This window comes from Tursiops truncatus, chromosome 2, assembly GCF_011762595.2.
Source record: "Tursiops truncatus isolate mTurTru1 chromosome 2, mTurTru1.mat.Y, whole genome shotgun sequence".
NCBI lineage: Eukaryota > Metazoa > Chordata > Mammalia > Artiodactyla > Delphinidae > Tursiops > Tursiops truncatus.
In genome coordinates this window covers 780,438-897,359 of record NC_047035.1, presented here as the reverse complement: position 1 = coordinate 897,359, position 116,922 = coordinate 780,438, and the positions used below count along the sequence as shown (strand labels likewise).

The window sequence follows — 116,922 nt, the reverse complement described above, 5'->3', positions numbered from 1 at the left end:
AGGAACGCCCAGGATGGGTGTCGGGGCTTGGGCGGGGCGGGGCGAATAAAGGACGGTAGTGCACCCCCAAATGGACAAGGTGAGGGCCGCCCAAAGAGGCTCCGGCTGCCGTCCCGGTCGCCAGGCCCCCATATCCCACCCTCTGTCATCACCTTGTTGCCCTCTACTGGAGTAACCTCGCCTCGCCTCGCCCCCGCCGAGGCTCCTTGTCTCCAAACATCCCAGCCTCTCCGCCAGTCAGCGTCCCTTTCAGGGCTGGAGCTCGCCTTTGCCGTTAGGGATACCGCTTTGGTCCAAAGGGGTCTTCCCGCTCAACCTCCGTAGTAACTGGGCTTTCTTCATTCCCCTGGCTCCTCCGGCCCTGGGCTGGATGCTGGGGGTGCAACCCCTGCCTGGAGCTAGTCACTGCTACAATTTGGGGGGTGGCGTGGGGCTGGAAGCCTTCCTGGAGGAAGAGAGCTTTGAAGGAGGCCAGGTTCAGGGGCAAGGGCAATGGCAGAAGGAACTCAGGAGCACACACACTGCCCCCTCTCACACTAGGATATGTAGGCGCAGCAGCAGCCTAAGGGGCCTAATGCCCTGGTTTCACCGCCCAGCCTGCGGGTCCAGGCCTCAGGGGCCTAAAGGAATGGGCCTGGCTTTGCTCACTCCAAGCGCCCATCCCTACCTGAGCCCCTCTGTAGGCTGGGAGGGGGCAGGACACAAGCCAGGCACCGCCATGCACAGTGACCCCCACCAAATAAGGGAATGTGAGCTGTGTTCAGAGCCTTCCAGTTGCTGTCTTCCTGAGGGTGGGCAGCGGTTACTGCTGTGGGGACAGGGGGTTCCCCGGGGAGAGGCTTCCTCCTCTGCTCTGGCCCAGAGACAGTACTGAGTACTGGAGGCTCTGTCCCAGGGGTCCAGGGCTCCAACCCTGCCCATGCCCGCTGTCCTACACCCACCGCTCTCCTGCACTCATCGAGCAGTGAGCAAGGCTGGCACAGCCAGTGGGGGCTGGGGGGTGGGGTGGGCAGAGAACATAGACAAACAATGCAGAACAGCAAACTGTAAGGGTGAGGCATGCAGCAGCACATGGGGAAGAAGCCTGCTAAGACCCAGAGGGCAGGCCAGGGTCAGCCAGGTGAGGGGCTGGGAAGAGCACATGCAAAGGCCCTGGGGCTGAGGAGAACACATGGCCAGGGCAGAGCAGGTGAGGGGCAGAGGGGGAGGCTGGAGGTGGTGGTGAGTGCCGGCTGTGCTGGGCCTGCCTGGCTAGAGTCTTCCTGCTAAGACTGACGGGAAGTCACAGAAAGCAGCTGAGCTGGGTTGGGCTGCACGTTTGTGATTTACGTCGTCACAGAGATCCCTGGCTTGGGGGGGAGGGGCAGCACAGGGCGAGGTCAGACAGGGAGGCCATAGGCGGCCACTGCCGTAGTGCAAACGAGAGGGGCCGGTGGCCGGCCTGGCTGTGGAGAGGTGGAGGAGGGGGGACTTCCAGCGCAAGTAAGAGGCGGAATCTGGAGAAGAGCCCCCCGCCGTGCGCCCCTCCCTCGTCCGAAGCTTCCTGCTCCTGGCCAGCTGTGGGAGGAGACGATGGCCTGGACTAGCTCCCACGGCGGGTGGTGTGGCTGACGCTGGGCTTGCTGTGCGGCAGTTCCAGAAGCTGCCGCGCTTCAGCTGAGGCTCTTCCCCTGCTCAGGGACGTCTTCGGCACGAAGGCACCGGTGAGGGATGCTCACGCATCTCAAGGTTCCACCTCCACCTGCCAGGGGACGCGGCCGCCCTGGAGCCCTTCCCACTGGCCAACCCTGCCTCAGGGATACAGGGAGCCCCCGCCCGCCCGGCGACCCTGGGGAGACAGTGGTCCGGCCCCATCTGCCTCCAGCCAGGCCCTTTGGGAATGGGACGGGTCCCTGCTTCCCGGCCCAGGGAACAGAAACCCCCTCGCGCTCATGGTCCCCTTCCCCCTCCTGCCCCCTAGAAGCCACAGCCCAGACCTAAGGGACCCAGGAGAGGTTCAAGACACGAAGCTGGCCTCTTGAGGGAAGGCATTGGGGCTGCTGGCAGAGGGGATCCTCCCTCCTGGGGTCCCCTCCTACAGGGATTTCTGCACCCCTTGGGCCAGAGGGCCGGAGATCCAGAGGCAGCCAGGCTCCTGCCTCTTCCCTTGCTGGGCCAGGCTGCCCTGCCTCTTCCAGGAGGACCCCCAGCGTTGTTCTGGGGCCCACTGGGCCACAACACCCCTCAGTCTCCCCGCCCCACCTGCCCCCTAACCCGAGGGCTCCCTCTCCAAGCGCCTGACACCAGGCGAGTTCTGGGATGGGTCTCAACTTGTGCCGGACAAGGCACGGACGAGGTGGAGGCCTCTCCGCCTGGCCAGGGGGCTTCAGGACCAGGCCGGGGTGCAAGCTGCTGGGCGTTTGGACAGAGCCGGCTGGGCTCAGGAGTGAGCTGCGCTTCCGCCCGTGTTCTGCGGTGCTAAATATAGCGGCCAGGGAGGGGAGTTTCCGGTTACAGCCCCCCCACCCCTGTGCCGGGAAATGGATGCCAGCTCCATTAGGTCCGGCGGCGGTGCCTGCTGACCCGCCCCGTCGGGCTGCCAAGCAGAGTGCGGGGCTGGACTGCACCCAAGTCCGCGGCCCTGCCCCCACCCCCCGCCCCGCCAGGCTGGAGCCCGGCATGCTCCCCAGGGCACAGACAGCCCCCAGCCCCAGCCAGTACCCACTAGGGGCCCCTCTGAGAGGGTGGGCAGCGCCTGCAGCCCAGCCCAGAAGGCCAGCGGAGCTCAGGTGAGTATCAGGCAGTCCGCAAGACACAGGCAGGGTGGGCCGTGCTGCCCTGGGAATTCTCCAGGTGTCCTGGGGCCCGGGGCGGCCCACTAGGCCTCCTCTGGACGGGGCGGAGCTGGGCTGCTCAAGACTCCAGTGCAGCGCGACCCTGCCGGCCCCCTGGACGCACACCCGTGCCTGAGTGCCCCTCCCCAGCAGCGTGTCAGTGCCGGGCTGGGCTCCCAGGAGGCCCCACCTGGATGGCCCCACCTGGGTCACAGCCGGCATTTGCATACAGGTGATGCTGCCTGAGTGGGCCCCTTGGGCGCAGCTGTCCCAAGGCAGCCTCGAATGCCAGGCTCGGGGGCTGTTGGCACTGAGCCACTCCCGGTGGGGCTCAGCCACACACACTCCGAAGGCCAGCAGGAAGGAAAGTGCCCGCCTGCCTGGGGGCACAGGAGGGCAGGGTGGCCGCGGCCCCGGGGAAGTACCCCCACCTGACAGCAGGGTCTCAGCGGAAGCCAGGGCAGCATGTCCTGTCTTGGCATCCTCTAGCATTCCAGCCCAGGGCCCAGTCCCAGGGGACGCTGGGCACAGGGCACGAAGTCAGGTTCACGGCAAAGCTCCCGGTCACTCCAGCTCCCCAGTCCCCACCTGCCTGCCGGGCAGCATCCCCTTGCCCGCTCCAGGGTCAGTGGACCATGACCCAGGCTGCCCCCATCCCATCCCCTAGGGCACTGCCCAAGGGGCTGACCAGAGGATTTGGGGGCCTCTGGGAAAAGGCCGGGCCAGGCCACCACCCTCAGAAGAGGTCAGGCCGGCCTTCCCTCCAAGAAGCCTGCCTGGCCCTCAGGCCAGGCCCTCATCCCCAACTGATGGCCCAGCCACGCCCACACATGCCCATGACCATGGTGACCAGCACACATTCTTCACGGTGGGCTCCAGCCCACCCGTTATGTACGGAGGTCTTACTCGGTGCCTGGCTGAGCAGACATCCAGCCCTCCTGCGGCCCCAAGGGCGTGCCGGTGTGCAAGGCAGGGGTCCTATGGGGCTTTCAGGCTACCCCACACACAGGTTGGCAGGTGGAGTGAGACCTCATCACCAACACAGGGGACACAGGGCTCCTGAGAGCCCCAGTCACGGAGGGGACCCCTCACTGGCCCCAGAAGCAGGGAGCGCGTGCCTTGTGGGTTTGTCCACACCCTCTCCTGACGTGGCTGGCGCAGCCACCACTCCTAAGGCCATAGCTCCATCCATTGCCCAGTACTCAGTGGGCCCCGAGCGCTTGACATGGCTGAGCCCGTCCCCAACCTCTCCTACCCCCAGAAGTGGCACTGCACGGCACCATCCTCCCTGCCCCCCACTCAGCCTGGGGCACTACCCAGGGCCTGGCCTAGCCCTCTGCCAGCCGCCAACCCCCAGTTGCCCCCTGCACAACCTGCAGACAAGGCTTCTGCCCCGGTGGAGCTGAGGGGCTTTCACGGAGACCGCACCCCCCCCCGCCCCCCAGCCCACCATGGTCACAGCTCGGAGTCGGTAGACACAGGCTAGAGCTACACCAGCCTTTATTAGGTTTGCGGAGCAGGTGTCCAGAACTGGGCTCGTCCAGACCGCCTGGAGCTTCACTGGGGACCCAGGCCAGGGGCCACATGGCTAAGGAACCACGAGATACCAAAGATGACGCCGAGGGTCTTGGGAACATCCGGGTCATCGGCGAAGGCCTGGGCGCCATCCAGGGGCAGGTGCACAACCTCAATGAGCTCGCCCTCCTCCGCCAGGCCCCCGCCTGGGCCACCCTGCTGGGCATCTGTCACCTCTGCGTAGAACATGGTCTGGCTGGAGCTGGTCAGTCCCACACCAGACCTACGGGTCGAGACAGCACCTGCTGAGGCATCCACACAGGCCCCGCCGGCCAGCCCTGCCCCTTCCACAGCCCTCTCTTGTCCACTCCTTCCAGCCCCTGGTAGGCAGTGCTCCAGGATGCCCCCTGGCCCCCCAGATTCCCCCCTGTGGTGTACACACTCCATGTAATCTCCTCCCTTCAAGTGTGGGGGAAACCTAGGAACATGTTGGATGTGACCTCCCACCGTGATTAGGCTCCCATGTGATGAGGTTAGGTCAGGTGATGGAGGAGAAATTCTGCAGATGTCATTAAGGGCCCTCATCAGGTGACTTTAAGTTCATCAAAAAGGGAGGTGATCCTGGGTGGGCCTGACGTAGTCAGGCAAGCTCTTCATTGCCGGTTTTAGGGGTCAGAGGTGGAAAGAGTCAGAGAGACACCTGAAGACGAGGTAAGCCACCATGCTGTAAGAGGGCCACGTGCCAGGGCCTATGGGCTAGGAGCCGACCACGGGCCCCCGGCTGACAGCCAGCGGGAGACAGCGCCCTCAGTCACAGCCACGGGGAGCTGGGAAGACGAGCCTCAGCCCCAGATTAGACCTCGGCCTGGCCGACGCCTGACCGCAGCTTGGCGGTCAGGCTGCGAGGCCCTGAGCGGTGGGCCGAGTCCGCGGCAAGCCGACTGCCGACGCCCAGCAACCGCGAGGCTGTGAATGGGCGTCGCTGGAAGCCGCTGAGTCTGGCGGGCGGTCCTGCGCACCGACACTCTGCTCACGCTGGGCCTCAGCCAGGCCTCTCCCCACACAGCGGGCCCCGGGTCGCAGCCGGGGCTCGGGCCGGCGCAGCCTGGGTCTGCGAGCACTCCCATGTGGGCACCCGCAGGACGCCTGTTCTGGGCGGGGTGGGGCGCGGTCCCCAGGGCCAGGACCAGGGTTCACAGGCTGGAGAGGACTGTCAAGGAGTCCCCTCCCTCCCTAGGTGGTGGCCAGGAGGGGGCTTCTGGCCACCAGGAGGGGGACAGGCACCCAGGCAGAGGGCAGGGGCCCAGACCGGTGCTGGGGGAGGTAACGAGTGGGCAGCCATGGTGACAGCTGGCCATGAGGACGGGGTGACAGACAGGAGGGGAGGGCTGAGCGTGGTCTGCTGGGGGAGAGGGGAGGCAGAGGGTGTCTGGGGAGACGTCCAGGGGATCAGGGAGACCCCAGGCCACCCCAGGAGGTTAGCTGAGGCCAGCCGGGGCCTGCAGGGTGGACGCGGCCCCGAGGTGCGCCCTGCACACGGGGCAGGGAGCAGAGCTGGAGGAGCTTCCCTCCCACTCCCCAAGCCCCCCACCCCCAGGCGGGGGCCCCACCCAGACTGACCTCACCCAGCTGCTTCCTCCACCCTCCCGCCCCTTATCTCCCTCGGACCCTTCCTGACAGCCCATTTCCGCCGGCAGCTACAGCCTGCGCCTTTGATGGAAGCAGCGGTCTGTGGGGTTTCCAGTCCCAGTTTCCGCCGGCGTGTGACGGACACCGGCGCCGAGAAGAATGTGCCCGGCCAGGCCGGGCACTGCCTCTCCCTGCTCACTCAAACACGTCCTCAGCTGGGGGATCTCAGACGAGCACTGGGTCTTGTCACCTGGGACGGGCAGATGAGTGGCCTGGCTCCCCCCCGGGGCCACGGAAGGAAGCCGTGGGCCCCACCCCAGGGGAGCACAAGTTCCTGCTCATGCAGCCCGCCGCCGGGCTCCCAGGGAGAGCTGCCCTGGCCTCCACGCCAGCCCCGTCCGGCCCTGCCTCCGCACAGCCAGCCGCCCTCACCTCGAAAGTGCCGTCTGAGCAGGCCCCTCGCTGTCCAGAGCCCCCCTCGGCACCCAGCACCCTCAGGGCCAGGCCGCAGCCCAGAGGCCAGGGCCACTTGTCCCCTTGCCCCCGAGCCTTTGCCATGCAGCGCCTCTGCCAGGACTCCCCCCAGACTCACCCGCTCGGGGGACCCCAACCCTCCAAGGCACCTCCACCTGCCTTCCTCCTGGCCTGCCCGCTGGCTCACCCCCTACCCGAGGTCAGGCCCCTTGGATCCTCCCGACCCCCCGGACCGCCAGCCCAAAGGCTCAGAGGCTACGTGGCCACTGGCCAGCCACGCGGAAGATGCCCGCAGGTAACTGAGGCCCTCACACCAAGATGTCTGGCTCTTTGGTGTAGAAATCCCAGGCCTGAGTTCCCAGGCCGGGGGCGCCTGGACGAGGCCCTGGGTGTCGCCGAGGGGGCCCAGGCCCAACACTGAGCGGCCCCTTGCTGGGCCGAGGAGGGCGGCTCCGCCTCTGGGGAAGGCCGCCAGGGGCTCGGCATCGGGCGACACCGTGAGACTCTCCTGCTGCCCCCGGACTTCACCAAGGTCAGGGACCCACTGTGACATCCTCAGGCCAAGGCTGGGCTGCACCCCGACATCCTGTCCTGGGCTGGGGGGAATGAGGGGCGGGCTTTGGCGGGGGCGGGCCGCACTTCGCCCCCCAGCCCCGGCCCAGGACTTGGCCTTTCCCTCGCCCCTGAGCCGCTGTCAGAGCAGACCTGTGACTCACCCCCACCCCCAGCGCCCGGCGCTTAATCCCACAGGAAGTAGAGGCATCTGTCGGCAGCAGCTGCCACCCGGAGCAGAGCCGGGCGGCCCCGCCGCGGTGGAGGGCACGGGCCAAGCAGGCTGCAGGACTAGCCCCGAGGGCCCCGGGTTCCAGCCCAGATCACGCCCTGAGGTGCGTTCCGTCCAACCTTCCCCAGCGTGGGAAGGTTGAAAAACAAGGAGCAATCGCCCTGCTTGCACACCCCTGGGAACTGGGTGCTCACTGCCTCCCAGGCAGCTCGTCCCATCCCCTGGGCTGCGCTGGCAACAGACGGCCCTTCCCCAGCCCCGCAGGCCCACGGGCCCAGCCCCACTCACTTGTACGTGGCGACCCGGCGCAGGCCGGAGGGGGCCAGGTGGTAGCCGCACTCCTCCCACGCTTCCTTGCAGGCCACCTGCTCCAGCGAGAGCCCGGGCTGGTCCACGAGGCCGGCGCACAGCTCGTATGTCACCCCTGCCGAGCCAGGCAGTGCCGGCTGCAGCTCCCGGGGCCCGTCCTGGTCCGCGGCGGCCAGGGACCCCGGGAAGAGGCGCTCCACCTCGCCAGCGTACACAGCTGGTTGGGGGAAGGCAGACCGCAGTCACCGCCCTGTGGTGGCCAGCTCCACGTGACCCGCTCTGGCCAGACCCCCTTGCCGGGCCTCAGTTTCCTCTAGAGCCCTCTCCCCACGTCTGCACTCTGACCCTAGGACACCAGGGGCCTGAACGTGAGCCTGCAGGCCTCCCCTCCCCCCACACCGCACTTGGGCCGCCTCACCTGGCCTGAACTGCTTCACCAACACCAGGCTCCTTCGAGAAGAGTTGAACATGAGAATGGTCACACTGCAGGGGGAGGGACCCAGCTCAGCACAGAAGCAGCCCCCTCACCTCACCCCCCTGGGGGCCCAGCCCACCTCCTCTCCTCCACAACCCAGGAAGGTGGTGTCCCTTGCTCAGGTGGGCAGACTGAGGCCCAGGACGGGTCACAGCTTGCCAGGGTCACACAGTCAGGCTAGGACCCAGGCCTCCTGTATTCCAGCTGGCAGGACGGGGGCCGGGGGGTGGGAAGGACATGCTGGGCAGCTGGGCAGGCCGGGGGTGGCAGCAGCTGAGGACGGGTGACTGACGGGACACGTGGCCCCTGCTGGCCGGCTGCCGCCAGCCACACTCCTGAAGCCACGCTGCCATCCAGCCCCTGCTTCCGACGCTCGGGGCGAGGGCACCTGGGCAGCTTCTCTCAGGTCCAAGAGGTGGTCCAGGTGGCCTGAGCTGGGACCCAGCTCGGGCTCCAGGCCTCGGGTGACCCCTCAGTGAGACGACAGGGAAAGTGGGGACTTCAGACACGCAGAGGCGGGTGGGGCTCTGTGCCCCTGGGCCCGGTGTCCCTGCAGACATCACCCTGGGGCTTCCCCGGCGGCCAGCCAGGCTGGGCCCTCACCTGTCATGGGTCTTCATGAAGTCCCACGACTTCTGGGTACCATTCTGCAAGAGGCGGGGCAGCGGTCAGGGAGGGCTGAAGGGCTGGCAGCGCGGGTGGAGGTGCTCCAGGGAGCGAGAAGGCCACACAGACCCACCGTACCCGGCCAGTCGTGGCCCCGGGCCCCTCGGGAGCGACGAGCTGCAGCGGGTGGGGCAGGGCGTAGCCGCCAGGGTGGGCAGGGAAGTCCAGGACAGCCTGATGCTCTCAAGGGGTGAGGCGGAAACCGGGCCAAAGGGTGGGAAGGCGTCCCAGGCACAGCGTGAGCCAGCACCCAGCACAGGTGAGCACGAGAAGCTGCAGAGAGACGACGCTGCCGCCAAGTGCGGGAAGGGCCACGGGGGTGTGGGGAGAGGCGGGCGTGACATGTCCTCACAGTCAGGGCGAGGGGCAGGAGGGGTCCCAAGCGGGTAGAGCAGAGATCAGGTTTTCGTTGCTGAAGCTCCCTTGGGCCACTGGACAAAGGGCGACAGGAGGGCAGGAGGGGCAGGCGGGCCTCCGGAGAGCGCAGCAGCCCCGGGAGCAGCTGGGGAAGGGTGTGCCCGCGCCGGGCAGAATCTCAGCCCGCAGGACGTGACGATTCAATGATGATGACTGGGCAGTGGATGACCCTCTCCCCGGCCCGGTTTCTGTCTCGGGCTGTCTGTCCTGTGTCCTGTGGTCCTGCTGTTCTGTCACTTCCTTCCACCCCCCTGCTCCCCGACCCTGGACGCCCCGTCCCAGCAGCTCCCAGGGCTCTGAGCAGCATTCAGTGAACAAAAGGCAGTGCGGGGGGCCGGGGCCTGGGCCAGCACCACCGGGGGCGGCCAGAACCCATGCTTACGGGGCTCCAGCCGGCAGGGGGCACGAGGGGCCAGAACCCTGCCAGCGGGACACCACTAGGTGAGGTAGGCTCCCGTCCTCCGGGCTGTTCCGCCTGGCCCTGACCCCTCCCCAAGGGGTCTCTGAGGATGGGGCTGGCCCTGGGGCCCTAGAGCCCAGCCCTGTGGACACCCACCACCGGCTTGCTCAGCCACTGGGTCAGCCCTGCGCCCTGGCGAGCTGCTGGCCCCACACTTGAGGCCCCGTCCGAGCCATGAAACACACATGGATCTGAGCACCAGAGACACCGAAAGGGCAACCGGGGCTGCAAAAGAGGAAGGACACTAAGGAACAGCCTGTGTGAGGACTTCCTGGAGGAGGCGACACTGCACCAGGCCCCACAGAAAAGAAAGGGCATTCATTCCCAGCAGTGGGCCCTGACAGGCAGAGGCCCGCATGCTGGTTTGAGGGGAGCTGGGGACATTGGTCTGAGCTGGGCCTGAAGGCGGAGGTGCTCTGGACGGGCAGGAGCCCCGGTTTCCAAGCAGGAGGGAGAGCCGATGGCCTGCCCTGTGCAGGTCGGGCTGCCCGGGAGGCCGTTGTGAGACACCACCCCCAAGAGGCAAGCCTGGGCCTGCCTGCAATCTGGCCACCCCAGGGCCAGCCACCCCCCAGGACGAGCTCCGGGGAAGGCCTGCCCCCCAGTCTGCCACGTGCCAGCTGTGCCCCTGCCTCCCCCAGGGTGAGTGTCATCTCGTGCTGGTTTCAGGTACCCTCTTGGATCAAGATCAAAACATCTGTCAGACCCTCAGGTCCAGCCAAGGCAGGGTGCAGGGGAAGGTCCAGAGGGGCCCACTGAGGCCCAGCCAGCCCCTCCCAGAGGGTCAGGACCCAGGCCTGGCTCATCTTCCAGGGCCCTGGGAGGGAGGTACAGGACTGGAGTTTAAACACAGCCCCTCCCCCTCAGAGCCACGCGGGTGCCCTGCCTCTGGCTGGTCTGTCTGTCCATCCACCAGGTCTCCCCTGGCCATGGGTGGCTACTGACCAAAGGCTGCAGGTGCCCCGCAGTGACGTTCACCACCCAGCCCAGTGTCCCATGGCCCCTGGGAACACCACCCCGGCCCCAGCCTGTGTCCATCGCAGCCTACCGCCCGCATGGGCTCAGCTTCGGTTACCAGCACCCATCCACACTCCACAGGAGGTGGGGGAGGCTGCCACAGCCATAGGCCACAGCGGTTACGTGCCTGGATCACCCTGTGCCCACCTGCTGGCCCCAGAGCCCCAGCCCCTGGAGGCTGTGCAGCCACAACTAGGCATCCCTGCCCCAGGCCAACACCAGGGAAAGGCCAGCAACCTCCGTGTCCCTGCACTCTGCCCTCAACCAACCCTGGCTTCTGCCCCAGCCGGTGCTGCCAACTTGGGTCCATCCTGGGGATAGGAATTCCCTGTCCCCTAGAGCCAACGGGACAGCAGCGACAAGGGAGAGGCGACACTGGAGTGCAGCCTCTGTCAGGCTGGGCGTCAAGAGGGCTTCACAGGTTAGTGAGAGTAATGGGCCTGGGGAGGAGGGGGGGTCACAGGATGCTGCAGGCCAGGGACAGCCCGGCAGAGGGGCGCCAAAGACCTGCACCACCTGTCCTAACTGAGGGGGCAGGGAGGGGCTGCACCAGACTCGGAGGAGTGCAGTCCTCACCTGGATGGCGTGGAGGAACTCGGTGGAGCGGCAAGCGAAAGGTGGGGGCCCGAACTGGACAAACAAGTGTTTCCTGTGAGCCTACTACTTGCACAGCGCCACGGGAGGCGGTGTGGTCCTGCACTCCCTTCCCGGGCCGGCAGGAGGAGGTGACGCCCCGGCAGGCAGCCCACCTGGAGAGGCTCCCCAGGGCTCACCAGCTCCATCGCCGGCCTCCTCTGCCCAGAACGGAGACCACCACCAGGAAGCTTTCCCTGATCCCCGGGGCGCGCAACATGTCCCACCGCAAAAAAGGGCCGGGGCCCAGCAAAGCCTCCTTGGAGGAATGAGTGGTCCCCCGAGGTGTCCCTGCCCAGAGCCGGACGCTCAACGGCTCTGCGAACGCGGACTCACGGGCAGAGAGCTCGGCGAGGAGGCGGGGTCCGCGGGGCGGGGGCACGAGGCCATGGGCGGGGCCATGGGCGCGTGGGCGGGGTCCGGGGCCGGCGTCAGGCCGCGGAAGGCGCGGAGGACGCGGAAGGCGGGCTCACCTGGCGGTAGTGCAGCGTGAGCGGCAGCAGGTAGGGCGAGGCTGCGCAGCGGCCCACGGCCGCCCCCTCGATGCGCTCCATGGCGGCGCGCGGGGTAGCGCGGGCCCGGGGCGGACGCGGGCAGGGTCCGCTCAGGACTCGAGCGGGCGGGCGTGTCACCGGGCTCTGGGCATGCCCGGTGCGCGCGGGGCGGGGCGGCGCGGGGCGGTGCCGAGCAGGGAGGGCGGGCCCAGCGCGCAGGTAGCACCTGCCCCGGTCCCCGTGCACGTGGGGGGCTCGTGACCGCGGGGCACTCCCGGAGTCGCGCAGGGTGTGAGCAGGGAGGGGGGCTCGCCAGGTGGGCCCCGCAACAGGGAGGGGGTCAGCCGAGCGTGCGGCGGGGCGGGGCGGGCGCAACTGGAGGGGACGGGCTGAGAGGTGACCGCCGGTGCTGGAGTCGGGGGGTGGCTTGGGCGTCCTGGTTGGGGGGAGGGAGACGCAGCGCAGCTGCGGGGAAGGGGGGATGAGCCGAGCGGACGCCTCCCCCACTGGGGCCGACCATACCCGGAGACTGGGTCGTCCGGGGCTGGGGCGGGCCTCCAGGGAAGGAGCGACTGGGCCCTGAAGAGAGAAGCTGGCGGTCCCAGCTGCCTCGCCGCCGAGCCCCGGGAGGAGGACGGCAGAGGTGGATTCGGGGCTGCGCACGGGGTCCTGCGTGCGCCGTGGTGGGGGGAGAGTGTCTACACCTCTAGGGCCCCTGGGTGGAGGGAGAGAAGGCTCTCAGAGAGGGCAAGGTGAGAGGAGCCTGAGTGGGGAAGGGAGAGGGACCAGGGTCTAGGCAGAGCCAGGCCCTCCCCGCGGGGCTCCGGCGGGCTGGCGGGGAGCTGGCCTGGGCCAGACTGTCCCCCTGCCCCGCCTGCCCCACTGGGAGGAGCTGCCACTCGCTGTCTGTGGGGCTGCCCCTCTTCCACCTCGGCAGGAACTAAGTGCTCTTCCCTCCCCCAAGAAGCCCCTCCCTGCTGAGGAAGGGCCCCCTCCTTGCTTGGATGTGGATCCCAAGGACCTGCTTCAAATGCGGCCACTGCCTCCCCAGGGACAGGCACAAATGGTGGGGTGGGGCAGCCGAGCCCTGACCTGCACCTGCTCTCTGAACTATGGCCCCAGGGGGGACAGCCCAGGTGGGCTTGAAATGGACTCCCATGTCCCCGTTATCCATTGCTGTGTAACAAAGCACCCCCAAAAATTCGTGGCTTAAAGCCCCCCTTTGTTCCTCTCTGTCTTGGTGTGTGGATGGCCCTGTCTCAGCTGAGCGGCTCCCTCTGGGGGCTTCTCTGCAGTGTGGTCAGGTAGCAGCTGGGGTGGGATCTTCTGAGGGATGCATGTCCAGGATGTCTGCTGCCCTAGTTGGGTGGCTGGCTGGCCCTCTCCCCGAGCGTGGCCTCTCCGTGTGGCCGGCTGGGGCTTCCTGGGAGCATGGCGGTCTCAGAGTAGTGGGACTATTCCATGGCAGCTGCCCAGCCCACGGTCACGGGGCCAAGCTTCTCACGACCCATCCCGGGACGTCTGACAGCACTGCGTCCTATGGGCCAGAAAGTAAGTCCTGGCCACCCCAGATTCCGGTGGGGGGGGTACTTCCCAAGGGTAGGAGACCTGGGACACATGGTTTATAAGGGCCATCGTAAGAGACTAGCCATCACCCCCGTAACTCTGTAGGGCAGTGCACTTCCCAGCCTTGGCCTGGCCACATAGTGTCCTGGAGGCCAGAGTGAGCACCCACCAGAGAGCCCATCCTGGAAGCTGGCCCCATCCTGCCCAACAGCCAGGTGGGCCTCTTCCTCCACACGCGGGACCCAGGGTGTGCTCCCTCCCTCAAGCACAGGCCATTTCCTCCTGTGTTTGTGTGAAAACGGGAACCAGCCACAGAGCCTGCACAGCAGCGGCCCAGACCAAGGAGGAGCCTTGCTCCCAGCCCCTCCGCCCACTGGCTGGGCTGGCCCGTGAAGCTGCAGCTCAGATGCAGGGAAGAACCAGCAGCTCCACAGAGCATTGTTTTGCCCACATTTGGGGGGAAGTAGCATTTGACGTTGATGCAGGCTGAGACAGCTGGCAGCGTAGACTGCAGAACGTGTGTGCCTTCAGAAGGTCAGCAAGGTGCCACCCCTGCAGGAAGCAGCCTGGCAGTTCCTCAGGCAGTTAAACATAGAGTTACTGGGTGACCCAGCAATTCTGCTCCCGGGTGTCTATCCAAGGCTTCGAAACGGACTCAAACAGATACTGGCAGTATTCACAATAGCAAAAGGTCAGAGCAAGCCGTGTCCATCAGCTGATGACCAGATAAACAGTGTGGTCTAGCCACACGGGAGGATGTGACTCAGCCGTAAAGAGGAATGAAGGTTTTCATCACAGCACTATTTAAAATAGCCAAGACGTGGAAGCACCTCAGTGTCCATGACAGAAGAGTGGGTAAAGAAGGTTGGTACCTAGATACGGTGGAACATTACTCAGCCATAAAAAAGAAGGAAATAACGCCATTTGCAGCAACATGAATAGACCTACAGATTACCATACTGAGTGAAGTAAGTCAGAAAGAGAAAGACAAATACCATATGATATCACTTATGTGTGGAATCTGAAAAATGGTACAGGGACTTCCCTCGTGGCTCAGTGGCTGGGAATCTGCCTGCCAATGCAGGGGACATGGGTTCGAGCCCTGGTCCGGGAAGATCCCACATGCCACGGAGCAACTAAGCCCTTAGGCCACAACTACTGAGCCTGCGCTTGAGAGCCCACGAGCAACAACTCCTGAGCCCACGAGCCACAACTCCTGAAGCCCACATGCCTAGAGCCCGTGCTCCACAACAAGAGAAGCCACTGCAATGAGAAGCCCACGCACCGCAACGAAGAGCAGCCCCCGCTCGCTGCAACTAGAGAAAAGCCCGCGCACGCGTGCAGCAATGAGAACCCAACGCAGGCAAAAAAAACCCACAGAGTTACAAATGAACTTATTTACAAAACAAATAGAATCGCAGATGTAGAAAACAAACTTATGGTTACCGGGGGATGGGGCGGAGAGATAAATTGGGAGATTGGGATGGACATATACACACTACTACTTATAAAATAGGTAACTAATAAGGACCTACTCTAGAGCACAGGGAACTCTACTCAACACTCTGTGATGACCTACGTGGGAAAGACTCTAACAGAGTGGATGTATGTGTGTGTGTAACTGAATCACTTTGCTGTACACCTGAAAGTAACACAACACTGTGAATCAAGTCTGCTTCAATAAAAATTGTTGTAAAAAAGGAATGAAATTCTGACACGTGCTGCCACACTGACGAGCCTTGAAGACGTCATGCTGAGTGAACGGAGGCAGACGAGAGGCCCACGTTCTATGATCCGTTCACATGAAACGTCCAGAGTAGGTAAATCCACAGGGACAGAAAGATTGGGGGCTGCCAGGAGCTGGGGGAGGGGAGAACAGGGAGTGAGTGACTTAATGGGGCAGTTTCCTTTCCGGTGATGAGAATGTTCTGGAACTAGGGAGACTGGTGGTTACACACACTGTGAGTGTGCTAAGTGCTACCGAAGTGTACAACGTAAGACGGTTAAGGTGATGTGAATTTCAGTTCACTTTTTTTAAAGAAGGAAAAGTACATCAGTGAGACTGTTCCGGAGCATTCCACGCTGGCCGTGGACACCAGCCCCGTCAGCTGCAGTCCCGGGGCCCTTTGTGGTAGGTCGGGACCAGGCCCCTGCAGCCTAGCCATGGGCCTGGGGACGGCGCACGGTGGGGGTCTGGAGTGAGGCCTGGCGGGGCGTTCCTCAGAGGCACAGGGAGTTCAGCCGTGTGTCTGGAGGGCTCGCTGGGGGCGGGCAGCGTGGAAGTGGGGCTCGGAGGGCGTTAGGACAAGAACACGGCACGGTCGAGGGGGGCCGGGCTGCGGGGCGGCCCGCTGACGAGGCGCTGTTTGCAGAGACCCGAGGATCCAGGAGGACGAGAAGGACAGGATGGAAGAGGGTGCCACAGCCCACGGGGCAGCCAGCGGGCTGTGCTGGGCCCCTCGGAGGGCACTGGGAGCCGTGGAAGGTCCCAGACAGGGGCGCAGTGGTTGGGCTCTACCTCTGGAAGGGCGCTGTGGCCGCCCGGTCGGGGGAGCATGAGGCCAGTGGAGGGACTTGGGCCGTCGTCCAGAGCGGGGCGTGCAGGTGGCTGGCCTTGGGCCCCGTGGGGGCAGGTGCGGGCGGAGGTGGCTGGCTGGGGGACAGCTCGGGGGGGCGGGGCCCGAGCCACGAGGAGCCTCTGAAAACCCGCCTCTGGGTTTGGGAACGAGGGGGCTTTGGAGACCCCGCCGAGCCGCGTTCAGAGGTGAGCGCGGGCTGGAGACCCTCACCCTGAGCGTCAGGGCCCCAGGGCTGCCGGGACAGGCCGCCGCGAGCCTGGCGGCGTAAGACGGCACAGACTGGCTGTCCTACAGCCGCGAAGGCGGGAGCCGTAGCGGGCCTCCCTGGGCTGGAGCTGAGGCACGGGCAGGGCTGCCTCCCGGGGGCTCCGGGGAGAACCCCTTCCTGGCCTCTAACAGCCGGAAGCGGCCGCACGCCTCGGCTCCGGGCCCCTCCTGCACCTTCCCGGCCAGCGGCCAGCAGTCCTGTTCTCTCTAGGGCTCTGCCTCCCGCTGTCACATCTCTACTCTGACCCCCCTGCCGTCCCCCACAAGGACCCCGTGACGACACCGGCCTCCCCATGACCCTGGATCCCCCTACCTCAGGGTCTTTGCCGTGTAAGGTTCCCCATTCGAGGGTTCTGGGAGTACGGTGTGTGGACGCGAGAGCCAGGGCGGGGTCCCGGGTGGGATTCAGTCTGCTGGGCCCTGGCAGGACGGGGGGAAACTCCTGCTGGCCGCCGCCTCCCCTTCCTCTGTAGGAGGCAGGGACGAGGTCGCCTACCAAGAGTGGGGCGGGTGGAGAGGGTGGCTGCATGTGGACCCCACGGGGCCGGGGGCCTGGAGTCCCGGTCGCCTGGTGAGTGGGGCTTCCTACTGGTACAAGGCTGGAGGAGGCCCTCGGGCGGCGCCAGCAGCCTGGGCAAGTGGACAGGTGGACATCGGCTTCCTCCAGGGCTCAGCCTTTGCCCAGAGGGGGTGACGGGGAGCCCGTGGGTCCAGAGAGGTGAGGATACTGGTCAGGGAGTTCCTGATGTGACAGACCCCAGGGATGGAGGGTGGTGAGGACCGGAGGGGCTGGCGGGCAGCGGGAAGCGGGGGAGTCGGGCTGGGCGTCCAAAACAGGCACAGAACGCAAGCCTGGACGCAGGCTGAGCCACGGGGCAGTCGGGGAGGGTCAAGGTCAGGGGCGTGGGCGTGGGAGCCTGCTGGCTGGCGGCAGAAGTGGGTGCAGAGGAAGCCTGAGGACGGGGCCCGAGTGAGGGGTTGGGCGGGGCTCCAGGGGTGACACTGGTGAGCTACAGGGGTGTAGCAGACACCAGGTCCAGAGGAATAGTGATGCCCCAAAAGCAGGGAGTAGGCAGAGGAGGAGAGGGCCTGGGGCAGCTGGCAGGGGGCTGGATTCACGCCACCTGGTTACTGATGATGAGCTACCCCCAAGTGTTGTGTTTGCAGGGGCGGCACCCTACCCTCTGCATCTCTGCAGCCAGGAGCAAAGGGCATCCAGGCTGGGCACCAGTGGGTCTGGCATGCTAAGCAAAGGGCTGAGGGCCCAGGCGCAGTAAGGCTACCTTCTGGGGCTAGAGGTCTCACCTTTTGAGGTCCTCAGGGGGGTGCCAGGGGCAGCAACAGAAAGCAGGGGCCATGCAACCCCCGATCTTTCTGGGCACCTGGGGCAGCCTTTTCTTGTTTCTTTATGGCCGCGCCACACCGCTCGCAGCATTTAGTTCCCCGACCAGGGACTGAAGCCGGGCCACGGCGGAGAGAGCACCGAGTCCTAAGCGCTGGACCACCAGGGAAGTCCCAAGAAGGCTTTTCCTTTCACCTGAGTTAGGGAGCTTTAGTGGTGGTTAAGTGTGTCTTGTTTGTGCTGGAGTTTTAGTTTCATTTGGTTTGAGTGTTTTGCTCTTTTTCAAAGTGATGCACGTACACAGCAAAAGGAAAAAGAGGAACGTTCAATGTTAGTGCAAGACTCACACACAAAACCACCAGCCCCCAGCCCAGCCCTCTCCACAGTCCGACCCCCCCAGAGGCGGCCACTGTCAAGCCTTCAGGCTGATCCTTTTGATGTTTCTCCTCCAAGCGTCTCTGCTCACGCGGCCATTTCTTGATTTATTGGTTGTGGGCATTTTTCTCTGACTGCGTTGGTCAGGCCAGCTCAGCCACAGGCAGCCAGGAGAGCCACCAGAATAGCTCCAACAGCGTGGGGTCGGCAGTCTCCCACGAGAAGTCTGGAAGGAGGAGGCCCCAAAGCCTTCCATAGAGCATGTCCCCCTGGCACAGCAGGTCAGCCCCTACTCAACCTCATGATCTCAACATGGCTGTTGTGGCCCAGGCATCACCTACAGACGCAGTGGCATCAGTAAAGGGGAGGAGAGTCTCTTTGCAAATTAGGAGGAAACGCTTGCCCAGAAGCCCCCATTGTGAGGACCAGTGACCTTTCACCTCTAAGATCTGGGCCAGGTTGTGGGGGGCACAGTGCCTTCCCTGAGCACACGCCAGGGAGGGTGAATGCCCCCAACCCCAGGCTAGGACTGTGAAGAGGAGGTGAGGAGGGAGGGAGTGGACATGGGAGAGGTGGCCACTGCCTCAGGCTCGCGGCCCTGGAGGGCTCCACACCCGCACGTCCCCTTCCTTCTCTCCCAGTGCGTCCCCCTCAGGACCGCCAGCTGAGTCAGTGCCGGGTGTCACTGTCCCTGATGAGAGGGTGGACCCCGTAGCATCTGAAGTGCATTCTGGTTACCCTTCCTGCCACAGGTAATTCTGATTTCCTGATCTAACCCCTGCCTTCTCCTCCTTTCCTTCTGTGATGTTTAATTTTATGTATGGACTTGGCTGGGCCACGGGTGCCCAGGTATTTGGTGAGACTTTCTTCTGGGCGTCTCCGGTTGAGAGTAACATCTGAACGGGTGGTCTGACGCAAGCAGGTGCCCTCCCCTCGCGGGTGGGCCTCGTCCAGTCCCGGAGGCCTCAGCAGAGCAGAAGCGAGTGATGCAGAATCGGCTCTCCTGGCCCGACGGACTCCAGCGCGGACAGCGGCCTCCTGCCTTTGGACACAGACTCAGGCAGGACCTCGCACGTCCGGCTCCCCGGGTCTCCAGCTGGCCCGCTGCCGACCTGGGGACTTGTCAGCTTCCGTGACAGTGCGTGAGCCAACTCCTCACAATCGACGGGTGCATATATCGGCCTGCTTTACGCTTCTACACGTGACACACATCACATGTGCGTTCTGTCTCTCTGGAGAACCTGCCGCCCCCGCCAAGGTCAACGCCCCGCTTGTCCTGCAGCTGGTCTGTGACACACATCACATGTGCGTTCTGTCTCTCTGGAGAACCTGCCGCCCCCGCCAAGGTCAACGCCCCGCTTGTCCTGCAGCTGGTCTGTCTTGGTGGCAGCTCCCCGGGGCCCTCCTCCCTTCGCCCTGGGCTAGCGCTTCCTCCTCCAGGACCCAGGGGTCTCCTATCTCCCAGGTGAGTTCCAGCCCCAGGCCGCTGGCCCCATGCTTCCCCGTCCCTGGTTCCCTTCCTCATTTCGCTGGTGCATGTCCTTCTTGTCCTCGAAATGCCTCGTGAAAGCTGATTAGGGAGGATGTTCACGTGCGTGGAAATGTCACCAGCCCCTCACCCTGATGGATGCCTGACCAGATGGGTAATTCTGGTAGGAGTGTCATTTTCCCACGACGAAGCTTCCAGCACCAGGCTGACCGCTGAGCCGCTGTGCCTTTCTAGTCCCTGACCATTTGTGGGGAACTCCTTTCCCTCTGCAGCCATTTGGGTCCCCAGCTTCCGTAATACCCTGGGTTTCTCAATCCCTGGCCAAGTAGGCAGTGACCGTTTCAGTCTGGAAACAGGTGCCCTTCCGTTTGGGAAATCTTCGTATTGTTTCTTTGATCGTTTTTTTCCTTCCATTTTCTCTCTTCTGACTGGAACTCCAGTTAGTTGGATGTTCGATTACGGGAACGATCCCAATTTTCTTAACTTTCCTCTTTATTTATGTCTCTTTGTCTTTACAGGAGAGTTTCTCAGTTTTATCTTTCAGTCCATCTGTCGTTTCCATATTTCTCCCGTTGTATTTTTTTTTTTTTTTTTTGCGGTACGCGGGCCTCTCACTGTTGTGGCCTCTCCCGTGGCGGAGCACAGGCTCCGGACGTGCAGGCTCAGCGGCCGTGGCTCACGGGCCCAGCCGCTCCGCGGCATGTGGGATCCTTCCGGACCGGGGCACGAACCCGTGTCCCCTGCATCGGCAGGCGGACTCTCAACCACTGCGCCACCAGGGACGCCCTCTCCCGTTGTATTTTTAACCTGATGGGAGCTGTTCTCTCTCCCCCTTCCGTGTCTTCTACCCGACTGTGGGTACAGTTGGGTTTTTCTGGCCCACGCTCACTCTCTCTGTTTCCTTTAATTCGGGAGCTGGGGGCACCCCGTCTGTGTCTGGGTGGGTGTGTTGTCAACTGGGGGGGGCCGTGCTGCAAACTGTCGAACCAGCTCCCCGGTGGGGCCCCCAGGTTTCAGTGCTGGGGGGTCCTTTCTGTGGGCCTCTTGGTGTCTCTCTCCAAAGGGGAGCCCTGGGCCCCCGGCCTGGGCACAGAGCAGAGTGACCTGTGGACGCCCGGGGGGATGTGTCTTCAAGCTTCCTTCTCTACCCCGCCACCCTCCATAGACGGCTGCACCAGCATCAGCCTGTCTCATCGCTCTGGTTTGGCTTTTTTTTTTTTTTTCGGCCTCACTGTGTGGCATGTGGGATCTTGGTTCCCCGACCAGGGATGGGACCCAGGCCCCCTGCATTGGAAGTGCAGAGTCTTAACCACTGGACCGCCAGGGAAGCCCACCAGTGCTGTGGTTTTGATGCCTGGTTCTACAGGCATTTTTTCAGAATTAACTTACTTATCATTGACTTTTTTCCTTACAAATGTTAGAACAAGTGTGACAAAACCAATGGCAGGAAGGTGAGTTGGGGTGGCATCGGGTCTGCAGTCACCTGGGAGAGACTCGGGGTCTGCGCGGCTCCCCGTGTGCCCAGACGGAGCAGCTCTCCTCGCTTCTCCAGATCGCCTACGTCCAGACTTCCTCTCTGCCGGCTGACCCACTCCTGCGTGGTTTCCCTCCTGCTGGGAACACTGCCCTGCTTTCTATCGGGATCCTGCTGGCTTACTGCCATGGGAAGGAGCGCCACTGATCCACAAACACTGAAACGTGAAATGTCCTCGTATAAAGTGCAGTTTAAAGAAGAAGAGCCAGGCCACGGAATATAGCACATTCCCGGTGGCCGGGAAGCTGCAGGGGGAGGACCCTGCCCCCAGCAAAGTAACTTCCTCCAGACGAGGTAGACTGTCCACTGCCTCTTCTGAACCTGTCAGCATTCGGTGTGTGTCCCCCGAGCTATAGTCTCTTCTGTTTTGACCAAGCTCACCTGGAGGCACCAGGAGAAGAGAAGCCGAGCAGAGCCATGGGGTCCAGGTCTGGCCTCAGCCTCCCTGAGGGTTTTTAGGAACTGTTCTGGGGCCATCAGTGGGCAGGGACACTGATGACCTAGGGATATCCAGGCCCCCCACAGGCGGGGCATCTGGCTGGGGCTTGGGCTGTCCTGTATTTCTGCTTCTGAACCCACCAGGGCCATCTCCCAGTCCTCTGGCACAGGTCAGATGGGCCAAAGGAGACACTCCTGGGGAAGCCCCATCCTCAGATAACCCCGCCGTGCCATCTCTTGCATCACACTGTCTGACCGGGGTGGCTGACGGTCCCAGGGGCACGGCTGTCCTACAGACGTCTCCCTTCAGAACCCCCTGTGCACTCACCTCCCCCCGCTCCTGAGTTAGATGCTGGAGGTCCGTTCGCCTGGTCTAGTTCTTGGTTTACTCTCGCTTTGATGGAGCACATCCTTCAGTAGCTGCTTGAGACAGAGCGCATGCGTGGAAGATACATTTTAACACCTTGCATGTCTGAGAAGTTTTTACGAAACCCTCACACTTGAATGATAGCTCGGGCAGGTATAGAATTCTAGGTTGGAAATCACTTTCCTCCAGCACTTCATAGGTACTGATTCCTTGTCCACTTACCTCCAGGGTGGCTGCTTTCACTTCTCAAGCCATTCTGAGGCCTCTTTGGGGACCTAATAATATATGTTAATTTGGAGAATGTCCCATTTGTACTAGAAAAGAGTGTGCCTCGGGCTTCCCTGGTGGCGCAGTGGTTGAGAGTCCGCCTGCCGATGCAGGGGACACGGGTTCGTTCCCCAGTCCGGGAAGATCCCACATGCCGCGGAGCGGCTGGGCCCGTGAGCCATGGCCGCTGAGCCTGCGCGTCCGGAGCCTGTGCTCCGCAACGGGAGAGGCCACAGCAGTGAGAGGCCCGCGTACCGCAAAAAAAAAAAAAAAAAGAGAGTGTGCCTCTTTCTATTTCTTGTGTTATCCACACAGTCCACAACTTTGCTTGTGATGCTTGAGCTGCCAGTGTCTGAGAGGCGAGTTGGAGGGTTTCCATCTCCAACCACCGCTGTTGGGTCAGTTGTCACCTATTGTTTTCTGTCTTCTGAGGCTATGGGTTTCTTTTGTTTTTTGAGTTTAAAAATATATTTATTTTATTTAATTTGTTTGGTTGCACCGGATCTTAGTTGTGGCAGGCGGGTTCCTTAGTTGCGACTCACCAGATCCTTACTTGCGGCAGATGGGCTCCTTAGTTGTGGCATGTGGGATCTAGTTCCCTGACCAGGGATCGAACCCGGGCCCCCTGCGTTGGGAGCACAGAATCTTAACCACTGCACCACCAGGGAAGTCTCTGAGGTTATGTTTTTAGTTGCATACATGTTGTATGTTTTTGATCTGCTGTTTATCTCACAAATATTGGATCCTGCTGTCTCCTAATTTAAAATGGTAAAACGATCAATTTTATGTTAGGTATAATAACCACCACAAAAAAAAAAAAAAGCACCACAAAAAAACAAGCAGAGAGCCTCGTTCCTCTTGACTGAAGAACCACTGATGAGCAACCACCTCCACAAGGACCACACTCCAGTCCTGGTCCACAGAAGATATATGGTCGGGGCAAACTCAGGACAGCCGGGAGGGAGAACCTGAGGATGAAGAGGCTCAAGACGCGTGCCAGCGGTCGCAACGCGTGGGCCTTGTGTGCATCTCCATCAGGCCAAGTGTACAAACGCCGTTCCTAGCAGCGTCCAGGAGCCTGGAACCTGAGAGGTTCTCTGTGCTGACGGCATTGTAGCTACATTGTGGGAATACAGCTGAAGTGTGAAGTGACGCCTGGGATCTACTCAGAACAGCCAGGTTGGAGGAGGCGTGAGACGGACGGGGGTGGGGGGGCCTAGGTGACCCGGGGACGGGCGGGACGGGCGGGAGGGGGCAGTGTGGAAACACATCACAGGACCTCCCCACCGAGTCCTCAGCTTTTTTTTTTTTCCGCCACCCCGCACGGCATGCGGGATCTAGTTCCCTGACCAGGGATTGAACCCTCGCCCCCTGCAGTGGACGCGCGGAGGCTTAACCACTGGAGCCCTGAGTCCTCATCTTCAATGAAGGCAAATCCTCAGACTCTGTGTCTCAGAAGAGTCCCCGCCTCTTTTCTCCTTCTGGGAATCGCGAACCTGCTGCTGTTTCCCCATCCTTCTCCATCCTCCGCTGTGTCGTCAGGGTGGCCCTTCATCCCTCCCGAGTCCGTGCCTCTTCTCGGTTCTCTCTGAGCCCTGGCTCCTGCCTCCGGCTTCCTGAGCCCCTGCCCTTTGGGCTTCTCTGTGAAGCCCCGTCCGGTCAGTCGTTCCGCCCAGAACAGCCGGACCCGTGGCTTCTTTCTCCACCTCGGCCTGGACGCCCGGGCTCCACCACAGAGCTTGCGGAGCTGGGAGAGGTGCTCAGGACCAAGGGGTGGGGCCCTCTCCCTACCCTGCCCGCAGGGCCCACCAGGGCCTCGACCAGCAGCCCAGCCCCTCCTGCTTGCCTCCACCCATCCTAAGCCCCCAAAGCCCCCGCGCCCTCCGGCCTCAGCCCCTGCCCATCCCCCCACCTGTGCCGGCGCTAATCTGGGGCTCAGTGCTGGGGGCAGCCCGACACCTGCACCCCAGGTGCCCAGACTCCTCACTGGGGTCCCCCAGGATGCGGGGAGGGGGTGCCTGCTGTCCACGACCCTTACTGACGCCGCCCAGGGTGCCCGTGGCGGCCCCTCGGTCACCGGCCATTCCCCGCGCACAGCTGAGCCGACACGCAGGCGACACCACTGCTCCTTCACTACACCGTGGCCCACGCACCCAGGTGGGACTCGATGTGGCCCCGGGGCGGGGGTGTGGTCATGTGAGGGCTGCCTGCCCCGCCCGCCCCCCGCTTCCCCCTGGGGCACGGCATAGTCTGGACTCTCAGACCCCCAGCCGTGGCAAGGTCTCCCCGGGACAGAGTGGCCCGTGCAGGCCAGAGACGAGCTGAGCTGGGGCCGTGGGACAGCACGGGCCCACTGGCCAGAGTCCCCTGGCCGGTCTCAGAGGTTGCCGGTGGTGCAGGGCGCGGCTGGGGGGCCCTTCTGGGGAGGCAGGGGGAGTTGGGGCAGGGCCTGGGCCGGACCCCGAGGCCAACAGGCAGGTGGAGAGCGCAGCGGCGGCGCGCGGGACCCCAGCTCTGACCTCGCTCTGGCCCCACACAGGGCCTGCTCCTGGACGTGCACCGTCCTGTGGACGTGCCGGCGTCGCCCTGCACCGGTGGCTGGACCGAGGCCCCACATTCCCAACCTCTAGGCGCCCCGGGGTCTCGAAGGGAAACAGCTCCGCCAGGAGCCCCGGGAACGCGCAAGCCCCACTGCAGCTGAGCCCGCCCGGAAAGCACGAGCCCGGGAACAATGCCCTTCGTGTGACAGACTTTCCCCTCTGTGGGAGAAAATAGAGTTTAACAGAATGGCGACTTCCTGCATTTGTGCCTTCGCCTGAGGGGTGATTCACACAAGACCTCCCACAAAGAGGAGCTTCTAGCCAAGTCAGCCAGGGCTAGGTGCCCCAAGGGCCCTGCACCCCTTGGGGCCCCGGGGCCAGGTGAGGGGTCCACCCGCCGTCCTCCAAGCCCCTGCCTTCCCGAGCTTCAGCTCCAGCCCCAGCAGCTTGGATATGTTCAGAGGCCCCGGAGCTGTTCAGGCGGCAGCAGGGCTGGGAGAGGGCGTGGGGGGCTTCCTGGAGGAGGGGACCTCAGACAGAGTGCTAACAGCTAAGCAGGAGCCAGGCAGGAGGGCTGTGAAGAGAGCTGCTCAGGGGAAGAGGGTCCAGGGGCAGAGCAGACGGGGTGCCACGGTGAGGGCAGGCCATGGTACTGGGTGGAGGGGAGCGGGTTCCAGGGAGGGGTAGCGGCAGCAGTGCCTGGGCTCCTTCCATATTCTGGGTGAAGAGGGTGGGGTGGCCTGGGGGGCATTCCTGGATATGAGGAAGCTCAGTGGTTAGCCCTGGGTGGCCCGGGTGGTCAGACCCAGAGCTCAGGGAATGTCTGGCCTGCTTGGAGGGTGGGGACAGGATCCTGAGGGCACCCCTGGGGTCTTTCCCTTCTCGAGAAGAGGTTTGCGGGCAGGACCTCGGTGGAGGGGGTTTGACCCCGGCACCCCACTGTGGGGCACGGGGGAGGCGCAGAGCAGGGCACCGGCACCTGGGACAGAGCATTGGGCCCAGGCTCACACTGAGGAGTCCTCTGGGCCGGGTGATGAGGACGCTGTCCCCACCCACCTCTACACTTGAGGACAGGGCTGCCTGTTGGTCCCCCCTTCCCCTTGCTTCCCAGCTCTGATGCGTCCTCCAGGGCACTCAGCCTGTCGGGCCCTCCCCTGACCTCCATGTTTCAACCTTTCTCTGTCCCCAGGGCACAAGGACTCATGTGACCCGCGAGCAGCCCGGCCCACGGCCCGCCCTGTGGCCACTTGCCTCTTGGTCTCTCCTGGGGGAGGCCCTGGCCGACCACCCTCCTGCCTTCGCCTGAGGTTCCTGCCACTCCCACACCCAAACCCCACCACGGCCAGACCCCCTCCCTGGAGCTCTGGGGCCGCTCCGGTTCATACTTTCCTCCCCTTCAGGGCCCAAAACGCAGAGATGGTGGGACCAACCGCCCTGCTTTGGGGACACACGGCCCTTCTATGCAGGCATCGATGACACCACTGCGGGCTGGGACGGTGTGGCTGAGATGAGGCTTCACTAGGCCATCCCGCTGTGAGGCTGGTGGACGGTGGCCCGGCTGCCGCCCTCCAGATGCACGGGGCCTTGGCGCCAAGGCCTTGCTGCCCACGGCTGCCGCCTGCCCACGAGGGAGAGACGGAGCACGGCAGGGGTGCAGAGGCCCTTTCCTGCAGCCACACAGCAGCCTGAGGCCCCTCCTGCCGGGCCTCCTGCCTCTCCTGCTTTCCCCGGGGGCAGGCACCCTGCATGGGGTCTGGCCCCCCACTTGATTCTTCACAGGTGTTTCCCCCCAGGATCTCGTCCACATCAGCTCCCCACTTGGCCTCTCACATGGGATCAAGTTCAAGCCGCCGCCGCCTCTCCTGGACCTTGTGACCTCCAGCCAAGGAGCCTCCAGGGTGGCACAGCTCCCCGCTTTCCCTGGTGGGTGCTCAGGCCCTTTGTGAACGCTCGCTGCCCTTTGCACAGCACCTACGATGTCCTGGCACTGCGCTGGGTGTTCTCCATCTGACACCTCAAGTCTCTGCGCAAACCCCGGTGTTACAGCTGAGCTCAGAGGGGTTGAGGCTTGCCCGAGGCTGCAGAGGGGCTCGGCCAGCAGCCCAGCACCGCGGGGACACAGCCATGGTGGGCTTTGGGTGACAACTGTACCCTGGGCTCCTCTGGCCTCAGGCAACCAAGACCTCTGGGACCAACTCCTCATGTTAAATCCCGCCATTTGAAATACCCGCAGTGAATTTTTTCTGGTTGGGTAGGATTGAGTCCGGGAGGGTTTTGCAGGATGGGCCACAGGGGGGTTCAGAGGAAGGAACCGCAGCAGGTTCCAGGGCGCTGGGGAGAGGGGCGGGCTTGGGGGCTGGCCCAGAGAGCTCCGCACTGTGTGGTGGGAGAGCGGGCAGCAGTTGGGCCGCGTGCGCCTTGGCTGGCATGGTGAGGACGGGACGCCGTGCCTCTGGGGCCAGCTCCGTCTCCCATCCCCTCCCAGACCCCGCTCTCAGCTGTGGGTGAGCATGTGACTGAGGCCCAGCCAGAGAGCTGCGCTGGGCTGACTGACGGGGCCTGGTGAACGGGCAACCTTGGGGCAGAGGGCACGACGGAAGTGGAGGCCTGGTGTGGCCCCAAGTGGACGGCCTGTCCACGATGGGCAGGACTGCACGGCAGAGCCCAGGTGAAGGAGGGAGGGGCGGCGTGGCCCAGGTGGGGAGCGCGGGGGCCCTGCTTCCCTCACTCCCCCGCCGGGCCACAGTCCTGCTTCCCGGCTGGAGTCCCAGTGGGCTCCTCCTCTCGTTCTATAGGGGAGCAGTGGGAGCTGGGTTTCCACCCTCCGGAGCTTGAGTCCCGCCTGGTGCTGTGCTTAACCTCTTCAGGCCTGCAACCCCTGCCAGGGATCAGAGGAAGAGCCCAGACCTGGGAGGAGCACCCCTCTGCCCGAGGGTCTCTCTCCTTCCCATGCCCCTCCCCCAGCTCTACAGGATCTGATCTCACGAGCCCAGCCCCCACCAAGTCTTCCCCAGGAGGGGACATTCTGGCTCATCCACCCACCCTGCAGACAGGCAGACTGAGACCCAGAGGAAAGGGCTGAGCTGAGCCCAGCTTCGTCCCCTGGTCCGGCTCGGAGGCCCCGACAGCGAGCCTAGGGTGGCTCCGGGCAGGTGGCCGTCCCCTCTGACCCCGGGCTCGGACGGCCTCTGTGTCTGGGCCTCAGCTCAGAGCGTTTCCTGCCCGCCAGCCCCAGCCCAGCCCCTCAGGAAGTGGCCGCCTCCTGAACAAAGAGGCCGGCGGACAATGGCCATTGAATTGGGCCGGGGCGCTCGCGCACGGACAGGCCACCAGCTGCCCGCGCTGATAAGACGGCTCCGCAAGCTTGACCGGCTCCGGGATCCGCGGCAGGAGCTCAGGGCTGGCGCGGCCCCGCCCCGCGGACTGGGGACCAATGGGGAGACGGCGCGCCCCGCCGGCCGCTCGGGGACCAATCCGGGAACTCACCGGGGAGCGTCCCCGCCCCTCCAAGCGGCTCTGGCCCCGCCCCCTGCCCGGCCCGGCGCGCCCGCCCGGCTGGGCCCTGGGCGGGCCAACGAAACCAAGCTCTGGAAAGCGTTTTCCCCTCTAAAAGCGTCGGAAGTCGGCGCCTCGCTGCGCTTCCTTCGCCTGCTTTGGGTGGAACAGTCCGGGAGGGCGGCCCGGCCGGCTTTCCCCGCACTCCCTGGCTCTCTGCGAGGGTCGCGGGCGGCTCGCTGTGCTCCGGGGGCAGCCTGGTCCGCACGCCTGCCTGAGGCACCCCTCCTCCGGAGGCACCAGGACACATGGTGCACATGGTGCAGCTCCGTGTGCGGAGGCCCGGCGCCGAGAGCCAGCTCCGAGAGACGAGCGGGGGCCCCTGCCCAGGCCCGAGCCGTGGAGCTGAGGTCGGGAGGCAGTCCCGCGCTGGCTCTGGAGGGCCCAGGTGCACCAGGTCATCCCCCCCAGTCTGGGAGGCTCTGTGAAGAGGCAGGCACGGAACTGTAGTCAGGGAGTGTGGCAGGGTGTGTGTACGTCTGGGAAGGGGGTCACAGCATCTTCCAGAAGAAGCCTGGCCACCTGCAGGGGAGGAGCGGGGCTGAGAGGGCAAGGCCTAGAGGTTTGGGAGAACTGAGATAGGCTCTTTCCTCCCGGCAGGATGAGGCGGCCCACTTCTGAGCCTGGCAGGCCCCAGGCAGAGCAGGGATCTGGGGAGCTCGGGCCCACAGCAGCCTCCTGTTGTGTGTGTCCAGCCCGCAGCTCTGCCATTACTTCCTGGCATCCCCAGCCTGCAAGCCCCGCCTTCAGCAAGCCCCTGCCCCGGTGGGAGCCTTCCCCAGGATAGGGGTGATACAGGGTGGGCAAAGCCAAGGCAGAGGGACACTCGCAGGCTGCAGGGCCCAGGAGCGGGCCCTGACCCAGCCATCGGAAGCCTTCTTGGGGGAGGTGACACTTGTGTTGCATTTGCCAGGACAGGACGGGATAGACCCACCAGGAGAGGGAGTGGCCCAGACACAGGCTGGAGACAAGGAGGAGCCAGGTGTTTGGAGAAGGGCAAGGGGTCCAGGAGCGCAGGTGGAACAGCCAGGGGGCCGGGGGGTGTGGCCAGGCCCCAGGCATCACCCTGACACAGCTGCCCCTTGGGCCTGTGGAGAAGGTGGCCATTGGGAGGAGAGTGCTTGCATGGTGTCTCTGTCAGCGTCCCAGAGGCTGGGCTGGGCCAGGAGTGATGGTGACGGTGGTGCTGCGTAGAGGGTGCAGGCTGCGGCCCTGGAAGATGCAGGTCCAGGCTGGTGGCGGTGGTGGTGGGCACCATCTGGCTGACAGTGGTGGTCCTGCTGGTGGGCTGGCAGGTTGTGGCCACGGGCGTGGCAGCATGGCAGACTGCTGGGGCTGCGGTCACTGGAGGTGGTGCCATAGGGCAGCCCACGTGGCTCCAGGTGCCTCGGAGAGGCTGCCCAGACTTCCACTAAGTGGCCTGGGGTCATGCCCTCCAAGGAACCAGGTGTCTCCTGCCAACTCTTCCTGCCCCTCCCACGTGCTGTGAGTGCCCCATCTCCTGAGTAACCTAGGTAACCGTGACCCCTCAGTGGCCTGGGCAGATGGACACACCTGGCCTTCAGGTGGATGCAGCCCAACCCTCAAGCGGACACAACCTGACCCTCTGACCCACAGCCTGACTTAACAGCAACCTTGGCCCCAGCCGTGTCCTCGCCTTGACCACCTTCTCCACTTCACCCTTTGATCCAAAGCCTCGGAACTGCGGCTACCCTTCCTTCCAGCAGCCACGTGGCACTCCCCGCGCCCACCACGATGTCCCCCGCTACGGCCTCCGCAAGCACAGCCAGGTGGTCATGGGTCACATTTGCGTTGTTTTGTGAGACATCCGGGCCGAGCCACAGACACCTGGGTCTGCGTGAGCAGATACCTGCCTGGCCTCTGCCCAGCACCGGGCCCTGCTGCTCGGGCTGCAGGAAATGGGAGGCCTGGCGGCTTCTGACTCCCGCTCTTTATCAGCGCACGACACTTCCTGCGGCCAGCGAGGCCTGGGCCCCGTGGCGCCGGGACACCAGGTCAGCAGTGACTCACCGAGAGCCCGGCCTGGGGACACCCTGGCCCACACCTCCTGCCTCCTGAGAACTCCCGCCCTCACCCTGGCCCACACCTGGCTGGCAGGGCCACCCTGAGCCCCCATTCCCTGGCCCTCCCACCATTCTCCACCCACCAGCATCTTCCCCATCTTTTAGCCCTCCCCTCCCTCCCTCATCCCCGACAAGCAGGGCTGAGGTGCCCCCACCTCTTTGTGCCCCCCCAGTCCCAAGTGCTCATAGCCAGTAGGGTGGGCAGCCGGGGCTGCAGGGCCCACCAGGGCTGAGCACAAGCTCCTTGCTTTGCCCACCTAGGCGGCCACAAGTTTGCTCCCTACCCACGGGCCCTGCTGTCCCCCAGCTCTGCAAGGAGCACCACACCGCACCTTCTGAGGACCCTGACCCCTCCCACCCTCAGCTCTCACTGCTTCTCCCCACACCCTGTCACCCAAGCCCAGGTTGGCAGCGCACCTACCTCCCCTGTGCCCCATCACAGCCTGACCAGTTCCTCCTCCTTCTGGTCTCACTGTGGCCCCCTCTTCCTCCAGGAAGCCTTCCTGGTCTAATCCCTACAATCCTCCCACCCTGGGGCCTCCCAAGGGATGTCTCCAGTCCATGGAACTCGTCTCTGAGCTTTATTGGACCCTCAGCGGGAACCCAGAGTCTGCTGCTCACTGGCAGAACCCACCTCCCACCCTCGCCCCAGTGCACCCCTCGCCCAGCACGCCCGGCGACACTGCGTGCGTCAGGACGGTAACTGAAGTTGGGGACACAGGGCAGAGGGGGCCCTGGGAAGCTCATCTTGGTCTGAACTCGCAGGGCGCCCCGCCCCAGGTCCGGGGCAGATGTAAATGGCAAAGGAAACAGCCATCTGCGTGGGCCCCTTCCCAAAGATATGCCGACCCCTCCCTGGAGCAGGGCTCCTTGTGGGACTGACCCGCACATGCACGAGCACGTGTGCACAAGCACACACAGAACCTGCAAAATGGTCCTCATCGCGCACAGGCAGCCAGCCCACTCAGGCCCACCCGGGAGTCCTGTAGCACCGCCTGCTGGCTAACCAAGCAGCACCCCCTTCTACTTGCCGAGCCTGCGGGGCTAGGAAGTGGGTGCTTCGCACGGCATGTGCCCATGTGTGCGTGTGCACTCCTCTGCACCCCGTGGCCTGGGCCCTGTGACCACCATGCCACCTCTCCTACATTCACATTCCCAGGCCGGGGTCAGTGATGGTCGTTTGGAAAATCTGTCTCTGAACAGCAGCAGTCCTGCCCAGGGCTAGGCCGGGGGCGCACCAACGGGGGCGGGGGATTGAATGCCATCCACAGGCTGGTGTGCTCCGGATCTCCACCCCTTGTGTGGCCTTTCCGTCACTTCAGGCTCTTCCATCGGCTGCCCTGCACACTCCGCAGGCCCCCGAACCCACGGCCCCCCATCCCCCAGCGACAGCCACAGGGGCCTCCTGCGCAGACCCTGCCTGGCTCCCCTCCCTCTGGCGGGCCTCGAACCTCTGCCCCGCCCTCCGCTGCACACCGACTGCTCACCCTCTATGCCCTGCCTGCTGCATTTCCCCACAGCATAGAGGCTGTTCCCTCCCTGCCGTGTCCCCGGTCCCACGACCAGCCTCAGAGCCTCAGAGCTTTGCCATGAGGCTTTGCCAAGGCCTGCTGAGGCCTTGAATGGGAAATACGTACTTTCCAGAGCCCTGCGTGTAGTTGGATGGAGTGTCCTGGTAAGGGGCTTTGGTGCAGAGGGAAACCCAGAGGTGGTGAGACCTCAGGGAGGCCTGGGGGGTGGGATGGACACAGAAGCAGACGCTAACATCTCCATTTCCCATCACTTGCCGTGACGTGGCACGTGCAGCTGCTGATCCCAGGGGGCCCACCTCCCTCTGCAGTCAGGCCCTGGCCAGATGGCGTGGGTCCTGCCGGCTTGGCCCTCGCTGACCCAAGCTCTCCCGCCCGAGGGGCATCCCCCCAGCTGCCAGCTCAGTTCCACACTCCTGCTGAGGCTGGAGGCCAGGGCCACAGTGCCATCACCCTGTGAAGCGCCGGACAGTCGTCTTCCTAGGCCCCACCAAGGCGGGCACCTGGCAGACGATGTCCTTATTCACCTCTGGATGGCGGGAGCGATTACTCGCTCTGGTCAGCGTGAAGGCTCCTCATCGCCAAGGGGAGTGTAGTCCCCACGCTGTCTGGCAAAGCGGCGTTTCCTCTCGTCAGCCAGGACCTCCGGGCTCCAGTGAAGCCTGCGTGGCCTTAGCAGTTTGCTCCCTGTGAGGCATGATGACCCTTGCTGCTCCACCACAGCCCCGTGGGGCCATCCCAGGATGTGCCCCCTTCACGGCCTCCCACTGGGATCCTCCCAGTGGATCAGGGTCAAGGTTGTGATGACGGCTGGGGTCAGGGTTGAGGTCAGGGTCAGGTCCTATCAATCTGGGGCCCCTGCCCTCACAGGGCCCAGCCGGGCCCATTGTGTGGCGACAATGGCTTCCTGAGCCAGGTTCCTCTCCCAGCAGGAAAGCCATCAGGCCTCCACTTTGCCACCGCCCACGGCCCCTTTGAAGGGCCTGGGCGGTCAGCGCCTGAGGCCTGCAGCCTCGGAGCCAGTTCCTCGGCCCCCACCCCTTGCCAGCCTGGCCGGGGCCCAGGCCTCCCCAGGGACCGGCCAACCCTGCAGGCACGTAGGCACAGGACAGCATAGGTGGGCACTGCGCAGGCAGGGAAGCTGCCGGCCGCACGCAGGCACAGCCCCAAACGCGGCCGTCACTCGGGAGCTCCTACCCTCAGGAAGCATTGGCCCCTGTGTCCCCCAAGGGGCCAGGGTGTGTGTGCAGGGTGGCTGAGTGTCCTACTGACATGGCAGCTTGGGGCCTGGGAGGGTGTTGGCAGGACACCTGGGCTGGACCTGGTGGGTAGGTGCCCAGAACCCAAGGCCCCCTTGCAGGATAGGGGACAGGCAGAGGGCCTGCCCCAGCTAGGCCAGGCCTCCCTACCAAGCCCAGCTGGTCCTGGGGCACCCCCTGCTGCCTGGGGTGTGGCTGCACAACTGGGGCCAGGGCTGTAGCGGGGGCACAGTCTGGGGCCCCCTCGGGTCACAGGCAGCTGGGGTGAGGGGTCCAGCTGGCCCCAGGCTCTAAGAGCTCGGGTGGCCCGCTGGGCACTGTGGCTGCAAGTGGAGGGGTGGCCAGAGCCTGGGCAGCGGGGGCCTGGGGTGATGCTTGGACCCAGCAGCGCTGCACTGGGATTTCGGTGGGCAGAGCAGTCCCGGGCCCAGCGGTGACAGAGAACAAAGGCCCTGAACTGAGCCCCGTGGCTTTGAGGGTAGCCTTTATTATTCAGGGAACAGGGTGTCCTCGGGGTGTGGGGGCCACGGTCTCTGTTGAACCCCAGTTGTGGCCTGGAAGCGGGAAGCCAGGTGGACTGGCCTGGGCAGCCGTGTGGCCGCGGCTATGGGGCTGGGGGGCAACCAGGCCCTGACTCAGCCAGTGCTGGATGGGGGCGAGGCCCCGGCTTCTCCCGACGTGGTCACAGCCGCGCTGGGGGACCCGCAAGCATAGATCCCTGCATACCCTGCCACTCTCTCGGTGGGTCCGTTGAATCTGTCCCACTGTGACCCCAGGAGCCGTGCTCTCAGCACGCCTACTGGACAATCCGTAGGGCGATCCCCAGCCTTGCAGGGGGCGACGGGACCGTCTACACCCCTCCCGGGGTTCCCATCGACGCAGGAGTGGGCACCTGGCCCCGAGTCGGCCAGTGACGAGAGGCCCCCACTCCCTGGCACACCCAAGCCCTCGCTCCGCCGGTTTTCCAGCCTACCGAGAAACGGAGGAGAGGCAGCGTGTAGAGGACAGCAGAGACTGGGGGGAGAGCAAGAGGTGCCCAGGGGGACGGGGCACCGGCCCTGGGATGGCGAGAGGCAGGGAGGTGTGGTCTGGAACTTCCCACGTGGCACCGAGCTGGTGGGAGCAGCGTTTATGGTGCTGCCGGTGGGAAGGGTGCAGGTGGGGGCTCAGGCTGGGCTCCTTGAGGCAGAGGTGTCAGCAGACCTTCGTTCTCTGGGGCCACCCAGCACCTGTCCCTCCCTGAGAGGCCTTCCCCCTGCCCACAGGTGGCCTTGGCAGCGGTGGGTGGCCCTCAGTCCCACTGCCTGCCTGCCTGCCTAGCCAATCCAGAAACCACTGCGGGGCCACACGGGGAGCAGCTGGGCAGAGGCAGGTGTGCGGGCCCAGGCCCAGGGCAAACACGGGCTGAGGTTGAGCAAGTTGGTGTGACCTTGAATTGACCGGTGGCAGCTGGGCAAAGGGTAGGAAAGGGCTGAGGCTGACCTCTTTGAATGACTGTATAGATGCCATCCACTGCGGACAGCTCTCGGGAGGTGGATGCAGAGAGGGGCGCTTCCATCATTCCAGCCCTCCTTCTGCCTGACCCCTGACCCCCACCCCCGGGTTCCCACTGCCGGCTCAGGGCGCCTGGGACCAAGGTGCCAAGGCTCCAGCTAGGGCAGCACAGAGCAGGCTGGCTCAGGATGTGGCCCCCTCCCACCTGAGGGCCCTGGCGGGGGTGGGGGAGGGCCCTCAGGCCTGCCCCCCAATTCTTGGAGGAGCCTGAGGCAGTGAGTGGCACGTCACTGGGGCCCACCCAACCCTGCCAGGAAGGTTACCCGTGGTCCCAGATCTGTGGCTCAGAGACGGGCAGGAATGGGCACGGTGTGGGCTGGGTGACCAGCAGATGCCACGTCCTCTCTGGGGGGGGGGGCAGCCCTGTCACACGTGCCCTGCAGCGAGAGGCACCATCAGGCCCATGGGCATCTGAGCTCGGCCACCACTGGGGTGCGGATCTGGGTCCTGTCAGAGCCCAGCACCCAGCACCCTGAAGGGTGGTCCAGAGGCGCGAATGGATAAATGTGTGTGCACAGATGCATGAGTACATGGAGGGGCGCAGACGCGTATGAGTTGTACGCGTATGTCTGTGCGCACAGGTGCGTACCTGCAAGTGTGGAGGCCGTGTGCTGTGTCCCCTCCAGGCTGGCCCTGGCCCTGGCCCTCCCCCACAGGCCTCTGGGGAGGGGACACGCTGGCGAAGGTGCGTATGAGTTCGGGGAGAGCAGGAAACCCGGGAAAGAGGAATGGGTAGGACCCTCGCACTTGGAGGAGCCAGTGCAGCATGTTGGAGGCAGGCAGAGAGGTTTGGAGGCCTTGGACCTCACCCTGGATAATGGGGGGGGGAGGCGCAGGGGTGCACACAGGTATGTGTGCAAACGCCTGTCCCGGGTCAGCCACAGCGTGGTACGTGGCCCCACCCAGCACGCGACAGGGATGGGCAGGCCTGGGCCCCAGGCAGCTGGGCCTGGATGCGGGGAGCAGGCCGCCTTCTCCCAGCTGCTCCCCAGCACCGGGCCGAGGCCGGCGGCCAGCCGCGTGCCCTCCTCAGGAGCCAGCCTGCGCTCCCCAGCCAGGCCCCACGGAGGACCCTGCTGACGTCAGAGTGGGTACAGGGACTTCCCTGGTGGTCCAGTGGTGAAGAATCTGCCTTCCAATGTAGGGGACGTGGGTATGATCCCTGGTCAGGGAACTAAGATCCCACATGCCGCAGGGCAACTAAGCCCGCGCGCCACAACTACTGAGCTCGCACGCCTCAACTAGAGAGACTGTGTGCCGCAAACTACAGAGCCCACGTGCCCTGGAGCCCGCGCACCACAACTGGAGAAAGGAAGCCTGCTGCCAAGACTAGAGAGCAGCTCAGCGCTGCAGCGAAGAGCTTGCACGCCGCCAACGGAAGAGCCCACGCGCCTCCACAGAAGAGCCACGTGCCACAACGAAGACCCGATGTGGCCAAAAATAAATCAAATAAATACGTTTTAAAAATAAAATCTTAAAAAAAAAGAGTGGGTCCAGCCGGGCCCCGCGCCCTGGGCCCACTTCCACAGGGAGGCGGTGGCTGTCAGGGCAGGGAGGCCACCTCCCCGCTGGGTGGCCGTGGGTGGTGTCAAAGCTCATGCTTCCCTCTGGCCTCACCTGAGAGGCGGGGACGGGACTGGGGCCCACCATCGGGGGCCACTGGGAGTCCCGGAGCCAGCACCAGCGGCCATGCGCATTCGGACCGTGGCCAGCCATCTGTCTCCAGCTCCCAGGGAAGGCCCCGAGCCCCAGGGGAAGCAAGGCCCTCCCATATGGCACCCGGCGGGGCCTCAGGCAGCAGGGGGGAAGGAGGGGCCTGGAGAGAAACTGGAGGCCTCAAAATGGCCCCTGCCAGATGCCCCCCCGTGGGACCCCCACCCCCCATCCAGGCCTGATCGCTGCCACCACAATGAGAACCTCAGTGACCCTGACCATCAGACGTCAGAGTCTCCTGAGGGCCCAGCTCTGCTCACCGAGAAGCATGGGGGGCCGCCAGGGCCCCTCTCCTGGCCTGCTGCCCAGGCCTCCCCAGGCCCTTGCAGTGCCCACTGCTGCCACGCACCCAGCAGGGCTGCAGACATGGGGGCGGGGGGAGAGCCGTCAGGCTGGTGTCCTGTCCACATAGCTGCAGGACCTTTCCACACCCTGGCGATCCTGGAAGGGGCCGAGACTTGCAGGGTGCTGGGGAGGGAGTGGTAGCCTGAGCCCCTCCCTGTTGGGGGCCACTCCCCAAGGCCTGCACCTGGGAGGGCTCTGGGCCAGCGGCTGGAAGGCCCCGGCTTTCGGCAGATGCCAGGCAGTGTGAGTTCTGGGGCCCTGTCTCCTGGCCTCCCCTCCCTCGATTCTGGGGTCAGACGAACAGGTCGTTCTTCGGGGTGGGAGGATGGCATGCAGATGTGGGACGAAGGTGCACACGGGCCTGCACGTCCCCCTTGGGCCAGCCCGTGGCAGTGGTAGCCTGCCCACAGGGCGTGGGCTGAGCCCAGAGGCACCCCCAGCCACCCTGGGGCTTGACTCCTCCAACCAGACGCCACCCCCGGTCACCACCACCAGCCCCCAGACCTCCCCTTCCAACAGCCCCCTGCCTCCCAGCGTCCTGTCCCCAGCGGGGGAGGAGGCAGGGCTGGGAAACCAGCCTCACTTCACCTCTGGGCCTCGGTGCTCCCCTCCAACCTCCCCCACCTCCCGCTCCCCTCCGCTCCAGCCTCGGCGGCCTCTCCTCTGCACGGAACACCCGCTCGCAGACCTGAGCCTCACCTTACGGGGCTGGGCAGCACCGGTCCCTCCCACCCAGCCTCCCATGCCTCCACCCGGACCCCCTTCTTGCCCAGCCTCCCAGGGGAACCATCCAGCCACAGCTCTGTCTTGAGAGCCAGCCCGGCCCAGGCACAGCCATCGCGCACCAAGGAAGCCAGCCCTCCCCCTCCCCCCCTCCCCCGCCTCCAGCCCACCTCCCGGGAGGTTCCCTGAGCATGCCCCTCCCTGGTCACCTCTGGTCCGGCCCACCATCTGCTCCCTGCGCAGTGCAATGAGCCCCCAGCCCGTGAGGCTCCTCTAAGAGCCGCTGCAGCCGAGCAAGCTCTCCTAGTCCCAAGAGGGGCCCAGGGCCAGGATGGCCCACAGCTGGGAACAATGGCGCAGGGACTTCCTGTGAGAGTGGACATGTCACTGATGGCCCCCATCAGTCAAGGCCAGGAGCATGGAGCTTGGAGGGCAGGTACCCCTGCCTCAGCCTCCCTCCTCCAGGGAGCCAGACAGGGAACTGTAGACCACAGACTCAGTGGGTTTCTGCTTAAGGAACGATCTTTCTGTTTCACCAAGCCAACCCCTCCACTCCAGCCTTGCAGGAGCCCTGGAGTCCAGGCTGGCTGCATGGTACAGGCCAAGGGGCACAGCCAATGGCCTCAAAACGCCCCCCCCCCCCACGCAAACTCTGATGCACTCCGGGAGGGTGCACTCTAGGAGGGGTCTGCCCACCCCAGGGGCGGGGGGGGCGCTGGGCCCTGGTGGGGCAGAAGCATCTGCCCTCCCCCCAAGGACACCTCCAGGGAAGCGGTGCCCAAGCCCAGACCGAGAGTGGTCCCTGGGCCTTCCAATGAGGAGGCCCGGCCCGGGAGGCTCTGGGTGGCAGGAACCACCCAGAGCAGGGCTGCCAAGCTCGAGGCCCCTCTGCCGGCCATGCCTCTGTGGACGGCGAGCCTGATCGCAGCTCAGACAGGAAGCACCTCTGGCTCCCTCACCCAGGCCGGCCACGCAGGCTACCCGCGGTGGCTGTGCACGTGTCTGCCGAGTGATGCCGGCTGGCCAAGCAGCCTCTAGGCTCTTCCGTGCAGATCTGTGGGGTCCCCAGGGCCCAGGCGGTGGCTGGGGACTTCGGCTGGAGATACACAATCAATTCTGGACCAGCGGGACACAAAGTGCTTCTCAGACATGGCAAGGAGGTGAGGGGCGCAGGGAACCCAGCTCCACACAGGCAGAGGAGGGTCCTGGAGCCCGCCCAGCCCTCCACGCACTTGGACAAGTGGCTGGGGCTCCCTGTGCCTTAGTTTCCTTCCGTGGGACACGACATTGCCGCCTGCAAGGGTTCTTGGGCCGTGAGACCCACCTCTGAGCAGATACAGACAGCTGGTCTGGCTCCCCTTGCTGGGCAGAAACACTCCTCACGTTGCTCAAAACACGGCCGCAACAGACAGCAAGTACCACAAAGGCCGCGTGTGGCTGTGGAAGAGGGCGGCAGGGCCGGCGGGCCGGCACCCATCTTGTCACCAAGTCTCGGCGCTCACGCCTGTGAGCTGGCCCCAGAGGCCCATCTGACCCCTCAGAACACTGCCGGCAGCAAGGTCACGCCTCAGTAGCCATCGTCATCGTCGCCGTCACAGCCGTAATCTGCAAAGCACAGAAGAGTCATGGACACTGAGGGGTGCCGCGTGGTCAAGCAGCCCAGGCGCCGCACGCTGCACCCGCCACCGCCCACCTCGTGAGCGGCGCCCCAGGCCACGGCCGCCCCAGCGAGGCTCCAGCCCCAGCCCCGCAGGCCACAGCTGCACGGGCCCCACCACCACTGACGGGGACCACCGCGTCGGTCCCTCCATCTCTGCAGGTCCCGGGCGCAAGCGCCCACGTGAGCGATGCAGAGAGTGGGAACCTTTCTCCTGCTGGACGGGCAGCCCAGAGCCCCCAGTCTGCACAGCAAGCAGGTCCTGGCCAGCTGCTTCTAGCAGCCTGGGCCTCAAAACCAATACAGCCAATCGTAAGACGCCAGTTCAAATTCCCTTCCGAGGTGCAGGCAGGGGCCCGTGCCTCCTCCGGGAGCCCCCGCCCCGCCCCGGCCGCTTGCGGAGGCTCTCACCCGCTCACCGTCGCCGCCCATCATCTGCAGGCAGGGGCCTGTGCCTCCTCCGGGAGCCCCCGCCCCGCCCCGGCCCCGGCCGCTTGCCCTTGCAGAGGCCGCTCACCGTCGCCGCCCACCATCTGCAGGGCGCTGACACAGGGCTCCCCATCTTCCTCGTCGGGGTCCTCCTCGTCCGCGTCCTCCTCTGGGTGGTACGACACTGGCCCACTCTCCACCACGACCGCTGTGGGCCTGACGGGCTCGGCTTCCAGGGAGGGGGTACTCGGGAGCAAGGCCTGCTGGCGAGTGGGTGAGCTGGGGACAGAGCATGGCTCCCAGGCCACCGCAGGGGAGTGCTCTCCGGGGCAGGGGGGACACTCCCCACCCTTCAAGAGTGGTCAGCAAGGACACCCGATCCCCCGAGCCTGCCCCTGCAGCTGCCCTGGGACCCCGCAGGGGCCCTGCCTCTCCCTTTTGTTTCCTAGGCCAGACCAGGACCCCAACAATAAGAAGGGAAGACCCTTGAACCCCAAGACAAGGAAAGAGGGAAGGCCACTGACCACGCTGGACCCTGGGACCTGGGCCTGGCTTCCCACACGGAGGATTGCGATGGCCGTGGGCTGGCACACACTGGTGGGCTCAGGCTTTCAGGCCCCGGGCCGCCCCTGGGCCTCAGGCCTCCCCTGGCTGGGCTGGGCTGGGCTGGGCTGGGCTGGGACTGCCGGAGCAGCGGTGCTGGCCCTCCCTCCCTGACACGCTGCTCACAGACGCGGTGCTGGGCGTCTGCTCTTTCCCAAGGATCCCTGTCCCCCGGCTACGTCCACACAACGCACCTCTCCCACGGCCACCTTCTTAGCTGGCTGCGTCGACACCATCGGCCTCAACCTGGAAGAGAGCACAGCACCGTGGCCTCAGCCCAGGCTGCACCATTGGCCACGAGGACACGGCCCCGCTGGAAGGCCCGTTCTCTGATGGCAGCATCTGGCCAGATGTAAAGGATGACGGTGTACTGAGGCTCCCATGGCACCACCCTGACTGGGTCTTGTCCACCCAGTGGCTGCGCCTGGGCCCTAAGCGCTATCCTGTCACCTCCTCCACCCAGGCCTGGCAGCCCACCCTGCCCCGCCCCAGCCCCTGCACTGTCCTTCCCCCGACCCCACCGGCTGGGCAGGTGGCTGGGTGAATGGGCCGCCCTCTGGGCCTCTTCACGTCTACCCAACAGACACGGCGCAGGCAAGGTTCTTCCCCGGGGCCTGGGCGAGCACTGGGTGCTGGGATGGGGGCGCGGGGAGCCAGAAGCAGCCGGAAATCTGGATTTTTGTATGAAAGCTTCTTTTTAAATGTTGGCAGCAAATTCAAATTTCATTGAAGCCACTCTGCAGGGCGACAGAAGGTCCCTCTGGACAGAACCCCCATGTATTCGTCAATACTTGATGAAGGATTAAAAACTAGAATCACACTGCCCTGCCACCCAGGCACTCCAGGTCCCCCAGGCCAGCTGTTTTCTGAAGCGGTCCTGGGCCATCTGCTCCCTGCCACCCCCCATACTTCCAGGAGAACGTGTAGAGGCTGCGAGCAGCAGCTGCTGTGGGAGACCCCTGTTCAGTCCTCCCACTGGTCCATCCTGAGTTTTCCCTGTTGCTGGAAGAGGAGGAGGGGGAGAGGCACGTTCTAAGACCCAAGCCTGCCCCGCCCCGCCCCACCCCTCCCCTCCCCTCTCCTCCCAGCCTGAGAGCCTTGGTTGCCCCCTCCACCCCACCAGGCCCACAGCACCCCCCTCAGTGGGCTTGTTCTTCCTCCCTCGGACCCTCCAAACACAAAACTCAAGGCGCTTTCTACACAAAACCCACTGCAAGGGGCCGGGGGCGCACACCAAGGCTCCCCGGATGCCGCTGACCTGCCCAAGTGTGACGGCGGGACTCCCACGGGAGATGAGGCAGGTCCTCCTCCCAGCCCTGGCCGCAGGAGCCGTCCAGACCCAGGGACCCGCCCACCAGACCTGTGTAGGGTGGCCAGGGCAGGGCCAGAGCCCATACTGCAGCCACTTCCCTCCAGGGCACAGTTTGAAGGAAGATGGGCGGGGGCAGGGAGGGGGCGCAGGTGATCGAGCTGCACCCACGGCGGCCCCAGCCCCGCACACCCGCTACCCTGGACCCTCCTAGCTATCTGGCCCAGCCCTGCTGTGACGTGCCAATGAACGCTGGGCACACGGGGAGTGGACCCCGTAACAGCCGCCGACAGTGGACACCTGACGGCGGGGGTCTGGCCCGTCAGGCCAGGTCTGGGCAGCCCGCCCCGTGAGGGCGTCGGAAGCAGTGGTTCCGGGGTCTCACAGGAAGCCCTCGCTCTACACGGTCTGGGGCTGCAGCCTGGAGGGGACAAGGCGGCAGCTCACGCAAGGCTGTGCCCAAGCTCAGAGGAAGCCCCTCCCACACGGACGGCTCTCCGGGTCCCCACCTGTCACCTGGGGAGACGTGAGCTTGGAGCCACAGCCGTAACAACCTGAGGCCCAGCAGAGAAGTCCAGAGTCCCCAGAACCCAGAAGGCGGGAGCCAGTGGCGTGCTCCCTACCGACCGAGAGCCAGCCTGGCTGGGAGAGCGCGCCGTTAGCGGATGGGGTGAGAGGGGCTCCTGACGTGAGGGCCGGCAGGAGGTGGGTCTGGGTCTCGGGCCCTCCTCTCAAGGCGCATCCGGCAGCCGTCCACACACGGTCCTGCGTGCAGCCGGGTGACTGGCTGGGCCTCTCAGGGGGGTCTGCGAGCACTTGGGGACACGCTCCTCCCTTCAGCCCACAGCCCCAGCCAGCCGGTGGCCTGGAGGACCCGTGGCTGCCCCACAGGGCCACTGCCCCACCACTTTTGCAAATGCACTGCGGGCGCCAGCCACCAAAATGCTCACGGCCGGACGGCGAACACCACGTCCACGAAGGAACAGCCGGACTGTGCGGCCACAGCACCTTCCATTGACAAACACAGGCTGCACCTGAGCTCTGGGAAAGCAGCCCCCCTCACCCCCGTGCATGGTGATGGGGGCAGGGGATGCCGAGCTCGCGGGTGAGGCGCCCCCTCGCCAAAGGGCAGGCTGAACAGGACAAGGCTGCCTGCCATGACCCGGGAGCACATGCAGCGGCCACACCGCGTCCAGGCGGGGGGGGGGGGGGGGGGGCGCTTCCCAGGCTCCAGGAGAGCGGGCGTGGGCCTCCCGCAGTGCCCACTCTCGTGCCTGTCATCAGAAGGGAGCATGGGGGCTTCCCTGGTGGCGCAGTGGTTGAGAGTCCGCCTGCCGATGCAGGGGACACAGGTTTGTCCCCCGGTCCGGGAAGATCCCACATGCCGCGGAGCGGCTGGGCCTGTGAGCCATGGCCGCTGAGCCTGCGCGTCTGGAGCCTGTGCTCCACAACGGGAGAGGCCACAACAGTGAGAGGCCCGCGTACCGCAAAAAAAAAAAAAAAAAAAAAAAGGGAGCACGGAGACACCCAACAGGACCAGGACCAGCTGTCTGGACACTGACAGGCTGTACTGGGTGCTTGGGGACTTGGGGGCGTGGGGACTCGAGGAACAAGGAAGTGGGGTCACCAAATTACAGAAAAAGTGTCGCAAAAACTGCGAAAAATGATTACTCCCACTTTAGAGAACAGAAATGCAAATCAGAACATCTTTACTTCTCAAATGAGTCAGCACTAGAAAACGGTAGCGACAGAGGAGAGGGGGTGGGGTGGTGGGAGTGCAGCCCCACAGGGCCCTCCCCTCTGGAATCCCCCTCGAGCATAGCCTGGAGCCAGGCTGCGGGCACACCGACCAGCCTGGGCCGCGGCAGGGGCTCTCGGCCTGCGGCGAGGGGCACTGCAGAGCTGCCAGGACCTGGCTCCACAGCGGAGGGGTGGCCCCACCAGCCGCCATCAGGAGGGCCCTGTGGTCGAGCTCGTATTTTCCCCACCCTACCCCACTTGCCCCATCAGTGGTTTGCTCTCCCTCGGCAGAGAGAGCAGCGGGATGGGGGAGGGGCAGGCAGTGCGCAGAGCAAGGCGGGGGGGCCCTACCGGGAGAACGGACCCCTGGGGTGGAGAATGCGCCTGGCCCACAAGTCTCTTCAAACAGAACAGACCCCAATGCAGCAGGACCCCTTCCAGGGCTGAAACCCTGCTCAGCTCCTGGCCAGGGCACCGGGGGCCACGCTGGACACCGACACTGGTTCCCAGCACACACGTGGGGAATGCCCCGCAGCCCCGCGCCCGCCCGACACCCAGCCCGCCTGGCACGGTACCTTTTCCCCACGCTGGCCACGGGATCAGCCCCGCTCCTCCTGGCTGGCGTTTTCCGCCGAGACAGCTTCCTGGCGCCAGCCCTCTCCTGAGGCCGGGCGTCCTCCCTGTGTGGGCTGCCCCCGCCCTTGCTGTCGAGGTCCCGGAGCACGCTGTAGTTGATCTTGCTGGAGATCTTCTTCTGCTCCAGCATCTTCTCGATGGCCTCCCCAGCCGTGCTAGCCTGGATCGGCTCCCGTCGCTTGCAAGACTTCTTGGGCTCAATGGAAACACAACATTACGCTTCCTGTAGGTCTTGGTCCTATGAACCTGCCAGGTGCCACTCAGGACGTGGGAGCGGGGCTCAAACAATCGGGGTCGGCTGGGGAGTCTTACTCTCCCCGGAGAGTGGGGCACCCGGGCAGTCCAGCGCTATAGGGGCCACTGGGCAGCTGCAATCTGCCCACAGCCCACCGTGCAGAGCCCCGGCCGGGCTGGGCCCCAAGCAGGCTTTCCCAGGTCACAGGGTGGGGGTGGGGGCTGGCCGGGCGTCTGCCAGTGGGAGGCCAGCACAGCGCAGGTTGGGCGGCCGGGAGCTCTCAGGTCCCTGAGGAAGAGGCCGTGCCCTACCTTGTGCTCCTTGTAGATGCCGAGCTCCCTCTCCTTCGCGATTCTCGCTTCTTTCTCTGAAAGGTCAAGGAGCGGGGTCAGCACGGCTGGCGCCCCAGGGCCCCTGGGCAGGTGGGGGTCCGTGAGGCCCGCGTCCCAGGGCGCCTGGGCGGGTGGGGGTGCATGGGGCCCGCGCTCCAGGACGCCTGGGGGGCACTCACCCCTCTGCTCCCGCAGGTACTCGGCATTCTCCCGCATCCACAGCTCGGCCTTCACGCGGGCTTCGGCCTCGTTCAGGATGTACTGGGGCAGAGCGCAGCACCAGTCAGAGGGCACGCCCAGAGCTCAGCTCCGCCAACGTGCTCCCCTTCATACACACTGGTCAGGAAGCAGGCCTCCGACCCAAGACGGAACGTGTGTGGAGACCCGGCTAACACCTCGGCGTCCTTCACCCTTTCCAGGCCGGCCTGAGGGCCACATCCATGAACCAACCCCGCAGCCAACGCCCCGCGACTCTTGGCAGTTTGCGGTCCCCCTGGGCACGGGAGCCAGGCCAGCCAGAGCGTAGGGACATAGGTCCCGGAGAAGGAACTGAGGTGAGGGCTCAAGACGCCGACTTAAGAACACGCAGGTGGCCTCAGGCACAAGGTGACTGGTGACAAATCAGGGGAAAGGCTTCCCGCCTGCCAGGGAACAAGCACTGCTGGACAAACTGCTAAGAGCCCGTCCGAACGACGGCAGGCCCAGGGGGATAGGGAGCTGTGCCCCCAGCCCACAGGAGCTTCCCAATGGGGCACAGCCTGGCACCCCACGGACCCCAACCAGCACCCCCGGAAAGGCCACTGAGAGCTCACGGCGCTTACCCTGTCAATCTCGAGGTCATCAATGCCACTGAGGTCTAGCTCACCGTCCCCGGAGGCATCTTCTAAAGGGAAGCACAGCCTGGCGTTTAGGGCCGACGTCCAGTTAAATGAACGCATACATCACCTGGGCCGTCTCAGGACTCCGGGGTGCGGCCAAGGGCTTCTAGCACCCGCTTCCTCCCGGCCCCACTCCTGCGAGTGCGGGGCAAAGGCCCAGGCGACACCCCAGCACCTTGCGGAGGAGGCGCGATGCTAACTCGGAAGACCTTCCAGTCCTCACGCTCTCCCGTATAGAGCGCTTTTCAGATCAACAAGCCCGAGAGAGGGGACCTTGGAGAGCCTTCCGGGACCACGCTCAGGACACCCCCAAAACCTGTCGGCCACCACCCTCCTGCCCCCGCTGGTCAACAGCACAACCTGCACGGCCCAGAAACCGGGGCTGGCCCTCCTGTGGGCTGCCCCTCCCGTGGGCTGCCCCTCGTCATCCGACGGTTCTCTGCCCCGTCCTGCTGGTTCCAGCCCGACGGGAACTGGGAATGCTCTCCTGCCAGCAGGCTGTCAGGGATGCTCTCCTGTCACGTTGCCGCTCCGCGGCTGAGGCTGGGCGCTCGGACACACCCCCACGCCCCTCTGCGGTCAGCCTTGCTCCCCTTGCTCTCTCAGCTCCAGCCAGCTTGGCCTCTTTCTGTCCAGGTTGCAGTGCCCCCCAGCTGCCTCAAGGCCTTTGCACATGCCCTCTGCTCAGTGCACTGTGGGACCTGCCCCGGGTTCCACTCATATGGCAGCCCCTTTGGGGTACAACCCACGTGTACCTAACTGATGGGCTGGGTCTGTGTCACATCCCTCTCCCCTCTAGACCACCACCGCCACCAGGGTAGGCGTATGACCACCCATCGCCACGCCCAGCCACAGGGCACGGGAGGAACACCTGAGCAGTGTCCCTCTCACAGAGGTTCCTTGCACACAGACGACAAGCCCTTGGTGCCCAGAGGAGAGGAAGCAGGGCCCACCTTACGGTGAAAATGCGACAAGACCAAACCCACCGCTCTCCTGGAGCTGCCTGCACACCAGGCCCCCCTGGGGGAGGAAGAGCTGGGCCCCTGCGCGGGCACCCCGGCACTGCAGGCACTGGAGCCCAGCAAGTGACATCCGTCTGACCAGTGGAGATGCCGCCTTTGGCCGACACTTTCCCACCAGGTTGGGTGCAAAGGTGCGGGCAGGGGATGCCAGTCTGTCCCCGTGGCCCCTCTGCACTGAGGCCTCCCGAGTTGCACAGGGGCAGGAAGGAGCCTCCAGCCACAGCCCGGCCTAACTGAGGGCTCTGGTCAGCGGAGGCGGGTCCCGGAGATGCTGACAAGCTCTGTGGCATTCAGGCATCAGCACAGCTGGGGTCACTGACTGCTCACACAGCCTGCGGCAGAGCTGGCAGTGCCCCTCCCAAGCCCACCCTTCTAGGAGGCCCCTCAGAAGCAGCACCTCCAACTCCCACAGGCAGGCGGGGATGACCCAGGCCTGGAAACCCCACCCCACCCGCCTGGAGGAGCCCCCCACCGTCTCTCCATCCCCCCTGTTCCCCCAGTCCCTGGGCACTCACTGGGGTCCCGGCTCTGGGAGGAGATGCACTCTCGGATGGAGTCCGAGATGCCCAGACTGGCCGCAGTGGGCAGAGGGCCGAGCAGGGACTCCAGGGCGGGGGGCCTACCGCCTCCCTCAGGGCCTCCTGCCGCCTCCGAGCTGCCAGGAATGCCTCCACCAAGGAGCTCCTGGTAAAAGTCCTTGTTCAGGTGGCTGGCAGCGGCCTCCAGCTCTTCATCCTCAGCGTCCTCCTCACCAAATAAGCTGGATGTGGTGTCCTCAACGGAGCCTAGGGACACAATTTCACGCACCACGTGTTAACCAGGCAGGAGGCCAGAGGGCCCGCCTGGTGAAGAGGAGCGTTTCCGCCCAGCAGCAAAAGGCACTTATTCCAGAAGACGCGCCTCGTCCCAAGGACGCCCAACGCCCACCCGCCCGTGAACGGGCCTCGGTCCACACCGCACACGCGACGCACAGGTTCACTCAGAAGGGATCAGCTGTGAGCCTAACAGCTAAAACCAGAAACATTCCAGAGAAACAATGGGAAGACAGGTGACTGCGAATTAAACAAAAACTTCTTATACGTGACGCCGAAAGCAGAATCAATAAAGCGCTGATAAGTCAGATTTCATCAAAATTGGGAACTCTAGGGCTTCCCTGATGGTGCAGTGGTTGAGAATCTGCCTGCCAATGCAGGGGACATGGGTTCAAGCCCTGGTCTGGGAAGATCCCACATGCTGTGGAGCAACGAAGCCCGTGGGCAACAACTACTGAGCCGGCGCTCTAGAGCCCGCGAGCCACAACTACTGAGCCCACGCACCTAGAGCCCACGCTCAGCAGCAAGAGAAGCCCGTGCACCACAACGAAGAGTAGCCCCCGCTCACTGCAACGAGAGAAAGCCCACATGCAGCAACGAAGATGCAACGCAGCCAGAAATAAATAAATTAATTAATTAATTAAAAAAAAAAAAACGAAGACAGCTACACGAATGTTCACAGCGGGTTACGTGCAACAGTCCAAGACTGGAAATAATCCCAGGGTCCTTCCACCCAGGACTGGGTGCACTCGGGGACCACCACTCCACAAAGAGGGCTGATCTAGCGACGGATGGCTCACAACTATACCGAGTGAAAAAGCCAGGAGAGAAACAGGGTACACACTACACGATCCCACGTACGTAAACAACATGACTAATTTCCAGCGATAGGAGGCAGCTGCACACCGGGGTGGGCACTCGCCAGGGCCTGGGCCTGGAATACACACCCCCGACCACGCGCACAGCTCCCTCACACCCTCTCGGCCCCTTGCTTGGAAGCCCACGCCATTACCGTGTGTGTCACCAGACATCCCACAGGAGGGCCAGCAGAGGGAGGACATCGGTCGGTCCACTCTGTCCGCCGTGGGGTCCCAGGGCCCAGCGCCCTGCATGCACGCGACACGTCCTCCGCAGGGAAGGACTCGTACCTGCGTCCGTGGCCCACGTCCTCCTCCACCCCTCCTCCAGCCCAGCCTCCGTCCTCACCGCAGAGAAGGGGACGCGGGAGCTGCGGCTTCCTCGCCAGGGCTGGAGGCTCAGGGGCTGTTCGCGAGGCGGCAACGGATCCGAGGAGCAAGACCCGCGGCCAAGGCGGGCCAGGCCCGGCCCTTCCTTCTTGAGACAACAGACGCAACGTGGAGCTGGTCCAGATAACCAAACGCAGGGGCATGGAGGAGGACACGTCCCCGACGGTCTCCCCAGAAGGGAAGCGTGTGAAAAGCTGGAACTGGAGCAGGAGATGAGTGGCCCCTCCACAGCGCCCGGTAAGCGCGACGGCGGCCACTGGCAGCCGGGCGCGGGCAGGAGAGCGAGCCCGCATCCTCGCCACGGCTGGGCAGGTGCGAACAGGTGCTGCCCGAGAAACAGAGGACTGAAGAAACCACGTGAAGGACACCACTGGGACAAAAGCCAGAGCTTCCCAAGGTCCAGAGAACAGCAAGCAGAAAGGCACCTGAGCAGACATAAAAGAGCTCGCTTCCACTGCTGGGAGAGAAGAAGCTCGCAGGCTGGGTCAGAAAGCAGAGCCCGATTCTCTGCTTCTAGAAGAGGAGGACACGGACGGAAGAGGTGCGGCAGGCAGAGCAGGGACCACCAGGCGTGCCCCCAGGCCGCGGAGGGCGCCAGGCACCAAAAACAAGCCAGCCTCAGCTAAAACACGGCGGCCACCTCTGTCTGCAAGAGGACCTCAAAACTGACGACGTGACCAGTGAGACGCCCCGACAGACACAGAGCCCAGCCCAGCTGGATGGGAGCAGAGGGGGCCTCCTCCCAAGCACCACTGGTGTCTCCAACCAGCGCACCTGAGTCGATGGCACAGGGGAGGGACAGCGCCAGCAGCACACCCGGCCGCAACGCGGCGCGTGTGGAAGTTAACAACAAAATCAGAAAGCAAAAGCCCCGCCCCAGCTCTTAACTCCCTCGCTTGACTCTTAGCACCAAGACAAATGTGCGCCGCGACTGCGGGTGGCGCGAAGCGCCGGGTGCCAGGACGGCGGGCGCAGCTCCGACGACGCTCGGGCCCTGCCCTGCATGCGTGCGTCAGAGGGAACCAGCCTGGCAGCGACCTCAGTTTACAGCAGGGAGAGAAGCTGTGAGGAGGACAGAGCAGACGGAAGCGGAAATCACCAGCAGTGTACAGGAAGGCAGCAGGCCTCATAAATCAGTGCAAGAGCTGCTTGAATGGGAAACCAACAACCTAGCTAGGTTAAAAACACAGAAAGAACTATGCAGAATAAGAAAGGATAAAGATGAAATCAACCAGAGAAACAATAAAGGCAAAAGTATCGTAAGATACAAGTTTGTCCAAACCTGTGCCTGGATGGGATGCTGTGGCAGCCTGAGAACAGAGAGGCACACCGTCTGGCCAGGCAAGGCCTTCCCAGAACCACGGGACACTGCGGAAATGACGGATCACATTCATCGACCCAGGAGAACCCTGGGTTTCTCTCCGCAGACCCTGCAGACATCAGAAACACTCCCCGACGGCTGAGACGGGACGGACGGCTCAGTGAAAACGGCGGTGGGTGTGTCCTTTACAGGACAATGTGCTACTTCAGCCCGAAGCGTGTGGCGCGTGTCCCGGGCAGCACAGAGGCCTCGCAGGGAAGCCGATGACGCGCCCGTTGCCACAGGCAAGACTCAGCACGGTCTTTAAGGGTCAAGCAATGGACTAGGCAAGAGCTAGAAAGGAGGGGCCTAAAAATCGTGAAGGGCAGTAAAACACCACTATCTGTAGACGACCTAACTCACCAATTACCTGAATAATCCAATGATGAACTGAGAAGTACTAAGAGCAGTAGCAGAATCCCTAACATCCAGGAGCATGAAAGCAGCACCTAGGAATCAGCATCTTCCACAAACGCCGCCGCTGAAGACGCCACTTACGGCAGCAACAGAGAAGGCAGTGCGGCTGGGACCCGAAGCACCTGAGGCAAGGCCTCGGACTCGGAAGAAAACCCCCGGGAGGGAGACACCCCACTCGCGCTCTCGGGGGGAGGAGGCGCCAACCTGCCCCAGGTGATCGACAGAGTGGAGAGCTGGGCTGGCGCAGGCAGCGGCCAGGATGACTCTAAAGGCCGGGCGAGAAACTGAACAAGGGCAGCTACAAACCCCAGGGAAGAGGCGGTGAGCAGGTGCTCGCCCTCCAGACTGGATGACTGATGGAACCGACGCTTACTCAGCACCCGTCCCTGTCCTGTGAGCCAGAGAGGGGGTGGGAGGGCGCCGGCCGCGGACCCGCAGCGTGTGAGCGGAGGGGGCGCCCCGAACCAGCCGGGGTGTCCCTGGAGCACGGCAAGGGAGGCAACGTGGGAGAAATGGAAACCACACGTGCACAAAGAGATCTGTCCGAGGGGGCTCACGGCAGCTTCGCGAGGCCCCAAACCAGAAACGGGGGTGCACAAGAGCTGCGATGGGACGCGGGGAGAGGCGGCAGCGGGGAGGGCTGTGTGGGCCGCGGCCACGGGAGCAGGGCGCGCTCTTTCCCACAGGCAGCGTCTGCCAATGAGTGAGTATCCTGAGGGCAACGGGGACAGGAGACTGGTCCGGAAGACTCGGCCGCCCCGGAGCTGCTGGGGGCAGGGTGGCTCGGGGTGTCCTGGGAGCAGCTGACGCCCAGCTTGGTGCGTGGAGGCCTGGGGCGGGGGTGGAGCCAAGAGACAGGACGCACGGCCACGGTGGGGGCGGCAGGAGGGGCAGGTGCCGGACACGGCTGAACCGAGCCAGTGGGCGAGGAGACGTGGCTGGACTCACCATCTTTCGTCAGGCTGGCAAGGGCCCCCTTTGCCTTTGGCCGGCTGTTTTCTAGTTCAATCTCAATTGCGTCCTGGTAGCTGGATATTTCCCCTGAAGCAATAAATTAACAGCAAAATGTAAGCACAGGGGACTTCCCTGGTGGCCCAGTGGCTAAGACTCTGCGCTCCCAGTGCAGGCGGCCCGGGTTCGATCCCTGGTCAGGGAACTAGATCCCACATGCATGACGCAACTAAGGAGCCCGTGAGCCACAACTAAGGAGCCTGTCTACCACAACGAAGACCCAGTGGAACCAAACAAACAAAGAAACAAATAAATAAATAAAATGTTTTTTTTTGAAAGCAAGCATACAGTCCGCTCCTGTAAGGACCTGGAGCACCCGCACATTAAGATGGGCTGCTTACCTTCCACCTCCTCCAGCTGTTTTGACAGGACCTGTTCCAGCTGAAAAGGCACAGAACGAATGCATTTAATGAGAGGAGCGAGAGCGGTGCCTGCCAGTACCCGGAGGCCTCTCGACCCCAACGCAGGTCCCCAGCCTGACGAGAGGGACTCGGGCTTCAGGCCCCCAGAGACATGAGCACCAGGGCCCTCAGGAAGGCGGCTTGCCCCGGAAACTGTATGGGATGCACTGAGGGGGGGTCTGGGGAGACCCCATCAGCAGATGAGATGGCTCGGGGCCCAGGAGGGACTGCGCTCAGTGTGGTGCACCCTGGCCCCCCCTTCAGTCTTCGTAGCTAAGCCACTGTTGTGAAGGAAGAGCAGGAAACGGGCGTGCAGCCCACCTGCTTCATCCGCAGCTTCCTCTGCCCAGCTGTGTACGACGGGGGGTCGCACTCCTCTTCCAAGTCGACCTTCATGAACTCGTCCACAGTCAGCTGACTGGTGGGGGTATCTTCAAACTCCGTGAGCCTGAAACAGACGCTTGAAAGGGAAGATGGTGCCCGAGAACAGCGCTCAAACCAGCACCCAGGGCTTCCCTGCTGGCAAAGGGGCTGGGAATCCGCCTGCCAATGCAGGGGACACGGGTTCGAGCCCTGGTCCAGGAAGATCCCACATGCCGCGGAGCCACTGAGCCCACGAGCCACAACTACTGAGCCCGCGTGCCACAACTACTGAAGCCCACACGCCTAGAGCCCATGCTCCGCAACAAGACAAGCCACCGCGATGAGAAGCCCGTGCACCGCAACGAAGAGTAGCCCCCATTTGCAGCAACTAGTGAAAGCCCACGTGCAGCAAAGACCCAACACGGCCAAAAAATAAATAAAACAAATTTAAAAAAACCCAGCACCCCGTTTACAAAAGTCCCTCAGGGGTGCTGGTTCCCAGGCCCAGCACCCTGCCACACACAGCTGTGAGCACAGGCCCGGGGGCTGTCCGGCAGCCTCTCAGCCCCTACTCTATCCTGCCCATAGCTTGGGCCCCAGGGAGAAAAAGGCATGGCACCCTCATTGCTCCCACAGGTAGACTCAAGAAGGCCCCAGAAGGAAGGCGGCTGAGCCACGGGTCCCAGGCGGGCAGGGCTCCTGCGCTGCAGTGTGCCCGGCCATAATTAATTCTTGTCCGTTTCCTACATTTTATACAATCTTCAAAATGTTCAACAGAAATTTTTAAAGAGAACCAGAGTTCAAATAAGCAAAATAAATTTCCCTCTGCCTTTGAAAACTGCCACAGGATATGATCTCAGTTGAAAGACAGCCATCAAGAGCTCCAGACTCAGGGTAAATACCCTGTGCTGACGGCTGTGCCAGCGACTCTGGGCCGGTGCCTCTCTCGTCACAGTCCACGTGGAGCTCCGCTGGAGCTGCCGTAATGACCCTGTGAACACGGTACCCAAAGCAGAGGCTCGCCCGACCACTCCGTTACAAGGACACAGTGGCCCTCTGCTTGAGCCTGGCTTCCTCCAGAGAGACCGGTCACTCAGGCTGCACCAGCCAGGACACAGGCGAGGCCACTCTCAGTACCTGTTTCCTGACCTGTGAGTCAGGGTGACTTTTCAAACCACTGTCCACCTCGACAGGGTGGAAGAAAGGGTCCACCACTTGGACGGACTGAGACGCTGTGCAGGGAAGCCTGCCCAAGCCCCCGGCTGTGACAAGAGCGACCCACCTCTTGCGCAGCGTGGATTCGCACACCTTGACCACGCTGATGACCTCTTTGACCGTCCTCCGGAAATCATGCATCCTAGCTGCAACTAGAAGTGCTGGAAAGGAACACAATGGAGAATTCAGAAACAGGGTGCTCCTGTCCAAAACAGGACCGATCCCGTGCGCAGAGGGCTGATGACCCCATAGTGCGACCAGCTGGAAAGACAGTGCCAGAGGGTGCTCTGGGAGCCCCTGGGGCGACACCGTCCTCCTCACCTTACTGTGGGCGGTGCTGCACGGTCTGCACGACTGTCAGAACACCTAAGATCCACCAATCGCTTTGCAGGCAATTATACAATAATTTTTAAAAACGTAAGAAGTACCGCACATTCCCTTTTTAAACGCGAGAAAAATTAAAATACATTTTTTGAGAACTTTGTGTAAACCTCTCAAAGCAAACGAGTGAACTCTGAGGTGACCTGTGTGAGAAACGCTGGCTGGTGATGGACAAGCCAGGGATCGGGGAGAGAGGGAGTGGGCCCGGGTGTGCTGTGCTGGTGACCACAACTGGCTGGACCCTAGGAGGCGCCCAGATTCTGGACTGCAAACTCGGGAGTTGGGCTTAGAGATGGAAAATGCATCTCAGGAAGCACTGATCCTGCTGGCTGCTGAGCGCTCTGGAAAGGAGTGGACTCGACCTTGTGGGCCAAGGTAAGAGGCTAAGAGGAAGGGTAACGGCCCTCCCGGGGAGGGGCTCCAGGTCCAGGGAGCGTCAGGAACAGAGCAGGAGGGCCGTCTGTGGGCTGCTGCCACCTGGAGGGGCGATGAGACAACTGTCCTCTGGGGAACGGGGAGCTAGCCCGAAAGCCCGGGGTGCCCTCTGCAGCAATGACTCAGCACGGCTGCACCTCAACATTCAAGCCTGGGGTCAAGGCCAGGAAGCCTGGCAGCCCGCTTGGCCTCTGAGGGTCCTGCCTGCTCCCCAAGACAGAGGGGAGGCCAACAGGAAGCAGGTGGAAGTCCCCGAGGGCCGGGTGAGGGCCGGGCAGGCGAGGCCAGCAGGCAGCCCTGGTGACAGCCCACTACCTACCGGCTCGGCCTGCTGAAGAGTCGGAACAGAAAGCACCCGCACACTGGCAGCGGGACGCAGCCAGCGCGACTCCGAGGCCGCCTTACCTGCCCCACAGAGGCCCGAAGGGCGCCGGCCCGTGTGCATCCAGTCCCTCTTCATCCTCTGCAGGAGCCTCAGGGCCGTCATGGACACCTCGTGGTTCTTGTCACCGAACTCCAGCAGGTGGGCGAAGCGCGGGATGTACAGGCAGGGGTCTGCGGAAGACACGCACCTCAGCCAGCCGTACGCGCCCTGGAACAGGAGTGTGCAGCGCCAGGAGGCCCCGCGGTGCATGTGCTCCACATCTGGCGCACACGGAAACCCACCTGGTGCGACAGGTGCCCCCCCGCCCCGCCCTTCCACTGCACAGGCTCCCCAGGGCCCCTTTCCTCCGACACGAGCCCCCCTCCTGGACACGCAGCCTCCTGGAGCAGCTGTAGACACTGCGGCCGGGTGGCTGCTGCACCCAGAGTGGAGCCGGTGGGCAGGATGTGCGTGCCCTGCCGCGTGACATGGGGGCCCCAAGCCCGCGTACACATCGCACACGCTCCTGCAGACACATACACAAAACCCAGCTGCTTCATTTGGCAGTTCGTGGACTGCTGTGAGTCAGCCAATTTTTTACGTACTTATTTTCTGCACTTACTTTTGTGTAATGCCAGCTTATATCGTCTGCCCTCCTGTCTACGGGCGTGTGCACCTCTTCAGATGAACACGTCTCTCACTAAGGGAGCGTCAGCCCGGCTCAGGAGGGACCAGAGCCGCCTGCACACACACCCTCTCCCTCCTTACCAGCACTTCCTCACGCAGCTTTGGGCTAGAAGCTTCACAGAGCGGGCAAAAACCACCAAGTAATTTACTCAATTCAGCTAAGCGTCTGGATTGCCATAGGCAACTGAAGGAACCCTACAGAGCTCTATGACAGAGAATAGCGGGGTGAGACCTCCTTTGGACAAGATCATCCAGGAAGGTTGTGCTCAGGGGGCCGTGGCGGAGGCCCGAGGAGGGGGTTCCAGGAGGGGACGGGTTGGCCTGGAAGCAGGTGTGTACAGGCGGACGGAGGAGGATGAAGGGCAGGTCGGGAAGACCCTGGGAGGCACAGGAGGAAAGGGAACTGGTCAGCTCATCTCTGACACCCCCAACAGCAGCGCAAGCAGGTGTGTCAGAGACCCCAGCTGTTTGCCAACACCCAGCACCAACCTTCTGGGCCCCAGCCTGCCCACTTCTCCTGGCCTCCCTACATCTACAGGGCATTCATGACTGAGCTCTGGTCCCTGGAAGCCCCACAGATCCTACGAGCACCTCTTCCATCCCTGCCGGCCTTGGCTCACATACAGGACCCAGGGAAGGTTTCTGAGGCCACAGCGACTGGCAGCCACCCCTGAAGCAGCCTGGGTTGCCCGGGACCGCATGGATTCAGGCGGACACTCCCCTGCACTGACCGAGGAGGCTGTGGTGGCGTAGGGAGCGGAACAGTGCCTCTTGGTTGCCTTATGCCAGCCGGATCCTAACAGCCACCCAGCTCAGCCCAGCCAACACAGTGTAGAAATTAAGGGCAACCTCGAGTAAAACGGAGGCAGGAAGCCCTGAAGGAGGCGCTCCCACACCAGGCCCTCCTTCCCAGCTTGCTTTGCGCTTCTGGGCAGGAAGAAGCTGGTGCGCTACCCGGGGAAGAGGAAGGAAGATTTTCTCCCGGCCCAGCAACAGCCCAGCCAATGAGAAACCGCCACACCCTCAACTCTCACTTTCCTCCAATGGAGATTGGAAAACTTTCAAAGCAGCCCCGCCCAACTTCCTCCCCGCCCCCCCCGCCCCCCAATAAAGGAAGGCTCCTCTCCATTGTTGCAGGACTTGCTTGTGGTTTGCTATAGTTTGCGGGTCCCGAACTGCAATTCCCCTGCCTCTCCCGAGTAAACTCATGTTGCTGGTAACGTAACTGGCTGTTTTAGGTTGACAACAGGCAGCTACTACCACTTAACCCCCTTTTCAGAGACGACAAGGTGGCCAAGATGGGGCAGAGTCAGTCGAGCCCAGGCATTCTGGAGCTACACCTACTTCCACTGTGGGTGTTTTGTTTTGGGTTGGTTTGGGGTTTTGGAGGGTTATTTGGTTGCTTAAGATATTATTGGGAGAAAACATATTTTAAAAATATAATTGCTAAGGTTTCTAGTTATATACAATAAAACAAAACCCATCAGAACTGGGGATTAAATTAAAAGCACATTAAAAGATCTCATCCTGATTTGGGTGGAACTTTGACGCTGATTAGTTCTTGAAATAGAAAACTGTAGTACTGGTAAAAATTTCAAGGCAAACATGCCAGCAGTCTGGGATAGGTGTGGAATGGACTGGGGCATTTAAAGTAGGGAGAAGACAAAAAAAAACTAGGAGAAAACAACAAACCACAAGTATAGATCCCACAATGTAAGTTAAATTCCCTAATCAGCTTGCACAAAAGCGCTAAAACCAGGATATGGTGTTTACAAGAGACACTTAAAAATAATGCAAAAAGGTGAAGATCAAAAGGCTATGCTGGGACCCGTGAAGCAGGTCACCAGGAGAAAAAGGGCAGCTGTGAAGGGAGCAGCAACACGGGACTCAGGGCAAGGGATCACTGAAAGGGACACAGACGAATGTTTCTTATGATGGAAAGGACAAGATAATCTTAAAGAAGACAGGACAGTCACAAATCTGTAGACACGCCGGGAAAGAGAAAGCATTAAATAAAGCAAGAAGTGTTGGAAACAGAATTTTCCACACTTGATATGAGATTTTAACATAACCACAATGATATGAGATTTTTAACACAATTCCCTCAAATTTGACAGACTGGCTTACGGGAAAAAAAAGACCAAATGGGGAACTGGATGCCATCACCATAGGCTCAATTTAACAAATATGTTCTAAAGTCAGTACCTTACAAAAAGTAATCATTCTTTTCCAAAGTCTGTGGAACAGTTATGAAAATTGACCGTGTATTAAAGAACAAAGAAACCCTCCCTACATCCCAGAGAACAGAAATATCACAGGACGTGCCCTTTGACCTCAAGGGCAAGAAAACTAAAAATTAGCAAGACAAGGGTACACAGCCCCCTCACCTCCAGACAAACTATTAGGAAATTAAAGAACAATTTTCTAGGTAACTTAACAGACTTAAGTGCTTAGGTAAGGACAAAATAATGAACTAAGTAGTTAAATAAAAAACTGACAAAGTGAAATATTTAAAACAGGCAAAAAAGAAGACTTAAATAGACGTTTCTCCAAACACAATATACAGATGTCCAACCGGCACATGAGAAACTGCTCAACATCACTAATTATTACAGAAACGAAAATCAAAACTCCAACGAGGTACCACCTCATAACAGTCAGAATGGCCATCAACAAAAAAAACTTTACAAATAATAAATGCTGGAGAGGGTATAGAGAAAAGGGAACCCAGAACCCTCCTACCCTGTTGGTGGGAATGTAAACTGGTACAGCCACTATGGAGAACAGTATGGAGGGTCCTTAAAAACCTAAAAATATAGTTACCATATGACCCAGCAATCACAATCCTGTGCATATATCAGGAAAAGATACACATGCACCTCGACGTTCACAGCAGCGCTATGCACAGTAGCCAAGATGTCCATTGAGAGGGGAGTGGATGAAGATGTGGTACACATATACAATGGAATATTAATCAGCCATAAAAAAGAAAAAGAGACTTCCCTGGTGGCACAGTGGTTAAGAATCCACCTGCCAATGCAGGGGACATGGGTTCGATCTCTGGTCTGGGAAGATCCCACATGCCACGGAGCAACTAAGCCCGTGCGCCACAATTACTGAGCCTGCGCTCTAGAACCTGCGAGCCACAACTACTGAGCCCGTGTGATGCAACTACTGAAGCCCACACGCCTAGAGCCCGTGCTCCGCAACAAGAGTAGCCACCGCGATGAGAAGCCCCTGCTCCCGCAGCTAGAGAAAGCCCGCGTGCAGCAATGAAGACCCAATGCAGCCAAAAAATTTTTTTAAAAGAAGGAAATAATGCCACTTGCAGCAACATGGATGGACGTAGAGATTATCATACTAAGTGAAGTAAACCAGAAAAGGACAAATACCATGTGATGTTGCTTATATGTGGAATATTAAAAAATACAAAAGAGATACAAACCAACTTATTTACAAAACAGAAAGAGACTCACAGCCATAGAAAACTTATGGTTACCAAAGGGGAAGGGGCGGGGGATGGAGGTGGGGATTAACACATATACACCATTATATATAAAATAGATAACCAGTAAGGACCTACTGTAAAGCACAGGGAACTATACTCAATATTTTGTAACAGCCTATAAGGGAAAAGAATCTGAAAAAGTACACATATATATGTATATACGTATTTATCTATACATAATTGAATCAAGGTGCTGTACACCTGAAACATGATATTGTAAATAACTGTACTTCAAAAAAAGCTAACTAAAAAAAAAGATCACATGAGCGTTGCAAAGCGGGCTAAAAAAGGGGAAATGGAAATATTACTTCTAAAGCCAAATGAAACATTAAAAAAAGGTTAAAAACCTCCATCTTAAGAAAAAAATTAATACAGGAAAAAAGAAGTAATAAAGAAAAGTAAATGTATAAGTAAATTATTTTCACCAGGAAAAGAATTTTAGGAGATAAAACCAAAAACACTATGGTGCTGGTACAAAGACAGATCTATAGACCAATGGGACAGAATACAGAGCTCAGAAACAAACTCACACATGCACGGTCACATGATCTCTGATAAGGGTGCCAGGACTACACAATGGGGACGGGGTAACGTCTTCAACAAATGGTGCTGGGAAAACTGGACACCCACATACAAGAGAAAAAAGATGGACCCTTATCTCACACATCATATACAAAACTCAACTCCAAATGAATTAAAGACCTAACCGTACGACATGAAACTGTAAAACTCCTACAAGAAAACGTCGGGGAAGAGCATGACATTGGAATGTGCAATGACTTCTTGAATATGACACCAAAAGCACAGGCAACAAAAGCAAAAACAGACAAATGGGACTATACCAAACTTAAAACCCTCTGTGCAGCAAAGGAAACAGTCAACAGAGTGAAAAATGCCACCTACAAAACAGGAGGAAGTGTTTGCAAATCATGCATCCGGTAAGGGATGAATCTCCAGAATATGCAGAGAACGCCTAAATCTCAGCAATGACAAAACCAACCCGATTCAAAAAGAGACAAAGGAGTCCAAGGGACTTCTCTCCAGAGACACAGAGGTGACCAACAAGCACCTGACGCGGTGCTCCACATCACTGACCGTGAGGGACTCAAACCCACCGTGAGACAGCACTTCACCTGTTAGTTAGGACGGCCGCCCAGGGGGTCGTCTCTCCGGGAGTTCATCCCGTCCCTTCCGCCCCTGACAGTCCCACGGACTCCGGACAGCACAGGCGCGCAGGCTGCAGGGTGGGCCTCGAAGAGGGGCAGCCCCTACGTAGGAGCTCGGACCACGCCAAGATCACCAAAGCCGCCGCCGGCCGTCCCGCCGCGGGCACGCGCCCACACGGTCCCTCCCGCATCTTCGCGGCCGGATTCCAGCAAGCGCCCGCGCGGGGCGGGGCGGGGCGGGGCGGGGCGGGGCGGGGCGGGGGGGGGCGGGGCGGGGCGGGGCGGGGCCGGACAGGGGGCGGGCGAGCACGTCGGCCGCGCGGGGCGCAGCCGGGCAGGGGGCGGAGCCACAGGCGAGTACGTCGACCGCGCGGGGCGGGGCCGCGCCGCGGCGTGACGCGCGGGCGCCGCGGCGGTGCGGGCGAGGGCGGGCGGGCTGGAGGCTCCGGCCGGCGGGCGGGGCGGCGCGAGGGAGCAGCGCCCGCCGCCCCGGGCAGGCCGGCCCCCCGCGCGCAGGGCCGCCGCGGCCCCATGCTGCTGCCCCTGGCCTGCCTGCACGGCCGGGTGGCGCAGTGCCTCACCGCGCTCCTAGTGCTCGCAGAGCCGCCCCCGAGGCCCCGGCGCGGCGCGAGGGCGCACGGCGCGCCGCCCCCGCGCGCGGAGGCCGCCCTGCCCGCGAAGATGGCCGCGGAGCTCTACGCGCCCACCGGCGCCGCAGCCGCGGCCGCCACCGCCACGGACATCGCCAACAGCAACGCCGCCGCCGCCGCCGCGGGCAGGAAGGGACGGCCCAGCGCCCCGCTGCCCGCCCTGCCACCGCCCGCGCCCGCGCCGCCCGCACTCGACAACAACAACTTGGAGAGCCCCAACTGGCAGTCCTTCCACCCGACCCTGCGCGAGAGGTGAGCCCGGACCTGCGCCCCCGCCCCTGTCCGCGCCCCGCGCCGACCCGAGCCCCGAGCCGTGTCCTGTGCCTCTGCCCTTTGCAGGAACGCGCTGATGTTCAACAACGAGCTCATGGCCGACGTGCACTTCGTCGTGGGGCCCCCGGGCGCGGCCCGGAGGGTGCCTGCCCACAAGGTTGGTAGAGGCTCGGCCCTTTGAGCTCCCAAAGGCGACCGGCCGCCTCCCCGAGTATGGACGGCCCTCTTCCCGGGTGTGGCAGCCGCTGGGGGCAGGGAGGGCCCAGGGCTCAGGGCAGCTCTCTCTCTCATCCACAGTATGTCTTGGCCGTGGGTAGCTCTGTCTTTTATGCCATGTTTTACGGGGACCTGGCAGAAGTCAAGTCAGAAATCCACATCCCTGACGTGGAACCTACAGCTTTTCTCATCTTGTTAAAGTAAGTCTGCCTCCTTAGGGTGCAAGGATGGGGCGGTTCCTCGCTGCCTGGTTCCGCCAGCCAGCTGCCTGCAGCCTCCTGAAGTCCACAAGGATGGAGGGCTCCTCTCCCAGGCCCTGGGTGCGCGGCGTGCCCCACGCGGCCTGTGACTTGGCCCCGTCCTGCCTAGGTACATGTACAGTGACGAGATTGACCTGGAAGCTGACACGGTGCTGGCCACTCTGTATGCCGCCAAGAAGTACATTGTCCCCGCGTTAGCAAAAGCCTGTGTCAACTTCCTGGAGACGAGTCTGGAAGCCAAAAACGCCTGTGTGCTGCTGTCCCAGAGCCGGCTGTTTGAGGAGCCCGAGCTGACCCAGCGCTGCTGGGAGGTCATCGATGCTCAGGCTGAGATGGCCCTGAGGTCCGAAGGCTTCTGTGAAATTGACTGGCAGACGCTGGAGATCATCGTGATGCGGGAGGCCCTCAACACCAAGGAGGCTGTGGTCTTCGAGGCAGTCCTGAGCTGGGCCGAGGCAGAGTGCAAGAGGCAGGGCCTGCCGGCCACCCCGCGCAACAAGAGGCATGTTTTGGGGCCAGCCCTCTACCTGGTCCGAATTCCAACTATGACCCTGGAAGAGTTTGCCAACGGCGCCGCCCAGTCGGACATCCTGACGCTGGAGGAGACCCACAACATCTTCCTGTGGTACACGGCGGCCAACAAGCCCCTCCTCGAATTCCCCCTGACCAAGAGGAAGGGCCTCGCCCCACAGAGGTGCCACCGCTTCCAGTCCTCCGCCTACCGCAGCAACCAGTGGCGCTACCGCGGCCGCTGCGACAGCATCCAGTTTGCCGTGGACAGGAGAGTATTTATTGCGGGGCTGGGCTTGTACGGCTCTAGCTCTGGGAGAGCGGAGTATAGCGTGAAGATTGAACTCAAGCGGCTGGGGGTGGTCCTGGCGCAGAACTTGACCACGTTTGTCTCCGACGGCTCCAGCAGCACCTTCTCAGTCTGGTTTGAACACCCCGTGCAGGTGGAGCAGGACACCTTCTACACCGCCAGCGCCGTCCTGGATGGCAGTGAGCTCAGCTACTTTGGGCAGGAGGGCATGACCGAGGTGCAGTGCGGGAAGGTGACCTTCCAGTTCCAGTGCTCTTCCGACAGCACCAACGGGACCGGGGTCCAGGGCGGGCAGATCCCCGAGCTCATCTTCTACGCCTGAGGCGCTGTGGGGTGGCAGGGATGCACTGCGAGTGGCAGGCCCTTTCTCTACAGGCAGCCCGTGACCGGCCACCTCAAAGGTTGCGCTCGCGGCGTGCCTCCTCTGCAAGTAGTCGGCTGGAGCCTGAAGCTGTGACACAAGATGCTTTCCTACACAGCCAGAGCCTCGGCCTCTGCATCTCTTGTACGTTGGGGCGCACCTCCCAGGTGGAGGGCAGATTTGGGGGGCACAAGGCAGGCTCCAGATTCCCGCCCGGGGCACCCACACCGCCTGCTTTGAGGGCTTTGCCGTCCCTCGCATCCTCTTGGATTCTATTCTAAGTGGTTCTAAGCTTAAGATCTTCTGTTCAAATCTAAAATGGGAAAAGTCACTTAAAGTAGTTCACCTGTTTAAGTGGATTTTCATAATAAAGTTTTAACAAAATGAGAGCCATAGATAAATGACTGCGAGTCTCAAATTGCCCTAACGGTGCTTAGTGGGTAGTCCCAAGAGGCCCACCCGTCCCCGAGTTTGCCCTCTGCCGGCAGCCCGGGCCTCCGCCATCTGGGAGGGCTTGCTCTCTGGGCTGCAGCCAGACTGCTCTAGAAAAAGCCAGGTGTCAGGTTGTGTCTACTTCCTCAAGTGTCACTAGCTGCTCAGAATCCTACTGTTTGATTTCGACTGGGTGGGGGCGTGGGGGGTGCTCTGCCGGGCCCAGGGCTCCTGCCCCCAAGAGCGGACCTCCCACCTCAGGCTCCGCAGCAGCCTGCAGGCGCGTGCTGTGGCGTCAGGCAGGCTCGCTGGGCCTCTTGCCTCTATCCTCCCTTGCTGCAAACTCCTTGGGCATTTGTTTCTGAAAAACTTCCGCATGACCCCCGGAGGGAGGGACCGTGTCACTCGGCACAGGGATACAGCCCCCAGCCCCAGGTCCCCCCGTGCCCGTGGCCCTCCTCCTCCGGGCCCACCCTGCTGGACCGTGCCTTCCCGGCCCCAGGGGACCACCCTGTGGGTGACCCAGGACTGCACGCCCTGCCCACCCTCCCTGGCCCCACACACCACCTCCTTAGTACAAGGAGGTGCCTCTAGACGCTGATGGGCGAAGGAGGGAGCAGCCCCTCCAAGCCAACTGTGCAAACAGTCCTCACGGTAAAGCTGCCACAAAGGCCGACCGACCGTGGCTGGGAAAGGCCCGGCCCCATCTGCAGGGGGCCTGCCCGCCCCCAGGCACCGTGCTGCCAGGGGTGCTCCTCGAGAGATGGAGAGACGGGCCCCCATCCACGCAGCACTTTCGTCTCACTCCATCCCTACCTGCGGGCACTGACCACAGCATTCTGGTTTTAGACCAGAAATAACCCCCCAGGCTGCTGGGCTCCTGGCAGCCTCCAGGTGAGACACTTCTTCCCTGTTAGGTCCCTGCCCTTGCACACGCCGCCCTCCCACCCAGAGCACCGGCAGCGCGCCCCGTGAGCCCCGCAGTACCTATTGCTGGTGCGTTGATGCAGAGCTCTCTCGCCAAAAGAAGGAACGTCTTCCCCAGCACGTAAACGTTCACCTGTCGTGAAGACACCACAACTAAGAAGGGCGTTCGTGTGCAGGAAATGTTTCCCTTCTTACTTCATCGTCCAGTCTTTAAGAGTCCCCCTGCTGCCCCCCACGAGCCCCCAGAGCGGCCCAGGGCACTCCTTCCCTCCCCCAGGTGGCTTTTTTAGACTCTACCACTATCTCAGCAACGACTGAACTTGCTGAGAAGAAAAGCTGCCTCGAGTAGCTGGCCGAGCAGAATCATCAAGGGCGCAAGGCGCCACGCCTGTGGGGCCCACGGCCACTCTTCTACCCCGTTCCCAGGGGCTCACGGGGGCATCCTCTTCTGTCCCCACGGGCCAGCTCAGTCCTGGCTGTGGGGCTCTGCAGGCCTCAGTGACCCTACACTGCTCCCACCTCAGGTCCGAATCCACCGTGGAGCCTGCCCCTGACCCAGTCACCTGCCAGAACCTCCCCGGGTGCGACTGAGCCCGGGGCCTGGCCAGGCACTGTCCTCCCAGCCTGCCTGGTGCTGGCCGAGGGCTGGGCAGCTCGTGGGCAGGACGCTGCTGAGTGGACTTTGACGGCAGGAGTAGCGCAGGGAAGACTCGGATGGTGTGCAGATCTGAGAAGAGCCCAGGCTCTCACCCCAGGCCCGAGCTGTGGGCTTCGCCGTCCCAGCCTGAGCTGGAGAAACCCCTGCCCACCTGCCTTCACCCCAACCCTGCCCACAGGACTCGGGCCTCGCAGGAGGGCTGCCTCTGACCTCCTCAGAGAGCTCCCTCACCTGATCAAGCCTGGCCTGTGAGCCCCTTGGCCCAGCACCCAAGAGGGCGCCAGAAAACGTGCTGAGGAAGAGTGAAGACCTTGTTGTGCGTCATATCCATCACGGGGCTTGCACATCGCACACGGGCGCCTGCTGCCACCAGGGGACCAGGGTGCTAAGGAGTGGTACAATGTTGAGTCTCCTTAGGGGAGGAGATGAGGGTACCTGTGGGCACCAGGCAGCTTGGGGCCTTCCCAGCGGAGGCCAGGCCTCCCTGTCCAGGCAGCAGAGGGCACCCCCCACCCCACTGGCAGTCACTCTGTCCTCCAAGATCCCCATCACAAGGGCTGGGGGCTCCCGGGGATGCCTGCCGCCAAAGCACGCGTGTCAGTGTGCATCCTCCTCCGCTGGGTTCCCACCAGGCTCCTGCATCCCGACCCTCCTGCCTCATCCTCTGCTGAGGCCAGAGCAGAACGGACCTGCCACCCGGCGTGCTGTCTCCACCTTCCCTGCAGCACATCCCGACCCTGCCTGCCCACGCCATGACCCCCACCACCCCAACCCCGGGACCTAGGCAGACGAAGCCTGAATGCTGCAGGAAAGCGTTCTCTGAACAACTTCGAGTGGAAAATCAAATTTTAAAAAGGATATGCCTGTAAAATGTGTGGTCATTGCCAGAGATGCTTTGATGGTCTCTCTCCTGAGTCTGCGGCTGTGTGTGGGCGGCCAGCCCTCCCTGTGCCCCTACCACATGGCGGGCAGGCTCCGCAGACCTCGAGGGCTCCTGGCTCTGCCTCTGAGGGGCCGGGGCCCAGGCACGTGAGTGCCTATGTGTCAGCCTCACTATAATGGGGGACAAAGGGACATCCTGCCAAGACCCTCAGGGTGCAGTGGGCCCTCCACAGCTCCTGCCAGAGGGTGTTGGCTGTGAGCTGAACCCAGGGAGAAGCCCACCTTGGTGCGCGTGTGAGCGAGAACGGAGTGAGCCCTGAGCCTTCAGCTCACGTCCTCTAAGCGCTCAGCCCTTGGCAGTGCAAGCCTCCGAGTGGGACCCTCACCTGACACGCGTGCTCCACACCCACAATCAGCTGCAGACACGTGTGTCCTGTGAGTGCTGAGCCTGTCCCAGCCCCTCCAGGGCGGGGCCAGCGTGGGAGGCTGGGAGCGGGGGGCTGGGGGGTGACGGTTGCCAGGTCACCTCCCACCTTCCCAGTGCCCAGGTTGGGCTCTGCCCAAGACCAGGGGGCCCGAGGCTCACCCTTCCACCTGAGGTGTTAGAACTGTCTGTGTGTGTCCAGCCTGAACGTACGGGGTCTCACTGGTCAGCACAGTGACTCTCCGCTGGGCCCTGATCCAGCCCCAGGTGAGTGGGTGCATCTACTCTGTCACCCTCTCCCACCTGAACCCTGACTGGTGTCCCACTTCCCAAGGTGTGAAGCAAGAAAGTACTCGAGCACCTCCCTCTCCCTCCCAAGTGGTGCCCATGCACTTCTGGAGCGCTGTCCTGTGCCAGCCCTCACTCCTGTCCTTCCTGGGAGTCACCAGGATGGAAACCAGGCCACGTGGCCTTGCCCTGACCAAACGCAGCACTGGAGTGCTGGATTTTCACGATTCCAAGGGATTATGTTTAGCGTGACCCCTGAATATTTCAGCAAGGCTCCTGAGAGATGCCATTTATAAAGGCACCTGGGAGAACACAAATGCAGGTGGCATCTGAGTTCAGTGAAGGTCTGTCTGCCGGCACCGAGGGCACTGAAGGCCCAGCACCGGGCTTGCGAGGAAGCTTCCCCGTGGGGGTGGGATTCCTACGAATTCTGCATGAGTCCTCACACTGCAGTCACGTCTGCTTTCCATGACATTAGTTTTCCTTCCGAGCCCTCAGTGGAGTGATCACCACAGAGCCCAACTCCAGGGCACGGGGCCAAGCTCGCCCCAGCCCCAGCGCCATCACCAGGGACAAGTGCGGAGTTGCGGTGGCTCCGCCCCGGCGCTGCTCCCACCCCGCGAGCGTCCCATCCACACAGGTGTCCCTCTTGTTGGGTCTTTCCATTACCGTCAGGCATTTGGAAATGAGAGGTGCCTTCCTGGAACTCAGACAGCAAGTTTCCCTAAATAGACTGTAAATGTAAGTTTTTATATTGTTTAAAATGTATGCATGTGAGTCCATTTTTTTTTTCTTTTAAAGAATCTCCCTTGCCTTGGACAAAGTTCACCTGGGTCTCTCCATTGGTCCTAAGGCCAGGGCTGCCCAGCCCCCGGGACAACACCATCACCCTGTGTCCACTGTCTCCCTACCCACTCCATTTGCCAGTTTCCAAACAGAGACCCACACCCTGTGTGTCCTTCGCCTGTGGACCCTCCCAGCCGGGGCAGGAAAGGGCTGAGAAAGGAAACGCATCTACCTGGAGCAGGTCGCTGAGGTCGAGGAGCATGTCTGCAAGGGGAGTCAAGGAGCAGCGCCCGGCCCACAGGCTCCGGCCGCCTGACAGCTTCCAGGAGGCAGACCCCTGCTGTAGGGCTAAGCTCGGCACTGGATCGTGAGGGCAGAGTGAGGCAGCCGCGTCAGGGCTCAACTTCTGGGAGACCTCCGAGTCAGTACCGGACGAGGGGGAGTGGAGCTGGGGTGGGGGTCTGCAACACGGTTCTCGGAGTGCAACTGCCTTGGCGGGGCGGCTCCCGCATCTGTGTGGGCCCTGCCCAGCCAGGGGTCCCCTGCTCTGAGGGGCCTCCCGCCCCGGCCTGCCCAAGAAGTGCGCAACCACACTCACTGCATCTCACGAGCATCCGCTGAGCGGCTGCTGGGTGCCCAGCAGTGTCCTGTGTCCCAGGACTCAAGGCTCCTGGGGGACAGACACACACACCAGGCTGCCACTTTTGGTGGCCGGTAGGCACCACTTCGGTACTGGTGCTCGAGGGGGCAGCTGTGGGGACTCTGGCGTGGGACCTATCCTTGCTCTCAGCAGATGGTTAAGTAGTAACCAGAATATGTCCTAAGCGATTCAAAACTCAGCCAGACACATACACAGAAATATAAAACACGAGCCACTGAGAAAGGCAACTTGTCAAATGAAGTGAACTTAGCGTCATTCATGGATATGCTATGGCTCTGAGAAGTGACTAAGAAAGAAATCCCCACGATGCTGAACCAGAGCCCAGACCAGGTGTCCAGAGGGAAAGCCTGGGCCCAGCAAAGCAAGGAGAGAGGAAATCCCAGTGCCAAAGCCTCACACCGGGCGGCCAGCATTGGAACGTGGCCTCCAAGGTCCTCGAATCAAAGGCACCTCGTTTCTCAGTCTGAAGGCAGACGTTTCATCAGAGTGTAGTCACAGTAAGACAGATAATGCTACAGTGCAGACCAACAAACTAGTGAGAAGCACTTCGAAAAAAAGAGAAGTGAAATCACAAGAAATGAAAGGAAGACCACCGTAAATATATAAGCAGGAATCAGTGACAACAGAACAAATTAACACAGCCAAGAGACTATACGCCCTAAGATTCCAACTCTATGACATTCTGGAAAAAGCAATATTGTGGAGACAGTGAAAGGGTCAGGGTGGCCAAGGGTCAGGTGGGAGGATGAACAGGCGGGGCACAGGGGATTTTCAGGGCAGCGAAGCTGCTGGTATGATACCACGATGGTGGACACGTGGCCTTTCACTCGTCAAACGCCTGGAGCATGGACCACCGAGAGTGAGCCCTCACATCAGCTATGGACTTCAGTTAACAATACTGTACCAACACGGGTCCATCAATTATAACACACAGCACACTGACATGAGCTGATCACAGGGAAACTCTGTGCTGGGTGGAGAATACGGAACTCTGCACAATTTCTTCATGAATCTAAAACTGCTCTTCATACTAATAAAATAAATGCAAAAAAGGGGCAAAAGTTTTGAACAGATGTTTCATAAGAGAAGCAAAGAGCCCCCCCCCCCCAGCAGCTATCACAGAAAAGCAAACTAAAGCACCCCTACAGCAGCAACAGATGACCGCAGCTGCCACGCCCGCCGGCAGGGCGCCCAGTAGAACACCGGCCCTGCTCGAGGGCCTCTGACCACGTGGAGAGGAAAAAAGAATGTTCACAGCAGCTCCGTGCACAAGAGCAAAAGACCGGGAACAGCCCGGGGGTCCGTCGACAGAGACACCGATGACCTGTCACACACTCGCCCCATGGAGACAAGACGGCAGAGGCCTGCCAGGCGACAGACCTGCAGGAAGAGCACACAGCCGCATCCCGGACAGGGCGTTCCAGAACAAGCAAAACTAACCCACGGGCGTCACCAGGAGAGCGGGTGCCTCTGGGGTGGGGTGTTGGCGCCGCCCTGCATCCTGACAGAAGACCTGGTCGCACAGACACATGCGCTCCTCAGAATTCATCAAATGGCACGATGAAGACTTGTGCATTTCATTTTATGCCAATTTTACCTTAAAAGGAAATAAGAACCATAAACAAATACTGGTATCTAGTCAGTTAATAAGCTGCCTGCTGAAGGGCCTGGGGGCACTGAATAGATGTCTGCACCCTACTTTGAAAAACACCAAAAAAGGACAGGCTGAGGGATGGCTGGCGGGTGGGAGGGGGCCGAGCATAGACTAGCAAGGTGTGGATGGAGACGCTGGGGTGGGGGGCGCCCACTGCATAATCACTCCTTTCAACTTTGCCACGTGTTTGATATTTTTCATAATAAAATGATGGGGGGGGGATGTGTGTATTTTATAAAGGAGATTGGGATTCAACTTCTAACCAACTTACAGTGAAATGACATTGGCTGTCCGTGAAATGACAGTGGCAGGGCACCTGGCCCGTGCCCACAGGAGCGTCTAGACAGCCCTGGTTCCTCTCGGAGTGGGGTGATCTGAATTACGTGCTTCCTGAACGAGCCCCCCCACCCATGCCCCATCCTGGGCCAGAGCCCACCAGCGCCCCCGGGGCCTGGGCCTCAGTGGGTCCAACTGATGGGCGTTTGGGGTTCCATGGCTTGGAAAAGTCTCCTGTCTGGCCGGCCCCTGGGCCAGTGTCCTTCCCAGGAGCCGTTCCCTTTTGCTAGGCAGCTGCATCCAACCTCGGTGCAGAGACCCCAGACCCCCAAAACTGCTGGGACGGTAAGTAAGCCCACAGATGAGGCCTGCGTGAAGCCCTGGCTCAGCATGAGTGTCGTTCTGTTGGCCTCTCTGTCTCCCTCCCGTCCTCCTGGGGCCTAGCCGTATTCTAGCGGGCGGCACTTCTGCTCAACGAACACCCACTTGAGTGCCTGTCCTAGAAGAGGTGCATCGGCACAAAGACGGGTGGCGGATAGAACACCTTCAGAAGATCCTGGACGTTCCTGAGGGTCCAAAGGCCAGAGTGCGTCCAGTGGGTTTAGAAAACGCGTGGCAGCCCATGCTGGGCGACCACTGTCCCTGGGGCCTGGGAGTAGCTCCACCCCGAGAGGACGGGAGACCCTCTGGCGGGCCCACACAGCACTGCTGGGAAAACAATCACAGACGGGACCTGATTTAAACTAAGACTCATTTTTGGTCAAAGGAAAAGTTTACAGAGATCTAAATAAGGCAGAACTAAAGGTCAAAAGAGCGTGATATTCCTCTACGCTGCCTCTGATACAGTGTCTCTCCGGGTGAAAAACTGCCCCTGCCCATCCAGAAGGTTCGAAATGTCATGTGTGTGCGTGGACGCCACACCTGAGGAAGGACAGTGAGGCCAGGGGTCAGCCACGTGAGCCCACAGCACCCTCCCGGGGCCGCACCGGACACGAGCCGGTGAGTCCCAGAACGACGGTACCATCAGCACTGACGAGCCGAACCTCGACGTCCCTGAGGACGACCTGCCCAGCAGCCACCCACCCTCTAACCCCGCGGGGCCCCCCTGCCCTGGCGAGCCCTTCCCCAGGCAGCCGGCCCACAGCCCTGTTTAGAGCAGGAGCTCGCAGCCACGCCCTACCAAGGACAAAGGCCACCAGGACACCTGCACCGGTTATTTCCAGGCAGTGCCGCTGTACCTGCACAGCGACATGGAGCCCTGATGTAAGTCTCTAAGAGATCACCCAAGTCCTGGAGGCAGTCCACAAAGGGGCCGGGAGTGGAAGCAGGCATCCAGGGGAGTTACAGGGCTGTGTGACAAGGCAGGGCGGTGCCTGGACGCGGGCTGCGGGGCAGCGGGGCGGGGGGGGGTCGTGGGGGTGTGGTGGGCGGCAGCCAGGAGCCACCGAGGAAAAGGAAGGGCTTCCCGTTGCGCCAGGGGCCCTGCCAGCTGCCCCTGCTCCCCCTCAGGGCACTGGCTGCCCCCACGGCACCAGGCAGAGGCCAAGGCCACAGCCTGGAGCTCACAGAGCCCCACCCGGGGGAAGATAAAATGGAGGGCTCGGGGACCTCCAAGACAGCCAGCCTCGAGGCGCCCAACTGTCGAGAAGTGGGCCAAACACCACGCACTCAGGCTCCCTCCAGGCCCTGGTCAGGTCCTGCTCCGCACAGGCACAAGGGCGCAGAGGCTTAACGCCACGGCCAGCGGCAGTCAGCCTGGAGAAGAGAAAGTGGACAGGGACCCCTGTGATGGCACTGCCAGGTCCTGCCCAGGTCCTGAGCCGAGCACACCCCAAGATGTGCAGTGAGGACCCAGACAGGCCAGCCTCCACTGGACCCAGGCTAGCTCCCCACAACTCTCTGCCTGCCAGAGGAAACGAAGTCCCCTGCGGGGACAAAATTACCCACAGTTGCCACAGGTTTTCAAGCACTATATCCAGCACTTCGATAAAAATTTACCAAGCATGACAAGAGACAGGACCAAATAACCAAAACCAAAAGAAAACTCAGGCAATAAAAACAGAACCACCGGGCTTCCCTGGTGGCGCAGTGGTTGAGAGTCCGCCTGCCGATGCAGGGGACACGGGTTCGTGCCCCGGTCCGGGAAGATCCCACATGCCGCGGAGCGGCTGGGCCCGTGAGCCATGGCCGCTGAGCCTGCGCGTCCGGAGCCTGTGCTCCGCAACGGGAGAGGCCACAGCAGTGAGATACCCGCGTACCGCAAAAAAAAAAAAAACAGAACCACCAATGACCCCACGGTTGGAGTTACTAAAGGCTTTCATATAACTGCAGAGACGGAGAATTTTACCAAAGAACTGGAATCTAATCTAAAGAATCTAATGTAAAACAGGCATTGAAGTCGGGGAGTTAACAGGTGGGTTAACAGCCAGTTGGACACTGCAGAGGAAAGGATGAAAGAACTCAAGACAGGCCACTGGACAATATTCAGAGTGAAACAGAGACAGGACAAATTTAAAAAACGGAATGGAAAATACACAACAGAACCTGAGACATAAGGAAAGGGTCTAACGTGTGTGCAACTGGGATCCTAGAAAGGGAACAGAGAAAGAACGGCAGAGAAATGTCTGAAAAGATACCTCCCAAGATTTCCCCAAAACAGACAAAAGACATTAAGTCACAAATACCAGAAGTTCTACAAATAACAAGCTGGACAAATACAAAGGAAACCACATCTAAGTACATCAGAGTCAAACCCCTGAAAGAAAAACAAACTTATTTCTTAGAAGCAGGTAGTGGTAAGAGATGGTAACTTTCAAACAGTGACAAGACGATGTAACGCCCACTCCACAGCACCACAGAAGGCAGAAGGCAGAAGCGGGATGACAGCAGTAAAGCTCCAGGAGAAACACCTGCTGCCCCAGAAGTCCACACTCACTGAAAATACCTTTCAAAATGAGGACAAAACAAAGATGTTTTCACATAAACAAAAGCTGAAGGAGTCTTCTCCTAGGAGGCATACTGTTTTTCAGACAGAGGACAATGATCCCAGATGAAACCACAGAAACACAGGAATGGAAAGGGTCAGAGCGGGTAGGTGTGAGTGAACACACTAACGGCTGGGGAAGCAGTGCCCACAGCGCCCCTAGCAGGGCCCGGAAGAGCATGTCCTGCCAGGAAAGGCCAGCTTCTAACTTAAGGTCAAGGGCACAGGACACAGTCTCTAGGGTAACCACCAAAGCAGTAATAAGTAAATAAATAACAAAGTATTTGAAGGAAAACAGAATAACGAAATACTTGACTAAGAGGTTGTAAGAAAGGAAAAACAGAGAACAAATAGAAAAATAGTAAGATATTAGAATTAAATTCAAATATATCAATAAGCACACTGAACTTAAATGGATGAAATTCTCCAATAAAAAATACTTTAAGACTTGGGCTTCCCTGGTGGCGCAGTGGTTGAGAGTCCACCTGCCGATGCAGGGGACACGGGTTCGTGTCCCGGTCTGGGAAGATCCCACATGCCGTGGAGTGGCTGGGCCCGTGAGCCATGGCCACTGAGCCTGCGCATCCGGAGCCTGTGCTCCGCAACAGGAGAGGCCACAACAGTGAGAGGCCCGCATACCACAAAAAAAAAAAAAAAAAAAAAAATTTTAAGACGATAAAAAAAATTAGACAAATACACACAATTATGTAACCGAGCAGGACCCTGTGGGGCCTTCCCAGAACAGGACTCCTCCACCTCAGACAAGCCGCCCACCTGCCTTTCGTCTGTAGAAAAACTTTAGTCAAAGAATAAATTTAACCAGAGCAGTGAAGAAAATTGCAGAAAGAAAGGAAAACAGTCAAGCAAGACAAAATAATAATAGTTTAGCCATTAAACAAAGTCAAGGACCTTTAGTTCCTCCTCAAGGGCAATAGGTACTATTCTGAGCCACATCCTTTGAGCTGTTTTGCAGATACTGAAACCCCCACCAGGTGGAAAAAGTTAACTGCATGGTGACCACAAGCCTGTAGACCCCAGACCAGTTGGAACCAGAAGGCTGAGGATGTTGACTCCCGACTAGCTCTCCAACAACCAATCAGACGAGCGTCCACGAGCTGATCATGCCCCCCACAACCCCCTCCCCCACTCTGTCTTTAAAAACCTTTCCCTGAAAGCCTCTGGGGAGTTAGGCTCTGCTGAGCACGAGCTGCCTGGACTCCGTGCTTGGCGCCTGCAATAAACCCTGCACTCTCCTTCACCACAGCCAGCGTCAGCAGGCTGGCTTTACTGCACGTGGGCAAGAGGACCTGAGTTTGGTTCAGTAGCAGTTATATGCTGCTTATGAGATACATTAAATATATCATGAAGGACTGAATTTTAAAATATGGGAAAAGACAGACCATGCACATACTCAGCAAAAGAAAGCGGGTATAGTTATACTAACACCCAACACAGCAGAATTTAAGGGGAAAAGCGTTTGGTGATAAAGAGGGACATTTTATAACGTTAAGCATCATTTCCACCAGGAAGATACAGGATCCTGAATCTGTATCCTCTTAACACAGCATCAGAATATGATGGGAGGGCTTCCCTGGTGGCACAGTGGTTAAGAATCCGCCTGCCAATGCAAGGGACACGGGTTCGAGCCCTGGTCCGGGAAGATCCCACAAGCAGCGGAGCAACTAAGCCCGTAAGCCACAACTACTGGGCCTGCACTCTAGAACCCGCAAGCCACAACTACTGAAGCTCATGCGCCTAGAGCCCGTGCTCCGCAACAAGAGAAGCCACCGCAATGAGAAGCCCGTGCACCGCAGGAAGAGTAGCCCCCACTCGCCACAACTAGAGAAAAGCCCACGCACAGCAATGAAGACCCAATGCAGCCAAAAAGAACAAAAAATAAATATAATAAAATAAATTTATTAAAAAAAAAGAATATAATGGGAAACCAACAAGATAAAAGGAAAAGTAGATAAGTCCACATCTGCAGTGGGAGTTTTAACACTCTTCTTTAGAACCAGGGGACCGAAAAATTGGTAAGGATGATTTGAACGACGCTAACCAACTTGACCTAATGGACATTTATAGACCGCTCCACCCAACAGGTGCAGATACCCATTCCTTTGAAGTGCACATGACGCGGCCACCAAAATAGACCATGCACTGAGCTGTAAATCAAATCTCAGCACACTGGGAAAAAAGGGAAATCATTCAGTGTTTGTCCTCTGACCACAATGGGATTATACTAGAAACTGATAACACAGAGATAATAGAAAACTCCCAACAGTTTTCAAAACAAGTGGTACACTTGTAAATGACTTAATATCTAAAAGAAATAAAAATGGAAATTAGAAAATATTTTGAACTGATCATAGTAAAAATGTGACACATCAAAACTGTGTGATGTAACTAAAACCTGCCTAGAGAGAAATTTATAGTCTCAAATGCTTATGTTAGGAGAAACAGAAAAAATGAAAATCAAGAACCTAAGAAAGCTGAAAATAGTAAATTAAACTGAAAGAATCTAGAAGGAACGAAATAATAAAAGTAAATCAATGAAATATAAAATAAACGTACAATACAGATAAACAACACAGCGGAAGTCTGGTTCTTTAAGAAGGCTGGTAAGAGCGCTGGTGAGGCTGCAGAGGAACTGGAGCCCTCCTACACTGCTGGCAGGAATGCAAGATGGTCCAGCTACTTCGGAAAGCAGTCCAGCCGTGCCTCACAGTTAAACACAGAGCTCCAATGATAGCTTACACGATCCCATGTACATGAAATGTCCAGAACGGCAAACACAGAGTGGCAGAAAGCAGACTGCTGCTTGTTTAGGACTGGTGGCACGAGAGACATGCTTCCTGAGGCGATGACAATGCTCTAGCGTTGACCGTGGGGATGGCTGCACACTTGTGTGCATGTAACTGAAAACCAGTGACTTGCACAACATAACGGGTGAACTTCATCTCAACAAAGCCATTACCAAGGAAAAGACTAATAAAACTGGCAACCCCCTAGCAACATGGAGCAAAGGAAAAAAAGGCAAAATTACAAACATAAGACATGACAGAGGGGTCGTCACTACAAGTGCCGCAGACACGAAAGGGAAACCAGGAATGTTAAGGATAACTTTACTCTGATACATCTGGTCTCTGAAGTGACACAGACAAAGCCTTTGCAAAATACAACCTAGCAAAACTGGAATGAGAAGCAGAAAGGCTGGCTAGTTCCACATCTACTACAGAAACTGAAGCCACAAGTACGATCTTACCACAAAGAAAGCTAAAGGCCCCGATGGCTTCACTGTGAGTTTTCCCAAACATTTCAAGAGGAAACAGTACTGGTCACCACTGGACTGCCCAGGGTGCAGAGCGCGAGGGGCACCTCCCAGCGTCGGGGCAAGCACGGCTGCGACACACCCAGTTGACGAGGACACCGCAAGAACACAGGCCACCTGCACAGCTCCACCCAAAATACCAGCAATACCTGGAGAGGGTAACTTGGCATGACCACATCTGGGTATGCAAGGGTGCTTTAACCTTAAAAATCAGTCAGTGTGGTGGTCCAACGGTTAGGACTCCAAGCTCCCACTGCCGGGGGCCCAGGTTAGATCCCTGGTCAGGGAACTAAGCTCCCGAAAGCCGCGTGGTATGATACCCCCCAAAAAAATCGGTCAGTGTAATTCACCTCGGCGCAGATTAAGGGGAAAAACCCCACATGATGATCATACCAATACATACACAGATGACTCAACACCCTTCACTATAAAAGCTCCTGGCAATTAGGGAAAAGGAAACACCTTCAACCTGTTACCTGATAAAGGCATCTTAGAGCACACGTCTAAGGCGCTGGAACCGCTCTTGGGAGCCAGGACAGAGCCGAGGACACCCCCACTCCTGCGCCCTGCTTCACCCCTTCACACCCCACAGGGCACCACAGGCATGCAGACAGCCAAGAGAAACACACGACAGGCATACAGATCAGAAGGGAGCAACTAAAACTGGCCGCAGACACAACTGTATACATGAAGAAAACAAAACAAGAGGGCTTCCCTGGTGGTGCAGTGGTTAAGAATCTGCCTGCCAATGCAGGGGACACGGGTTCGAGCCCTGGTCTGGGAAGATCCCACATGCCACGGAGCAACTAAGCCCATGCGCCACAACTACTGAGCCTGCACTCTAGAGCCCGCAAGCCACAACTACTGAGCCCGCATTCCCCAACGACTGAAGCCCGTGCGCCTAGAGCCCATGCTCTGCAACAAGAAAAGCCACCGCAATGAGAAGTCCACACACCGCAACAAAGAGCAGCCCCCGCTCGCCGCAACTAGAGAAAGTTCACACGCAGCAACGAAGACCCAACGCAGTCAAAAATAAATAAATAAATAAAATTTTTAAAAAAAGAAAAAGAAAACAAAGCAAGAGATCCCAAAGCTCAATTAGTGAGACTGCTCACTGCGTTTTGTATTTTTAGATCTAACGTCAGCACACCTCAGCTGCGCTTCTATACACTGGAAACAAAAGACACCATTACCCGCGCTCGAAACACAAATACTTAGGAATCAATCTAACGAACAAAGTGCAAGACCTCCTCATCAAAGATGAGAGAAAGCAGAGAACACGTCAAGAAATGAGGGAGGGCTTCCCTGGTGGCGCAGTGGTTGGGAATCCGCCTGCCAATGCAGGGGACGCGGGTTCGAGCCCTGGTCTGGGAAGATCCCACGTGCCGCGGAGCAACCAAGCCCGTGCGCCACAACTACTGAGCCTGTGCTCTGGAGCCACAAGCCACAACTGCTGAGCCAGCACGCCTAGAGCCCATGCTCCGCAACAGGAGAAACCGCCGCAATAAGAGGCCCGCACACTGCAGGGAAGACTGGCCCCTGCTCGCCGCAGCTAGAGAGAAGCCCGCACGCAGCAAAGAAGACCCAACGCAGCCAAAAATATAAAATAAATAAATTTAAAAAAAGAAAGAAGGGATATTGATCGATTGGAAGATTCAGTATTGTTAAAATGAATGTCAATTTTCCCCAAATTGATCCACAAACCCCAATCAGAATCCCAGAAGTTTTTTTTACAGAAATAGACAATCTGATTTAAAAATTTATACAGAAAAACAGACGGCCACGAACAGCCCGACACCCCTGAGGCAGAAGAACAGCTGGGATTCAGGGTCTCATGCCACAGATCCTGAGACAGGTTAGAAACCCGCCATACTGAGAACAGTCTGGTATTGGCACAAACAGACCGACAGAGGGGTCAGGGACAGCAGCAACAGGCCCCCACCTAAGATCAAAGCAGTGGTGCCACCACTGCGCGCTGGGAGGAATGGCTGTCAACAGGTGGCACCTTGTCACCTGGACACCCAGTGGAAAGCAGCAAACTCTGACCATCTCCTCACAACGGACACAAAGACCAACCCCTTAGAAGTCCTCAATCCAACGGGAAATGTAAAACCAAAAGCTTCCAGGAGGGAACACAGGAGAATATTTCCAGGATTTGGGGCAAAGATTTCTTAAACGGGACACAAAAACATTAATCACAAAGGAGAAGATGGATAAATTGTACTTCATTAGAATTAAGAGCTCTGTTCATCAAAAGATACTGCTGAGAGGTGGAGGGCAGCCAGGACGGGGAGGCTACCTTCCACGCAGATGCCCAGCCCTGGCCTCGGCCCAGGACATGCCTGCTGGACCCCAGGGTGTGCCCATGCTCAGCATTACTGGATGCTGGCAGGCAGGACACACTGGCCAGCAGGTCACAGAGCTCCAGAGGCCCAAGGCTGGCCAACACTGGGCGGTCCTCTCCATCTCTGCCTGTCATGGGTTTGAATTTGCAACTTCCTCATGCCCAGTGATGCTGCGTGCCTGCCGACAAATGCTAATCAGCCCCCCTGAGGCCTTCTTTTGATCACATACTCTCTGCATGATACCACAGATACATAACATCGTATCATACATTCGCCCAGACCCACGTAACGTACAACACCAAGAGTGAGCCCCAAGGTAAACAAACCGTGGGCGCTGGGTGATGATGAGGCGTCACTGTGGGTTCACCATTGAGGTGTCACTGTGGGTTCACCATTGGTAACGATGCACCGCTCTAGGGGATGTCCATCCTGGGCGATGCTGTGCATGTGTGGGGACTGGGGGGTATGGGAAATCTCTGTACCCTCCTCTCAATTTCACTGTGAACCTAAAACTGCTCTTAAAAATAAAGTCTATTTAGGGCTTCCCTGGTGGCGCAGTGGTTGAGAATCCGCCTGCCAATGCAGGGGACACGGGTTCGAGCCCTGGTCCGGCAAGATCCCACACGCTGCAGAGCGGCTAAGCCCATGGGCCACAACTACTGAGGCCTGCACACCTAGAGCCCGTGCTCCACAACGGGAGAAGCCACTGCGATGAGAGGCCTGTGCACCGCAACAAAGAGTAGCCCCCGCTCGCCGCAACTAGAGAAAGCCCGTGCACAGCAACGAAGACCCAACACAGCCATAAATAAATAAATTAATTAATTAATTAAAAAAATTTTTTTCCTTCAATTCTTAGGTTGTCCCTGGGGAGGCAAGCAGAGGGGGAGGGGCGGAGGGAAGCAGGTAATGGTAGGCTGGGGAGAAGGGAGTCCCCAGCTTCACTGCCCTCCAAGAAAGAAGATCCCCAGGTGAACCTGAGAAGAGGGACAGAAGCTCATTCTGGAAGCCCCCCCGCCCCAGATCTGCACACCAGAACCCGCTGTTAACAAGACCCTGGGTGTCTGAAGCCTGGGAGAGAAGAAGATCTGAAGGTCACGGTGGGCAGGACACGGCTGTGGCCGTGGGCACGCTCTACACAGAAAGGGTGACAGATGACAGCAGCCTCCTGGCCTAGACCACTGCTAGGGCTCACTTGCTCATACACAGGCCTGCTGGCAGTTCGGCTGGAACCCAATAAATACCAAAGACTTAAAAAATAGCTGTGGGCAAAAACACACCTCCCATGGATGTGTTTCACGAGAAGTTGTGGTGAGATTTCCCTAGGGGCACAGTGGATAAGACTCCACGCTCCCAATACAGGGGGTCCGGGTTCGATCCCTGGTCCTGGAACTAGATTCCACATGCATGCCGCAACTAAACGTTCACATGCCACAACTAAGGAGCCCACGTGCTGCAACTAAGGAGCTGGCAAGCCACAACTAAGGAGCCCACGAGCCACAACTAAGGAGCCCGCCTGCCGCAACTAAGACCCAGTGCAACCAAATAAATAAATAAATAAATAAATAACTTCCCTGGCGGTCCAGTGGTTAAGACTTTGCCTTCAAATGCAGGGAGTGCAGGTTCAATCCCTGGTCAGGGAGCTAAGATCCCACATGCCTCAAGGCCAAAAAAATCAAAACATAAAACAGAAGCAATATTGTAACAAATTCAATAGGGACTTTGAAGATGGCCTATGTTAAAAAAAAAGGGGGGGGGATTCCCTGGTGGTCCAGTAGTTAAGACTCTGCGCTCCCAATGCAAGGAGCTTGGGTTCGAGCCCTGCTCTGGGAACTAGATCCCGCATGCATGCCACCACTAAGAGTTTGCATGATGCTACTAAAGATCCCACGTGCCACACTGAAGACCCCACGTGCTGCAACTAAGACCTGGTACAGCCAAAACAGATAAATAAATAAATATTTTAAAATACATAAATAAATACATTTTTAAAAAGCTGCAGTAACCATCTGGACACACAGCTCGGGAAGATGCACTGGCTGGGTCACCGGCCTGGCAGCAACAGGGGTGTCTACTCACAGCCTGAAAGTTTCTGCCAAATACCCACCCAGGGACAGACGGTCTAGAGAGCAGGTCTCTCCTCAGCCTGCCCCGGCGAAGGCTTTACCCTCTGTGGGTCGGAGGCGGGGAGGGGAGGCGCTGTCTGCAGGGCCGTTGCAGCCCCAGGCAGCAGAAACAGGAGGGCAACCTGGGGCAAGGAGAAGAGAGTGAATGAAGCCTTCAGATGCGCTCTAGGGGCTTGGAATTTACGTGGAAGGAAAGGAGGTGGCACTGGTGGGCGTCGGACAAGTCTGGGGACCCCGCTGGGGGATGGGGGCAGGGGAGTGTCGTCAACCAGAAGAGGACAGAGAAGACCGTGTCACACTTGTGCCCCCCCCCCGCCGCCGCCAAACGGCCATCCTGAGGGGACCACCAGCAGGCCCAGCGGCCAGAGTGCTGGACTCCCCGCACACTGCTGTCTCATCTTCAACAGCTTCACAAGGTCAAAGTCAGGGCCACAAATGCACCTGTTCAAGGTGTACACTCAATGGCTCTTAGTCTATTTACAGAGCTATGCAAACATCACCATAATCTAACTTAAAGACATTTTTATCCCTCAAAAAGAACCGCCCCTACCCCCACCCCACCCCCGTCACCACCCCCAGTCCCGGCACCCACGGATCTGCTCTGTCTGGATCTGCCTCATCTGGACGTTTGGTATTCAGGGAATCACACACGTGCGGCCTGCGGTGCGGCTCCTCCACGGGCGCCGCGCCGCATCCAGGGTCACGTTTCTCTGCAGGCGGCACGCCGCTCCGCCGTGTGGGAGGCACCCACCCCTCGGGTGTGGGCGAGCCGGGGCTGCTGTGGGCGGGAGGGGCGGGGCTGCTGGGCCCCCCCCCCTCACTCTCCTCCACCCGGGGGCGGGGCCACGTCTGGACCCCTGGACGAGGTGCCCGCCCCTTCGCCCCAGGGGGGCGGGAGGAGCGCGAGGCGGGGAATGGAGCAGCCGCCTCCAGAGCCCCGCCCGTCCGTACACCTGTGTCCGCTCCCCGACCGCCCCTGCGGCCCCCGCGGCTCCGGCTCCGGCTCGGGCCACGCTCAGGAGGCAGAGCGGGGCCCTGACCCGAGCGCCCGCACCTCCCTGCAGCCCCCCCCCCCCCCCCCCCCCCGAGCCAGGCCGGGGCAGGCCTCGCCGCGGGGCAAGGCGGTGACCACGGACGGAGCTCCACTGCGCCACCTCGTGGGACCGCCAGAGCGCGCAGCTTCATCCCGTCAAGCAACAAACGCTTTTATGCTGAAACGGTACCTTTCAAAAACTGAAAGACATTTTAGTGAAAGATTCTGATATTGAGGGTCGCCCACCCACGCACACTGTCTCGAGGACCCTTCCAGCACTCCATGCAAACGGGGGCGACGGCCAGGCCACCCGCCATCGGGGAAAGCCTGCGCGGCACATGGAAGGAACAGCAGGGGAGGACGGAGCTCGAAGAGGCCACCGCTCCCACGAGAGACCAGACGCCGTGGCTCCCACGAGAGCCTCGCAGGACCGCCTCACAAGGAAGGGTGCGGACAACACGGAGCTACTCCAGCTGAAACCGTGAAAGCAGAAACGCAGGCCTGGCTGTAAGATAGACTCTCCCAAAGCAGAAGGTAAGTCAGTGGGAAACAGGAAAGGAGACCAGAAGACAGGGCAGCAGGGCAGCAGAGTGAACAAAGACGACACAAAGGGAGAAGCCACAGTGACTCCAGAAGCCGGAGGCGGGAGGCCGCGGGGGAAGGGCCGCTGGGGGCACCGCACGTGGACCTCTGAGCCTGAAGACAAACAGGAGGTGCTACAGCCCGGAGAGCAACGCAGCGTCCCCCACAGAGGACGCCGAACCAGGGCATCCACCTGTCCCACAGGCGCGCGGGACGCAGGGAGACTAGGGGCACAACTGTCCAAGTGCTGGGGAGACCAACTTCCAGCCCAGAATCCTGCCAGACTATCCCCAAAGCTTGGGCAGAAGGAAGACCACAGGGGGTCAGATGCTCAGAGGCGCCCGTTCTCAGAAGCCACGGGGCACGTGCTGTCACATAAGTACGAGGACACAGGGCCAGGAGCGTGGGTCCTGCAAGGAGAGGCGAGGGGAAAAGAGACACGAGGAGGCAGCGAGAGCAGAGGCCAAGTGGAGGGGCCAGAAAGCCCCAGAAGGCCCTCTTCAGGAAGGCGCGATGGACAGAATTCCCGACACACGCAAACGCCTGCAGGGCAGCCGAGGGCGCCCCACCGTCCAGGCACAAGGGGAGAGCAGAGCACCGTGCTCTCGGAGAAGGCGGGGCTGGCGAGGAGGGGATGAGGTCAGCAGCCCCTCGGGACACCGGCCTGGCTACAACTGGCCAACCGCAGGAAGATGCTGAAGAGTCCTCCCCAGGGGCCGAGGGGGGACGGGCACCCAGCTGCCCAGCTCCTCAATCTGTGAAAGTCTCCTATCCGTCCAGACGGTTAATCCAACAAGGTGCTCCAATTAAACACAAACACTAAGCTACTGGGACACGGAGCCCGACAGCAGAGGGAGGCTGACCAAGAGCCAAGATGGGGTCCTCCAAGAGGTCCCCAAACCAAAGGATACGCGGGGTGCCTTCCGTCCGGCACACCAGGTAGAGGCAGGCCGCGATCACGTGGGCCATCTTCCGGCCACGGGTCAGGTGCTTGCTCACGGCCATCTTGAAGAAGTTGAAGGCTGTGTCCAGGCAGTGTTGGTTCAGCTGCAGCTGGTTCCCCAGATGATGGATCTGACGCCTCCCTAGGACACAACACGAAACGTTACCGCGGGTTCCCAACTGTCCGTTAACTGACAACTTTGTTAAAAATAAAAGGGTCACACGACCGCCTCAGCAATTTAAGATGGAAAGTGAAGATCTACCCTTTTCCTTTTACACTTTTAAGTTCACTTTTTGCATGGGTTCCAGTAAAATTTTATGTATGGACACTGGATGCAAATTTCCTATTATTTCACGTGCAGTGAGACGCTCTCCTCCAGGCTGGAGGGGCATCAGGCCCAGGGGGCAAGGGCCCTTCTCAAGGGCCCTGAGCTCAGTGTGTCTGGAAAGGGCTCTGTGCAGGCCGGCCAGCCTGGTGCTGAACACCATTAAACAATATGGCCAGCAAGTTCCACACACTCAACCTCAAACGCCCCCTCCCCGTGGGTGAGCTCCCCAGGCTCTGCCTCCTGCTCCCACAGCCAGGGGGTGGGTCATGCCCACCCAGCCTTCCCTAAGGCCCCCCCCCCCCCCGCCAGCCTTGGTGAGGCCACGGACAGCACAGGCAGATTCAGGGAGGGAGGGGCGCGGGCCCTCGCACGGCCAGGATGTCAGCTGACCCGGGCCACAGTCTGCGTCCACACCTCTTAATGAAGCAAGGCCATCTCAGAAGCTGTGGGCCAAAAGACGGCAGCAAGAGAGGAAGCAGACATGCTGCCCACACACCAGCGAGCCATCGTGGGCCATCCCGCACGCGGCAGCGCGTTGCCCTTGTGAGCCAGAGCGCCCACAGCTTCCTACGTCTCTGCTCCAGGCCCAGCCCACACCCACCTCCATGTGCTGTGTTGGCACAGCGAGCAGACAGGTCCCAGCACAGACTCCAGTTCCACCCAGTGTCCTCGGCACCCGAGACCCTCTCTCCTCTGGTGAAGGCCGCCCTACGCTGGGCCAGGGACCTCTGCTTCGCCCACAAAGAGCTAAGAGCCGATTCCGCTGCGCTCTTTGACAAGGACCATGGGCTCAGGGAAGCGAGGGCTGTGTGGTCTCCTCCAGCCTCGGCCGCTAACGGTATGGCCCACACACCCCACACACGCCAACACTGACCGCCGGCCAAAGGTGGGCACCCAGAGAGCCAGCGCCCCGGGGAGCCGGCCACAGGCACGCAGGCTGGCAGCCCAGGGATGGGCCTGACGACCGTGGCATCAGGCAGTCAGCATGTCCCAGAAGCGTCCCTGCCCTTTGTGGCCCTGCTCCCTCGACCCCCAGCAAAGCTCGCCTGGAGCCCACACAGCTCTGAGGCCTCTGGTCAGGTTGCAGTGACAAGGGATCACGCTCGCCGCGCCAGAGCCGAGTCCGGGGAACAGCCGACATACTGACCATCTGGACAGAAAGACAGGGAGGCTGGGCACTGGCTCCCCGTCAGCACTGCATGCTCTCACGCCAGACACACCAGACAGACAAACGCGGTCCACTCCGCAGCCCAGCCGGCTCGGAGGTAAACGGGGCGGCGGATGGGAGACCTGCTAATGCCGGGGTCTCGCTCCCAGCCAGCTCCTCAGTGCGCGTTTGGGAGCTCCTGCAACGGAAGGTGAGAGAGAGATGCTCCCCAGAGGAGCTCACAGACGCCAGGACCCACCCCACCCCCCACACCATGGGCCAGGGCCCCCCCAGCAGCTTGGGGGGCTTGAAGTTATTACAGTAAGTTATAACATCTTTATTGCAATGTAAGTCACGTACTGTAACATTTGCCCACTTAAAATGTTCATAGGTTGAGTGGTTTAGTATGTTCACAGAGTTGTGCGACCCTTACCACACCTTGGTACATTTTCATCACCCAAAAGGAAACCCTGTACCCACTGGCAGTTACTCCCCACCCCCCCAAATGAGTTTTTAATTCACGCAAGTTCGGCAGCACAATTGGCAACTGAGCAAATCACATGACGCAGGCATGTGTGCAGCTTTTAAATGCACGAAGATGTTATTAACAAATGCAAGCTCATGCAAAACAGACTCCCGACTAACCAACCACAGCTTCCTCTCCTTGGAATAGTAAATGAATGCAAAAAGGCAACGCACTAGCACATAGGGTGTTCAAATTTTTGACATTTTGTAAAAATAAGGCCTGCTTCTCCCTTCGAGACGGTGGCCAAACAGCATCCTTCCAGGACGGTGGTGACGGCAGAGAGCACTAGAATGAACACAGAGCAGCATGCGGGCAGGCAAGTGCCCCGGGAACATGTGGAAGGAGGGTCTAACCTGGCCCAGCTCAGGAAGCTAAGCCACGACATCACAGGGCTTCCCCCAGAAGCCTCCCTCGGGCCGGAAGGACCTTCACAGCGCCAGCCAGGCCTGTGCAGCTGGCCTGACTCACGGTGCACTAGCATGTCACACCTGTCCCCACGCAGCGACACACTAGAAGCCACTCCCATGGTCACATCCAGGGGCACTCAGAAGCCAATGGGTGCCCCAGGTGGGCGACAGATGTAAAGAGTTCAATTTAAGACCCGCGTTCGTATAAACATGAACTAACAACTGAGAATCTGTAGAAAACGCCAACATGAAGAGGGAGAAACACCAAGCTCCACAAGCAGACTGCTAACAGAAGAGAGCTTGGCAAGCCCCATCATAACCTCAAAATATTAGAAAGATGTCGATTCATAGAAATGTATGAATAGGCTGTAATTAAAAAGACACAGTCCGGGGCTTCCTTGGTGGCACAGCAGTTAAGAATCCGCCTGCCAATGCAGGGGACACGGGTTCGAGCCCTGGTCCAGGAAGATCCCACATGCAGTGGAGCAACTAAGCCCATGTGCCACAATTACCGAGCCTGTGCACTAGAGCCCGCAAGCCACAACTACTGAGCCCGTGCACCATGACTACTGAAGCCCGTGCGCCTAGAGCCCGTGCTCCGTAACAAGAGAAGCTACCGCAGTGAGAAGCCCACGCACCGCAACGAAGAATAGCCCCCGCTCGCCGCAAACAGAGAAAGTCCAAGTGTAGCAACGAAGACCCAACGCAGCCAAAAATAAGTAAATAAAATAAATTTATAAATAAATAAATAAAAATAAAAAGAGAGCTAGGAGTTGGAGGAAGGGACCCTCCCAGAATGCAGCCCCAAAGGAGAAGGGCAGCTGCCAGGTGACAAACCACAGAGGGAGGCTCACAGCTGACATGGGCAGGCCTCTCCCTCCAGACAGGGAGCAGACTTTTAGGCAAGAAGGATTACTAGAAATAAAGAGGGCATGTGATAAGAACATACGAATACCACAGGAAGAAATAACAGCCCTACAGTGTGGAAATTAATAAGGGCAACTCGCTTAAAACGGAGGCAGGAATCCCTGAAAGGGGCGCTCCCACACCAGTCCCTCCTTCCCAGCTTGCTTCGCATTTCTGGGCAGGAAGAAGCTGGTGCGCTGCCCTGGGAAGAGGAAGGAAGATTTTCTCCCGGCCCAGCAACAGCCCAGCCAATGAGAAACCGCCACCACCCTCAACTCTCACTTTCCTTCAATGGAGACTGGAAAACCTTCAAAGCAGTCCCGCCCAACTTCCTTCTTCCCCCGCCCCCCCCCCACCCATAAAATAAGGCTCCTCTCCATTGTTGCAGGACTTGCCTGTGGTTTGCCACAGCTTGGGGGTCCCGAACTGCAATTCCCCTGCCTCTCCCGAGTAAACTCATGTTGCTGGTAACATAACTGGCTGTTGTATTTGAAGGTGGGCAACAGTATGTACTTAATAGCTTACCTTCAAAACATACAAAGTAAAACTTGACAGAACTAACAGGAAAGGGACAATGCTACCTGACAGAATTCCGAAGACTAAAATGGCGCAGGGATGAGGGCCTTAGCACAAAAGGCGCTGCTGCAGGAAAGATCTGCTGAGGGCCACTGGGAGCAGCAGGCAAGGCTTCAGGGAGAAGCAGGGTACTGCACAGCCACTAAGTTCCTCCCTGCAATCTTGCAGTAACATGTGCACATTAACATCCCCCCTCCCCGGGGAGGTGGACTCAGTTTCCCTCCCGTTTCTGAGTGCGGCTGGACTCAGTGAGTTGCTTCTAAGGGACAGAGGATGGAAAAGAAACACGTGAGACATTTTGTGGAGGACCCTGGCAGTGTTCTAGGCCAACATCACCAGAGCCAAGTCACATGACCTGAGGTAGCCCTGTTATGGGGCAAAGAGAAAGGCGCCACGTCTTTGTGGGATCTCCCCCCAGAATCCACAGCAAACTCAAACTGAGGAACCTTCTATAAAACACCCACGCAGGACTCTTCCCGTGTGTCCAGGTTGGGAGAAACTGTCACAGATGGGAGGAGACTATGGAAGGTGAGGCTACATGCATCCCGGGGGCCCCGACTGGACCCTGAAGCAGAGAGGGCATGAGTGGGCAGACCGGGACAGGGAGCCAGGTGTGCAGCGTCGTCAGCAGCCCTGTGCCACGTGCCACACCTTCTCAGCATGGATCACTGTGCCAAGGTTACGGACCCATGTGTGTGTTACCGGGAAAGCTGGGAACCGGAATGCTCAGGACGCTGTATCTGCAACTCTGCTGTAAGTCTGCAGGTCTGACACCATTTTAAATAAAAACTTTAAAAAAATCCACAGAACTAAAAGGAGAAATAGCTATCTGTAACACAACATGGTAAATCAACTATACTTCGACAACAACAACAACAACAAAAAAAAACAAAGAAATAGCTATCTCAAAACTTGGACGTTACAGCTAGACCAAAGCTTAGAGAAATGTACATCTTAAATGCAAATATTAGAAAAAGAAAGCCTGAAAAACTGATGAAGTTTCCAACTTAAGAAGCCAAAAAAGAATAATGAACTACACAGAAGATGTGGAAGAAAGAGAATAATAAAGAACAGAACCCAGTCAAATAGCAAACAGACAGCAGATCAACAAAGCCAAATGCACTCTTTGAAAAGATGAACACAATTGCTGACCTGATAAATCCCTAGCAAGGCCGATCAAGAGAGCAAGGGCCAAAGCGCAAATTCCTAATGCCAGGAATAAAAGCAGAGCACCACTAGAAAGCCAGGAAACACGGTAAAAGCGCAAGAGAATATTATGAAAGACTATGGCAACAAATCTGAATTTGAATTACTGAAACAGATATTAAATTGAAAAGCACATCTTACCAAAACTGACAAGAAGAAATAGAAAACCTAAGTGGGCCCAGTAAAATCCTATTTAAAATTGTCCTGTTAAAGAAATGTATCTGTAATTAAAATCTCCTTACAAGGAAAACTCAAAGCCCAGATGGCTTCGCTAGTAAATTCTTCCACACATTTAAAGAAGAAACAGGTAAATCACACACAGCTCTTAAGAGAACAAAAAAAAGAACAAGGTGTCAAGACCCAATGAGATTTATTCCAGAAATGTGGGGTGAGCTTCCCATTCACAAAATCAATCGGCGTAATCAATTACAATAACAAAATTAACAGAAAAAATATATCATCATTTCAATAATACAAAGAAGCATGTGACAAAATGCTAACATCATTCTCAGTAACAGAGAAATACTGACCACTTCCCATCACTGTCAGGAATCAGACAAGAACACCCAATCCCACCATTCTATTCAGCACCTCCCTGGAGAGTGTAGCAACACACAGCAATAAAAGTGTAACAAAGCCCTGAAAATAAATGATGACCATAAAGACGGGAAAGGAAGAAGCAATAATGTCTAGTCCCAGACCACATGAGTGTTAATGAAGGAGAGAATTTATAAACTATTAGATTTCATAAGTAAACGAAACAATTCTCCACAAATTGATCTATAGATTCAATGCAAATCCCAATCAAAAAACCGGCAGGTTTCCCTGTGGAAACCAACAAGCTGATTCTAACATTTATTTTGAAACGCAAAGGAGCTAGAATGAACGAGCTAGAACAACAAAGCTGGAGAACTCACACCACCACGTTATCACTGGAATGCCCAGCGATCAGGACGATGTAGCACTAGCTCAGGACAGACAGACCAACCGACAGCAGTTACAGAGTGTGTCTGTGGTGTCTTACCAGAGTCTGGAATTGACTCCTCCGTCTACGGCCACTTTATTTATGGCAAATGGACCAATGCAATTGACTAGGAAAGAATGGTCTCTTTGATAAATGGTGTTGTAACTGGATGTCCACGGTGAAAAATGCAAACCTCAAGGGAGCGGATCAAGATGGTGGAGAAGTAGGACGCAGAGCTCACCTCCCACAGATACATCAAAAATACATCTACAGGGGCTTCCCTGGCGGTCCAGTGGTTAAGACTCTGCGCTTCCACGGCAGGGGGCGCGGGTTCGATCCCTGGTCAGGGAACTGAGATCCCACATGCTGCGAGGTGCGGCAAAAAATTTTTTTAAATAAAAAATAAAAAATACATCTACCTGTGGAACTCTCACAGAACATCTACTGAATGCTGGCAAAAGACCTCAGACCTCCAAAAGGGCAAGAAAATCTCCACGTAACTGGGTAGGACAAAAAAAAAAGGGAAAAAAGAAAGAGAGAAGGGAATCAGGACAGGACCTCTGCCCTGGGAGGGAGCTGTGAAAGAGGAAAGCTTTCCACACATGGGAAGTCCCCTCACTGGTGGGGAGATCTGTCAGGACAGAGGGGAGCGCAGAGCAGAGAGAGACCTGCACAGAGGATCGGTGCCGACAGGCTCTCCACAGTCTGAGACGCCCGTCCACGGGGACCGGTGAGGGCTGGGTGCTGAGGCTTGGGCTTTGGAGGTCAGACCCTGGGGAGAGGACCGGGCTTGGCTGCACGAAGACAGCCTGAGGGCGCTGGGGTGTGGTGCGCCACAAATGAGGGAGTCCAGAGAGGCAGGGCACCACTGTTGGGGGGCACACAAGGAGAGGAACAGGCCCACCATAGGAGCTTCTTTGTCCATGCTCTCACGCGGCAGGGCACCGCCTGCAAGAGCTCTAGGGGCAGGCGCTAGTCGCTGCTGCCATCTCAGACCTCAGAGGCAGTGCGGGCCAGCGCTGCCGAGGGTCCTGTGAGCTGGTGCAGGTCACTGCCCCCACCTTCCCGGAGTACGTGCAGCCAGCTGCCTCCACCAGGGACCCATGACCAGAAGCCAACCGCTGCCCCGCCCCCCCGGGAGCGTGCGCGTGGGCCATGCACCTGCACGCCCCTCTCAAGGGGATAAAGGCCGGCACATGCTGAAGGAGACAGCAAGTGTCCAAAGCAAGAACAGCCCTCACGCCAAAAACATATGAAACCCACACAAGCTACACAGAGATGTGCCGGCATATACAGAGCCCTCCGGGACGACAGTAGAGATTTGTTTCTCCTGAACTCACAGAGTAAGGGAAACATAAACAAAATGAAGAGGCAAAAAAAAAAAAAAAAAAGAAGAGGCAGAGGAAGCACTCTCACTTAAAAGACCAAGAGAACTCCCCTGAAAGAACAGTGAAACCTCTTCAGTCTAACAGACACCAGGTTCAAAAAGTCAGTAATGAAAATACTGAAAGAATTAAGAAAGACTATTGACAGAAATGCAGATTACTGTAAAAAGGAACTAGAACTAGAAAGAGGAGCAAAGAAAAATTAGAAAATTCATTTGCTGAGACAAAAGCTGAGCTAAAGGCAGAAAAGCAGAATGAATAATGCAGAAGAAAGAATAAGTGACCTGGAGGACAGAATAGTGGAAATTACCCAATCAAATCAGCAGACAGAAAGCCAAATGAAAAGAATGAAAGCAATATGAGACATATGGGATAATGTAAGCAGGCCAATGTACACATAACAGGGATTCCAGAAGGAGAAGAAAGAGAAAAGGGGACCGAGAATGTGTTTGAAGAAATTATGGCTGAGAAATTCCCAAACCTAAAGCAGGAAACAGACATCCAGATACAGGAAGTATAGAGGGTCCCAAACAAGATGAACCCAGACAGACCTACACCAAGAAATACTGTAATGAAAATGACAAATGTAGAGATAAAGAGAGGATTCTAAAGGCAGCAAGAGAAAAACGGAGTTAATTACAAGGGAACTCCCACAAGGCGATCAGCTGATTTCTCTGCAGAAACACTGCAGGCCAGAAGCGAGTGGCAAAATACACTCAAAGTCTTGAAAGAAAAAACCCTGCAACTGACTGTAGGACACTCTACCAGCAAGACTATCAGGTAGAATAGGAGAAATAAAGAACTTCTCAGACAAGCAAAAACGAAAAGAATACAGCAATACTAAACCTCTCCTGAAAGAAATACTGAAAGGTCATCTCTAAATAGAAAAGCAGCAAGAAGATATAGGAAGGAGGAAATCACAATCGGACAGTAAATCACTTAAATTATCCAGTTAACAGATCAAAAAGAAAAAAAAAACCTATATGTGAAAGCAATGATAAACACAAGGAACAACAAAAGGATAAACATGAAGATGTAAAAAGGGACAACAAAATCATAAAATGTGGGGAAGGACAGTAAGAAAATGCAGATTCTTTTTCTTTTTCTTTTTTTTCAGAATGTGTTTAAGCCTATATGACTATCAGTCTAAAGCAAGCAGATATAAGAAGGCGTTCACACACTTGAAAAACAGGGCAACCGCAAATCAAAAATATACAACAGATTTACCAAAACCGAAAAGAACACAAGCATGAAAGGAAATCATCAAACCACGAAAAGAAAAACAAAAAGAAAGGAACAAAGAAGAAACAAAGAATCAACTGCAAAACAAGGTCTGAAATGGCAATAAATATATATGTATCAATAATTACCTTAAATGTCAATAGACTGAATGCTCCAATCAAAAGACACGGAGTGGCAGACTGGAGTTTAAAAAAACAAGAGCCAGGCTTCGTTGGTGGTGGATCAGTGGTTAGGAATCCGCCTGCCAATGCCTGGGACACGGGTTCGAGACCTGGTCCGGGAAGATCGCACATGCCGCAGAGCAACTAAGCCCGTGAGCCACAACTACTGAGCCCATGTGCCACAACTACTGAAGCCCACGCGCCTAGAGCCTGTGCTCCACAGCAAGAAAAGCCACCGAAATGAGAAACTCACACACCGCAACAAAGAGTAGCCCCCGCTCACCACAACTAGAGAAAGCCCACGCACAGCAACAAAGACCCAACACAGCCAAAAATAAATAAATAATTTTTTTAAAAAAAAAGAGCCTATAACACGCTGCCTACAGGAGACCCACTTTAGGGCAAAGGACACACACATATTGGAAGTGAGGGAATGGAAAAAGACATTGCGTGCAAACTGAAATGACAAAAAAGTGGGAGTCACACTATTCGTATCAGACAAAATAGACTTTAAAACAAAGGCCATGAGGAAAGATAAAGGACACTATATAATGATAAAAGGATCAATACAAGAAAAGGATTTTACACTCATCAACATATATGCACCTAATATAGGAGCACCAAATACATAAAACAAATACTAACAGATAAAGGCAGACAAAGATAGGAATACAATAACAGTAGAAGACTTTAACATCCCACTCATTCAATGGACAGATCTTCCAGACAGAATCAATAAGGCAACAGAGGTCCTAAATAATACAACAGTTAGACTTAATTGATACTTTCAGGACATTACATCCAATAAAAAACCACCAGAATACACATTCTTTTCAAACGTACATGGAACACTCTCTAGGACTGACCACATACTAGGGCACAAAACTAACCTCAACAAATTTAAAACTACAGGAATTATTTCAAGCATCTTCTCTGACCAAAATGCCAATGAAACTAGACATCAACCACAGGAAAGAAATGAGAAAAAAAAAGAAGACTACATGAAGACTAAGTAACATGCTACAAATACCTTAAGACAGACAACAATGAAAGCAGAACCATACAAAATCTATGGGATACAGCATGAGCAATTCTTAGAGGGAAGTTCATAGCAATACAGGCCTTCAAAAAACAGGAAAAATCTCAAGTAAACAACCTAACCTACCACCTAAAAGAATTAGAAAAAGAAGAACAAACAAAACCTAAAGTCAGCAGAAGGAAGGAAATAATAAAGATCATGGAGGAAATAAATGAGATAGAGATTTTAAAAAATAGGGAAAAAAAATCAGTAAAACCAAGAGCTGGTTCTTTGAAAGGGTAAACACAATTGGCAAACCTCTGGCCAGGCTCACCAAGAAAAGAGAACCCAGATAAACATAATAAGAAATGAAAAAGGAGAAATCTCACCTGACACCGCAGAAATACAAAAAAAAAAAAAAATAAGAGAATACTATGAACAACTATACAGCAACAAATTTGACAACCTAGAAGAAATGAACAACTTTCTAGAAACATACTGCCCACCAAAACTGAATCAAGAAGAAATAGATGATTTGAACAGACCAATCACTAGAAGTGAAATAGAATCTGTTAAAAAAACAAAACAAAACAAAAACCTCCCTACAAACAAAAGTCCAGGACCAGATGGCTTCACAAGCAAATTCTACCAAACATACAAAGATGAATTTATACCAATCCTTCTCAAACTCTTCCAAAAGAATAAAGAGGAGGGAACACTCCCAAAGACATTCTATGAAGCCACCATCACCTTGATACCAAAACCAGACAAAGACACCACCAAAAAAGAAAGTGACAAGCCAATATCTCTGATGAACACAGATGCAAAAATTCTCAACAAAATATTAGCAAACCGAATCCAATAACACATAAAAAAGATCATACAGGGCTTCCCTGGTGGCGCAGTGATTGAGAGTCTGCCTGCCGATGCAGGGGACACGGGTTCATGCCCCGGTCCGGGAAGATACCACATGCCGCAGAGCGGCTAGGCCTGTGAGCCATGGCCACTGAGCCTGCGCATCCGGAGCCTGTGCTCTGCAACGGGAGAGGCCACAACAGTGAGAGGCCCGCGTACCACAATAAAAATAAAAAAGGTCATACACCACGACCAAGTGGGATTTATCCCAAGTTCACAAGGATGGTTCAACATTCGCAAGTCAATCAATGTAATACACCACATTAACAAAAGAAAAGTCCAAAACCACATGGTCATCTCAAATGATGCAGAAAAAGCATTTGACATGATTCAACATCCATTTATGATCAAAACTCTTATCCAAGTGGGAATAGAGGGAACATATCTCAACATAATAAAAGCCACTTATGACAAACCCACAGCCAATATAATACTCAACAGTGAAAAGCTAAAAGCCTTCCTGCTAAAATCTCAAACAAGACAAGGATGCCCACTCTCACCACTTCTATTCAACGTAGTATTGGAAGTCCTAGCCAGAGCAATCAGACAAGAAAAAGAAATAAAACGTATCTAAATTGGAAAGGAAGACGTAAAATTGTCACTACATGCAGATGACAGGATACTATATATAGAAAACCCTAAGGACTCCACACAAAAACTACTAGACCTAATAAATGAATTCAGCAAAGTAGCACGATACAAGACCAACATTCAAAAATTGGCTGCATTTCTTTACACCAACAATGAAATATCAGAAAGGGAATGTAAAAAAAAAATACCTTTTGAAATAACACCAAAAAATATATATATATACATATACACCTAGGAATAAACCTGATCAAGGAGGTAAAAGACTTCTATGCTGAGAACTATAAAGCATTAATAAAAGAAATTAAAGAGGATTCAAAGAAATGGAAAGATATCCCATGCTGTTGGACTGGAAGAATCAATAGTGTTGAAAGGGCAGCACTATCCAAAGCAATCTACAGATTTAATGTGATCCCTATCAAAATACCCAGGACGTTTTTCACAGAACAGGAACAGATAACCCAAAAATTTATATGGAACCATGAAAGACCCAGAATTGCCAAAGCAATCCTGAGGGAAAAAAACACAGCAGGAGGCATAACTCGCCCAGACTTCAGACAATACTGCGAAGCTACAGTAATCAAAATGGTGTGGTATTGGTACAAAAACAGACTTACAGATCAATGGAACACAATAGACAGCCCAGAAATAAACCCATACACCTACAGTCAATTAATCTTCGACAAAGGAGGCAAGAAAATAAAATGGGAAAAAGATAATCTCTTCAGCAAGTGGTGCTGGGAAAGTTGGACAGATGCATGTAAATCAATGAAGTTAGAACACACACTCACACCATACACAAAAATAAACTCAAAATAGCTTAAAGACTTAAACATAAGACATGACACCATAGGGACTTCCCTGGTGGCGCAGTGGATAAGACTCCATGCTCCCAATGCAGGGGGCCTGGGTTTGATTCCTAGTCAGGGAACTAGATGCCACATGCATGCCACAACTAAGAGTTTGCATGCCACAGCTAAGGAGCCTGCATGCTGCAACCAAGGAGCTGGTGAGCCGCAACTAAGGAGCCTGAGAGCTGCAACTAAGGAGCCTGCCTGCCACAACTAAGACCCGGCACAACCAAATAAATAAATAAATAAAGGACATGACACCGTAAAACTCCTAGAAGAGATCACAGTCAAAACATTCTCTGACATAAATTGTACCACTGTTGTCTTAGGTCAGTCTCCCAAGGCAACAGAAATAAAAACAAAAATAAACAAATGGGACCTAATCAAACTTACAAGCTTTTGCACAGCAAAGGAAACCAGTGATAAAGAATCTGCCTTCCAATGCAGGGGACTCGGGTAGATCCCTGGTCAGAGAATTAACATCCCACGTGCTGCTGGGCAACTAAGCCCTCACACCACAACTACTGAACTCGTGCACCTCAACGAGAGAGCCCATGCGCCGCAAACTACAGAGTCCACATGCCGCAACTAGAGAGAAGTCCAGCGCTGCAACGAAGAGCCCAAGCGCCACAAAGAAAGATCCTGCACACCTCAACAAAGATCCTGCGTGCCACAACGAAGACCCAATGCAGCCAAAAAAATAAAATAAATGTTAAAAATAAAGAATGTAAAAATGTATTAAAAAAAAAAAAACACACACGGCAGCCAAAATTGGAGATGCCAAACGTCCATGGATAGGAAAAGCAGATAAATAAGTTGTGGTATATTCACAAATGAAATCCTACGTGGCAATAAACAAACTGCTGAAATACACACACCAAAAGGACATTCTCTGTGATTCTAATTGTCTGAAGCAGAAAACCAAGTAAAACTAATCGACAGTGGGGAGCTTCCTGGGGTACAAGAAACATGCTCAACCACGATCTGAGCCCAGGCCTTAAGTCACACACATTAATCAAGCAGCTCACTTAAGGCTGGTATATTTTACGCACTTTACTATACATACGTTATACCAAGAAAAACAGAGAAACAAAAAGAACAGAATAAAAAGTTTCCCTGAGAAATGCCTCCCATGTGAAAGGGTTCATCAAGTCAGTGACCAATGCTCCAGCCTAGAAGCATTTCAGAACTTCCAAGATAGACAGAAAACCCCAAAAGGGCCCAATTAAGCAAGAAAAAGAGAGGGAGACGGACACTCAGATTGGACCAAATCGCCTCGCTGGCACCCAGGATGCCCTTTCCACGCTAAGTGGGGCGCCCACTCCAGCCCCGCCCAGGCACCCGGAGGGAAGAGTCCAGGGCTTCTCTCTCACTGAGCTGCACCTCAGTTGGGACCTGAGCACGTTCCCAATAAACCAGAGACGGCCCTAGAGAGGGACCTGCGCGGGCACCACACCTCCAGGGAGGGAGGGGGGCCAGGAGGCGCAGACCCCCGCGTGAACGGAATCACAGTCCAAGCCGTCTGTTCCTCTCCCAACTCTCTTGTTTTCTAAGAAAGGCACCCAAAACCTAACACAAAGAGTAACAGCTGAAGTTAAATCCATAGATTTCAACCCAATCCAACAGACTGGGGGTGGGTGGTGGGAAGTGAAAAGACAGGAGTCTTCCCCGGGGGAGGACAACAGGTCAGCTCCGGTCCGGTCCGGAGAAAAGAGGCACCTTGTGGAGAGACGGCACCCCTCGGTCCCTGCAGCCCCCACCCAGACAGAGATAGGACGATAACACCGGGGAAGGCAGCCGAAGACAGGAGGGTACACCTACCACGGTGGGCGGAGGGAGGGCCAGCCCCTCCTCAGGGGCCAGGCCGCTGGCCGCTGACCCCAGGCAGGAGCCCCAGGAAAGGTGTGAGGAGGACGACAGAGTAGGCTGCCCCCCAGGCTCTGGGCCTCCCCGAACAGCTGAGTGGGCTCCACCTCGGCCTCAGACCTCAGCGAGCCCGTTCCGAGGAGTCCGCGAGTTCTGCTTTGATTTTGTACTTAAACCAAGGGCTATCTGAAGTTTTTTTTAATTAGGTGGGTTATTTCTCTTCCTTTATTGCTAGTTTCCAGTTTCACTTCCATGAATACGTCTGCATGAATGCTGCTCTTTACAACTACAACTGATTTGAGTCCGATGTACCACCTACTCTAGGTTTTTGGAAATATATACGTTCTTTTTTTTTTCCTTATAAATTTATTTATTTATTTATTTTTGGCTGTGTTAGGTCTTTGTTGCTGCGTGCAGGCTTTCTCTAGTTGCGGCGAGCAGGGGCTGCTCTTCGTTGTGGTGCGCAGGCTTCTCATTGCGGTGGCATCTCTTGTTGCCGGGCACAGGCTCTAGGCGCGTGGGTTTCAGTAGTTGTGGCACATGGGCTCAGCAGTTGTGGCTCGCAGGCTCTAGAGCTCAGGCTCAGCAGCTGTGGTGCATGGGCTTAGCTGCTCTGCGGCATGTGGGATCTTCCCAGACCAGAGCTCGAACCCGTGTCCCCTGCATTGGCAGGCGCACTCTCAACCACTGCACCACCAGGGAAGCCCGGCAGGCGGATTCTTAACCACTGTGCCACCAAGGAAGTCTGGAAATAGATACATTCTCTACAGGGGATAAGCTTCTTCATGTGCAGAAGATCTTAAAGTCAGCCACAGAGAAAAAGAAACATTATGTGACAGCCCCAGCTAGAAGAAAGCAGGTGGAAGCAGGCCAGCGCAAGTGGGATTGAAGGCCAGGGCACTACTTGAGCAAGGGAGACTCAGGCTACCAGCCAGGAATAATTGTGAATTTGTGTTCACTAAGGAGTTCCCTGGCGGCCTAGTGGTTAGGATTCCGGGCTTTCACCACCGTGGCCTGGGTTCAGTCCCTGGTTTAGGAACTGAGATCCTGCAAGCTGCACAGCACGGCCTAAATAAATAAATAAGTTTGTATGCGCTAAACTTCTATACACATAGTCTTAAAACAGGCAAAACAAAAGACCAACAAAACTATGGGTAGAAATGGACAAACCCACAATCGTCATGGAGATCTTAATATGCCCTTTCAGTGACAGACAGACAGACAAGCAGAACCAAAATCAGTGAGCACTGGGAGGAAATCTGACCCAAGTGACATGTACAGAACACCCCACTTTTTGCAGAAAAATATTTTCAAGTGCCCAAACTGATTGTAATTGACCATATGTTGGGCCATAACGCAAGCGTCAAATCATTTCAAAAGACTGAAATCCAACAGAGTATGAGCTCTAAACACAGAAGATTCAAGCTGGAAGAGCCAACAACACTAATAAACCCATGGGGTCAAAGGAAAAAGCTCAATGGAAAATTTAAAACATTTTGATGCGAGTCATAATTGGAAGCCCACCACCTGCCCTCACGGTAGTCAGCCGACGTGGATGTCAGCCCTACTGGACGGAGGAGTTGCTGGCCGAGTCTATGCTGGCCACTCCCATCCACAGCAGCAACAGGAGGCGGGTCCTCGAGAGCCAAGGAGAAGGTGACCAGCATATAGGTAAGGATGCTGGAACTCACCAAGCCCATCTTCCCAGCGTGCAAGTGAAGATCGCGGCGCTTAGGGACACGCCCAAGATGGAGGCACTCTTATGTGCCATAACCTTCCTGACAGTGTCCTCACAGAGTGTCTGAGAGGTCCCAGCAGAGGGTGTCCCTGCCTGAGCTCACCACAGCCAACATCACACTTAATGGTGAGAGACTGGACACTTCTCCTGAAATCAGGAATAAGACACCTGGATTCACCGTGGTGCTGGAGGTTCTAGCCAGGGCTGTCAGGGAAGAAAATTAAAAGGTGTCTAGGGCTTCCCTTGTGGTGCAGCGGTTGAGAGTCCACCTGCCGATGCAGGGGACATGGGTTCATGCCCCGGTCCGGGAGGATCCCACATGCCGCGGAGCCGCTGGGCCCGTGAGCCATGGCCGCTGAGCCTGCGCGTCCGGAGCCTGTGCTCCGCAACGGGAGAGGCCACAGCAGTGAGAGGCCCCCGTACCGCAAAAAAAAAAATAAATAAAAGTGTCTAGATTAGAAGGTATAGCAAAGCTATATCTATTTTCAGATGTCGTGATCTTATATATAGAAAATTCTCAGAAATCCGCTAAAAAACTATTATAATATGTGGGTTTTTCAAGGGCTGCAGGATACAAGATCAATATACAAATACCTCTCATATTTCTATACACTGGCAACAAACAACCAAAAAATGAAATTTAAAGAGCAATTCAATTTACAATAGTCAAAAAGAATAAAATATTTAGGAATAAATTTAGCAAAGAAATGTACAACTTATACTCTGAAAACCATAAAAATTGTTGAAACAAATTATGGAAGACCTAAATCAATGGAAAGACATTCCACGTTCAGGTCTCAGAAGACTTCATCTTGTTAAGACAGCAATACTTCCCGAATTGGTCTACAGAGTCAATGTAAATCCCTATCAGAATCCCAGTTGGCTGCTTTGCAGAAACTGACAAACTGAAACTAAAATTCATATGTAAATTCAAGGGACTCAGAATAGTCAACAAAACAATGTTAAAAATGAAGAACAAATTGGGAGGACTCACACTTCCTGATTTCAGAACTTGCTACAAAGATGCAATAACCAAAACAGTGTGATACTAGCAAAAGGACAGACACAGGCCAATGGAACAGAGGTGAGAATCCAAACCCTCACGTTTACGGTCACTGACGTTTGACAAGGGTGCCAACTGAATACAGTCTGTTCAGCAAATGATGCTGAGAAAGCTGGATATCCACATGCAACAGAGTGAAGTAGGGCCCTCACCTTACACTAGACACAAAAACTAAGAGGGGATCAAAACCTCAACCTAAGAGCTAAAACCACAACACTCAGAAGGAAACATAAGCATAAATCTTTGTGATTTGGATTGAATCAGGCAACCTTTCTTACGACACAAAAAGCACAGGCAACAAAGGAGTAAATAAACTGCACATCATCAAAATTGAAAACCTTTGTGCTTTAAAGCATACCACCAAGAGAGTGAAGAAACCCACAGAACGGGTGAAAATTTTCTGCACGTCATATAACTGATAAGAGAGACTTGTATCTAAAACACATAAAGAATTTTTACGATTCAATAAGAAGACAAATAACCCAATTAAAAACAGGCCAAGGTTTGTTTTGTTTTTTTTTTAGCGGCACTTGGGCCTCTCACTGCTGTGGCCTCTCCCGTTGCGGGGCACAGGCTCCGGACGCGCAGGCTCAGTGGCCATGGCTCATGGGCCCAGCTGCTCCGCGGCATGTGGGATCCTCCCGGACCGGGGCACGAACCCGCATCCCCTGCATCGGCAGGCGGACTCGCAACCACTGCGCCACCAGGGAAGCCCCCAGGCCAAGGTTTGAACAGACATTTCTCCAATCTGTTGTGGACTGGGATGGTTACAAAATACAACAAAAGTGGCACCACACATCAAACTGCTATAAATTTGTTTTTCCTGTGCTTATCGCGACTGAAACTGTAACAGGTGTGGGCCCGTTAGGGTCCAGAGACCTCAGAGTAGCCCTGGCAGAGAGCCCCTACAGGAGGCCCAGGGCACTGCAGGGCACCCAGGCAGGGTCCTGACGACCCGGGGAGGGGACTCCGCCAACAAGTCCTCCCAGATGTGGGGCCTGCACTGGCTTGGTGACAAGGATGCGGGGGGTCACGGCAGGCTGTCACTCTTATCCTTCGTCCCACGTCCCTGTCCCGCCTCAGGAGCCCACCCTCTTCCAGCAGCACCCACGGCGGGAAATACCGTTCTGCAGGGTCTGTGCTCTTGACTCCTTTCCCAGGTTCACGTGGAAGCCGCCGCCCAGGGTCGGGGTTTTGCCAGCACCTGGAGACACAAATCAGACTCATGAGCCGACACTGGGCAGAGATCTGTGTCAACAGCCCTTTCGTGCACCAGTGTCTCTGGAGCAAGACTCAGAGCAGCAGGCAGCAGCGAGCATCTCACCGCACCACTCACACCTCTGCCCTGCTGACAGGGTCGTGGCCTTGACCTGGAGCCGAGGGCGTGGACCATGCCCATCTGCATTCTCTAACCATGTCCCAGAAGAGACTGTCACACAGCTCTCCCAACTACGGCCCAGGCCTGGCCCGGCCCAGGCCTGGCCCGGCCCAGCCCAGCCCCTCACCTTGGCCCTCTGCGGGCCGTGGGCCAGCCAATTCACATTTATTATCGCATTCATCTCCCGGGGGGCGGGGGGGAGGGCAGGAGCCAGTCTGCAGGAGACGCTCGCACCTCTACCCATCTGTGTGCTGCCCGCCCACAGAGCAGCAACCTAGGAAGCCCTGGAACCCAACGCGTAGCTATAGCTGCACCTACGGGCGCTCTGTTCGGAACCTCCCACCAACGGCAAGCCCCCCCAGGACGTCTCACGTGCTCCACTCTGCAAGGCTTCAGGGCGGGGACTTCTGCCCTGATACCCTGTGAAGACAGCCAGGTGGACATCCAGATTGTTCACCAGGCTTACAAACCACAGCGCTGAAGCGCGATCTTCAAACGAGCGCCACGCCTAAGTGAGGGGCGCAGGCGGCCAGGCACAGGCGGGGGAGCGGGGAAGCGCTGCGCATCCCACAGGCCAGTGTGTCTGTTACGAAGTACAGAGCAAAGGATTAGAGGCTCCTGAAGTTAGGGAACACGACCTCACACTGTTAGCCACGTGGGGGAGGTAAGGGTGCAGGGCCTGCTGGAGGATGAAATGGAAACTCAGAAGTGACAGGGATCTGGGAAGCCAGATCACTGAAGTCTGAGAATAGGCCCCTGAGGAGAACACGTGGCCCACCTCCTGGGGCCAGCAGGGACCTCTGGGTCATCCATAGGCCGGCTACCAGCACAGACAGCGGAGAACAAGTCGGCCTTCGGCTTCTCTGTGACTGCAACCAAATCCCAAACCAGCACCAACAAGATTCTTTAAGGATCTCAGCAAAACGATTCTAAAGGTCAGCTGGGAAAGAAAGACATCAGATGGGCTAAGGAAACTTTGAAACGAGCAACAAGTAGGCCTGGCTGGGCAGTTAGTGGGCTACGAGCAGCTGGAAGCAGCGGGAGCACAGCAGGGGGCTGGCTGGCTGGTGGCCCCAGCACCCAGCGTCCCCGCCTCAGCAGCTTCCCTGGGGCTCAGGCCCAGGGCTGGGCAGCGTCCCCCACCAACTCCTGTGGTCCGACGGTGGGGTCTAGGCGCCGGCCCCAGTGGGTACTGGCAGGGAGCCCATCGCTCCCTCACAGTAGGATGTGGAGCCTGGGGACAGGTGGCGGTGCCTGGGGAAGGTTTTGCTGTCACCCTGGGTGTGTTGGTTTTCTATCACTGCCCTGACAAGTTACCACAAACTTAGTGTCTTCAAGAAGCTGGCCATAGAGGGCAGGGAGGGAGAGGGCCAGGCAGGGCACACTGGGGGCCTGGAGAGGGCCAGGAGCAGTGCAGGGCCCAGGGGAGACCTGTCCACCCGGCCCAGAAATGAGGAGCCTCCAACACTCCAGTGTTACCTCTGACTCTGCAGAAGCCCGACATGGGCTCACCGGCCTGAGACTGGGGGCCTGCATCTTGTACCCCCCTATTTTGTGGCGGCTTTTATACCCTTCAGGATTGTTATATTTGTGATCTTTTGGACGTAGGAACCACTGAAGAAGGCCACAACCCCTCAGCCCCCTGACGAGGACGGCCACATTTTGACCTGCGTGCAGTGCTGCCCAACTTTTATTTGAGAAAAAGGAAAAAAAAATCACCACATTGTTTTAGCGGAAATCAGCACATGTTTTAAGCAAACAATTACAATAATGTTGCATCAGAAAAAGGACAACGTAAGGGTATAAATCCCCTGAAGCCCCACCTTCCAGGCGCGAGGACCCTGGGGGGCCTTCCTCCCAGCCACCTCTCCCTGCTTAGACACAGATGGGAAGCGACCAGGGCAGGTCACCCGAAGATGCTGCGTAAGAGCAGAGCCTCGTTCTGGGTGAGCGTTAAAGGCACTGCAAGACCTTGAGAGGTCACGCCCTCCCCTCACCCTCTCCCCTCACTCCCCCCCTGCACTCTCTGCAGGCGCTCCCCCCTGCACTTCCAGGACCTCTGTTTCCTGCTGCGGTGCTGTCCTTCCCTGTCTCTCCCCAACGCCCCAGTCACGCTTCCTGGGGCTGCTCCGGCCCCACCTGCTCTGGGGGCTGATGCTTCCTGCCCCCGTGCACACTCACACACACTCACATATACACACACACCACCCTGGTGCTCTCCAAGGCCCTTGTACGTAGCCTCAGTCCTGCATGTGCTCCCAGGAGAAACAGGGACTAAGTCCTGGCAAGGAAGGTGCCTTACTAGGTCCGGCCAGCTGGGGGAAGGGGGGGGCAGGTCAAAACCTGCTTGCCAAATGGATGCATATTCTTTTATTCAACAAATACTACCCACTGGGGATTTGGTTACAGTAGATAACATCTGGAAAGCAGTGGTGGAGCCTATGAAAAGTGCTTATTCAGCAAATCTCAAATAGCTAACACCACGGGGCTAGGGTCCCCTGAAGCGTGAAAGAAAGCTTGCGTACCACCTCTGACCAAAACCATCAATGCACGCTGTACTTGTCTTTCAGATGCCCATCATATTATTCCCTCTACTTCTAAAAACATTTGATATTTTCTATAACAAGATCCTGTAACAAACAAGATACAACCAGCTACATCTAACAAGTAGAAGTTGCAGTTCTTATCAGCACAGCCGGGCCAAGACTGCCCCCTTGTGGACAGCAGGGGAGGGGCCGGAAATTCCACCCAGATGCACCTGTGCCCCTCCCAGCTGTGGCTGCAAAAGCAAGAAGGTGCAAAGGCCTGACCCCTGCAACTTGGTGGGGGGCGGGGGGTGCTTCTCGGCCACTCTGAGCACTGAGGACAAAGCCAGCAACACCAACACCCCAAGACCACAAACAGAAAAGCAGCACAAAGCCCCGTCCTCCAGTTCACGCACGGATCCCTCCCACATGGGTAAGCAAAACCTTTCCTCAGTCTGTATTCATTTTATTTAAAGTGAGGGGTTTCTGTCACTGCTGTGAAACTCCTTTTAAGGGGGGACAACTGCACGAGGTCCAGCTGGGCGGTTCCAGGACGGAAGAGAAATCCAGTGGCCCCTCGACCTGAGCTCGGACGTTGGCATAACTCCCCTAAGGCACCCGAAACACTCAGCAAGTCCACCTTGAGCCCCGGGCATGGGGCCGTGGCTGGACACACACCTCTTGCGGTCGGTGAATCAACAGCTAAACAGTGGCGGCAGCCTAAACTTCTGTCAACCAGACACAGCTCCTGAAGAGCCTGTTTCGTCACGATTAAGAGTCTGATTATGGAAACCACGCAGCATGCAGCATGGCAGGTGATAAAAGCAGCAAATGACATTTTAGGAACAACATTCCTCTCACGCAAGTGCCTCCAGGACAAAACTCGGCCATTTCCTGAGAGCAGGTCCCTTCCCGCAGGGACTCAGTGGGGCTCTGAGGGGCCACAAGATAGAAACAGAGATGCAGAACCTCTGAAACTCCAGGACCAGAGCTTGCCCAGGACACCTGGTAGGCTGTGCCCGAGAGAGCCCTCTCCGGGCAGGGCACAAGCCAGGCAGAGGGCAGGTGGGTCTGCTGTTCTTTAGGACCCAGGGAGCTGCCCCAGCGAGCAAGAGAGGCTCCACCCCCACCAGAGCTGGGCACCAAACCTTCCTCATCGTTTTACGCATGGAAAGCACCTCATTACTCATAACCACGAGAACACTAGCACTTACAGACACCTTGACTTCAGGGACAAAGTTTGCAGCGATTAAAAGCTGTGGTCATGGAACCCATGGGGGTGCACCCCAGAAGAGGAAGGGAAGGACCCAGGGAAGCAGGAGCTCCCTCTGCCTCTGGGTTTCATCCTGGGGGAGCAGCAGGTACAGCTCCCGGGAGGGGCCCACGGGCTCACCGTGCACCATCAACTGCAGGGGACACCCAGGGGAAAGACCTGCTGTCCTCGAGACCTTCAGCACCGACACCAGGGACGGGATGCTGGCGTGGGCCTGTGCCAGGAAGCCCTACTCTGCCCCTGAGCTCCTTGATGCTCTGGTGAGCCCTTCCCCCATGACTCAGCAGGACCCTCCTCAGGCCCGCAGAGGCCCAGCTGCCCCAGCTCTGCCCACCACCTTGCCATCCTGCAGTCCTCACATCCAACCCTTCTCTCAGCCACGCCCATCCCCTCACCAGCTGCCCATCAACTGAAAGACACAGCCCAGACGTCCCCAGCACCACCCTAGCTGCCACCACTCTGCGAGTCCAGCCTGGGACGCTGGACTCACACTTTGCCGGTCCTCAAACATCTACCAGGGGACCCAGGGGGACTGGGATTCTTCGCCTCTGGACCCTGGGCCTGGGTCACAGTCAGAAACCCAGCTGGTGACAGGGCCGCTGGCCACAGGGCCCTGACGTCTAATTTACATATTCTCAAGTGAACTGAGGAGCTAACCATCCGCCACTCCTTCTCGAAGAGTAAACAAGAACGCTTAAGAAAGACAGAGGCCCTGGGCGCTGCACAAGGGCACCCCAGAGAGAAGGCCCAGCTTCCAGGATGAGGCTGGAGCGAAGGAAGAGCTGGGGGGCCAGCTGGGCATACACTCCGCACCAGGGAGGCTGACAGCAGCCAGAGCCGACTACCAGGGCGGCTGCTGTTGTGATGGGGAAGGGAGGAGGCCAGGAGTCTGGGAGGGATCCACCCAGGGGAGGGAGGGGCTGCTGGAGGAGGCAGCGCCCCTCGCCCCTCCCTCTCCGCCCTCTACACAGGAGCTGAGAACCCACAACCCCTGCAGCGCTTCCCTCCAGAGAGTGAGCCCACCGGACAGAGCCAGCCCGGGTTCATACCACCTTTAAATCACACCACCAAAGGGCACCCAGCTCTGAGCCTGTGCTCACAGGCCGTGGGACCAACGTCACTGCCCACAGGTGGCAGCACATCTCTCACGTCCAGGACTCCTCTGCACCCAGCTTTGTCGTCTGCAGTGAGGACAGGCTGTCATCAGGTACAAGGGATGCACTCAGCACAGTGCCTCCCATGGGAAACCCTAAGTGTCAGCTACTATGATTATTCCTTCTTACTGTCGTTGTTACTCTCTTCCCAACAGGCATCAAAGTCTTGGATGACTGAGGGGGCAGTTTGGCAACATGTGACAAAGCTGCAAACACAGTGCCAGGGAGACTCCGCCACAGCAGTCCCAGGAAATTGCTCAGGAAGGACACAAAGACGAAAAAAAAACAAAGAACAACAAAAAAAAAGAACACAAAGACGTGTGCCATGCAGAAAACAGGAGAAAAAAAGCAATGAAACCCAAAACCGGTTCTTTGGAAAGATCAAAAAAATTGATAAACTTCCAGCAGGAGAAACAAAGGGAAAAAGAGAGAAAGATGCAAAACACCAATATCTGAAAGGAAAATGAGACACCACTACAGACCCTGCGGACATCCAAAGAATAAGGGAATAGTACCAACAACTCTACGTGCATAAATTCAGCAACTTAGATCAAATGGACCAAATCCTCAAAACGACAAACTCACCTGACATGAAAGAGATATTCTAAAATATAAATAAAACCTACAACTATTAAAGAAACTGAACCTGTAATTAAAAACTTCTGAAAAAGAAACCTCCAGGCCCAGATAGCTACACCAGTAGATTCCACCAAACAGTCAAAGAAGAAATAACACCAATTCTACACAATCCTTCCAGAAAACAGAAGAGAAGGGAACATTTCCCAACTCATTCCAGGAGGCGCATTACCTTGATATCAAAACCAGACAAAGACATTACAAGAAAATTGCACACTAATATACCACATGAACATAAATGTAAGAATCCCCAACAAAATATTAACAAATCTAATTTAGCAACACATACAAAGAATAATACCCAGTGATCAATTGGGTTTACCCTAGGAATGCAAAGCACGTTGAACATTCAAAAACCAGCCACACTGACAGACCAAGGAAGAAAAACAAAACTCATCATCCACTCATGATAAAAACTTTCAGCGAACTAGGAGTGGAAAGAGAACTTCCTCAACTTTACTGATGAAGAACAGGTACCAAAAACCTATAGCTAACATCATATTGCGTGGGAGGAGAGTGAATGCTTCCCTCTAAGACTGGGAAGAAGGCAAGCATGTCTGCTCAAAAGCAAGAAACAGAAACAAAAGAAAGAAAACAGCCCCTATTTATAGATAATATGATTGTCTACATCAAGAATCCCAAGGAATCTATTTTTAACAATACTCCTAGAACTAATAAGTTTAGCAAGCTCACAGGAAACAGGCCAATGGCAGAAATCAACCGTATTCCTATATGCCAGCCATGAACAACTGAAAACTGAATTTCTGAAAAATACTATTGACAACAGCTCTATTTGGGTCTCAGGTAAACATCTAAAATATGTACAGGAGCTATATGCTGAAAACTTCAAACGATGATGGAAGATCAAAGGAAACCTAATGAATGGAGAGACATCTGTGCTCATGGACTGGAAGACACAATATAGTAAAAATGTCAAATCTCTCCAAATTTATCAAGAGATTTAATGCAATTCCAGTCAAAGCCCCAGCAAGATTTTTTGTAAATATACACAAACTTATTCTAAAATTGAATGAAAAGGGACGGGAACTACAATAACTAAAACAATTCTGAAAAGGAAGAGCAAAGCTGGAGGAATCACAACATCTGATTTCAAGACTTACTACCGGGGGCTTCCCTGGTGGCGCACTGGTTAAGAATCTGCCTGCCAATACACGGGACACGGGTTCGAGCCCTGGTCTGGAAAGATCCCACATGCTGCGAAGCAACTAAGCCCATGTGCCGCAACTACTGCTCCTGTGCTCTAGAGCCCACGATCCACAACTACTGAGTCCGCGTGCCTAGAGCCCATGCTCTGCAACAAGAGAAAAGTACAATCCATGAAAGAAAAAAAATCAATAAAGTGGACTGCATCAAATTTTAAAACTTTTAATCAAAATTTTAAACTTCTGCTCTGCAAATCACGTATCTAACAAAGGACTTGTAACTACAATATTTAAAGAATGCTCAAAACTCAACAGTAAGGAAACAAACAACCTGAATATAAAATGAGCAAAAAGCTACTTGAACAGACATTTCAGCAAGGGGGATTAAGGGATGGCAAATAAGCACATTAAATGCTGTTTAACATCACTATGCATTAGGGAAATGCATCAACACGGAGATGAGGCACCACAACACACTAAAAACACACCCAAAATATATGTAAATACTGAGACAACACCAAGTTCTGGTGAAGCAATTAGTGAGAATGCAAAACGGTGCCAACCACATTGAAAATCCATTTGGTGGTTTGTTATAAAGTTAAACATACGGCTACCATCCACTCCTGGGTAACCACCCTAGAGAAATGAAAACCTATGTCCACGGAAGAAGCCATCCTCGAAGTTTTTAGCAGCTCTATTCATAATCACCCCCAACTGGAAACAAACCAAAGGTCCTTCAGCAAATCGTGGGCCGTGCACAGGAAGGAGCCCAGATCCTCGCAACAGCCTGGGCGAATCCCAAAGGCACAGGGCTGAGGGACAGATGCCAGTCTCCGAAGGTGGCCCACGGGCTGGTTCCATTTACGCGGCCTTCCTGAAAAACAAGACTGCAGGGACGGAGGGCAGCTGCCGCTGCGGGGAGGCGTGGGGCTGTGGAACTCTATCCTCGCTGTGGTGTTACTCGAATCCAAATGTGTTTAAATTCATACAACTGTAACCCGAAAGGAGCTGGATCGACTATGATGACTGAGAGAGGGGACGCGCTGACGTCCGCGACCCCCAGATTCAAACAACTGTCCCCCCAAGGAGCGAAGGGACTGCGCTGAGGGGGATGGGCCACGACCCCGACCCCAGGCCGCATCCTGTCCCCTGTTCCGGTAAGTTCCGTTACTAAAGCCAGAACCGCACACGCACGGAGGCCACTGGCCACGCGGTCCTCCGCCCCGCCAGCCCCGCCGGGACCCACCGTCCAGCGACACGAACTGGCCCACGGCCGACGAGCCTCCGCCGCTGTTCTCCACGAACTGCACCTCGGACACGATGATGTTGTCCTCGAGCACCGAGCCGCAGCCGGTGCACACGGCGTCGCCGCGCGCCGCGTCCAGCTCGATGTCGGTGCCGCCGCAGCCGCGGCACACGCGGCCAGTCATGCCGGCGGCTCCAGGCCGGGCCCCCGCCCGCCGGCCCCGGCCCCAGTCAGCCCGCCGGCCCGCGCGTCCGCCGGGCCCGTCCGCGGGCCCGTCCGCAGCCGCGTCCGCGCCGCCCAGACTCTCGCGAGGCCGCCGCCGCCGAGCCCGCCGATTCGCAGCGGCAGATTCGCCGCGCGGGCCGGGACGGCGCTGCCCGCCACGGTCGCGCCCCGCGGAACGGGCACGGGCTCCGGGGCCGCGGCGAAGACGCGACTACTCGAACCCGCGGCCTCCGGGCCAGGACGCAGCCACCAGGCCTCGGAACTTGGGACCTACAGTCCGCAACGGCAGCGCGCCAGCAGCAGGAGGAAAGGCTGAGCGGCCTGCGGGGGCGGGGCCAGATGGGCGGGACCGCGGTTTGTGGGCGGGGCCTTAGGAGCGAGAGCAGGGGAGTGGTGGGCGGGACCTGAGGGCCTTATGGGCGGGACCAGGGACTGTGGGCGTACCTTGTGGGCGGGGCCTCAGGCGGGGTCTGAGAAGCAGAGCTCTGCGACGGATTGGCGCAGGTTGAGGGTGGAGACCCTCGCCCGGGACCGCCCGCCACCGCCCGCCACCGCCCGCCCCTCCCTCCGGGCTTGTGGGCAGGCTCCGCGGCTCTTAGTGGCTCCGCGGGCTCCGTCTGGCGGTGCCCTTACGTCCCCATGCAACCCCGCCCCTGTTGTGTGGACCCCCCCCGTGTCTCCCCACCCCCTGACAGTCACTTGTGCCACCTGTGGTTACCGGTGTCATCACGTTTCTGTGTCCCTCTACCCGCGCCCTCAGTTACCTTCAGGTGCCATTCACGGTCGCCGAAACACCCATGCGGTCCCCGGGAATGAGCCTGAAAAGAAATGTGCAAGACGACATTTTTTTTTTTTTTTTGGCCGCGTGGCTTGCGGCATTTCAGTTACAGGGACCGAACCCGGGTCGCAGGAGTGAAAGCCCAGAATTTTAACCGCTAGGCCAACGGGGAACTCCCAAGACCACGTTTTTCAAAAACCGTTAAACCTTGACTGTAGGATTGACAGGAGCTCTAACTGAATTAGAAAATGCCTTATTCCTACTTGAAAGCAATGTTGTAAATACTTAAAATCTTCACGAGTCAGTTTGTAAAGTCGATTTAATCCCCACCAAAATGTCAACAGGATTTTCAAGTGACTTGATAAGCTGACCCTAAAGTCATCTGGAAGAGATACTGCACAAGAACAGTCAAGAAAATTCTAAAAAGGACTTTCCTGGTGGCGCAGTGGTTAAGAATCCACCTGCCAATGCAAGGAAAACGGGTTTGAACCCTGGTCCGGGAAGATCCCACATGCCGTGGAGCAACTAAGCTCGTGCACCACAACTACTGAGCCTGCGCTCTAGAGCCCGCGAGCCACAGCTACTGAGCCCGTGTGCCAGAACTACTGAAGCCTGCGCACCTAGAGCCTGTGCTCCGCAACAAGAGAAGCCACCGCAATGAGAAGCCTGTGCATCACAACGAAGAGTAGTCCCCACTCACCACAACTAGAGGAAGCCCATGCGCAGCAACGAAGACCCAACGCAGCCATACATAAATAAATTTATTTAAAAAAAAAAAAGAAAATTCTAAAAGAAGAGGAAAATTGCCCTTCTGTATATCAAAGTATTATATCAAATTACATCCATTAAACCATGAGGTATTTGTACAGGGACAAGTGGAATAAAACCAGGAGTCCAGAAACAAACCCAACTATACACGGAAATTTAGGGGCCTCAATCATTGTGGAAAAGACAGACTTTTCAGTGGGGCTGGGGTTTCCGTTTAGAGGAGGAAAAGGGTAAATTGAGCCCCGACCTCACCCTGTTCTAAAAATAAATCCCAAATGGCATTAAATGCTGAACTTAGAAACAGAACTGCAATGACTCCTGGAATAAGATACAAGAGGGTATTGTAAACCTGCAGAGGATCTCTGTCATGATGGGAGGGTGCCTGGCCTCTGAGCCCCATTGATGTGTGGCTCATCATCGCCTCACCCTGCAGGTGGCCGCCCTCACCGCAGGGTGTGGACAGTCGAGCCGGTTAAGCTAGAAGACAGTGCATGTATGGTCGGGACAACATAGTCTTTTGTTGGAAGGACAGAGCAGAATTTTGGTCACCGGTCTCATGCCGAGGAAACAGAGGTTGCTGCAGTGATGACCCTTGTCTTCGTGCCCCCACGCACACATGGATGTTCCCCAAGGGGCATCACTGGAGCGCAGAGTATTCCTACGCTCAACACACCACACATGGGCAAACTGATCCCCAAAATTGTCCCATGAAATTACTGTCTCCTAGTTCAATACTGTTCCACATTTTGGCCAACTTTTTGTATGCTCATTATCAATTGCTGTCTAACAAATAACCACAAAAGTTCGCGGCTTCAAATGACAAACTTATCATCTCACAGTTTCCGTGGGTCAGGGGTCTGGGAGAGGCTTCGTGGGACAGTTCTGGCCCGGGGTCTCCCGAGGTCACGGCCAAAGTGTTGGCCAGGGCTGCGACCTCTGAAGACTTGGCCGGAACTAGGGGCTCTGCCTCCAAGCTCCCTCACGTGGCTCCTGGTGGGGCCTGAGCGCCTCACCCGGCAGCCCCCACAGCGTCCTCACAGGGGCGCCGGGGGCCGGGACCCACAGGACAGGAGATGCGAGGCTTGGCTGACCAACCTGCCAGTGCCGTCGCTGCACCAGCTCCACCTGGGCGTCCTACCCACACCCGAGGGAGGAGGACCCGGAACATGTTTAAAAGCGCCACCGGCCGCCCCCCTGACCCGACCTGACACACACACGGGGCACCAGACGTCCAGCGCCACCCTGGGCGCCCAGACCCCTGCAGGCTTCCGAGGGAGGGGGAACAGCGCGGGGACCCCACTGCAGCCAGCGCGGGAGAGACCTGGGGTCCGGGAGCCCCGAGAGTGCCTCGCGACCCACACAGAGGAGGGAAGTGTCCAGAACAGAGAGCCAGGCCAGCCCCGGACGAGCAGATGCGGAGGACGCTGGACGGCTGTCTCCCTCCCACACCTGTCACCCGATAGAGGGAAGGAGGAGAGGCTGCCCGGGCGTGGGGCGGGGCTCCCCAGCCATCTGGGCCCCGAGTCAGAGCAGTGGGCTCCCAGGCCCCACCTGGAGCACCAGGCTGGAGGGCGCCTCCCTCCCGAGGCCGAGGTGCAGGCTGCAGGCCTGGGGGGTGGGGGGGGGCGGTGCTGGAGAGACACCTGCCTGCCTTGCAGGGAGTCCTGGGGGCAGGTGGCTTTTCTCCTCCCCATCCCTCGGGGAGAGGGGTGGGGGGTCGACCCCGGGGTCTTGTGAGGAGACATGGGGGCGCCTGGAGGAGGGAGCCCGCCCCTCGCCCTGGCTGGGAACCTGCCCAGCTGCCGGAATCCTCGGTGTGGACGCCCGAGGTGGGGATATGAGAGGGTGTGGGGGGCTTGACGAGTGTAGAGTGCACGAGGGACCCTGCAGCCTGGCCGCTGCCCTCGGTGGTGGGACACAGGTGGGAGCAGCTGAGCAGCTGGAGAGGGGACAGGGCCCTGCGGGAGTGGCCACGCTGCCGGCAACCAAGATAGAATTGGAAGCTGTCAGTCATTTCCCTTCAGCAATTTCAAGGCTCATTCCATGGTCTTCTTTGCATCATTTCTGTTGAAAAAGTCTGTTTTTTATCTGTTTTGTTGCACTTTGAAGTTAAGCTACAATTTTTTTCCTGGATGCTTTTAAAATTTTTAAATCTCTTTCTAGGATTCCAATTACACCCATGTTAGATTTTTGCTATGTCCTATATGCCTCTGTATTTTGACACATTTTTTTTTCCCCTTCTTGTTTCTATCTGGGTATTTTCTACTCATGTAATTTCCATTTCACCAATCCTCTCTTCTGCTCTGTGTAATCTGCTTTTAAAACCATCTATTCTGTTGCTCACGTTCCTCATACTATACTCTGTATTTTAAATTCTTTTCTCCCCTCCTTGTTTCCATCTGGGTATTTTCTACTTACATAATTTTCATTTCACTAATCCTCTCTTCTGCTGTGTGTAATCTGCTTTTGAAACCATCTATTCTGTTGTTCATTTCAGCTATTTTATATTTCAGTTCTAGAATTTTCATGATTATTTTTCTTTAGATTTCAATTCTCTGATGAAATTCTCCATTTTTAAAATTTATTTTCTTGAATATATTAATCACCTTTTAAGGTTCATTCTAATCATTCCAATATTGGTGACCTAACGATTTATGTCTGTCGTTTTTCTTGGCTTATGTGAAATCGTTTCCTGGCACACCTGGTAATTTTGGACTAAATGATGATCGTTGTAAAGAAAAACTGTGAGGCTCGGAGATGTTTTTGTTATTCAGAGAGAATTTATTTTCCTTCGGTGAGTCACACAGGTGGGGGCGACCTATACCTTGATGCAATCAGGCGCTGATAGGATTCCAAGCTTTACTCCAGGCTTGGCAGCGTTCTCTGCCTTCCTGCTTTTCAGGCACCTTCTTTCAAAGGCAGTTGTCTCTGTGTCTGTCACCTTACCACACCTGATTAAAACACATCTGGGTACATTTGAGATGGGCTGGGACCTGGGACCCTTTGCTGCAGGGCTTGCACCTGGACACACCTCTCCTCCGGCAACGAAATACAAAGAAACTATAAGGGACTGAAAATAAACGTGTGCATGCAAACAGCTGGGGCAAATTATGGACAAGATACAAAAAGACCAAAAAGCCCAGCTGATGCTTCTGAAGAGCCCAGCGCAAAAGCAGGGTACTGCGCATGCCTGCTGCACACAGCACCGCCCGAGGGCAGGCAAACTACCTCAGCCACCCCTGCAGCCTGACCCCTGGACACGCCCCTATCCTTACCCGTTAGAAGGAACCAGCTTGCCCTACGTCGGGGAGCAAGTAAGGGGGCCTGCTACTTCTCCCTCTCCCCTGCTGTAGCAGGGGCCCCAGTAAAGCCTTGCGTGAATTTCTTGTCTGGCCTCTGATCAATTTCTGTCGACTAAGGAGGGCAAGAACCCTGGTCGGTAACACATTCACAACACTTCCCCACCGTGTGGCGGTCAGCACAGGTGAGAGGACCGGGCTGGGCACGCAAGCTTCCATCACCGCACCTGAAAATCAGCAGCTCAGTGCCCGTGGGCGAGGTCTCCAAGCTTCTGTCTCCTCGTCTGCATAGCAGAGGTCATGGCATCTCCATCCCAGCACTGGCGGGGGCAGAGCAGGGGAAATGGCGTATGTGCCACGGACTGCAGTGACGATCGCAGACCACCCAGAACGCAGGCTCCTGTCTCTGTCTGTCCTGCCCACCCTCATCACGTGCCACTGAGGGGGGGGTGCAGTCCATCTTCCGCCACAGAAGCCATGGGCCGGCGCCCTCGTGTCCCACCTCCTGGGCCGATGCACAGTGGGTCACAGGCTCCCGCCTCCACCAGGGGTGAGAGGGGTCCCTGGTGTAGCGGGCCACCTGCCCCACCTGCATCTCTCTGGTTCCTCCCGTGGACGGGGTGACGGGGGCCTGACCCCTTTCTACAGCTCCTTCCACGCCTGAATTCTGCGGCCGCCGGACAGCTCCTGGACTCCAGACATCTGGAACGTCCGCAGGTCCAGTGAGCCTCCTTGGGAGGAGGGGTGTGGCTGCGGCTGCTGCCTTTCGGGGATAGAGGCTTTCCTGGTTCCATCTGCTCAGAGAAGGTGTCTCCTCGACTGTCGGGAGGACCTTCACCTGGGGATGTGCCGAGATGGGCCAGGGAGAGCAACGGCCAGCCGCGTACAGTTTAGCAAGGCTGGAAGCGCCCCATCCTCACCAGTGCAAGACGGTCATCAAGACCAAGGTATTAAGGACTGGACTTGGCACAAACGAAGAATCTAAGGACGCGTCGGTGCTAGGTTCTCCGGCTCTGAGGCCGCCTACAGCCAAGGTGCCGCCTCCCCTGACAGTTCCTGGGGCCACACTGAGGGCCCCCTTCAGGTGCATGCTCCGGGTCCAGAGGTCTGAGAGAGGAATGCCGCACCAGGCCTCCTTGGGGAGTGTACCCCAAGGTCAAAGCCCAGGGTCCCCTGGATGTCCTCATGTCTCCAAGCCCTGGCTGACCCCCGTGACTCCAATATATGTCCCAAGAATGAAAGGACCTGGGGAGGGGACAGCACAGCGGTGACACAGCCCCTGCGCCAGGGTCATACTGGATGAGAGAAATCAGCATGCAATGTTAGTAGAATAGCTGGGGTTATTTTTTTGCTTTTTTTTTTTAGCTGAACCTGTTTTTGCAAACCTCCAGCCTACAGCAAAATTTAATATTATGTACAAACACATAATCTTCCCCAAAGGGGAAGACACCTACTAGTTATTCGCTGGATGGGTAAGTTTTCCTCCTTGGACGAGGACCACACTGCACCCGCTCTCCTCTGGGCTGGCTTGGCCACGCAGAGCTCATGCCCGCCCTCCACGTCATGCAGGTGGCCCTTGGGGTGAATGTGCCACTCTCTGTGCCTCCAGTGAATTCCTCCCCATCCCAGCTAAAGTTACCCCTTGACAGACCTGTCAGGGGACTCTCACTAGTTCGCAGTGCCTGAAGTTTCCTGGGAGATGTGCTGTGTCTGTGTGATTCAGTGTCCCTTTGCAGCGTACAACACAGGGCCAGGCTCCCCACCTGACCGTTCTGCATCCCAGACACTCTCCCGTTTTTTCCTTTGTGTGTTTGTTTTGCTTTCTGTACTGCATCTCCCCCTCAGGAATTTTGCTCGTTCTCCTGGGAGACTGTCAGTTTCCAAGCCTGAGCTGGTTTTTACTCCTCTCTTCCCCCTGCCCCAAACCCAAGGTCGTTCGAACGACCACCAGGTCGTTCCCAGGCCCACCTACCCGTGGCTCTCAGCAGCCAGCTAGGCCCACCCCCAGCAGTGGCAGTGCACCCCGGGTGCCCCAGATGTCCCTGTCCCATGTGCCATGCGACCAACACCAATATTTGAAAAATGTTGTGTCACTCAGGTCTCTTTTTGCTTAAAACTGCACAAAGCCCGGCATTCGGGGCCCACCCTCCACTGGTCCGACTTTTTTTCTTCTGCTTGAGAAATAATGTTGCTTTCAAGCATCAAAAACATGTTTGCTAATTGTAAAACATCAGAAAAACAAAGAAAATTCTAAGGAAAACCGGAAATCATTCCTATGTTAATCTGAACAGCACTGAGGTCGAACATTGATTCATGGGCGCTGCCACCATGGTGTTCCAGCTTTTGTGAATTACCCGGGAATGTCGTCTGTTGATTTCTGTGTTAGGGCCTTGTTGTTTTCTTTTCCAACATTTAACTCTTGTACTGACTTATTGTGACACAATTTCCATTGTGGGGAACACAGAAAAGTATTAAAATGTAACTACAGGGCTTCCCTGGTGGCGCAGTGGTTGGGAGTCCGCCTGCCGATGCAGGGGACACGGGTTCGTGCCCCGGTCCGGGAAGATCCCACATGCCGCGGAGCGGCTGGGCCCGTGAGCCATGGCCGCTGAGCCTGCGCGTCCGGAGCCTGTGCTCCGCAACGGGAGAGGCCACAGCAGTGAGAGGCCCAAGTACCGCACAAAAAAAAAAAAAAAAAAAGTAACTACAAAGGCACCCCTTACACTCAGGGCCCAGAACACCCCCAGTAAGAGGCAGCAGGGCTCCCATGCGTTCTCCTGACCCCAGGGGTGCTGTCTGTTCAGCTGCACGCCCTGATTTTCTCACACAGCCATGTGCGGTGGGCTTTCTCCCCGCTGTTGAGGCTGCACAGTCACCCGTTTTACCTGCACCTTCATGTTCCACGGGCCGCCCGTGCCATTTGACCACAGAAGCTGCTACTCTTTTCCTTTATTTTCGTGGTACAATTAATACATATTCATCATAGAGAAAATATGAGGTAAAGAGAAGCAAAAAGAAAAGCTCGATCAGCTGAATTCCTGCCAAAGAGATAATTTCTTAACACTTTGGATTCATTTTTAACCTTCCGTATTGTCCTTGTACTTTGAAAATAGGTCTTTTACACGTATAATCACTTCCATGTAAATATACATTTTACACGTACATGCATTTACACACACATTTTGTTAACCAAAAAGGATCGTATTTTTAGCCATGTCCTAACTTACCATTTTGCACAGCTGTATGCTCCAGGGGGTGGCTG

General features: G+C 57.9%; 3 protein-coding genes and 1 long non-coding RNA gene across 27 annotated transcripts; 2 read left to right on the top strand and 2 right to left on the bottom strand.

The window, feature by feature from the left end:
- Positions 1-4,296: 4,296 nt before the first annotated feature.
- NUDT14 (nudix hydrolase 14) lies at positions 4,297-12,016 on the bottom strand. Of its 5 annotated transcripts, XM_033850508.2 has the most exons (6): positions 11,666-12,016; positions 8,744-8,938; positions 8,603-8,646; positions 7,943-8,007; positions 7,504-7,741; positions 4,470-7,027 (listed from the first exon to the last, which is right to left on the bottom strand). In XM_033850508.2, the coding sequence occupies exons 3-6, from the start codon at positions 8,617-8,619 to the stop codon at positions 6,622-6,624; spliced, it is 726 nt and encodes a 241-aa protein (XP_033706399.1). In that variant the 5' UTR covers positions 8,620-8,646; positions 8,744-8,938; positions 11,666-12,016; the 3' UTR covers positions 4,470-6,621. The 5 variants fall into 5 exon arrangements, with proteins under 5 accessions (XP_033706398.1, XP_033706399.1, XP_033706397.1 ...); XM_033850507.2 differs by lacking the exon at positions 8,744-8,938 and having other exon boundaries at positions 4,297-4,611; positions 11,666-11,987; XM_033850506.2 differs by lacking the exon at positions 8,744-8,938 and having other exon boundaries at positions 11,666-12,013.
- Positions 12,017-15,925: 3,909 nt separating this feature from the next.
- LOC117310996 (uncharacterized) lies at positions 15,926-33,033 on the top strand. 13 transcript variants are annotated; one of them, XR_012329792.1, is made up of 6 exons: positions 15,926-23,089; positions 23,252-24,067; positions 24,450-24,831; positions 25,640-26,373; positions 26,936-27,118; positions 27,246-33,033. It is a non-coding gene; the product is annotated as an uncharacterized lncRNA (long non-coding RNA). The 13 variants fall into 13 exon arrangements; XR_012329800.1 differs by lacking the exons at positions 26,936-27,118; positions 27,246-33,033 and having other exon boundaries at positions 15,926-19,280; positions 20,726-20,755; positions 20,857-23,089; positions 25,640-26,685; XR_012329794.1 differs by lacking the exon at positions 26,936-27,118.
- Positions 33,034-37,712: 4,679 nt separating this feature from the next.
- BRF1 (BRF1 general transcription factor IIIB subunit) lies at positions 37,713-109,103 on the bottom strand. 8 transcript variants are annotated; one of them, XM_073799973.1, is made up of 18 exons: positions 108,591-109,103; positions 100,339-100,419; positions 82,297-82,470; positions 66,630-66,661; positions 63,420-63,492; positions 54,101-54,250; positions 52,947-53,040; positions 51,623-51,761; positions 51,242-51,281; positions 50,838-50,930; positions 46,569-46,838; positions 44,975-45,033; positions 44,333-44,414; positions 44,133-44,188; positions 43,526-43,782; positions 40,096-40,147; positions 39,387-39,561; positions 37,713-38,817 (listed from the first exon to the last, which is right to left on the bottom strand). In XM_073799973.1, the coding sequence occupies exons 1-18, from the start codon at positions 108,772-108,774 to the stop codon at positions 38,780-38,782; spliced, it is 2,049 nt and encodes a 682-aa protein (XP_073656074.1). In that variant the 5' UTR covers positions 108,775-109,103; the 3' UTR covers positions 37,713-38,779. The 8 variants fall into 8 exon arrangements, with proteins under 8 accessions (XP_073656074.1, XP_073656072.1, XP_073656073.1 ...); XM_073799971.1 differs by having other exon boundaries at positions 44,975-45,036; positions 108,591-109,102; XM_073799972.1 differs by having other exon boundaries at positions 39,387-39,558; positions 44,975-45,036; positions 108,591-109,100.
- Positions 59,849-62,395, top strand: BTBD6 (BTB domain containing 6). The gene is made up of 4 exons (XM_004317605.4): positions 59,849-60,322; positions 60,410-60,500; positions 60,641-60,759; positions 60,929-62,395. Exons 1-4 carry the CDS (start codon positions 59,952-59,954, stop codon positions 61,959-61,961), a joined length of 1,614 nt encoding a protein of 537 aa, XP_004317653.2. The 5' UTR covers positions 59,849-59,951; the 3' UTR covers positions 61,962-62,395.
- Positions 109,104-116,922: the final 7,819 nt, after the last annotated feature.

Bases quoted from the DNA above. Each gene is read 5' to 3' on its own strand.
- NUDT14 (XM_033850506.2), bottom strand. From the start codon at position 11,746: ATGGAGCGCATCGAGGGGGCGGCCGTGGGCCGCTGCGCAGCCTCGCCC. The intron at 8,647-11,665 runs GTGAGCCCGCCT...CGCCTCTTGCAG, and splicing joins TCACGCTGCACTACCGCCAG to AATGGTACCCAGAAGTCGTG. The intron at 8,008-8,602 runs GTGAGGGCCCAG...CTCCCCCTGCAG, and splicing joins TTCATGAAGACCCATGACAG to TGTGACCATTCTCATGTTCA.
- BTBD6 (XM_004317605.4), top strand. From the start codon at position 59,952: ATGCTGCTGCCCCTGGCCTGCCTGCACGGCCGGGTGGCGCAGTGCCTC. The intron at 60,323-60,409 runs GTGAGCCCGGAC...TGCCCTTTGCAG, and splicing joins CACCCGACCCTGCGCGAGAG to GAACGCGCTGATGTTCAACA. The intron at 60,760-60,928 runs GTAAGTCTGCCT...CGTCCTGCCTAG, and splicing joins GCTTTTCTCATCTTGTTAAA to GTACATGTACAGTGACGAGA.
- BRF1 (XM_073799971.1), bottom strand. From the start codon at position 108,774: ATGACTGGCCGCGTGTGCCGCGGCTGCGGCGGCACCGACATCGAGCTG. The intron at 54,251-63,419 runs GTACTGCGGGGC...TGTCTTCCGCAG, and splicing joins CATCAACGCACCAGCAATAG to ACCCCTGCCTGTACATCCCG. The intron at 44,189-44,332 runs GTGAGTGCCCCC...TTGACCTTTCAG, and splicing joins GTACCTGCGGGAGCAGAGGG to AGAAAGAAGCGAGAATCGCG.